Source organism: Cinclus cinclus, unplaced genomic scaffold (assembly GCF_963662255.1).
Source record: "Cinclus cinclus unplaced genomic scaffold, bCinCin1.1 SCAFFOLD_32, whole genome shotgun sequence".
Classification (NCBI taxonomy): domain Eukaryota; kingdom Metazoa; phylum Chordata; class Aves; order Passeriformes; family Cinclidae; genus Cinclus; species Cinclus cinclus.
The window spans coordinates 2,907,879-3,049,233 of record NW_026912098.1 but is presented as its reverse complement, the minus strand read 5'-3'; the positions used below and the strand labels follow the sequence as shown (position 1 = coordinate 3,049,233).

At 51.6% G+C, this 141,355-nt stretch overlaps 6 protein-coding genes across 6 annotated transcripts; 4 read left to right on the top strand and 2 right to left on the bottom strand.

Moving 5' to 3' along the window:
- Positions 1-7,961: 7,961 nt before the first annotated feature.
- LOC134057379 (olfactory receptor 14I1-like) lies at positions 7,962-8,276 on the top strand (the record flags this gene model as incomplete). Its single annotated transcript, XM_062514367.1, has 1 exon — positions 7,962-8,276. A coding segment is annotated over one exon (315 nt), but the record flags the coding sequence as incomplete, so codon positions are not given.
- A 3-nt stretch (positions 8,277-8,279) lies between these two features.
- Positions 8,280-16,286, top strand: LOC134057320 (olfactory receptor 14J1-like; the record flags this gene model as incomplete). Its single annotated transcript, XM_062514312.1, has 2 exons — positions 8,280-8,741; positions 16,104-16,286. Coding segments are annotated over 2 exons (645 nt in total), but the record flags the coding sequence as incomplete, so codon positions are not given.
- A 47,652-nt stretch (positions 16,287-63,938) lies between these two features.
- Positions 63,939-101,414, bottom strand: LOC134057346 (olfactory receptor 14J1-like). The gene is made up of 2 exons (XM_062514334.1): positions 100,933-101,414; positions 63,939-65,874 (listed from the first exon to the last, which is right to left on the bottom strand). The coding sequence occupies exons 1-2, from the start codon at positions 101,412-101,414 to the stop codon at positions 65,424-65,426; spliced, it is 933 nt and encodes a 310-aa protein (XP_062370318.1). The 3' UTR covers positions 63,939-65,423.
- Positions 83,558-84,514, bottom strand: LOC134057239 (olfactory receptor 14J1-like). Its single transcript, XM_062514237.1, has one exon. The coding sequence runs from the start codon at positions 84,488-84,490 to the stop codon at positions 83,558-83,560; it is 933 nt and encodes a 310-aa protein (XP_062370221.1). The 5' UTR covers positions 84,491-84,514.
- A 14,135-nt stretch (positions 101,415-115,549) lies between the features above and the next one.
- Positions 115,550-125,757, top strand: LOC134057319 (olfactory receptor 14J1-like; the record flags this gene model as incomplete). Its single annotated transcript, XM_062514311.1, has 4 exons — positions 115,550-116,011; positions 123,129-123,235; positions 125,167-125,194; positions 125,686-125,757. Coding segments are annotated over 4 exons (669 nt in total), but the record flags the coding sequence as incomplete, so codon positions are not given.
- Positions 125,758-132,592: 6,835 nt separating this feature from the next.
- On the top strand, positions 132,593-133,525 carry LOC134057397 (olfactory receptor 14A16-like). Its single transcript, XM_062514385.1, has one exon. It carries the CDS (start codon positions 132,593-132,595, stop codon positions 133,523-133,525), a length of 933 nt encoding a protein of 310 aa, XP_062370369.1.
- The last annotated feature ends 7,830 nt before the right edge of the window (positions 133,526-141,355 follow it).

Here is a 141,355-nt window from a genome sequence, read left to right as displayed (position 1 = left end):
GTACTCACAGAGTCTGTGGGCATTGGGATGTTCCAGCTTTTGGAGATCCCTGCAGGAGCTGCAGCTGCATTGTCCTGCAGCCAGAGGCTTCCTGTGTCCAGGGCTGGGAGTGATTCTGCCCCAGGCACTTGTGAGCATCTTCCCAGCCCTGACTGATTGAAGCTCTCTGTGCCTCTGTGCTGTGCCTGGGGTGGCTGCAGGCAGTGCCCCAGCCCTGCTGTGCTGAGAGAAGAGCTGCTCATCAAGAGAAATGGGTTTTTAAAGCTCTTCCTGGTTACCAGGATTGTCCTCTATGCCAGGATCCCAGTCCAGCTCAGCAGCACAGACACAGCACAAGGACTTTAATGACCGTCTCTGGGATTTGGTGCTGTTTACATCAGACTCAGTCCCTCAGAGAGTGTGTTCAAAAAACTTGTCAACAACTGAAAGTCAGATTGAAACTTCAAAATATCTTAAACTTTTAATAGATCCCACTGAGGGACAAGACTGAGAAAGGGTCCCCACGTTCCAGTTAGAGCAGAACACTGGAGGCAGTGATGACAGGTGGGGACAAACACGGGAAAGGTGTCCCTGATGCCGAGCAAACCTGGATGTGTCTCAGCAATGCCAAGGGCCAAGGGCTGAGCCCCAGCCCCTGGCAAGGCAGATCCTGTCCCTCCCTCCTTGCTCAGGGCTCTTCCCGGGGCACTGGGCTCTGGGGATGTGCAATGCCAAGGGCAGCACCATGGGGCGGCCCCTGCCAGGCTGCTGAGCAGGGACAAGGAGGCAATGAGGCCCCAGCACAGCAAGGCTCACTTGTCCCCTGCTGGCCAAGGGCCCAGGGCCAGCAGCCATGGCCAAAGTGCTGCAGCACTTGGCTCTGGCAGGGCCTTTCAGCTGCTGCCCATCCCTGTGCCCTCTGCAGCCCAGGCTGTCCTACGGTGTCCATGCCCTGCCCCTCTGTCCCTGCAGGCTGTCCTCATCCCCCGGCTGCCCCACCTGGCTGGCCCCTTCCTTTGCTGACAGCTCTGCGTCCTGCCTGCCTCTGCCTGCACACACAAAGCCTTGGGCTGCTCCTGACTCCTTCTGGGGGATGTGTTGCACCAATGACCTTCACTGGGAGAGAAATTTCTTTAACCTTGGGTCCATTCTGAACCATCCTATCTGCTCTTGGCATTAATTCTTTCTTTCTCAGCCTGTTTTTAGCTATGTCTAAAGGATCCTCCATCTATGAAACTTCCCTTGAATCCCTCCCTGGGCTCTCTTCTTCTGTCCCCAGTCTCCACTCCACTGAACACAGAGCTGTTTTGTCCTTATACAGAGGTCATGTTCTTGCTGCCTCCAAACCCAAAATTTGAGATTCACAGAATTCACAGAATTTAGAGATTTCACAGATTGAGTAAGTTGGAAGAGACCTTCAAGAACATCAAATCCAACCCATGACCTAACACTTCAACTTGACCCTGGCCCAAAGTGCCACATCCAGTCTTTGTTTTAGCACATCCATGGATGGTGACTCCACCACCTCACCGGGCTGATCATTCCAGTACTTTTATCACTCTTTCCGTCAAAATCTTTTTTCCTAATATCCAGCCAAATTTTCCCTCATCCCCCGGATTTCAAAAATAGTGCACCTAATCAGTCGTCACCTGGGCATAGACTGGGAGGTCCATACCCCATATGGTCCCCAGTCAAGTGGCCGAGTAGAGAAAATGAATCATTAAATTAAGCAGCAAATTGTGAGGCTAGGACAAGAAGCTAATTTAACCTGGCCTCAATCTCTCCCACTGGCATTGATGGGGATCTCAACCAAGCCAGGAGCCAAAGAAAAACTAAGTTCCTTTGAAATGCATTATGGGAGACCATATGGAGTGCAAAAGGGATTGTCCACTGAAGTGGGGGAAGAAAGGATGATTGCCTGTATGGTAGCCTTAAGTGAGAAACTCAGAGAAATTGAGAAACATGTGGCTGGAACTCAGAGCAGAGGGACAGACGGAGCAGTGCAGGACACACAGCCTGGAGATGATGTGTATGTTAATTCTCTTACAGAGAAAACTCTGGAGCCACAGTGGGAGGGTCCATTCCAGGTGCTCCTTCCTGCCTTCCCTGCAGTAAAGATCAAGGAACAGAGTGCCTGGATTCACCATTCCCTAGTGAAAAAGGCTACAGAACCCCATGGAAAGTCATAGCAGGTGACAATGAACTGAAACTTAAACTTACTCAAGCAAAATGAGTACATTGCAGTTGAGAACATTCAGTAATTTAACTTGCAGAAATCTAGTCAAAAGACTGTACTTGTATATATTGGTCAAGGCTGTGCATGTTTAAGAACCGCTTGTGCTTCTGTGGAAATAGATGATAACAATGGAATCTTACCTACTAAGAACCATTCTAATATTTATATTTGAAATTTTATCAGGAATGTCAGGTATGCCTTTTGATACTTGGCACCAGTCACATCCCACCAGCTGATGAGATCTAACTACACAATATATCATAAATTATCACCTAGACCCATTGGAATGAACATTGCATTAGGAAGGTTCATTTCATTAGTAATGAAACACCAGAACTCGACAAAAATCCCGAAAGAGATTCAGAAAATGGGCAAAGGATTCTAGTTACAGTCTAGAATGATATAAAAGAGATAAGCAAAGTGTTACAAAGAGTAAACCAGGACACAAATCATCACAGTGCAATGCACTCTTTGGATGGTCACCAACTACAGCTGGGATTTTGAACACACTTCACCACCCTCTCATTGTCATACTGACATTAGCAGATGTGAGTCTGGTGCTGTCTATTGCAATACTTGTTTGGAATTGGAGGATGTTAAAGTGGAGAGCAGCACTGACTTCCTTAGGGGCAATACATGGAGATGCAATGAGGGATACACGCTGAGAAGAGAGAACTGTGGAGGTAAATTGGAAAAAGGGAAAGGTATCGATATGATTAAGTAAAAGAATTTGCTAATTTTCTAGAAAAGAAGGGACTGAGACAGAGAAATTAAGAATTAAGAATCGAGCATCAAGAAATGCTTTGAGTAAAAGGGGGCTGACAAAAGCAAATGGAATTCCTAAACATTGACTGTACTTACAAGAACAGGAGGAGAGCAAAGTTACAAGATGAGATAAAGAGCTAGAATGCACAAACAGGATGCAAGGACCACAGGACAAAGGGGTTTTTCAGAGCCCTGAAGCAGGAAAACTGGTATCAAAGTCCAGAAGATGACCAAAGGACTAAAAAGAGCATGCACAAGCAGACAAGGTGAAAAGTTCAATGGAGAAGAAGACTGTTTACTTCATCCCAAGGACCCCCAGAAGACCACCAGAGTGACCAACAAGGAGCAGTGCTCAGTCCCACAGAGGTGTGGAGCTAATTTTAATACAGAGCTGGGACAAGCAGGGTTAGGAAATGAACATGTGTTAGGTGAATGGTGTAGTCCTGGTTTGTAGAGAATAAAAAGAGAGGCACTGTTGGATCCCAGAAACCTGGGGTTTTTGAGGTTTCTGTGCTGGCAGGCACTGACCCACTGGAGAGCACTGCTTTTGACCTGAGGCCTTCCTTGGAGACGGCTTCTAGATAGGAGTGATGAAGTTCAAATGACGAGTGTGTAGTGAAATAGAAGTGTGTGCTTTCCCATGGTGATGGGTTTGAAATTGGAGGGTTTTATAATACAGCAATAGGTATGAGACAAAATGGAGGATCTTTTGTGTTGTCTCTTTCAGTTTTTATCTTCCATCTTCCTCTTCCTTCTTCATGGGTTTCAGGTAGCAGTTTCTGGTTGATCATTCAGTGTCACCCTAAGGGACATGGGAATTTAGTTATTGGGTTGAAAGCATCAATGATACAGGTGTTAATTCTCTATTGGACTCTTTAGCTCTAAAAGACCTTGTAGCTACATGTGTCTTCCTTTCCCACAGGAAAAAAGCAACTTTCACCTCCAGGCACCCATGGCCAAAATTTGGGAATCCACCTCCAGAATTCCCTATATCCAAGAACAGCTCCCAGACAAAAGCTGCCATGACTGACAGGTCTGGCTGGCCTTGGCTTCCTGAGGGCTGGCTCTCATCTGCCTTTTGAAACACTGGGCCTCCATTTTTTCTTTCCTAAGGAAAAGAACTCTTCTTCCATTCAGGCACAACCAAAATGGAGATTCTATCTCTAAAAATCCCTGTGGCCAAGGATTTCCCCCAGATGAAAGGTGCCAGGAGAGACAGGTCTGGCTGGCTTGGCCTAAGGGTGGCCACCTCTCATCTTCTTCCAAAGCACCTGGGCTTTGCACTTTTCTTTCCTATGGAAGAAAACATCCATCTCGACCACACGCCCATGGCCACAATTGGGATTCCAGCTCCAAAACTCCATACATTCAAGGATTGCTCCCAAGTGAAAGCTGCCAGAACAGAGAGCTCTGGCTGCCCTTGGTCTCTGGTGGCCGCCTTTCATCTGCTCCTGAAACACTGGTGTTCTGTGCTTTCCTTCCTACAGAAAAGAACTGTCCTTGTCCTCCAGATTTCCATGTCTGAAATTGGTATTCCACCTCTAAAATTCCGTATATCTGGGGATTACTCCCAGACAGAATCTGCAAATAGCAACAGGTCTGGCTGTCCTTGGCCTCTGGTGACTGCCCCACATCTGCCTCTGCAACACGGGGGGTCAGCTGTTTCCTTCCTACGGAGATGGTGGTGACACCTTTGGGACCCCGTGGCACCAAGTTCATCACTGTGGCACTGCTGGGCTGCATGGTGCCAAGGGGCCGGTGTGAAGCAGCAGGGCTGTGTGGAACCAAGAGGCCATTGTTGCATTACAGGGCCTCGTGCAGCCAAAGGGGAACTGTGATCCTGCAGGGCACCGTGGATCCATGGAGAACATTGTGGCATTGCAAGGCCCCATGGAATCGTGGAGACCACTGTGACACTGTGGGGTCCCATGGAACCAAGGGGACATGGAAGTTCTCTGGCTGGCCTTGGCCTCCTGGGGGCCACCTGGCAGGTCTGGCTGATCCTGGCATGTCATGGGCTGCCTCTCATCAGTCCCTGGAGCACTGGGGCTCTGGGCTTTCCTTTCTAAGCAAAAGAGCCATCCACCTTTGCAGGTGCGCAAGGCTGGAATTGGACCTCATTGTAAAAAGTTCTCCATATACAAGGGTTGCTCCCAGCCAAAATCTGCCAGGACAGACAGCTCAGGCTGGCCTTGGCCTCCTGAGGGCTGTCTCCCATCTACCATCACACACTGGGACTCAGTGCTTTCCTTCCAGTGGGAAAGAACTGCCCTCCTTACCAAGCTGCCAATGCCCAAATCTGGGATTCCACCTCCAAAATTGCATCTGTCCAAGAACTGGGTCCAGACAAAAGTAGCCAGGACAGACAGGTCTGACTGCCTTGTTCTCTGGTGATTTCCTCAGACTTTGAGCAGAATGTTTTCATTTGCCAACACCTTGGAGATGGCCCAGAGATCAGTAGGCAGCACTAAATGGAATGAAAGGACACAGTGTCAAATTGTTTAAAGGGAACAATTGGGTTGGATATGAGGAAAAAAGTTTTTCAAGGAAAGAGTGATAAAAGTACTGGAATGACCTGCCCAGTGAGGTGGTGGAGTCACCATCCATGGATGTGTTAAAACAAAGACTGGATGTGGCAATTTGGGCCATAGTTAAGTTGAGGTGTTAGGACATGGGTTGGACTTGATGTTCTTGAAGGTCCCTTCCAAACTAGTCAATCTGTGAAATCGCTGAATTCTGTGAATTCTGTGAATCTCAGAAGTTTGGGTTTGGAGGAAGCCAATGTATAAGGACAAAGGAGCTCTGTGTTCAGTGGAGTGGAGATTGGGGACAGAAGAGAGCCCAGGGAGGGATTGAAGGGAGGTTTCATAGATAGGGGATCCTTTGGACATAGTTGAAAACAGCCTGAGAAAAAAAGAAAGAATTGATGCCAAGAGCAGATGGGATGCTCCAGACTGGACCCAAGGTTAAAGAAATTTCACTCGCAGGGCAGGGCTGTAGTGAAACCTGGCATCCAGAAGGAGTCTGGAGCAGACCAAGGCTTTGTGTGTGCAGGCAGAGGCAGGCAGGATGCAGAGCTGTCAGCAAAGGAAGGGGCCAGCCAGGTGGGGCAGCCGGGGGATGAGGACAGCCTGCAGGGACAGAGGGGCAGGGCATGGACACCGTAGGACAGCCTGGGCTGCAGAGGGCACAGGGATGGGCAGCAGCTGAAAGGCCCTGCCAGAGCCAAGTGCTGCAGCACTTTGGCCATGGCTGCTGGCCCTGGGCCCTTGGCCAGCAGGGGACAAGTGAGCCTTGCTGTGCTGGGGCCTCATTGCCTCCTTGTCCCTGCTCAGCAGCCTGGCAGGGGCCGCCCCATGGTGCTGCCCTTGGCATTGCACATCCCCAGAGCCCAGTGCCCCGGGAAGAGCCCTGAGCAAGGAGGGAGGGACAGGATCTGCCTTGCCAGGGGCTGGGGCTCAGCCCTTGGCCCTTGGCATTGCTGAGACACATCCAGGTTTGCTCGGCATCAGGGACACCTTTCCCTTGTTTGTCCCCACCTGTCATCACTGCCACCAGTGTTCTGCTGTACCTGGAACCTGGGACACTTACTCAGTTGTGTTCCTTACTGGAATCTATTAAAACTTGAAGAAACTTTGCAGTTTGAATATGACTTTGAGTTTTTGTGAAGATTTTAAGCACAGTATGGGGGACCGTGTCTGATGTAAACAGCATCCAAGCCTCAAGAGGGTCATTAAAGTCCTTGTGCTGTGTCTCTGCTAGAGAGCTGGGCTGGGCTCCAAGGACACAGAGGCAGCTCTTGGCAACCATGAAAAGCTTCAAAAAGACCTTTCTGCTGATTTGCAGCTCTTCTCCCAGCCCAGCAGGGCTGAGGGCATGGCCTGCAGCCAGCCCAGGCACAGCACAGAGATCTTCAATCAGTCAGGGCTGGGAAGATGCTCACAAGTGCCTGGGGCAGAATCACTCCCAGCCCTGGACACAGGAAGCCTCTGGCTGCAGGACAATGCAGCTGCAGCTCCTGCAGTGATCTCCTAAAGCTGGAACATCCCAATGCCTACAGACTCTGTGAGTACATTCTCTGATTCTCTCTCCTGTAGAGCAGCCAGGGGTGCCCAGGGCTGTCCTGCAGAGCAGGGTCCTGCAGCCCAGGGTGCTGTGCTGGGCAGGGACTCTGCTGCCTGCCAGGGACAGCTCTCAGCCAGCCCTGGGAGCTGCTGACAGCACTGGGGGACAAGGTCTGGGTGGAGGGAGACAGCTGGTGAGACTTGGAAGTGTTCTCCTTGAGTGGTGAGGATGGTGCATTGATCAGGACTGATCCCAGCACGACATTTAACGACAGAACATTTCCAAATACATTATAAAGGGAGCACAGCAAGTCAGGGGCTGCATAAAAGGGAAAATCCTGATTTTATAATCTACTGCTCAGGTTTGCCTGGATGGAAAATTGAACATTGATATTCATATGTCTGTTCAGGTTGAGAACAATAAGAACAATTTCTCTCAGGTCACAATAAGAACAATTTCTCTCAGGTCTGAATAAACCAGGCAAAGAAAGAAATCAGCACAGGGTCCCTTACAGGCAGCATCAGTGTAGCTTTTCCAGCATCCTCAGGGTTGCTCTGACTTTGCCATCAGAGCCTGCAGAGGCAGAGCTGGCCCTGGCAGTGCCCTGTGCTGGGAGGGGTCTGCAGGGCAGAGCTGAGCCCCCAGGGCTGGGCTGGGCTCTGGCAGCACTGGCAGGGCCCAGCCCTGGGCACAGGGAAGCAGCAGCTGGCAGGGAGAGCTCCAGGCAGCAGAGCCCTGGGCAGGCAGAGGGGGGAAAGTGACACCAAGCTGGGCTGGGATATTTCAAGTCATCTCCAAACCAAACTATTCCATTATTACTGTTCTTACAGATCTCCATGCCAAGACACAGCAAATGTCCAACAGCAGCTCCATCAGGCACTTCCTCCTGCTGGCATTGGCAGACACGCGGCAGCTGCAGCTCCTGCACTTCTGCCTCTTCCTGGGCATCTCCCTGGCTGCCCTCCTGGCCAACGGCCTCATCATCAGCGCCGTAGCCTGCGGCCACCACCTGCACACCCCCATGTTCTTCTTCCTGCTCAACCTGGCCCTCACTGACCTGGGCTCCATCTGCACCACTGTCCCCAAAGCCATGCACAATTCCCTCTGGCACACCAACAACATCTCCTACTCTGCATGTGCTGCTCAGGTGTTTTTCTTTGCATTCTTCATCTCAGCAGAGTTGTCCCTCCTGACCATCATGTGCTACGACCGCTACGTGTCCATCTGCAAACCCCTGCACTACGGGACCCTCCTGGGCAGCAGAGCTTGTGCCCACATGGCAGCAGCTGCCTGGGCCAGTGCCTTTCTCCATGCTCTGCTGCACACAGCCAATACATTTTCCCTGCCCCTGTGCCAGGGCAATGCCCTGGGCCAGTTCTTCTGTGAAATCCCCCAGATCCTCAAACTCTCCTGCTCACACTCCTACCTCAGGGAACTTGGGCTCATTGCTGTTGGTGTCTGTTTAGCACTTGGCTGCTTTGTGTTCATTGTTTTCTCCTATGTGCAGATCTTCAGGGCTGTGCTGAGGATCCCCTCTGAGCAGGGAAGGCACAAAGCCTTTTCCACCTGCCTCCCTCACCTGGCTGTGATCTCCCTGTTCCTCAGCACTGTCATTTTTGCCTACCTGAAGCCCCCCTCCATCTCCTCCCCATCCCTGGATCTGGCCCTGTCAGTTCTGTACTCAGTGGTGCCTCCAGTCCTGAACCCCCTCATCTACAGCCTGAGGAACCAGGAGCTCAAGGCTGCACTGTGGACACTGATGACTGGAAGGTTTCAGAAACAGTAAACCTTTCCAATTTGTGCAAGTTGCCAATTTCTCCTAGTCACTTGCAATATGAGTAATTTTTGGGAATTTTTTTTTTTTCCTTCATTGCCGGAAGATTTTACATTTGTTTTAGTCTAATAATTTTGCACAAAATCATGCCCATTTTTGTGATATTATTTTGTCTCTCCTCCTTTGCTCTGGCCCCAGACTCTGTCCAGGCCGGGCTCTGTTCTCTGTAGCTTTAAATGAACTAAAGGATCTCCCAAAACTGTTTTTACTGGAGTTCTCATTTCTTTGGAGATTCCTTCTGCTCCCTTCTCTAGAGCTGCAGCAGCAATATCTGTGTGCAGAGGTGGGGGCAGGTCAGGGGTGGCACAGCAGCTCGGCTCCTGATGGCTACACCATTCCTCATCCATTAATATTTTTACAACAAAAAAAACTTTACACTACTTTAAAAAAAAAATACTATATATATACAAATCCTACAAAAATTACACAAAATACCATAACAAAACTACAATAAAAAATTTTAAAAAAACCAAAACACAAAAACCCCCAACAAAATTAATATAAATCATAGTTTAACCATTCCCCATAACTTACCACCCTCTTATCATCTCTTACCAAAGTAATAATAGTACTAATTTTAAATTATCATTTAAACCATATATTCTTAACAAAATAATTAATATTATAAAAATCCACCTAAAAACTACCCATTTAATACTCACCCAAATTAAATATAAACCAACAAAAAACCCCCAATCTTAACTAAAACTCGAATTCTAGATCATCAAAAATTAAAACAGTTCAATAAACAAAATAAATATAATAAAACAAAATACAATCTATATTAATTCACCAAACCTAATTAACAACAACAAAAAAGCGCAAAATATACATTTCCCAAAATTTAACTACAAATATAAAACCTCACTACAGACATGAAATCTAACTACAACCATCCAATATAATAAAAAAAATTAAAAATCCTAAAAATTATATAAGAAATATATAAAAATTCATCAAAATACCAAAATAATGAAAAACCTTCATCTTCACAACGACTAGAAAACAAAAAAAAACCCCTAACAACACACCACATATACACAAAACACAACAAAAAAGATACAAAACACAAAAAATTAAAAAATATATAAATCAAAACTATCAAATAAAAAATCATGAGCCATTAATAAAGCAAAAGTTCCCCAACCACCCAACACTATTTTACTTACTATCACTTATTAAATAAATTATACTGAATCTAATCAAATTTATTTCTATCAATTCCCATAACTCACTTATAACACAGGCCAGGTGCCATTGCCCACCTGGGCACACTGCTGGCTCATGTCCACCCTGCTGTCCATCACTGCCCCCAGGTCCCTTTCTGCCTGGCCCCTCTCCAGCCACTCTGTCCCCAGCCTGGAGCACTGCAGGGGTTGTTGTGGTCAAGGTGCAGGACCCAGCTCTTGGTCTTGTTAAACCTCACCCTGTTGGATTTGGGCCCTGGATCCAGCCTGTCCAGGTCCCTCTGCAGAGCTCTCCTACCCTCCAGCACATCCACACTCACACCCAGCTTGGTGCCATCTGCACATTTGCTGATGGTGCACTGTGCTCCCTTCTCCACATCATCAATAAAGATGTTAAACAGGACTGGGCCCACACTGATCCCTGCAGGACACCACTGCACACACGCTGCATGTGGCACCATTCCCCACCACTCTCTGGGCCCCGATGTCCATCCAGTTCTTAGCCCAGGTACGGGTGAACCGCTCCAAGCCACAGGCTTCAGCTTTTCCAGGGAATGCTGTGGGATGGGGTGTCAAAGGCTAAAGTTCAAGTAGACAACATCCACAGCCCTCCCTGTATCCACCAGGCCCTGTCAGAAAACTCCTGGTGGGCAGGAGCTGGGCAGGAGGCAGCCGTGTGCCCTGGCAGCGAGGCAGGGCAGGAGCACCCAGGGCTGTGGGACCAGGACATCAAGGACGTGGATTATCCAGGGCACTGGGGCCTGGTTTGGGTTGCCCAGGGCAGGAAAGATGTCTGGCAGCTGGAGCAGGGTGAGGGAAGGGCCTCCAAGGTGGGGCTGGAGCCCTTTGGCTGTGAGCAGAGGCTGAGGGAGCTGGGCTTGTCCAGCCCGGAGCAGGGAAGGCTGAGGGGCTCCTCATCCCAGCCTGGCAGTGCCAGCCAGGAGCTGATGGAGAACACAGAGACAGGATCTTCACCGGGGGGCCAGGGGGGAGACAAAAGACAATGGGTGGAAAGGGGGGAAAGAGGGGAGATCAGACAGGACATGTGGAAAACTCTTGTTCCCATGGGCTCAGACAGGTTCTGAAATGATACTGTTTCTGTCTTTTGGGATTTCCAGATTCAGACCAAATCCAGCCTTGAACCACTTGGTCTGACCCAGTTTCTGCAGACTTGATAAAATATTTTCCATGTTAATCCCAATTTTGGAATGGGCCAGAGGAGATGTTTATGGGACAAGAGCAGTCCTGGGGATGTTGGAAACCTGCAGCTTGCGAGGTGCGTGACCACATGTCATAAGATGGGGCATTTGAGTACTTGAAGAAACGTCAAAGTTTTCCCACCAGGAGAAAACAGAAATTTCCTGGATGTGTACTGATGGCAAGAACAGAAATCCTGCTCTTCCCCTCTACCTGTGTTACCACTATGCTGTCTATTATTTCATATCCCTCTTCATTTGGGTGTTTCCACCTCTCCTGTTTAAATGGCCTCATCTAAGGACATCTCTTCACTAGACCAGCTGGTTCTGTGGCCTTCCCATTGCTCCCAGATTTCCTTCTCCAGTTGTTCTCTGGTCATTCCACATCAGTCAACATCATAATTGTGTTTACATCTGTCACAGAATCAGCTTTTTCTAATGTCTTTGTCTAAAATTGTTCCTGCATGGAAATCCCTTGTGCATGGAAGAAATATTAGGCACGGCTTTGATATTGCAGAGATGAGGGAAGAATTTTGATCTTTATTAAATTTTATAGTTGGTACATTATTTTACGTTGGCCATGAAGAGAAACCTTCCTGTGCCTCTGAGTCTCAGCAGTTCCTGACCCCCAAAGGACACAAACCTGATGAGCTGTGGTGCCCACTGCACTGGTGGCTCTTGCACCTCCCTCCACAGCCACAGCAGAGCTCCCTTGTCCCACAAAGTCCCTGGCAATGCAGGCATGAAGGAAACAGGACAGGCTGTGGGGATCAGGGGCAGGGCACGGCCAGGGATTTGGGGTGGTTGTGAGCCCAGGGCAGGAGCCGGCCCTTGGCCTTGCTGAAGCTCATCCAATTGTCCTGGGCCCATGGCTCCAGCCTGGCCAGATCCCTGTGCAGAGCTTGCTGCCCTGCAGCACAGCCACACTCCCAGCCAGCTTGGGCTCCCCTGGACACTGACTCAGGGTGCCCTCCATGGCCTGGTGCACATCAGCAAGGAACACATTGAACTGCCCTGGCCCCAGTCCTGAGCCCTGGGGACACCCCTGCATGTGGCTCCATTGCCCAGCACTCCTTGGGCTGCACTTGTGTTTGCCATGGAGCTGGGCCTGCCTTGGCTTCTGTTTGCTGACCCCAAATGAACATCCCTCTGTGTCTGGGGCAGCTCCTTCTCCAAGGAAAGCAGCTGGGACTTGGTGCCAAGGAGCTGAAAGCTGCAGCCACAGCCTGGACTGGAGGAAGCTCAGATTTGCACAAGGCTGCTCTGAGTGCCAGGGCTTGGATGAGGGAAATGGTGGGGTGGGGGTAGGGACAGAGTGTGATTGATTGTCAGCCATAAAGGGTCTGGATGTTCATATCTGTTCAGAGTGCATGAGGAGGTGCTGGGGATCAATATCAGCTGGAGATTGGCAATATCCATCTATAACCTGGAAAAGAATAAATGGGAAAACCATATATTCTTGCTCATTGTTTTTAAATGACATGTTACAAATTCAGTGAAAGCTTAGACAAGTTCTGCCTTATGCTCAGGTTTCTGGAAGTAGCTCTGATTCAAGTACCTGAACCCCAAATTGCCTTTGCTCACAAGTTCCTTCTAATGGCAAATTATGCCTAGTATAAAATGAATTATATATTTTGAATGGACTCAAGATTAACAGACAAGAGACTTTAAATCAAATACTTAATGCAAAGGATAAACGAAAGAAGTACAGGTAGATACAAACGCAGTGCACAATAAAGTTACCTATATTACAGCCAGTGAAGAAATTGCAGAGATCAGGAGTCAATGTAACTTACCACTGAACTGATGAGGGAGTGCACATGGAGCCCTTTCACTCAGCTTTCAGAAAAGGAACCACAAAGATTCATCATTCAGACTTGGGAGTGAAGCCCTACCTGTTTCCAGGGACTATGCAGAAGAGTTTTGTATGGTGAAAGTTTTGTGTATATTTTATAGTTTTTTAAACTGAAGTGTGTGTCACTCAGAAATTCAAGGCTTATCTCCCTCCCTTCATTCTGCTCTCAAGGCAGGATGTTCATGGTCAGCTGGGAATTCCACCTCCCTGGCACCAGAGATAACTCAGCACAGGACAGATGTCCAGCCTGGGTTATCTCAGCAATTGCTGAGAGGGGGAAGATGCCCTGAGTGATGGCCCAGCTGATGGACAGAACAGATGAGCTGTGCTGTGCCACAGGGGAAGTCCTGCTGCAGGAACCTCATGGAACCAGGGGGCCGTTGTGACATTGTGATGGCTCCTGGAACCAAGGAGAGAGACCATGGTGACACCAATGAACCTCCTGGAACCAGGGAGAGAGACCATGGTGACACCAATGAACCTCATGGAACCAAGGGGCCTTTGTGACACTGCAAGGCCTCAGAGAAAGAAGGAGTTCAAAGGTCTCAAACATTCTTCCCAGGTTTCTTCCTTGGGGAAGGGGGAACCTCCTTGGTGGCACCTTGGGCTGGCACACACCTGAGGAGTGACTCTGTTTTTAATGGAGAAAGTTAGGAATTCTAGATTCTTCTAAAAAAAGTAAAGGAAAATCCTGTCTCTGTCTGAGTGCAGCCAGTTCTCCAAGCAAAGCAGATCCCAGATGAGGGAGGACAGACAGGATGGAGTTGGGGAATATGGAGCAAGGTTATCCACACCGGGTCAGACCTCAAGTCACAGCTCCTCTGAGCAGGTCAGACCTCCTGAGGAGAGACCCTGGATCAATATCAGTCACAGAGTGCTGCAGTCAACTCTGCTCTAAACAGAGCAGTACTAAAAACCATTCATTCAAAATAGGAATGGATATTTCTTAAAAGCTCTTTGAAATATTTCTCCCTAAGTGGAATTGAAAACCTTCCTGATGAACTGCACCAGACCAGAGGGAAATCAATGCAGAACCGTGGTTTGTCAGGACTTGCTTGATCCCAATGAGCCCCGTGGTGCTTTTGGTGCTGAGCCCTTGAACCTCAGGGCCTGACAGGAGATTGCAGTTATCTTTCCAAGAGAGAGAGTCAGAAGAAAAACCGAAAGTGTCTCAAAGTATTAATGGGTTCCACTGAGGTCCATCCCTAACAGGATTCTCTTTGACTCCTTTCTAGGAGAGAATTGTGGGCCACGAATGTCCAAAAACATCTGAGAGACTGAGAGATGAAAGGACAAAGGAAAGCACCTCAAAAATTGAAGTACCTTAAAGATCCCATGAGCCCCACTGAATGTTGTTACTGAGAAAGGCTCTCAAGAGACTAATTAAAGCAGAGAATGGGAAGACATGATTGCACAAAGCTCTCACAGACTCCAAGGCAAAAGCAAAACCCAAAGTCCATGGAAAAACCTGCAGTCCCTGGGAGCATGAAGGAGCCCCCAGGGCCATTCCTGACCAAGGCTCCCCAGGGACTGGTCCCAGCAGATCCCTGAGGCCACTGGCATGTGGGGGGATGCTGAGGGCAGGACAAGGGCTGACAGTGCCCAGCCTTGCTGGGGCTGTGTCAGGAGGCCCCAGTGGCTCAGGACAAGGTGTCTGCTCACAGCCCTTGGTGGCACAGACCCTGCTGTGCCCCAGGCCACCAAGACTTGGCTTCTCTTTGTCCCCTCCTGTCATCACTGCCTCCAATTTCCTGCTCTGACTGCAACCTGGGCACACTTTCTCAGTTGTGTCCCTCAGTGGGAACCATTAAAAGTAAAAGAAACTTTGGACTTTGATTGTGACTTGGAGCTCTTGAGAGGTTTCCTAACAAACCACAGCTCTGCCTTGATTTCCCTCTGGTCTGCTGCAGTTCATGAGGAAAGCTTCAAATTCAGTTATGGACAAATATTACAAGAAGAACTTCTAAGAAATGTAACCACATTCCTATTTTAAATGGTGTCCTTTTTATTACTGTTCTCTAGAGAGCAGAGGTGATTGCAGCATTCAGTGACCGATACTGATCCAGGGTCACTCCTCAGGAGATCTGGCAAAGGGGTTTTCCTCTTTTCTTGAAGCAATCTTCTAATTTCCCCCACTGCAATCAGACACACTCCTCAGGTGTGTGCCAGCCCAAGGTGCCACCAAAACCACTGCAGAGCTGCCCTGGGCCAGCTGTGAGGGTGGATCATCATCCCAACCTGCACTGGGCACTGCCAGGGGCTGTGGCCATGGACACTGCACTGACCCCACTGCTGGGTTTGGGTGCCATGGAAACCATGAGAAGTTCAATTTACCTTGGAAACGCTGGGGAGGACTGGAACACACTGGGGAACACTGGGAATGCTGAGGGGGAATCTGGGTGGACTGGGATGGACTGTGGGCGTACACAGAGACACACTGGGACATAATGGGACATACTGGGACTGATACTGGGCAATACTGGAGCAAATTTTGAATACTTTGAGCAATTCTGGGGTATACTGGGACAAGCTGGGGACACTCTGAATAGTGTGGGGATGACGTGGGTGTACTATGGATGACACTGGGGAGAACTGGAAGAGAATACAAATGAACTCAGGTGTATTGGGAGGGCCTGGAGAGGTGCTGGGGTTGTATTGAACTGTACTGGGGATGAACTGGGCTGTACTGGGACGGACTGGATGGGTTCAATGGGCTGCTCCCACCCCCGCCCATCACTGCCGCCAACCAATCAGCGCCGGGAATCGGGGACTGGGGGCGGGGCCTGGTGACAGCGCCAGCTTTTCCTTTTTGCCTATAACTCCCATCATGCACCGCGGCCCGATAGAGCCCCATTGGAGCTGGGACTACAACGTCCATCATGCCCCGCGCTCCACAGAACTCCGCTATCTGCCCCCTCCCCCCATGTACCATAAGCGTCCCCCACACTCTCCAGGATCCCGAAGTGCCCCCTCACCATCCTCTCAGAAGCCCCCAAAAGCGGCTCCGGATTCCCTGATTGCTCCCAGCGCCACAGATTCCCGTTACAACCACTTCTGGGAATTAATCTTCTGTCACCTCCCGCGGCCCCATAGCCCCATACAACGCAGTTTCACGTTTAAAACACCCGCCGTGTTCCGCGCCCTACAGGGCCCCGTTAGACCTCCCTAAGCTCCCCCCAAATGCTCCCGAACCGTACACGTTCCCCCCTGAACACCTCAAGTCACAGCTCGGACTCAAAAGTGTCCCCCAGGAGCCTTCCCGGACCCCAAATGCCCCGTCCGAGACACTTCCGGGACTACAGCTCCCGTCATGCACCGCGCCCGACAGAGAGACATTGCAGCTGCGCCTTCAACCCCCGTGATGCTCCGCGGCTCCATTGAACAGTATTCTACCCGCGCCTACTACTCCCATCATGGCCCGCGCCCCAGAGAGCCCCGTTCGAGCCCCCCAAGTGCCCGCCCGGACCCCGAAGGGCTCCACATTCCCCTCCCTGACCTCCAAGTTTTCCCCCCGGATCCCCAAGAGCTCCCCCGGACGCCGAGGTGTCCGTCAGAATCCCTCAGTGCCCTGCCCAGTGCCCACCCGGCTCCCTGAAGTGTCCTCCAGACCCTCAAGTTCTCTCGAAATTCCCTCCACAGACCCAAATCTGCCCCAAATGTGCCCCAAAAAAGTTTCCATAGATCCCAAATTGGCATAAAAAGGATTACAAAAGGACTGATAAAAAGACTAGCATAAAGAAGGAGAAATCAACAGCCAATAATTTAAAGGATTTGTTTTGCTTCGATCCAATGACTTGTAACTTCTCTGGTTTCTAAAAAATTGATAGATTTTAATATAAAAGCTAAAATTAGATAATTAAAAATAATGTTTCTTTTTAGAAGTACAAAAATAAATTTATTTACTAAATTTAATTATTTTTCATTTATTAAATGAAAAACTGCTAATATTTCCTTTTATAAGGAAAATATATTTATAATTTTATTGCTTACTTTAATTGTAATTATAAGAATAAATTTATAGGGATTTTTTTTATTTTTCAGGATGTCAGTCCCAGGTGGGCAATGTCAGACATGGTGAGGTTGGGGTGAGGAGCAGGTTGTCCAAACAGGGTCAGCCCTGAAAGGGATCATTCTTCTCTGTGCCCAGATCTCCTAAGGAGACATTCAGCATCAACATCACTTGGGGAATGCTTCTGTCACCTCTTCTCGGAACTGAAAACCAAAAATAATATGCCCTTGAGTAAAACCAAAAATCAGGAGGTGCACTTTGAAATCTCCCTCCTTAACAGAACTCCAAAGTGACTGCAAGCAGCTGCACAAGCCCTGGAGACTTGAAGACAATGGAAGGAAGACAAAGAGCTCCCAAGGCCTTTGTGTATTTTAATGATGCCCAGATTTGGGGATTTGGGGCTGATGGCAGGAGCCTGAGGCACTGAGAGAAGGTTGAAGAAGCTGCTGCAGGAGTCAGCAGCAAAACTGCAAGTGCCTTGGAGCATCAGTGGCCGCCATGAGTGAGGGCAGGGAGTGCCCAAGGCTCCCCAGGGCCTGGGGAGAACAGATCCTTGAGGGCAGGATTGCAGGAGCCAAAGGCTGTGAGCAGGGAACTGCAATGCTGAGCAAGGCCTGGGCTGGCTGGAGGAAGCAGAAAGGCCAAGGCTGAGCCCAGGCCTGGGACAGCAGGGCCTGTCCCTCACGGGTGGCTCGGGGCTGTTGCTGGGGCAGTGGGATGGCAGGGGCAGCAAGGACAAATGGCATCAGCCTGCAAGCCCTGCCAGCCTCCTCAGGGAGGGCCGAGGCAGAAGCAAAGTGCGGCCCCTGCCAGGAAAGTTCCTTCTGTGGGGCCTGCAGAGGCCCTGCCCGAGCCCAGGGGACAAAGGCCTGGGTGCCTCTGGCCCTGCCAGCCCTGCCCAGCCCTCGGCCATCTCTCCTGCACCCTGTGCCCCCTCTGTGTGCTGCATAACGAGGAGGTTGTGGAGCTGAAGCCTTGGGGCTCCCTGGCAGTGAACAGCACTGGGGTTCCTTTTTCTCCCCAGCTCTGCCTTGAGGCACCGATCCTGTAGCTCCAGAGAAGTCATGGAGGAAAGATGTCACGGCAAACATGGCAATACAGAGTACTTTATTTTGTGTGACCACATATATAATACAGCTCTGGGACTATATAGTCTGAAATTTGCACTGCAAATGCAAATACTGAGATGAAAGTGTTAGAGACAAAGGTTTTCCTGTTAACAAACACACAAAAATACATTACATGTGCCAGAAGAAAAAAAATACACAGGACAGAGTGGGCATTAATGAGTAACATCGTAAGAGCTAGAAAGGAGAATGAGAGTTTCTTGCTTCTGAAAGCATGAACGATGATTTTTCTCAGACCATCCTTGAGCTCCTGTTTCCTCAGACTGTAGATTTGGGGGTTCAGGGCTGGAGGCACCACCGAGTACAGCTCTGACAGGAACAGATCCAGGGATGGGAATGAGATTGAAGGGGGCTTTAGGTGAGCAAATGTCCCAGTGCTGAGGAACAGGGAGAGCACAGCCAGGTGAGGAAGGCAGGTGGAAAAGGCTTTGTGCCTTCCCTGCTCAGAGGGGATCCTTAGCATGAAACCTCAAGATCTGCACATAGGAGAAAACACCAAAGAAAACACCCAGATGCTAAACAGACAATAACAGCAAGAAGAACAAGTTCCCTGAGGTAGGAGTGTGAGCAGGAGAGTTTGAGGATCTGGGGGATTTCACAGAAGAACTGGCCCAGGGCATTGCCATGGCACAGGGGCAGGGAAAATGTATTGGCTGTGTGCAGCAGAGCATTGAGAAAGGCACTGGCCCAGGCAGCTGCTGCCATGTGGGCACAAGCTCTGCTGCCCAGGAGGGTCCCATAGTGCAGGGGTTTGCAGATGGACACATAGCGGTCGTAGCACATGATGGTCAGGAGGGACAACTCTGCTGAGATGAAGAATGCAAAGAAAAACACCTGAGCAGCACATGCAGAGTAGGAGATGTTGTTGGTGTGCCAGAGGGAATTGTGCATGGCTTTGGGGACAGTGGTGCAGATGGAGCCCAGGTCAGTGAGGGCCAGGTTGAGCAGGAAGAAGAACATGGGGGTGTGCAGGTGGTGGCCGCAGGCTACGGCGCTGATGATGAGGCCGTTGGCCAGGAGGGCAGCCAGGGAGATGCCCAGGAAGAGGCAGAAGTGCAGGAGCTGCAGCTGCCGCGTGTCTGCCAACGCCAGCAGGAGGAAGTGCCTGATGGAGCTGCTGTTGGACATTTCTGCACTCTGGGCATTGTGGACTGTTCAAAGAAGTTCTTGACAAGCTTGGAGCCATATCTCTCATTCAATCCTATGGAATAATTTCTGGAATCCAGTCAAAACTACTTATCTTCCTATGGGGAAACCTCACTACACATTTTTATTTTTAAGTTTAGGTTCTTTCTGCTGAGTTACTGCATCATCTTCAGCATCACACTCAGTCTGAACACTAGGGAGCCCAGAGGGAAAACAGAGCTCCCTGTACCCAGTGCAGTCAGACCTCACTGTCCCACACAGGTGCCATTTCCTGATTACACCTTCCTCTATTTCAGCGTGAACATAAGCATTCTTGAAAAATAAAGTGGACTTTTTGAAGACTCCAGTTCAATAATCATTTTCTCTGAATCATCCTCTCTTTCCTTGTGCATCTGGACATGGAGGGATATCTAGCTATAGTCTGGCTCTCTGCTGCCTGGAGTTGTTCCTCCTGGGAGCTGTTTGTCTCTATCCAAGCCTTGTCCCTGCCAGTGCTTCCAGAGCCCAGCCCAGCCCTGGGGGCTCAGCTCTGCCCTGCAGAACCCTCCCAGCACAGGGCACTGCCCATGGGCATCTCCCTGGCAGCAGGGCCTGAAGGGCAGCTCAGACAAACTGAGATGCTGCAAGCCAAGGTGCTGCTGCTGCTGTCTGTAGGCAGAGCAGGCTGAGGAGGAGGCACTTTGTGAGGCAGATCTGAGGCACATCTGCTGATGCCCTGTGGGACAGTGCAGGAGTCCCAGGGACACAGAAACACCCGACAGCCCCTTTGCCTTGCCTTGAGGAGAGAGCTGAGAGCAGCCCTGGCCATGCAGCAGCATCTGCAGAGCAGGAGGAATCTGCCCTGATGGGGGTGGCTCCTTCCACCTCCAACTACTGCCCACAGTCCATGGGGAGCTGCCAGGCAGGCTGAGAGCTGTCCCTGGCAGGTGGCACATGCCCTGGGCTGGCCAAGAGCCCTGAGGGCTGCAGAACAGGCACTCCAGCTCTAGGTTACCTTCCCCCAAGTGTGTTTCCAGGTGGAGGTTCGGATATGCAGCCCCAGGCCCTCTACAAACCCAAGCTGCCCGCTGCCTCTTCACCTGCCTGGAGTCCTGCCTGTGTTCATGGCAGCAAAACCAGGCTGTTCCTGGCCACAGACCAGAGCTCTGCTCCTGCAGGATGCTCTTGCCAGCACTTTACAGGATTCTGCTCTGCACGCAGCACTTTTCCTTCCCCCTCTCAACAGGCTTTGGCACACAGAGCACAACCTGGCTGGCTCTGCCATCAGCACACCCCAATCACAGGTGGAGGAAGAAGAAGCAGGGGCTGTTTTGCAGCCATGCCCAAGAGAGACTGGAAGGGTGCCCTCCCTCTGGTCTCACTTGCTTGGCTTTCTGACTGGGTCTGGGGCAGGGGCTGTGATTCCTCATTTGTGGGGACCAGAACCGCACTCAGGATCCCAGCACTGCCTGACAGCGCTCTGGACACTGGCACGGTCACGCGTCCGAGTCTCGGGCACTGTGCTGCTGCTTCATTTGTCCTTTAGCACACCCAACGCTCCCTGAGAAGCCCTGATGCTCTCTGGTTCTGCCCTCTTCCTGACCTGGGCAGGGATGGAGCATTGCTGTGCTTTCAGGAAGCTGTTGTTGAAACCTTGCAACATTCCAGTCTCTTTGCCCTCTGTGGATGCTTGCCATGGAATCCGTCCCAGCTGGGTTCAGAACATAATCAGGTGGAGTGGCTCTTCTAAAACCCAGGGCCTCCAAGAGTGCTCAGCAAGACCTTTAACTCCACAGTGTTGTGGAACTGGACCTTTAGCAGAGAGATATTTCCAGCCTGATCTGCCCTTGTTCCTCTGCATCTCTGCACAAAACACAGCGTGGAAGAGAACGGCAGGAAGAGCCCATGTGTCCCAGGGCTCCGGATTTGCGGCACTTGAGCTCCACAGAGATGGAGGCAAAGAGAAGAAGCCAAACTCTTTATTGATGGAGGGGGAAGCAAAGGGAGGAGATGGAGGGGACAAAAGGGATGGGTACAGTGTGAGGGCTGGAGGGAGGGAGCAGTGAAACGGGAGGAATGAGGCATAAGAGAAAAAAGGGATGGGCACAGTGTGAGGGCTGGAGGGAGGGAGCAGTGAAAAGGGAGGAATGAGGCATAAGAGAAAAAAGGGATGGGCACAGTGTGAGGGCTGGAGGGAGGGAGCAGTGAAAAGGGAGGAATAGTGGAGGGAAGATGAGAGGATGGGCAGTGTCTGAAGGCTGGAGGGAGAGAGCTATGTACAAGCAGGGAGAGGGCTGAAGCCACATGAACTTCAACAGGCTCAGCTGTGCCTGGAGCTCCAGGTGGTCTCTTCTGGTCTCAAGGTTGCCTCATCTTCCATGGCATCTGGAGAGCTTAAAGGGATGCTGGTTCTTCTGAGCCAGCAGATGAGCATGGTTCTGCAGCTCTTCAATTGAGTGTATCTTGAATTCCTACGTTTGTCTGGGAAGGGCTGTCGTCTATCATCAGGGCTTGAAAGACTGGAACACAGAGGAAAGGAGCCATGGTCAGAGCCCAGATCTGTGGGAATCCAAGGAGACCTTCCTGCTAGGGCCATCCCACATAGCTTATTCCATGGCCAATACAGAGGAGGGGCCAAGGGGATCAGCTGCAAGGTGTTGGCCACGAATACCCCCACCCATGTCCCTGAAATCTCTGTGTGCTCCATCCACGCCACCGTTCATCCACACAGGGAGTGAAACCCTCCACAGCAAGGCCAGGGATTGCAGCTCCCTGCCCAGGGATTGCAGCTCCCCCCACCAGCCCCGCTGACAGCCCGCTGCCCTCACTCACCCTCCCTGAGCACCTGGGGCTCTTCCTTCTGCCCCCTCAAGCACTGCCCGGAGAGCCCTGGGAACACAGAGCCTGTCACTGCCCCAGCGGCACAGCTCCCTGCCAGCGGCGCTGCCAGCCCTGTGGCCACTGGCCCTCCTGGCCCGGCAGGGCTCAGCCCGGGCCCTCGCCACCTCCTGACACCCAAGGAAGGGCACGGCTGGGAGAGGGCGGCAGCAGCCCCGAGGGCAGCCGGGGCTCCACGGCGCCGGGCCCGGATGGCGCCGCCGGGGCAGCAGCCGGGGCAGGGGCCGAGCCGTGGTGGGTGGGGAGGGACCCCGGGCTCACCGATGAACCTGATGGCCGCCTCTCGCAGGGGCTCCTGGGGGCTCTGCAGGTACGGCAGGGCCCGGCGCAGGTGCTGGGCCGCTCGGCTCCTGTCCTCTGCCAGCTGGGGAGAGCGGCGGCAGGCAGGGAAGGGTCGGGGCGGGCTCTGCCCCTTTGGCAGGCGCTGCCCTGAGGCGCCCGGCCCTGGCCTCCCCTGCCCGCCCAGCCCTGAGGCGCGGCCGGCAGCCGCTGGCGCCGGGCTCTGCAGGGGCAGAGGGCCGGGTGCTGCTCGGGGAGCCGCGGTGCCCACCCGCCCCGCGGCCCCGCTGGGCCGGGGCTCCGTCGGCACCCGGCTCGGGGCCACGGGAGCCTGGAGCAGAGCCCGTGCGGCCCCTGGGTGCAGCACTGGGCACGGCCACAGCTGCCAGCCCCACACAGCGAGCACCGCGCTCAGGGGGCTTCTCCAGCCTGAGCCTGGGGCTTCCAGGCCGTCCTTACCAGGCACTCGGCCAACTTCCACAGCTGCTCCTTCTTCAGCAGCTGCTCCAGATTCCTCTTCTTCAGGAATTTGGTCGCACAATGCAGCGTTGCCCGAGAGGCCTGGAGAGCAGCAGAGATGTGGAGATGGCAGCGCAGTTCAGGGCACAGGACCCGTGTCCCTGTGCCAAGGCCTGGAGGAGGCTGCAGCCCGGGAGGTGCCAGGGCAGGAGGCAGCCGAGCCCCCTCCCAGGGATGCACCAGCAGCCCACGAGTCCTCACCTCTGCCACACGTCGATTTTCATCATGACAGTGGAATAAAAGTGGGAGTAGGCTCTGGCACACAGTTGACTTAAGGGGCTTTTTTCCCTCGTCTACTACCAATTCCATCACCTTGCAGAATAGGTCTAGGGAGAGCAGCTGCACGTGGCTGTTGTCCTGGAGGAAAGGAAAAAACCTCAGCACCAACTACTGCAGCCCCTGAACAACAGCCCAAATAATCCACAGGGCACCAAGTTTCTGGGCAGCAGCCAGTGCCCGTGGCTGAGGACACTGAGCCTTACGTTGTCAAAGAGGGCCAGGAGTGCCTGGGCCAGCTTCAGGGCGGTGGTGCTGGATATCAGGATGTCTTGGTCCTGGAGCACATTGGTGAACACGTGGAGGCTCATGCCAACCACCTCTCCATCTGCATCACCCAGCAGCTCCAAAAGGCTTTGAGACAGGCTACACATTTTTAGGGCCTGTGTGGAACACAAGGTTGTGCTGTGAAGCCAAAAACGACAGCACCACCAACACTGCCCTGCACTGCAACCCCAACTGCAGGGCCCAGAGGCCAAAGGCCTGTCCCAAAGAACTCAGGGAGGTGAGGCAGGAGAGCTGGGAGCATCTGCCTCAGCTCCTGAAGCCCAGCCAGCCCAAGGGGCTGCTTTCCCCAGCGCAGCTTCAGCCGCTGTCCCCTTCTCACCATCGAGGGATCCTTGCTGAGCACCACAAGGCCTCGGAGCGCCAGGCGACGCCTCTCCCTGCACTTGCTCTGCACATGCCTTGACATGAGCTCAAGGATGCTGTCAGCACAGTGAGTCAAATCCAAGCAGTCCAGGACCTGGAAGGCACAGGGCAGTGACAGGGGACCCAGCCAGCAGGAGCCCAGATCCGCACAGGGCTGGGCCCAGACAGCAGCACAGGGCACGGGCACCGTCCCAGGCAGCTGTGGCGATGACCACAGAGAGCTGGGAGGCAGCTCAGAGAGGCAGCGCTGGCCATCGGGCTCACCTCCACAAGGAATGCCAGGAAAGACAGATCCCAGCGTGGCTCTTCCCTGCTGAGCCAGCCAAGCAGGCGGCGTGCAATCCCAGAACACACGGAGAGGGAGGCACGGCGCATCTGCCTGATGGGGGAAAAGGCACCAAGACACTGAGGTGGGCAGGCAAACCTCTCTCAGGACTGAGTCACAGAGATCCAGTCTTTGCCCAGCATCCCTGGAGCGGATGTGGGCATTTTGGGAGGCTGCTCCTTCTGGGCACCTCCTCTCCCAGCCTTTTCCCGTCTGCTTGGCTGTCCCTTGGTGACAAATCCCTCTGGCCCATGAGCACAGGGACTGTGTGGGGCACCCCGGGCACAGAGCACAAATGTCGGGGACAGAGGGGAGATGGGGGTCTCACCTGGCCAGCAGACCCACGGCATAGTGCTGGGTGTCAGCACAGAGCAGCGTGTCCCAGCCACGCTTGCGCTCCATGGCCATCACCTCAGGGTCATAGTGCAGACAGAAGAGCAGAGCCTTCATGGCCTGCACCGCAAACCTGAGTGCAGAGCAAAGTCCAGGTCACACTGGGAGCACTGGTGCTGGCCACAAGGGCATGGGAAGGACAGGGGGACTGGGACCTGTTGGGCTGGCTGGGAAGGCGATGTTCCTCCCGGCACGCTGTCCAGAAGTTATCAACTTCCTCTGGCATCTGCTGTGTGGTGATGACAATGTGGAAGAGCAGAGCCACAAACAGGCGGGAGGAATAAAGGATCATTGCCTTCTGGCACTGAGGCACAATTAGCCAGATCACCAGAGTAGCCTGCAAAAGAAGCAGCCCGAGACAGCGCTCAGTGCTGAGCTGTCCATGGGGCAGGGCCCGAGGGGAGACGCAGGGGGAGCAGCGGGCCCAGTGCCCCCTGAGCCTGTCCCTAGCCGAGGTTTCAGCCCAGTGCCTGAGGCACAGAGAGGATGGAGAGCTGCTGGAGAGGCGAGTGGAGAGCGAGCAGAGGCCAGTTCCACAAACTCACAGCCAGGGCAAACACGTCTTTGTTGTCTCCATCAGAGGTGCTCATGCTGTGCAGAGGCCAATCCTCCATCACACAGAGCAGTGTGGGCAGCACCTTCTCCACTGTTGGTCCTGACGAGCCTATGGCTCTCCACATCCTTGCAGCAGCTCTGTGGGATCACAGCTCTGTGTCAGGGGGGTCTCAGTCACAGGACCATGCCCTGTACAGCTGTGGGGCCCAGGTGACAGAGCCCCAATGCCCTGAGGGGGAGGGAGGGAGCATGGCAGCAGGCTGAGGAAACAGAGGGGCCTGAGGGTCCTGGAGCTCTGTGCCTGTCTGGCAGACCCCACTGGACAGGCTGTACAGGGCCATGGGCCCTAAAGGCTGTTGAGCCCTGAGCTCTCAAGGCACGTGGACCCCGTACCTGTCACACGTTGGGGCACAGTGCAGGAGGGTCAGCACCACGTCAGCAGGGTGTTCTCCAGCCAGCCTCCAAATGTCAGTGCGCAGCCTGACACCCACAGTGGCATGGGACACGAGACTCTGGTGAATGCTTTTCACCATGGCTGGCACCTGGAGGGGGTGGGCAATACTTGGAGCACTGTCCATGGGAGACACTCCCCAGCTTCCCCTAAGAAGTGCTTCCCTCCCCGCCACACTGTGCTGGCCTCAAAGACTGAGGGGGCCCAGTGACCATGGCGTGAGTGGGCATGCACTCCTGTGAGGCCTCAAGCCCTGGCCTCAGGCTGCTTACGTTTGGCTGGGAAGAAACACAGGGCTCCTTGAAATAGTCCCCAATGAGTTCCTGACTCAGAGTGGCAGTGGTGTCAGTATTTGTGATGCCCTCAGTCTCTGCAGTGCCGCCCATGTCCTCGGTCTCTGCCATGTCAGCCTTTGCCCTGCCATCATTCCTTGCAGTGTCAGAGCCCTCTGAGCACTCAGGTGAATTTGGGCTGACATCAGGCTCTGCCTGGAGCTCGGTCAGCCTGGAGTCAGGCTCAGCTGTGCCCTCTGTAGCTGTGGTTCTGGTCTTCCTACGTCAAATGCGTAGGAACTTCTGGAACCTCTGCAGGAGAACAAAGGACAGGGAAGAGAGGCAAGTTCCATGCCATGCTCCAAGCGCTGTGCTGGGCTGAGCAGTGACAGCAGGCCCAGCCCAGGTGGGGATGGCTGCAGGTACCTTCAGTGTTGTGCGGAAGCGGCCGCGGGTGGGTTCCTGCTCTTGTGTCCGGTCCGTGGCTGCACCTGGGTAAGAGCGAGTGCAGCCAGAGCTGAGGGGCTGCGGGAGAGGCCAGAGAACACAGCCCAGCCCTGCGCTCCCCAGGCAGGGACAGCCCCGGGATGCCCCAGGGGATGGAGCACGGCTGCTGCGGGGTGTCTGCCCAGCCCCTCTTCTGTCCTGTCCCTGGCCATGTCCACAGTGAGTGGGATGGGATGGGATGGGATGGGATGGGATGGGATGGGATGGGATGGGATGGGATGGGATGGGATGGGATGGGATGGGATGGGATGGGATGGGATGGAGCCCAGCTGGCAGCAGCCATTAGCCCTGTGGCCCAGCTGTGCCACTCACCATCCTGCATTGGCTGGAACTGCTCCAGATCCTCAGGTGGTTGTTCTGGGGATACTCCAGGGCCTTTCTCTTTTTTCCCTCTGCAAACATTGAACAGGCTGAGAAATCTGCCCGCCATGTCAGAGTCTGGCCTCAAGGGCACCTTCTAGAGAGATGCCTTGGGAAAGCTGTGAGGCAACAAGTCGTGCAGTTGTGCCTTGAGGACACCCACGACAGAGTTGCCTCAGGAAGGCTGCAGGACAGCAAGTCCTGCACTCTGCTCTTGAGGGCTCCTGCCACAAGGACAGGAGACTCCTCGTAAGCAATTCTGGTCACCAAGTCCCGCGGTCCGGCCGCGAGTGCACCTGCAAAAGAGAAGCCTCGGGAAGGCCACGGGCTACCAAATCCCACGGCCTTGCCACGAGGTCACCTGCAGGAATAACGCCTCAGAAAAGCTCCGGGTCAGACACGAACGAGTGCGCAGTGTGGGGGCTCCTCACAGCACCGCTCCGGCGCGTCCTGTCCCGTCGCCTGCTCCGAGCGCTGTGGTGTGGCTGTGTCACTGCCAGCTCCTATGTCAGCACAGGTCACAAAGGGTCCTTTGACACCGTGTCCCCTTCCATGCCATGGTGACCGTGCTGCTCTGTGTCATAAAGGCCCTTGCACACACCGCCACCTGCCCTGGGGACACCCTCAGCCCACCCAAAGTGGCCCAGGTTGGAAGGAATCCCTCGCCCCAAGTGTTTAAGTCAGCCTGACAGGATGTTTATGAGCAGCTCTAACCACCAGCAAACACTGCCCTGCTCTGTAGGCTCAGGGCAGCAGAAGGAGCCCCCAGGGCTGCTGACACAGCCGTAGCTGGAAGGGCACGGGGCCTTCCAGAGAAGCTGGCACAGCCTCCTTGGGACACATCCCAACTGCTGGCCATCCTAAACCTGGGGGTCCAAAAGTTCCCTCTTGGTCAGCCCTTGTGGCCTAAAGCTTCAGCTGCTTTAGCTCCTGGTGCTAAGCTGCTCATGCTGAATGTGACAACTCAGAGAGAAGAATACAGTTCATCCAAATCCTTCTGGGACACTGAGAGGGGAGGCTGTGCAAACAGGAGAATGGTTTGCTGTCCCCTCTGTGCCCTTCATGCCCTTCAGCACTTTGGAAGCTGAGCCAAGAGCTTTGTCCAAGGGTGCAATGAAGCAGCTGTTCCTGCTCCCAGCTCTGGCTCTTTCCTGTCTCTGACCTTGACTGGTTTTGTCCCTCTTGCTGTGCCCTCTGTTCCCCCTGTGCTCAGTGGCTGCTCCCCAGGTCTGTGGAACTGGCACAAATCAAGGGCTCCAGCCCCTCCTTTCTCTGCCCTTGCAGCTGCCTGGTCACAGCAGCCTTTTCCATCTGGAAGCTCCACATGGAGAGGCAGTCCCCACCTCTGTTCCCTGCACAACCTCCAGGAGCCCAGGGCTGCCATCTCCAGTCCCTGCTGGCACAGAGGGCTCCCAGGTGCCCCAGGCTGCTGTGACACCACTGCACACGGGAGGGAACAGTGCCAGGGGCTCTGCTCAAAGTCAGGTCCATGTGCTGCTGCTGCTGCTGCTGCTGCTGTGGGTGTCGTTTGTCCAGCCGTGCCCCAGAGTCAGGGATCAGATGCAGGCACTGCTGCTGCTCCCTCGGGATCAGCCACAGTTTGGGTGTTGCTGTCAGTGCCAGCAGAAGCGGTGGCTGGAGCAGAGGGTGCTGACAGTGCCCCAAGCCCCGGGGCCAGAGGGGTCCCTGGGCTGGGGCTGGGAGCTGGGAGGGAGCTGCCCCTTGTTCTCCCTCTGCCCCACACAGAGCTGGGCCGGGCACAAGGGGGGCAGCCCAGCAAACAGGGAGCCTGCGAGTCCCTTCCAGCCCTGTCTGCTCAGAGCTTGGGCCTTGGAGCTGCAGGTGGACAAAGGCAGCTGCTCCTGGTCCCTCGCTGTGTCCCCGTGCTCAGCAGTGCTGCTCCATCAGTCTGTGCCCAGCAAGGGGGAAAAGCCTCAGCCCTGCAGGGCCAGGAGCTGCCGGGCTCTGCCTGAGCAGCTCAGCCAGCGGGAAGGAGCTGCTCCACACGGGAACCAGGAGCAAAGGACTGTAGCACCTCGTTCTTGGGCAGAGCCCCGATTCTCTGGGGGAATAGCAGAGCTGTTCTCATGCACTGCTGTGTCAGAGCTGCAGGTGCTGTGCCTGCAAACACAGGGCTTGAGATCTGCACAAGAATTCTGCAACTCGTGACTGGATCAGGATGTCACCAGTGCTAAACTCCAGTTTAGTCCAAAGCAACCACTCTGCATCTGCTGCTGCTATCTTCTATAATTATTTTCAGAGTATCCAGACAAAAGTAAACAGAGGAGGAGCCTACATTTTCATTGTTTATCAGAAATGCATCTCATTTTGCTGTACATTCCTTTCTTAGGATGTGTTCTCTGTATTTAAAGAAATAGAAAAAAAAGTAAAAAAAAGAACAAAAAGTGAAAGTGAAAGTTTAGAGGAAAAAAACCCCAATGTGTAGTGAAAAATCTTCTGTAACTTTGGATTAATTAGTATCTGATCTTTTTTAAAAAGACAACTAAATTATTTGCTTTGTGAAAGTTCTGATGACATGGATCCATATTACTGACCTCAGCATCCTTTTTTAAAAGATTTTGGGATTTGATTGCAATATTAAATCATTTTTAATTGTGGTTGAAGAAAGAGAAAATTGAAATATGGATTGTGCATGATTGTGTTTTGAGGGTAAAAACACTGCAGTTTGAAACTGTAACCTCAAGTATTGAAAATTAATGTGATAACTCCAAATGGATTGGGTGACAGCAGCTTTTCCTATAGGATGTGCAGCATCAGAAAGACTTCATCAGTGAGGTTGTGGGTGCTTTTATCTTTGTCCTGTGCCACTCTGGGATGTCATGAAACGGGAATTCACCTGCCACCAGCCACAGTCACCCTCTGACACTGCAGATCCTTGGACCTTGTGTCCCCAAAGTAGACACAAAGTGTTTCTGCAGCTACCCATTGGCACAAATCCACGACGACTGGGATTTTTCCAAGTCTCATGTCTCCATTGTGCCATATTCCTCAATTAATAGCAGCCCATCCCAATGAATCCAGGAATTTACGCAGATGGTTGTCAGCTCCACTTCCTGCCTAGAAATCCTGAAACTGCACCCAAATGCTGCTGCCTTCAGCTCTTGGACACCTACTCACAAAGCTAGGGAACAAATCCCCTGTCCCCTGCCTTACAAGGTGAGTTATGCCAAAGTTAGAGCTCTGTGGGAAATGTCTGTGCATCCATATCCTTTTAATATATCCATACATGGGGGTGTGCATGGATGTGTATGGTATAGAAAGGAAGGGGTGTGCAAGCAACGTGACTGACACTTTCCCTCTCTATGTTGGTCCCACAGGTACAAAGACAATACGGATAGCCTGGCACAGTCAGACCTTTCTGTCCATGGATACAGAGACATCCCAGAGCCCCTGGCACAGTCAGACCTTTCTGTCCAAGGATACAGAGACATCCCAGAGCCCCTGGCACAGACAGACCCTTCTGTCCATGGATACAGAGACATCCCAGAGCCCCTGGCACAGACAGACCCTTCTGTCCATGGGTACAGAGACATCCAAGAGCACCTGGCACAGACAGACCCTTCTGTCCATGGGTACAGAGACATCCCAGAGCCCCTGGCACAGACAGACCCTTCTGTCCATGAATACAGAGACATCCCAGAGCCCATGGCACAGACAGACCCTTCTGTCCATGGGAGCACATTGGGGGTGGGTGGGCAGTGAGTCCTGGACAGGAGCCAGACCTGTGTCCAGCCCTGCCAGGCCCTGCCAAGGCTCAGTGCTGGCTCCTCTGGAATGGGAAAGCCCTTCAGCCTTGTCCCTGCCCAGAGGGGCAGTGCTGGCCTGGCAGCAGAGGCTGTTTTCCCCACAGGCTGCATGAGATGAGAACACAACACTTGCAAACACTGAGTGCAAGCCACAGCTCTGGGTGCTCCCCATGCACCTCAGCCCTGGTTCCACTCTCTGCCCCAAACCTGTGAAGTAAAAGGCAGGTGGGGGTGAGAACTGTTCAGAGAAGGACTGAGCTACAGCTTGAGCAGGCTGAAAAATATCATTTGGGGTCATCCCAGATTGATTTCTTTTCAGAAGTTATTGAACAAATTTACTTTTTGGAGGATGTCATGTTTTCCCTTGGAGGTGTACACTCTGCAAACTTGAGCTGCGTTGCTGAAATGCTCAAGCAAGTCTCTGCTGCAGGTCACTCCATTTCTCCTTTGGCTGATGCCAGCCTGGTGCTGAGCTGCAGCAGAGCCCTGGCAGAGCCCAGAGCAGCCTCAGCATCCACAGGGCCCGGCTCCAAGGAGAGAAACCAGAAATTGCCCATCAGCTGAAGGCTCCTGTGCCCCTTGTCCCAGCTGCCATGGTGCCCAGGCCATGCTGGCCGTGCCCAGAGCAGTGCCCATCACTGCTGCCTTGGGCAGCAGAGCAGGAGGGCAGGACATGTGCCCAGCCTGCAGCCAGCCATGGCACATCCACCTCCTCAGCAGCTGCCACAGCAGGATGCTCCTGTGCTCGCTGCCATCTCCCAAAAGCTCTCATCCCACCGTGCCAAGAAGATGGGGACCCACCTCATGCCATCGCTGCTGGAAGAAAAGCTGGTCCCAAGGGATGTCCTCAGCCTTCTCCAAGGGCACGGCCCATCCACGCCGCAGCTGGTCCCGAGCACTTCCTGATCCACACTGGAGCCCACCTGGAACACTTCTTTTAGAGAAAGAATCAACAAATTAATGAAAATAGATTACAGTCCAGAAGGGGAGAAAAGAAAAATGGTAAAAAATCTCATCTCTGTCAGGGGCTTGAGGAAGGCCCAACCCTAGATGCCAGGGAAAAAGCCACCCACGGGTGAGAGAAGCCCATGCTTTCTCCCTTTTCCCCTGCACTGGCCCCAAAAGTCATGGTGATCCCAAAGCAAGCAAGGGCAGTGGAGCAGCCCAAGCCCTTCCTTGCCTGCCAAGGAAAGCAGCCATGCACAGTTCTGGATTCCCACCTCACTCCCACCATGGGGCTTTGTTTGTGTCGTGCTGGCTGCCCCAGCCCGGGGCACGGTGGGTGCTGGGGGCTGTTGGCAGGGCCAGGAGCTGACTCCCATTTCGTACCCACCCCAGCCCATCCTCCTGGCCCTGCCAAAAAGCAGCTTGGCAGATGACAGAAGAATCAGTTTTATCCTCCCCAGCAAAGGGGGAACCTTTGCTTCCTGGCCAGGCTGTGCAATGCCCAAATCTGGGAGCATCCCCCTGGGTCTGGACTCATCTGTAAATTCGCCGTGGAGCCTGGCTTTGAAGAAGGTGCCAGAATCCAAGTCCATCTTCAGCTTGCCAGTGGCCAGGTGGAGGAAGAGGTTGTCATCCTTGATGTCATCCTCACTGTCTCCAGCAGCAGCAGCCCCACCTGCTACAGCTTCTCCAGGGGCTCCTTCTCCTTCCCTGGGGTGAGACCAGGCTCTCAGTGTTCTGCCCAGGGTTCAGCTGTCAGTGAACCAGGACAAGCCAAAGCAGCTCAGATGGTGGCCACCAGTGCTGGGCAGAGCAGCTCAAGGGCTGTGTGTTCCCACCTGATGACCCCTGTGCAGTGACACAGGCAGGACAAAAAAGTCTGGGCTTCTTTGCTTCTGATTGCCAAGGCCTGTGTGCAACTGGAACTTACCAGAGCCCTGCATCCAAGTGTGCCTGTGGCTCTCTCCCTTCTTCTATGGCAGGTGAATTTGCTGCATCCAAGGGTCACAAAACAGGTCTTCTGATGAGGGCCTTTCCATGTGGAGCATGGATAAGCACCATCTGATCAGATCTTGGCACTCTGGACAGAGAAAGCAGAAACCACCGGTCAGTTGGAGGAGGCTCCAGTCTGCTTTGCCCCACTGTTCTCATGCTCAGGCCGTGCTGCATGTGCTAAGAGCTGGGCCTAAACCTTCTGTCCTGGTTTGAAAGACAGGTGTTTGCCAAGGAAAGCAGAAGCTTCCCTTTGGACTGAAAAAAAAAATGTGATTCTTCCGATTATTATAATTTTGGAATTAAGAGAGCTCTCAGGCAAAGATATGGGGGTAGGAATAACAGTTCTTTACTAGTATATCTAACAAGACAAACAACAACAACAACAGCTATGAAATTACCCACAAACAGAACAGTAACTCAGTCCCAGTGTTTTTTGGCTGCAGGCACCTTTTCCCTGAGCTGCAGTTCCTGGTGCTGGGGGCGGGCGGGTCCCGCAGAGCTGCAGGAGGGCTGGGGGTGATGGCAGAGCTGTCCCAGGGGGAGAGAGATGGGGAGAGAGCCCTCTGCTCACAGTGTGGGTCCTGCTCCTCAGCAGAGTGCTGGATGGTGGCAGGTTACAGCGAGAAGACAGCAGGGCAGGTTCCGATTGTGGTTTCCTGACGCTCGGATGGCAGGGATGGGACAGAGGCGGCGATCGTCCTTCTTGTCCGAACTCCGCGGGGGAAATGGGCCGAGGCCCAGCCTTCCGCTTCCTCTTCTGGCTGTTTGAATCTCGCGGGTCTTACCCCTTCCCTCTCCTCCCCTCCCCCTTGTCACCAGGGCCCAGGCAACAGGTACCTTAGCATGACAATGGGGAAAATTCCACAGAGGGAAAAAGGGAGAGAACCAACCCCCAACATTATCCACCCCGAATTTTCCCCTACCATCATGCTAAATCAAATTAATATCTTCAAATTATAGACATCCATACAGTTACAGACACAGGCACAGTATTGTAGGTAGTTCACCCTAAAACAAGGTCTCCTTGGGGTATGCATCGGGTCTTTCCATCCCTTTGCATCACTGACCAGGTACAACCTCGCCCTTGAGCAGAAACCACCCCACGAATTGGATTGTCTTTGCTGGAGGCAGAGTTCACCCAAACAGTTTTTCCTAGCATACCTCTCATATGCACCACTGGAACCTTGTCCCCATCTGGTGTTCTCAAGGGCTCAGACTGGCAGGGGTGCTCAAGGCAGGGCCTGCTCGATTAGTGGAACCTCGGGTGTTCACTAACCATGTGGCCTTTGGTAGATTAATCTCCCAGTTTTTGAAAGTCCCCCCACCCAGTACCTTCAAGGTGGTTTTAAGCAGCCCATTGCACCGTTCCACTTTCCCAGCCCCTGGTGCGTGATAAGGAATGTGGTAACACCCACTCGATGCCGTGTTCTCTGGCCCAGGTGTTTATGAGGGTGTTCTTGAAATGAGTCCCATTGTCTGACTCATTTCTCTCAGGGGTACCATGTCTCCAAAGGACTTGTTTTTCCAGGCCCAGGATGGTGTTGCGGGCAGTGGCATGAGGAACAGGGTAGGTCTCCAACCATCCAGTGCTGGCTTCCAACATGGTCAGCACGTAGCGCTTGCCTTGGCGTGTCTGAGGCAGGGTGATGTAGTCAATCTGCCAGGCCTCCCCATACTTATATTTGGACCACCGCCCCCATACCAGAGGGGCTTCACTCGCTTGGCTTGCTTGATGGCAGCACACGTCTCACAGTCATGGATAACCTGGGAAATACTGTCCATGGTGAGATCCACCCCTCGGTCTCGTGCCCACTTATAGGTAGCATCTCTGCCTTGGTGACCTGAGACATCCGTGGGCCCATCGAGCCAGGAAAAATTCTCCCTTGTGTTGCCAGTCTAAGTCTATCTGTGACACCTCTATCCTTGCAGCCTGATCTACTTGCTCATTGTGTTGGTGCTCCTCATTAGCCCGACTCTTGGGGACATGGGCATCTACATGACGGACCTTTACGGGTAGCTTCTCTACCCGACTGGCAATGTCTTTCCACTCATCAGCAGCCCAGATTGGTTTTCCCCTATGTTGCCAGTTAGCTTTTTTCCATCTTTCCAGCCAGCCCCACAGAGCATTGGCTACCATCCATGAATCAGTGTAAAGGTAAAGCTTTGGCCACTTCTCTCTTTCAGCAATGTCCAGGGCCAGCTGAACGGCTTTGAGTTCAGCAAGTTGACTTGATCCACCTTCTCCTTCAGTAGCTTGTGCAACTTGTCGTGTGGGGCTCCATACGGCTGCTTTCCACTTCCGGTTCATCCCCACGATGCCACAGGAACCGTCAGTGAAAAGAGTGTAGCGAGTTTCATCTGCTGGCAGTTGGTTGTATGGCGGGGCTTCATCAGCCCGGGTCACTTGTTCTTGCTCCTCTTCATCGGCAAGACCAAAATTTTCACCTTCTGGCCAGTTTGTAATTATTTCCAAAATCCCAGGGCGATTTGGGTTTCCGATACGGGCACGCTGCGTGATGAGGGCGATCCACTTGCTCCATGTGGCATCGGTGGCGTGGTGGGTAGAGGGGACCTTCCCTTTAAACATCCACCCCAGCACTGGTAGTCGGGGTGCCAGGAGGAGCTGTGCTTCTGTGCCAATCACCTCTGAGGCAGCTTGAACTCCTTCAGAAGCAGCCAAGATCTCCTTCTCTGTTGGGGTGGAGTTGGCTTCAGACCCTCTGGAACTTCGGCTCTGGAATCCCAGAGGGCGGCCTCGGGTCTCACCAGGTACCTTCTGCCAAAGGCTCCAGGACAAGCCCTTGTTCCCGGCTGCAGAGTAGAGCACATTCTTCACCTCTGGTCCTGTCCTGACTGGGCCGAGGGCTACAGCATGAGCGATCTCCTGCTTGATCTGGGCAAAGGCTTGCTGCTGCTCAGGGCCCCAGTGGAATTCGTTCTTCTTCCGGGTGACCAGGTAGAGAGGGCTCACGATCTGTCTGTACTCAGGAATGTGCATTCTCCAAAAGCCTATGGCACCTAGGAAAGCTTGTGTTTCCTTCTTGTGGGTTGGTGGAGACATCGCGGTGATCTTATTGATGACCTCAGTGGGGATTTGGCGCCGCCCGTCCTGCCACTTTACTCCCAGGAACTGGATCTCTCGGGCAGGACCTTTGACTTTGCTCCTCTTGATGGCAAAACCGACTCCCAGCAGAATCTGGATGATCTTCTCTCCTTTCTCAAATACGTTCCATTGCCGTGTTCCCCCACACAATGATGTCATCAATGTATTGCAGATGTTCTGGAGCTTCACCCTTTTCCAGTGCAGCCTGGATCAGTCCATGGCAGATGGTGGGGCTGTGTTTCCACCCCTGGGGCAGTCGGTTCCAGGTGTACTGCACGCCCCTCCAGGTGAAAGCAAACTGAGGCCTGCACTCTGCTGCCAGAGGAATGGAGAAAAATGCATTGGCAATGTCAATGGTGGCGTACCACTTTGCTGCCTTGGACTCCAGCTCGTACTGGAGTTCCAGCATGTCCGGCATGGCAGCGCTCAGCGGTGGAGTCACTTCATTCAATGCACGATAGTCCACAGTCAATCTCCATTCTCCGTCAGACTTGCGCACAGGCCAGATGGGGCTGTTGAAGGGTGAGTGGGTTTTGCTGACCACCCCTTGGCCCTCCAGCTCACGGATCATCTTGTGGAAGGGGATCATGGCATCTCCATTTGTCCTGTACTGCCGGTGGTGCACTGTCGAGGTGGCAATTGGCACTTGCTGCTCCTTCACCTTCAGGAGTCCCACTGCAGATGGGTTCTCTGACAGTCCGAGCAAGGTGTTCAATTGTTGAATGTTTTCTGCCTCTACAGCAGCTATTCCAAAAGCCCACCTGAGTCCCTTTGGGTCTTTGTAATAGCCATTCCTCAGGAAGTCTATGCCTAGAATACACAGTGCCTCTGGGCCAGTCACAATTGGATGCTTCTGCCACTCCTTCCCAGTCAGGCTCACCTCAGCCTCCAGCAAAGTCAATTCCTGTGATCCCCCTGTCAGCCCAGCAATAGAAACAGGCTCTTCCCCCACATGTTCTGATGGTATTAGGGTGCACTGTGAACCAGTGTCAGCTAATGCCCTATGTTTTTGTGGCTGTGATGTGCCAGGCCATCGGATCCACACCGTCCAAAAGACCTTTTTTTCCCGTGCCTCTCCCTGGCTAGAGGCAGGGCCCCTCTAGCACTGGTTATTATTTCCTTCCTGGGCATACATGTTGGAGGTTCCCTCAAGGGGATCTGACAAATCATCCTCCCTTTTGTAATACCCTGCATCTTGGTTATGGGAAGTTGAGGCTACCTTCACTTTAGTGGAGCTCCCTTGGTTAGCGTTTCCCTCCCTGAGTTGACGCACCCGTGCTGCCAGGGCAGAAGTGGGTTTCCCATCCCACCTCCTCATGTCTTCCCCATGGTCATGCAGAAAGAACCACAGGTCAGCTCGTGGGGTGTATCCTCTCTCCCAAGCTGGGGGACGTTGGGCTCTAACTCTGGGATCTGTGACTCGCACTGGTGCTGCACTGACCTTCCTCATCTCCCCCCTCACCCCTCTTATCTCCTCCTTGAACTCCTCTCTGAGTCCCCTAATCACGGCAGAGACCTGAGCCTGCATTGGGCCATTCATTATACTCTCAAAATTTCTGAGCTTATTGGCAACAGAACCCACTGTCTTGTGGTTGGTGTTAGCGTTAATGGCTGCAATGAATGTGGTGTATTGAGATGGCCCCAGGTGTGCCAGATTCCACAACATCTGCCCTGTGCACCTGACCTTGTCGGGGTCATTGTCATGTTGTCCACCCCTCCCAAAGAGTACTTCCAGTATTGCTACTTCTCTCAGCTGTTGGATCCCCTCCTCAGCGGTTTTCCAGCGCATTCTATGGTGGTGCTCCTGCATTGTCTCTCTATTGACAAACCTCTCTCTTACACTCATTAAAAGCCGCTCCCAGAGGGAAAGGGGGCCTCGTTCCCTTCGAATATGTGATCCACACCTGAGTCCTGGGTCAGGGGTCCCAAATTCCTTGTCTCAGTACCATCCAGCTGCACACCTGTACCCATAAGGTCCCAGACCCGCAGGAACCACGTTGTAAAAGCCTCACGGCCCCTTCGTACAACATCTTTACGCAGATTACAGAGACTCTCGTATGACAGGGACTCCATGACGATCTCAACCTCTGGCTCCCCTGATGGTTGTGAGGGCCCTGCTTTCTGATCCTTATTATCTAGGTGCTTTGTTTTCACCTTAGACTTTCTAGTTTCCACGGGGGCAACTGCTGCTGGCTGTGAGTGCCCTTGCAGTTCAGCTGGAACCTGGTGAGATGTAACATCTGTGGGTTCCACTGCTGCACCATCAGGTTCTCCCTCTTTAAGGCAGAGGGAGAGTTTCTCAAGAGCTGGGGAAAGGTACTCCTTCAGCATTTGGCCCATCTCCTTCACTAGAAACCCCACCCACTCTGGATGGTTCCTTTCTGAGGTGAGCTCTGGGGCAGAGTCAGGCTCAGGGGCAACATCCTTAGTCTCTGGGGCAGGGGCAGGGGCAGGGTCAGGCTCTTGGGTAGAATCCCTATTTCTTGGGGGATGTATCAGGGTTGTCATCCAAGTCAATCTCCCCTCATCTCGAAATGTTAAATAGAACAGGTTTACAAGGCCTATTAGCAATGTCAGCCACTGTATGATATCATTACTGCTTAGAAGAGATTTGAACCCCTCAAAAGCTGGTGGAGCAGACCCAAAAAACTGTGTAAGGGGTTGGGACAAAATTTTTCCTGCTGTCATATCCTCATAGTATGTGCCATTATTAAAGTAACCCCAAAAACATACAATTAGAGTGTGCTAGCCCTGAATCCATGTGCCCACCTTCCAGAGGAAGTTAAAAATCCATGAATTTCTCACGTTATCAGCCCACAAAAGGAACTGGATAATAGTTACAGCAGCCTGAGTTATAGGACCCATGTTCAGGTAAGGGATTGCAAATGGGAGAGATAAAGCTGTGGCCACATGAAGCCTAACCACAGTAAGCTGGACAACATGATGCCACCTAACACAAAACTGAGGTAACTCAAGAACTGTTATTCCTTTTTCACCCTTTCCTCTCAATGCCCTCGGGCCCCACATTGGGTGGCCAAAATCTGTCCTGGTTTGAAAGACAGGTGTTTGCCAAGGAAAGCAGAAGCTTCCCTTTGGAATGAAAAAAAAAAATGTGATCCTTCCTTCCTTGTGATTATTATAATTTTGGAATTAAGAGAGCTCTCAGGCAAAGATATGGGGGTAGGAATAACAGTTCTTTACTAGTATATCTAATAAGACAAACAAGAACAACAACAGCTATGAAATTACCCACAAACAGAACAGTAACTCAGTCCCAGTGTTTTTTGGCTGCAGGCACCTTTTCCCTGAGCTGCAGTTCCCGGTGCTGGGGGTGGGCAGGTCCCGCAGAGCTGCAGGAGGGCTGGGGGTGATGGCAGAGCTGTCCCAGGGGGAGAGAGAGATGGAGAGAGCCCTCCGCTCATGGTGTGGGTCCCAGAGCTCAGCAGAGTGCTGGATGGTGGCAGGTTACAGCGAGAAGGCAGCAGGGCAGGGTCCGACACCAGTGAGGATGGCTCCTGGCGCTGGGATGGCAGCAATGAGTCTGAGGTGGCGATCGTCCTTCTTGTTGGAACTCCACGGGGGAAATGGGCCGAGCCAGAGCCTTCTGTTTCCTCTTCTGGCTGTTTGAATATCGAGGGGTTTCCCTCTTCCCTCCCCATCCCCCCTTCCTCCTGTCATTGGGGTCTCATCAACAGGTAACTTAGCATGACAATGGGGAAACTTCCACAGAGGGAAAAGGGAAAGAACCAACCCCCAACATGTATCTTTTTTTCAGCATCTTTAAAGCCAAGGGAATACAAACTAACAGGCCTTGTAGGACCACCAGGGCCTCATTGCCATATGTGTACTGACAGCCCCAAGATGGAGAACCCCCATTCTGCCTGAAAAGGATCTGTAGAGTAAATAGGGCCCAGGGCTTGATGAGCTGTTACTTCAGAAATCAGCAATTGCAGTGCTTCCTCCTGAGAAAGAGCCCAATCCCATTTCACCCCTTCCCTCAGCAAGTCATGAAGAGGCCTGGCAGTTACTGAAAAATCAGGAATGGGTTTTCTCCAGAACACTAAGAATGTCCAAATTTTATGGCTGCTGGCAGGAAAATGTGACTGTGAACCTGGTGTCTGCTGAGAAGGGGTTGTATAGGGAGGAAAGGGAATGGGCCCAGAGTCAGTGGAACTGTGTTGGTCCCTTGGGTTCTCAAGAACTCTGTCTAGTGTGTCTACAGGGGTTATAGCTGCAATGGTGTTTTGAAGGAGAATTGCTGTAGATTAATTGACTCTGGAAGACCACAAATCAAGGGGGTCATAATTTCAGGCATTACAGGTAATTGCATAGGTGATTCATAGACAACAGTTAATTTTCTTTCATGTATCATTTGCAAGCAGGCAGCTTTGTGAATGTCTGCTAAAAGTTGGTTGGGAGTTCCAGTTAAAGGACAAGATTTCCCCTTTCCAAGGGGTTAAATCCCCCTGCCCAACAGGATGCGTGCTGGGTTAGGGACCATGGGTTACATCTGTGTCCTGTTGTAAAGAAAACCCCATGTCCCCAGTAGCCACCAGCTTCTTGTTCTGATAATTTAATCTGATCTCCCCCAGTGAGTGGTGCTCAGAATACATATTAAGTGTCAGATTGATGGGAGAACATATTCAATCAATCACATTTTCTAAATTATACCAATTATTTTGTGCCCATTCTTCCTCTCCTTGAGGGGGGTCTGGCACTTTATATAGCTAATAAAGAAAAAAATGCAGCTTTATTTGTTGCACTGGAATTTTCAGTCATTTTTTCAAGGGGCAAGTAAAAACCACTACAGGGAGGTATATCACTTAAGTTACACTCACACACACACACAGAGCTTTTCTCTGTGTTCCCCTTCACTTCCCTCTGTGGGTGAAGAGACCAAAGCTGCTTGGGAGGCACTACCTTCAGTACAAATCTCTGGTTGTCTCTTCACTACACCAAGCAGTCAAAAACACAATAAAAACAACAGAACAGTCCTGTCTTTCCACCAAGAGATCTTCAGTGAAATTCTGCAGACAGAGCCCTCAAACGAGTGTGGGGGTGTTTTTCACCTAGGCGTGTGCAGTTTGTGGGAAATCTGAACTTGCCCCCCTTGCTTTCTAGACAAGCTCACCCCTTTGGAGGTGGCCAGCTAGGTGTGGCTGGAGCAAGACGTCCTTCCCCTATTACAGACTGCACACAACCTGCACCCCTTCTGTCTGTCAGAATCCTGTCCGTGATGCCAATTTAATATCGTGATCTGCCAGTACCGGTGGGGGATCGTGATGGCTCGTTTTGATCTCGAGGTATAAAAGACACAGCGGGGGGACAATAGTATGTTCCAATATAGCATTTTATTTGATGCTAACAATTCAGTTATCTGATAGAGGGGAGAGTTTAAGGAAACAAAGAGATAGAGAAAAGAGGGGAAATGAGAAGAAGGGAAATAGCTACCAACGATGGGACGGCGTCCTCGTGGTTTTCAGCCAATAGATGGGTCTTCCTTCCGTGGGGAGATCTCAAGAGGCTTCTCCAAAGAGTCACCTTTTTATAGTCTTTTCTCAAAGTGAGTGATGTCTGGCCAAGAGGGAGGCAGATTTATGGACCATTGTGTGCTCAGAGAAGCAGGTGCCGACATGTCTGGGCTATTGTCTGCTGGAGAGCGCTGTACCATGATGGATCAGCACAGCATGCACAGCACACCTGCAAACAGTTATTTGGTAAACATCTACCTCAGCCAGGCCAGAAGTCCTGTTCAAAGCCAACCAGGCCAGAAAACTCCTGTGTGGAGCGAGTGGGGTTCACTGGGGTCTTCTTGTGACTGTCGTGAGGCAAATGAGGGAAACTTCGGACTGTCTCTTCCAGGAGTGGGTCTGTTTGCAGTGGGGAAAGTTAGGAGTTTTAGAGTACTTAAAAAAAAGGAAAAAGGCAGACTGGAGCCTCCTCCAACTGACCGGTGGTTTCTGCTTTCTCTGTCCAGAGTGCCAAGATCTGATCAGATGGTGCTTATCCATGCTCCACATGGAAAGGCCCTCATCAGAAGACCTGTTTTGTGACCCTTGGATGCAGCAAATTCACCTGCCATAGAAGAAGGGAGAGAGCCACAGGCACACTTGGATGCAGGGCTCTGGTAAGTTCCAGTTGCACACAGGCCTTGGCAATCAGAAGCAAAGAAGCCCAGACTTTTTTGTCCTGCCTGTGTCACTGCACAGGGGTCATCAGGTGGGAACACACAGCCCTTGAGCTGCTCTGCCCAGCACTGGTGGCCACCATCTGAGCTGCTTTGGCTTGTCCTGGTTCACTGACAGCTGGGCCCTGGGCAGAACACTGAGAGCCTGGTCTCACCCCAGGGAAGGAGAAGGAGCCCCTGGAGAAGCTGTAGCAGGTGGGGCTGCTGCTGCTGGAGACAGTGAGGATGACATCAAGGATGGCAGCCTCTTCCTCCACCTGGCCACTGGCAAGCTGAAGATGGACTTGGATTCTGGCACCTTCTTCAAAGCCAGGCTCCACGGCGAATTTACAGATGAGTCCAGACCCAGGGGGATGCTCCCAGATTTGGGCATTGCACAGCCTGGCCAGGAAGCAAAGGTTCCCCCTTTGCTGGGGAGGATAAAACTGATTCTTCTGTCATCTGCCAAGCTGCTTTTTGGCAGGGCCAGGGGGATGGGCTGGGGTGGGTACGAAATGGGAGTCAGCTCCTGGCCCTGCCAACAGCCCCCAGCACCCACCGTGCCCCGGGCTGGGGCAGCCAGCAAGACACAAACAAAGCCCCATGGTGGGAGTGAGATGGGACTCCAGAACTGGGCATGGCTGCTTTCCTTGGCAGGCAAGGAAGGGCTTGGGCTGCTCCACTGCCCTTGCTTGCTTTGGGATCACCATGACTTTTGGGGCCAGTGCAGGGGAAAAGGGAGAAAGCATGGGCTTCTCTCACCCGTGGGTGGCTTTTTCCCTGGCATCTAGGGTTGGGCCTTCCTCAAGCCCCTGATAGAGATTAGATTTTTTACCATTTTTCTTTTCTCCCCTTCTGGACTGTAATCTATTTTCATTAATTTGTTGATTCTTTCTCTAAAGGAAGTGTTCCAGGTGGGCTCCAGTGTGGATCAGGAAGTGCTCGGGACCAGCTGCGGCGTGGATGGGCCGTGCCCTTGGAGAAGGCTGAGGACATCCCTTGGGACCAGCTTTTCTTCCAGCAGCGATGGCATGAGGTGGGTCCCCATCTTCTTGTCACGGTGGGATGAGAGCTTTTGGGAGATGGCAGCGAGCACAGGAGCATCCTGCTGTGGCAGCTGCTGAGGAGGTGGATGTGCCATGGCTGGCTGCAGGCTGGGCACATGTCCTGCCCTCCTGCTCTGCTGCCCAAGGCAGCAGTGATGGGCACTGCTCTGGGCACGGCCAGCATGGCCTGGGCACCGTGGCAGCTGGGACAAGGGGCACAGGAGCCTTCAGCTGACGGGCAATTTCTGGTTTCTCTCCTTGCAGCCGGGCCCTGTGGATGCTGAGGCTGCTCTGGGCTCTGCCAGGGCTCTGCTGCAGCTCAGCACCAGGCTGGCATCAGCCAAAGGAGAAATGGAGTGACCTGCAGCAGAGACTTGCTTGAGCATTTCAGCAACGCAGCTCAAGTTTGCAGAGTGTACACCTCCAAGGGAAAACATGACACCGCCCAAAAAGTAAATTTGTTCAATAACTTCTGAAATGAAATCAATCTGGGATGACCCCAAATGATATTTTTCAGCCTGCTCAAGCTGTAGCTCAGTCCTTCTCTGAACAGTTCTCACCCCCAACTGCCTTTTACTTCACAGTCTTGGGGCAGAGAGTGGAACCAGGGCTGAGGTGCATGGGGAGCACCCAGAGCTGTGGCTTGCACTCAGTGTTTGCAAGTGTTGTGTTCTCATCTCGTGCAGCCTGTGGGGAAAACAGCCTCTGCTGCCAGGCCAGCTCTGCCCCTCTGGGCAGGAACAAGGCTGAAGGGCTTTCCCATTCCAGAGGAGCCAGCACTGAGCCTTGGCAGGGCCTGGCAGGGCTGGACACAGGTCTGGTTCCTGTCCAGGACTCACTGCCCACCCACCCCCAATGTGCTCCCATGGACAGAAGGGTCTGTCTGTGCCATGGGCACTGGGATGTCTCTGTATCCATGGACAGAAGGGTCTGTCTGTGCCATGGGCTCTGGGATGTCTCTGTATCCATGGACAGAAGGGTCTGTCTGTGCCAGGGGCTCTGGGATGTCTCTGTATCCATGGACAGAAGGGTCTGACTGTGCCAGGGGCTCTGGGATGTCTCTGTATCCATGGACAGAAAGGTCTGACTGTGCCAGGCTATCCATATTGTCTTTGTACCTGTGGGACCAACATGGAGAGTGAAAGTGTCAGTCACGTTGCTTGCACACCCCTTCCTTTCTATACCATACACATCCATGCACACCCCCATGTATGGATATTTTAAAAGGATAGGGATGGGCAGAGATTTCCCACAGAGCTCTAACTTTGGCATAACTCACCTTGTAAGGCAGTGGACCGGGGATTTGTTCCCCAGCTTTGTGAGTAGGTGTCCAAGAGCTGAAGGGAGCAGCATTTGGGAGCAGTTTCAGGATTTCTAGGCAGGAAGTGGAGCTGACAAACATCTGTGTAAATTGCTGGAGTCATTGGGATGGGCTGCTATTAATTGAGGAATATGGCACAATGGAGACATGAGACTTGGAAAAATCCCAGCCATCGTGGATCTGTGCCAATGGGGTAGCTGCAGAAACACTTTGTGTCTGCTTTGGGGACACAAGGTCCAAGGATCCGCAGTGTCAGAGGGTGACTGTGGCTGGTGGCAGGTGAAGCCCCATTTCATGACATCCCAGAGTGGCACAGGACAAAGATAAAAGCACCCACAACCTCACTGATGAAGTCTTTCTGATGCTGCGCATCCTATAGGAAAAGCTGCTGTCACCCAATCCATTTGGAGTTATCACATTAATTTTCAATACTTGAGGTTACAGTTTCAAACTGCAGTGTTTTCACCCTCAAAACACAATCATGCACAATCCAAATTTCAATTTTCTCTTTCTTCAACCACAATTAAAAATGACTGATTATTACAATCAAACCCCAAAATCTTTTAAAAAAGGATGCTGAGCTCAGTAATATGGATCCATGTCATCAGAACTTTCACAAAGCAAATAATTTAGTTGTCTTTTTAAGAAAGATCAGATACTAATTAATCCAAAGTTACAGAAGATTTTTCACTACACATTGGGGTTTATTTGTTCTCTTAATTTTCACTTTTCTTTTTGTTCTTTTACTTTTTTTTTAAACACAGCGAACACATCCTAAGAAAGGAATGTACAGCAAAATGAGATGCATTTCTGATAAACAATGAAAATGTAGGCTCCTCCTCTGTTTACTTTTGTCTGGATACTCTGAAAATAATTATAGAAGATAGCAGCAGCAGATGCAGAGTGGTTGCTTTGGACTAAACTAAAGTTTAGCACTGGTGACATCCTGATCCAGTCACGAGTTGCAGAATTCTTGTGCAGATCTCAAGCCCTGTGTTTGCAGGCACAGCACCTGCAGCTCTGACACAGCAGTGCATGAGAACAGCTCTGCTATTCCCTCAGAGAATCGGGGCTCTGCCCAAGAACGAGGTGCTACAGTCCTTTGCTCCTGGTTCCCGTGTGGAGCAGCTCCTTCCCGCTGGCTGAGCTGCTCAGGCAGAGCCCGGCAGCTCCTGGCCCTGCAGGGCTGAGGCTTTTCCCCCTTGCTGGGCACAGACTGATGGAGCAGCACTGCTGAGCACGGGGACACAGCGAGGGACCAGGAGCAGCTGCCTTTGTCCACCTGCAGCTCCAAGGCCCAAGCTCTGAGCAGACAGGGCTGGAAGGGACTCGCAGGCTCCCTGTTTGCTGGGCTGCCCCCCTTGTGCCCGGCCCAGCTCTGTGTGGGGCAGAGGGAGAACAAGGGGCAGCTCCCTCCCAGCTCCCAGCCCCAGCCCAGGGACCCCTCTGGCCCCGGGGCTTGGGGCACTGTCAGCACCCTCTGCTCCAGCCACCGCTTCTGCTGGCACTGACAGCAACACCCAAACTGTGGCTGATCCCGAGGGAGCAGCAGCAGTGCCTGCATCTGATCCCTGACTCTGGGGCACGGCTGGACAAACGACACCCACAGCAGCAGCAGCAGCAGCAGCAGCAGCAGCACATGGACCTGACTTTGAGCACAGCCCCTGGCACTGTTCCCTGCCGTGTGCAGTGGTGTCACAGCAGCCTGGGGCACCTGGGAGCCCTCAGTGCCAGCAGGGACTGGAGATGGCAGCCCTGGGCTCCTGGAGGTTGTGCAGGGAACAGAGGTGGGGACTCCCTCTCCATGTGGAGCATCCAGACGGAAAAGGCTGCTGTGACCAGGCAGCTGCAAGGGCAGAGAAAGGAGGGGCTGGAGCCCTTGATTTGTGCCAGTTCCACAGACCTGGGGAGCAGCCACTGAGCACAGGGGGAACAGAGGGCACAGCAAGAGGGACAAAACCAGTCAAGGTCAGAGACAGGAAAGAGCCAGAGCTGGGAGCAGGAACAGCTGCTTCATTGCACCCTTGGACAAAGCTCTTGGCTGAGCTTCCAAAGTGCTGAAGGGCATGAAGGGCAGAGAGGTGACAGCAAACCATGCTCCTGTTTGCACAGCCTCCCCTCTCAGTGTCCCAGAAGGATTTGGATGAACTGTATTCTTCTCTCTGAGTTGTCACATTCAGCATGAGCAGCTTAGCACCAGGAGCTAAAGCAGCTGAAGCTTTAGGCCACAAGGTCTGACCAAGAGGGAACTTTTGGACTCCCAGGTTTAGGATGGCCAGCAGTTGGGATGTGTCCCAAGGAGGCTGTGCCAGCTTCTCTGGAAGGCCCTGTGCCCTTCCAGCTACGGCTGTGTCAGCAGCCCTGGGGGCTCCTTCTGCTGCCCTGAGCCCGCAGAGCAGGGCAGTGTTTGCTGGTGGTTAGAGCTGCTCATAAACATCCTGTCAGGCTGCCTTAAACACTTGGGGCGAGGGATTCCTTCCAACCTGGGCTACTTTGGGTGGGCTGAGGGTGTCCCCAGGGCAGGTGGCAGTGTGTGCAAGGGCCTTTGTGACACAAAGCAGCACGGTCACCATGGCATGGAATGGGACACGGTGTCAAAGGACCCTTTGTGACCTGTGCTGACATAGGAGCTGGCAGTGACACAGCCACACCACAGTGCTCGGAGCAGGCGACGGGACAGGACGCGCCGGAGCGGTGCTGTGAGGAGCCCCCACACAGCGCACTCGTTCGTGTCTGACCCGCAGCTTTTCTGAGGCGTTATTCCTGCAGGTGACCTCGTGGCAAGGCCGTGGGACTTAGTGGCCCGCGGCCTTCCCGAGGCTTCTCTTTTGCAGGTGCACTCGCGGCCGGACCACGCGACTTGGTGACCAGAATTGCTTACGAGGAGTCTCCTGTCCTTGTGGCAGGAGTCCTCAAGAGCAGAGTGCAGGACTTGCTGTCCTGCAGCCTTCCCTGAGGCATCTCTGTCGTGGGTGTCTTCAAGGCACAACTGCACGACTTGTTGCCTCACAGCTTTCCCAAGGCATCTCTCTAGAAGGTGCCCTTGAGGCCAGACTCTGACATGGCGGGCAGATTTCTCAGCCTGTTCAATGTTTGCAGAGGGAAAAAAGAGAAAGGCCCTGGAGTATCCCCGGAACAACAACCTGAGGAGCTGGAGCAGTTCCAGCCAATGCAGGATGGTGAGTGGCACAGCTGGGCCACAGGGCTAATGGCTGCTGCCAGCTGGGCCCCATCCCATCCCATCCCATCCCATCCCATCCCATCCCATCCCATCCCATCCCATCCCATCCCATCCCACCCCATCCCATCCCACCCACTGTGGACATGGCCAGGGACAGGACAGAAGAGGGGCTGGGCAGACACCCCGCAGCAGCCGTGCTCCATCCCCTGGGGCATCCCGGGGCTGTCCCTGCCTGGGGAGCGCAGGGCTGGGCTGTGTTCTCTGGCCTCTCCCGCAGCCCCTCAGCTCTGGCTGCACTCGCTCTTACCCAGGAGCAGCCACTGACCGGACACAAGAGCAGGAACCCACCCGCGGCCGCTTCCGCACAACACTGAAGGTACCTGCAGCCATCCCCACCTGGGCTGGGCCTGCTGTCACTGCTCAGCACAGCACAGCGCTTGGAGCATTGCATTGAACTTGCCTCTCTTCCCTGTCCTTTGTTCTCCTGCAGAGGTTCCAGAAGTTCCTATGCATTCGACGTAGGAAGACCAGAACCACAGCTACAGAGGGCACAGCTGAGCCTGACTCCAGGCTGACCGAGCTCCAGGCAGAGCCAGATGTCAGCCCAAATTCACCTGAGTGCTCAGAGGGCTCTGACACTGCAATGAATGATGGCAGGGCAAAGGCTGACATGGCAGAGACTGAGGACATGGCCGGCACTGCAGAGACTGAGGGCATCACAAATACTGACACCACTGCCACTCTGAGTCAGGAACTCATTGGGGACTATTTCAAGGAGCCCTGTGTTTCTTCCCAGCCAAACGTAAGCAGCCTGAGGCCAGGGCTTGAGGCCTCACAGGAGTGCATGCCCACTCACGCCATGGTCACTGGGCCCCCTCAGTTTTTGAGGCCAGCACAGTGTGGCGGGGAGGGAAGCACTTCTTAGGGGAAGCTGGGGAGTGTCTCCCATGGACAGTGCTCCAAGTCTTCCCCACCCCCTCCAGGTGCCAGCCATGGTGAAAAGCATTCACCAGAATCTCGTGTCCCATGCCACTGTGGGTGTCAGGCTGCGCACTGACATTTGGAGGCTGGCTGGAGAACACCCTGCTGACGTGGTGCTGACCCTCCTGCGCTGTGCCCCAACGTGTGACAGGTACGGGGTCCACGTGCCTTGAGAGCTCAGGGCTCAACAGCCTTTAGGGCCCATGGCCCTGTACAGCCTGTCCAGTGGGGTCTGCCAGACAGGCACAGAGCTCCAGGACCCTCAGGCTCCTCTGTTTCCTCAGCCTGCTGCCATGCTCCCTTCCTCCCCCTCAGGGCACTGGGGCTCTGTCACCTGGGCCCCACAGCTGTACAGGGCATGGTCCTGTGACTGAGACCCCCTGACACAGAGCTGTGATCCCACAGAGCTGCTGCAAGGATGTGGAGAGCCATAGGCTCGTCAGGACCAACAGTGGAGAAGGTGCTGCCCACACTGCTCTGTGTGATGGAGGATTGGCCTCTGCACAGCATGAGCACCTCTGATGGAGACAACAAAGACGTGTTTGCCCTGGCTGTGAGTTTCTGGAACTGGCCTCTGCTCGCTCTCCACTGGCCTCTCCAGCGGCTCTCCATCCTCTCCGTGCCTCAGGCACTGGGCTGAAACCTGGGCTAGGGACAGGCTCAGGGGGCACTGGGCCCACTGCTCCCCCTGCGTCTCCCCTCGGGCCCTGCCCCATGGACAGCTCAGCACTGAGCGCTGTCTCGGGCTGCTTCTTTTGCAGGCTACTCTGGTGATCTGGCTAATTGTGCCTCAGTGCCAGAAGGCAATGATCCTTTATTCCTCCCGCCTGTTTGTGGCTCTGCTCTTCCACGTTGTCATCACCACACAGCAGATGCCAGAGGAAGTTGATAACTTCTGGACAGCGTGCCGGGAGGAACATCGCCTTCCCAGCCAGCCCAACAGGTCCCAGTCCCCCTGTCCTTCCCATGCCCTTGTGGCCAGCACCAGTGCTCCCAGGGTGACCTGGACTTTGCTCTGCACACAGGTTTGCGGTGCAGGCCATGAAGGCTCTGCTCTTCTGTCTGCACTATGACCCTGAGGTGATGGCCATGGAGCGCAAGCGTGGCTGGGACACGCTGCTCTGTGCTGACACCCAGCACTATGCCGTGGGTCTGCTGGCCAGGTGAGACCCCCATTTCCCCTCTGTCCCTGACATTTGTGCTCTGTGCCCATGGTGCCCCACACAGTCCCTGTGCTCATGGGCCAGAGGGATTTGTCACCAAGGGACAGCCAAGCAGACTGGAAAAGGCTGGGAGAGGAGGTGCCCAGAAGGAGCAGCCTCCCAAAATGCCCACATCAGCTCCAGGGATGCTGGGCAAAGACTGGATCTCTGTGACTCAGTCCTGAGAGAGGTTTGCCTGCCCACCTCAGTGTCTTGGTGCCTTTTCCCCCATCAGGCAGATGCGCCATGCCTCCCTCTCCGTGTGTTCTGGGATTGCACGCCGCCTGCTTGGCTGGCTCAGCAGGGAAGAGCCACGCTGGGATCTGCCTTTCCTGGTATTCCTTGTGGAGGTGAGCCCGATGGCCAGCGCTGCCTCTCTGAGCTGCCTCCCAGCTCTCTGTGGTCATCGCCACAGCTGCCTGGGACGGTGCCCGTGCCCTGTGCTGCTGTCTGGGCCCAGCCCTGTGCGGATCTGGGCTCCTGCTGGCTGGGTCCCCTGTCACTGCCCTGTGCCTTCCAGGTCCTGGACTGCTTGGATTTGACTCACTGTGCTGACAGCATCCTTGAGCTCATGTCAAGGCATATGCAGAGCAAGTGCAGGGAGAGGCGTCGCCTGGCGCTCCGAGGCTTTGTGGTGCTCAGCAAGGATCCCTCGATGGTGAGAAGGGGACAGCGGCTGAAGCTGCGCTGGGGAAAGCAGCCCCTTGGGCTGGCTGGACTTCAGGAGCTGAGGCAGATGCTCCCAGCTCTCCTGCCTCACCTCCCTGAGTTCTTCGGGACAGGCCTTTGGCCTCTGCGCCCTGCAGTTGGGGTTGCAGTGCAGGGCAGTGTTGGTGGTGCTGTCGTTCGTGGCTTCACAGCACAACCTTGTGTTCCACACAGGCCCTAAAAATGTGTAGCCTGTCTCAAAGCCTTTTGGAGCTGCTGGGTGATGCAGATGGAGAGGTGGTTGGCATGAGCCTCCACGTGTTCACCAATGTGCTCCAGGACAAAGACATCCTGATATCCAGCACCACCGCCCTGAAGCTGGCCCAGGCACTCCTGGCCCTCTTTGACAACGTAAGGCTCAGTGTCCTCAGCCACGGGCACTGGCTGCTGCCCAAAAACTGGGTGCCCTGTGGATTATTTGGGCTGTTGGTCAGGGGCTGCAGTAGTTGGTGCTGAGGTTTTTTCCTTTCCTCCAGGACAACAGCCACGTGCAGCTGCTCTCCCTTGACCTCTTCTGCAAGGTGATGGAATTGGTAGTAGACGAGGGAAAAAAGCCCCTTAAATCAACTGTGTGCCAGAGCCTACTCCCACTTTTATTCCACTGTCATGATGAAAATCGACGTGTGGCAGAGGTGAGGACTCGTGGGCTGCTGGTGCATCCCTGGGAGGGGGCTCGGCTGCCTCCTGCCCTGGCACCTCCCGGGCTGCAGCCTCCTCCAGGCCTTGGCACAGGGACACGGGTCCTGTGCCCTGAACTGCGCTGCCATCTCCACATCTCTGCTGCTCTCCAGGCCTCTCGGGCAACGCTGCATTGTGCAACCAAATTCCTGAAGAAGAGGAATCTGGAGCAGCTGCTGAAGACGGAGCAGCTGTGGAAGTTGGCCGAGTGCCTGGTAAGGACGGCCTGGAAGCCCCAGGCTCAGGCTGGAGAAGCCCCCTGAGCGCAGTGCTCGCTGTGTGGGGCTGGCAGCTGTGGCCGTGCCCAGTGCTGCACCCAGGGGCCGCACGGGCTCTGCTCCAGGCTCCCGTGGCCCCGAGCCGGGTGCCGACGGAGCCCCGGCCCAGCGGGGCCGCGGGGCGGGTTGGCACCGCGGCTCCCCGGGCAGCACCCGGCCCTCTGCCCCTGCAGAGCCCGGTGCCAGCGGCTGCCGGCCGCGCCTCAGGGCTGGGCGGGCAGGGGAGGCCGGGGCCGGGCGCCTCAGGGCAGCGCCTGCCAAAGGGGCAGAGCCCGCCCCGACCCTTCCCTGCCTGCCGCAGCTCTCCTCAGCTGGCGGAGGACAGGAGCCGAGCGGCCCAGCACCTGCGCCTGGCCCTGCCGTACCTGCAGAGCCCCCAGGAGCCCCTGCGAGAGGCGGCCATCAGGTTCATCGGTGAGCCCGGGGTCCATCCCCACCCACCACGGCTCGGCCCCTGCCCCGGCTGCTGCCCCGGCAGCGCCATCCGGGCCCGGCGCCGTGGAGCCCCGGCTGCCCTCGGGGCTGCTGCCGCCCTCTCCCAGCCGTGCCCTTCCTTGGGTGTCAGGAGGTGGCGAGGGCCCGGGCTGAGCCCTGCCGGGCCAGGAGGGCCAGTGGCCACAGGGCTGGCAGCGCCGCTGGCAGGGAGCTGTGCCGCTGGGGCAGTGACAGGCTCTGTGTTCCCAGGGCTCGCCGGGCAGTACTTGAGGGGGCAGAAGGAGGAGCCCCAGGCGCTCAGGGAGGGTGAGTGAGGGCAGCGGGCTGTCAGCGGGGCTGGTGGGGGGAGCTGCAATCCCTGGGCAGGGAGCTGCAATCCCTGGCCCGGCTGTGGAGGGTTTCACTCCCTGTGTGGATGAACGGTGGCGTGGATGGAGCACACAGAGATTTCAGGGACATGGGTGGGGGTATTTGTGGCCAACACCTTGCAGCTGATCCCCTTGGCCCCTCCTCTGTATTGGCCATGGAATAAGCTATGTGGGATGGCCCTAGCAGGAAGGTCTCCTTGGATTCCCACAGATCCGGGCTCTGACCATGGCTCCTTTCCTCTCTCTTCCAGTCTTTCAAGCCCTGATGACATACGACAGCCCGTCCCAGACAAACGTAGGAATTCAAGATACACTCAATTGAAGAGCTGCAGAACCATGCTCATCTGCTGGCTCAGAAGAACCAGCATCCCTTTAAGCTCTCCAGATGCCATGGAAGATGAGGCAACCTTGAGACCAGAAGAGACCAGCTGGAGCTCCAGGCACAGCTGAGCCTGTTGAAGTTCATGTGGCTTCAGCCCTCTCCCTGCTTGTACATAGCTCTCTCCCTCCAGCCTTCAGACACTGCCCATCCTCTCATCTTCCCTCCACTATTCCTCCCTTTTCACTGCTCCCTCCCTCCAGCCCTCACACTGTTCCTATCCCTTTTATCTCTTATATCTCATTCCACCCTTTTCACTGCTCCCTCCCTCCAGCCCTCACACTGTACCCATCCCTTTTGTCCCCTCCATCTCTTCCCTTTGCTTTGACCCCCATCAATAAAGAGTTTGGCTTCTTCACTTTGCCTGCATCTCTGTGGAGCTCAAGCGCCGCAAATCCGGAGCCCTGGGACACATGGGCTCTTCCTGCCGTTCTCTTCCACGCTGTGTTTTGTGCAGAGATGCAGAGGAACAAGGACAGATCAGGCTGGAAATATCTCTGTGCTAAAGGTCCAGTTCCACAACACTGTGGAGTTAAAGGTCTTGCTGAGCACTCTTGGAGGCCCTGGGTTTTAGAAGAGCCACTCCACCTGAGTATGCTCTGAACCCAACTGGGAGGGATTCCATGGCAAGCATCCACAGAGGGCAAAGGAGACTGGAATGCTGCAAGGTTTCAACACCAGCTTCCTGAAAGCACAGCAATGCTCCATCCCTGCCCAGGTCAGGAAGAGGGCAGAACCAGAGACCATCAGGGCTTCTCAAGGAGCGTTGGGTGTGCCAAAGGACAAATGAAGCAGCAGCACAGTGCCCGAGACTCGGACGCGTGACCGTGCCAGTGTCCAGAGCGCTGTCAGGCAGTGCTGGGATCCTGAGTGCGGTTCTGGTCCCCACAAATGAGGAATCACAGCCCCTGCCCCAGACCCAGTCAGAAAGCCAAGCAAGTGAGACCAGAGGGAGGGCACCCTTCCAGTCTCTCTTGGGCATGGCTGCAAAACAGCCCCTGCTTCTTCTTCCTCCACCTGTGATTGGGGTGTGCTGATGGCAGAGCCAGCCAGGTTGTGCTCTGTGTGCCAAAGCCTGTTGAGAGGGGGAAGGAAAAGTGCTGCGTGCAGAGCAGAATCCTGTAAAGTGCTGGCAAGAGCATCCTGCAGGAGCAGAGCTCTGGTCTGTGGCCAGGAACAGCCTGGTTTTGCTGCCATGAACGCAGGCAGGACTCCAGGCAGGTGAAGAGGCAGCAGGCAGCTTGGGTTTGTAGAGGGCCTGGGGCTGCATATCTGAACCTTCACCTGGAAACACACTTGGGAGAATATGACCTAGAGCTGGAGTGCCTGTTCTGCAGCCCTCAGGGCTCTTGGCCAGCCCAGGGCATGTGCCACCTGCCAGGGACAGCTCTCAGCCTGCCTGGCAGCTCCCCATGGACTGTGGGCAGAAGTTGGAGGTGGAAGGAGCCACCCCCATCAGGGCAGATTCCTCCTGCTCTGGAGATGCTGCTGCATGGCCAGGGCTGCTCTCAGCTCTCTCCTCAAGGCAAGGCAAAGGGGCTGTCAGGTGTGTCTGTGTCCCTGAGACTCCTGCACTGTCCCACAGGGCATCAGCAGATGTGCCTCAGCTCTGCCTCACAAAGTGCCTCCTCCTCAGCCTGCTCTGCCTACAGACAGCAGCAGCAGCACCTTGGCTTGCAGCATCTCAGTTTGTCTGAGCTGCCTTTCAGGCCCTGCTGCCAGGGAGATGCCCCTGGGCAGTGCCCTGTGCTGGGAGGGGTCTGCAGGGCAGAGCTGAGCCTCCAGGGCTGGGCTGGGCTCTGGAAGCACTGGCGGGGACAAGCCTTGGATAGAGACCAACAGCTCCCAGGAAGAACAACTCCAGGCAGCAGAGAGCCAGACTAAAGCTGGATATCCCTCCATGTCCAGATGCACAAGGAAAGACAGGATGATTCAGAGAAAATTATTATTGAACTGAAGTCTTCAAAAAGTCCACTTTATTTTTCAAGAATGCTTATGTTCATGCTGAAATAGAGGAAGGTGTAATCAGGAAATGGCACCTGTGTGGGACCATTAGTTCTGACTGCACTGGGGTACAGGGAGCTCTGTTTTCCCTCTGGGCTCCCTAGTGTTCAGACTGAGAGTGATGCTGAAGATGATGCAGTAACTCAGCAGCAAAAACCTAAACTTAAAAATAAAAATGTGTAGTGAGGTTCCCCCATAGGAAGATAAGTAGTTTTGACTGGATTCCAGAAATTATTCCATACGATTGAATGAGAGATATTGCTCCAAGCTTGTCAATAACGTCTTTGAACAGCCCGCAATGCCCAGAGTGCAGAAATGTCCAACAGCAGCTCCATCAGGCACTTCCTCCTGCTGGCATTGGCAGACACGCGGCAGCTGCAGCTCCTGCACTTCTGCCTCTTCCTGGGCATCTCCCTGGCTGCCCTCCTGGCCAACGGCCTCATCATCAGCGCCGTAGCCTGCGGCCACCACCTGCACACCCCCATGTTCTTCTTCCTGCTCATCCTGGCCCTCACTGACCTGGGCTCCATCTGCACCACTGTCCCCAAAGCCATGCACAATTCCCTCTGGAACACCAACAACATCTCCTACTCTGCATGTGCTGCTCAGCTCTTTTTCTTTGTGTTCTTTTTGTCAGCAGAGCTGTCTCTCCTGACCATCATGTGCTACGACCGCTACGTGTCCATCTGCAAACCCCTGCACTATGGGACCCTCCTGGGCAGCAGAGCTTGTGCCCACATGGCAGCAGCTGCCTGGGCCAGTGCCTTTCTCAATGCTCTGCTGCACACAGCCAATACATTTTCCCTGCCCCTCTGCCAGGGAAATGCCCTGGGCCAGTTCTTCTGTGAGGTGCCCCAGATCCTCAAACTCTCCTGCTCACACTCCTACCTCAGGGAACTTGATCTTCTTGCTGTTATTGTCTGTTTAGCATCTGGGTGTTTTCTTTGGTGTTTTCTCCTATGTGCAGATCTTCAGGTTTCATGCTAAGGATCCCCTCTGAGCAGGGAAGGCACAAAGCCTTTTCCACCTGCCTTCCTCACCTGGCTGTGCTCTCCCTGTTCCTCAGCACTGGGACATTTGCTCACCTAAAGCCCCCTTCAATCTCATTCCCATCCCTGGATCTTTTCCTGTCAGATCTGTACTCGGTGGTGCCTCCAGCTCTGAACCCCCAAATCTACAGCCTGAGGAAACAGGAGCTCAAGGATGGTCTGAGAAAAAACATCGTTCATGCTTTCAGAAGCAAGAAACTCTCATTCTCCTTTCTAGCTCTTACGATATTACTCATTAATGCCTACTGTGTGTCCTGTGTATTTTTTTCTTCTGGCACATGTAATGTATTTTTGTGTGTTTGTTAACAGGAAAACCTTTGTCTCTAACACTTTCATCTCAGTATTTGCATTTGTAGTGCAAATTTCAGACTATATAGTCCCAGAGCTGTATTATATATGTGGTTACACAAAATAAAGTACTCTGTATTGCCATGTTTGCCGTGACATCTTTCCTCCATGACTTCTCTGGAGCTACAGGGTCAGTGCCTCAAGGCAGAGCTGGGGAGAAGAAGGAACCCCAGTGCTGTTCACTGCCAGGGAGCCCCAAGGCTTCAGCTCCACAACCTCCTCGCTATGCAGCACACAGAGGGGGCACAGGCTGCAGGAGAGATGGCCGAGGGCTGGGCAGGGCTGGCAGGGCCAGAGGCACCCAGGCCTTTGTCCCCTGGGCTCGGGCAGGGCCTCTGCAGGCCCCACAGAAGGAACTTTCCTGGCAGGGGCCGCACTTTGCTTCTGCCTCGGCCCTCCCTGAGGAGGCTGGCAGGGCTTGCAGGCTGATGCCATTTGTCCTTGCTGCCCCTGCCATCCCACTGCCCCAGCAACAGCCCCGAGCCACCCGTGAGGGACAGGCCCTGCTGTCCCAGGCCTGGGCTCAGCCTTGGCCTTTCTGCTTCCTCCAGCCAGCCCAGGCCTTGCTCAGCATTGCAGTTCCCTGCTCACAGCCTTTGGCTCCTGCAATCCTGCCCTCAAGGATCTGCTCTCCCCAGGCCCTGGGGAGCCTTGGGCACTCCCTGCCCTCACTCATGGTGGCCACTGATGCTCCAAGGCACTTGCAGTTTTGCTGCTGACTCCTGCAGCAGCTTCTTCAACCTTCTCTCAGTGCCTCAGGCTCCTGCCATCAGCCCCAAATCCCCAAATCTGGGCATCATTAAAATACTCAAAGGCCTTGGGAGCTCTTTGTCTTCCTTCCATTGTCTTCAAGTCTCCAGGGCTTGTGCAGCTGCTTGCAGTCACTTTGGAGTTCTGTTAAGGGGGGAGATTTCAAAGTGCACCTCAGGATTTTTGATTTTACTCAAGGGCATATTATTTTTATTTTTCAGTTCACTACAGAGGTGACTGAAGCACTCCCCAGGTGATGTTGATGCTGAAAGTCTCCCTAGGAGTTCTGGGCACAGAGAAGAATGATCCCTGTTTGGACCACCTGCTCCTCACCCCAACCTCACCGTGTCTGACATTGCCCACCCGGGACTGACATCCTGAAAAATAAAAAAAAAATCCCTATAAATTTATTCTTATAATTACAATTAAAGTAAGCAATAAAATTATAAATATATTTTCCTCATAAAAGGAAATATTAGCAGTTTTTCATTTAATAAATGAAAAATAATTAAATTTAGTAAAGAAATTTATTTTTGTACTTCTAAAAAGAAACATTATTTTTAATTATCTAATTTTAGTTTTTATATTAAAATCTATTAATTTTTTAGAAACCAGAGAAGTTACAAGTCATTGGATCGAAGCAACACAAATCCTTTAAATTATTGGCTGTTGATTTCTCCTTCTTTATGCTAGTCTTTTTATCAGTCCTTTTGTAATCCTTTTTATGCCAATTTGGGATCTATGGAAACTTTTTTGGGGCACATTTGGGGCAGATTTGGGTCTGTGGAGGGAATTTCGAGAGAACTTGAGGGTCTGGAGGACACTTCAGGGAGCCGGGTGGGCACTGGGCAGGGCACTGAGGGATTCTGACGGACACCTCGGCGTCCGGGGGAGCTCTTGGGGATCCAGGGGGGAAAACTTGGAGGTCAGGGAGGGGAATGTGGAGCCCTTCGGGGTCCGGGCGGGCACTTGGGGGGCTCGAACGGGGCTCCCTGGGGCGGGGGGGATGATGGGAGTTGTAGGCGCGGGTAGAATACTGTTCAATGGAGCCGCGGAGCATCACGGGGGTTGAAGGCGCAGCTGCAATGTCTCTCTGTCGGGCGCGGTGCATGACGGGAGCTGTAGTCCCGGAAGTGTCTCGGACGGGGCATTTGGGGTCCGGGAAGGCTCCTGGGGGACACTTTTGAGTCCGAGCTGTGACTTGAGGTGTTCAGGGGGAACGTATAAGGTTCGGGAGCATTTGGGGGGAGCTTGGGGAGGTCTAACGGGGCCCTGTAGGGCGCGGAACACGGCGGGTGTTTTAAACGTGAAACTGCGTTGTATGGGGCTATGGGGCCGCGAGAGGTGACAGGAGATTAATTCCCAGAAGTGGTTGTAACGGGAATCTGTGGCGCTGGGAGCAATCAGGGAATCCGGAGCCGCTTTTGGGGGCTTCTGAGTGGATGGTGACGGGGCACTCCGGGATCCTGGAGAGTGTGGGGGACGCTTATGGGACATGGGGGGAGGGGGCAGATAGCGGAATTCTGTGGAGCGCGGGGCATGATGGACGTTGTAGTCCCAGCTCCAATGGGGCTCTATCGGGCCGCGGTGCATGATGGGAGTTATAGGCAAAAAGGAAAAGCTGGCGCTGTCACCAGGCCCCGCCCCCAGTCCCCGATCCCCGGCGCTGATTGGTTGGCGGCAGTGATGGGCGGGGGTGGGAGCAGCCCATTGAACCCCTCCAGTCCGTCCCAGTACAGCCCAGTTCATCCCCAGTACAGTTCAATACAACCCCAGCACCTCTCCAGGCCCTCCCAATACACCTGAGTTCATTTGTATTCTCTTCCAGTTCTCCCCAGTGTCATCCATAGTACACCCACGTCATCCCCACACTATTCAGAGTGTCCCCAGCTTGTCCCAGTATACCCCAGAATTGCTCAAAGTATTCAAAATTTGCTCCAGTATTGCCCAGTATCAGCCCCAGTATGTCCCAGTATGTCCCAGTGTGTCTCTGTGTACGCCCACAGTCCATCCCAGTCCACCCAGATTCCCCCTCAGCATTCCCAGTGTTCCCCAGTGAGTTCCAGTCCTCCCCAGGGTTTCCAAGGTAAATTGAACTTCTCATGGTTTCCATGGCACCCAAACCCAGCAGTGGGGTCAGTGCAGTGTCCATGGCCACAGCCCCTGGCAGTGCCCAGTGCAGGTTGGGATGATGATCCACCCTCACAGCTGGCCCAGGGCAGCTCTGCAGTGGTTTTGGTGGCACCTTGGGCTGGCACACACCTGAGGAGTGTGTCTGTTTGCAGTGGGGGAAATTAGAAGATTGCTTCAAGAAAAGAGGAAAACCCCTCTTTGCCAGATCTCCTGAGGAGTGACCCTGGATCAGTATTGGTCACTGAATGCTGCAATCACCTCTGCTCTCTAGAGAACAGTAATAAAAAGGACACCATTTAAAATAGGAATGTGGTTACATTTCTTAGAAGTTCTTCTTGTAATATTTGTCCATAACTGAAGTTGAAGCTTTCCTCATGAACTGCACCAGACCAGAGGGAAATCAAGGCAGAGCTGTGGTTTGTTAGGAAACCTCTCAAGAGCTCCAAGTCACAATCAAAGTCCAAAGTTTCCTTTACTTTTAATGGGTCCCATTGAGGGACACAACTGAGAAAGTGTGCCCAGGTTGCAGTCAGAGCAGGAAATTGGAGGCAGTGATGACAGGAGGGGACAAAGAGAAGCCAAGTCTTGGTGGCCTGGGGCACAGCAGGGTCTGTGCCACCAAGGGCTGTGAGCAGACACCTTGTCCTGAGCCACTGGGGCCTCCTGGCACAGCCCCAGCAAGGCTGGGCACTGTCAGCCCTTGTCCTGCCCTCAGCATCCCCCCACATGCCAGTGGCCTCAGGGATCTGCTGGGACCAGTCCCTGGGGAGCCTTGGTCAGGAATGGCCCTGGGGGCTCCTTCATGCTCCCAGGGACTGCAGGTTTTTCCATGGACTTGGGGTTTTGCTTTTGCCTTGGAGTCTCTGAGAGCTTTGTGCAATCATGGCCTCCCATTATCTGCTTTAATTAGTCTCTTGAGAGGGCTCCTCAGTAACAACACTCAGTGGGGCTCATGGGATCTTTAAGGTACTTCAATTTTTGAGGTACTTTCCTTTGTCCTTTCATCTCTCAGTCTCTCAGATGTTTTTGGACATTCGTGGCCCCCAGTTCTCTCCTCGAAGGAGTCAAAGAGAATCCTGTGTTGGGGATGGACCTCAGTGGAACCCATTAATGCTTTGAGACACTTTGGGTTTTTCTTCTGACTCTCACTCTTGGAAAGATAACTGCAATCTCCTCTCAGGCCCTGAGGTTCAAGGGCTCAGTGCCAAAAGCACCACGGAGCTCACTGGGATCAAGCAAGTCCTGACAAACCACGGCTCTGCCTTGATTTCCCTCTGGTCTGGTGCAGTTCTTCAGGAAGGTTTTCAAGTCCACTTAGGGAGAAATATTTCAAAGAGCTTCTAAGAAATATTCATTCCTATTTTGAATGAATGGTTTTTAATACTGCTCTGTTTAGAGCAGATTTGACTGCAGCACTCTGTGACTGATGTTGATCCAGGGTCTCTCCTCAGGACTCTGGCCTGCTCAGAGGAGCTGTGACTTGAGGTCTGACCCCATGTGGACAACCTTGCTCCATATTCCCCTACTCCATCCTGTCTGTCCTCCCTCATCTGGGACCTGCTTTGCTTGGAGAACTGGCTGCACTCAGACAGAGACAGGATTTTCCTTTACTTTTTTAGAAGAATCTAGAACTGCTAACTTTCACCATAAAAAACAGAGTCACTCCTCAGGTGTGTGCCAGACCAAGGTGCCACCAAGGAGGTTCCCCTTCCCTAAGGCAGAACCCTGGAAAGAATGTTTGAGACCTTTGAACTCCTTGGTTCCCTGAGGCCTTGCAGTGTCACAAAGGTCCCTTGGTTCCATGAGGTTCATTGGTGTCATCATGGTCTCTCTCCCTGGTTACATGAGGTTCATTGGTGTCACCATGGTCTCTCTCCTTGGTTCCAGGAGGTTCATTGGTGTCACCATGGTCTCTCTCCATGGTTCCAGGAGGTTCATTGGTGTCACCATGGTCTCTCTCCTTGGTTCCATGAGGTTCATTGGTGTCACCATGGTCTCTCTCCCTGGTTCCAGGAGGTTCATTGGTGTCACCATGGTCTCTCTCCTTGGCTCCAGGAGCCATCACAATGTCACAACGGCCCCCTGGTTCCAGGAGGTTCCTGCAGCAGGACTTCCCCTGTGGCACAGCACAGCTCATCTGTTCTGTCCATCAGCTGGGCCATCACTCAGGGCATCTTCCCCCTCTCAGCAATTGCTGAGATAACCCAGGCTGGACATCTGTCCTGTGCTGAGTTATCTCTGGTGCCAGGGAGGTGGAATTCCCAGCTGTCCATGAACATCATGCCTTGAGAGCAGACTGAAGGGAGGGAGATAAGCCTTGAATTTCTGAGTGACACACACTTCAGTTTAAAAAACTATAAAATATACACTAAACTTGCACCATACAAAACTCTTCTGCATAGTCCCTGGAAACAGGTAGGGCTTCACTCCCAAATCTGGATGAATCTTTGTGGTTCCTTTTCTGGAAGCTGAGTGAAAGGGCTCCATGTGCACTCCCTCATCAGTTCCATGGTAAGTTACATTGACTCCTGATCTCTGCTATTTCTTCACTGGCTGTAATATAGGTAACTTTATTGAGCACTGTGTTTGTAGTTCTGTTTATCCTGCGCACTACGTATGTTACTTAAAGTCTCTTGTCTGTTAATCTTGAGTCCATTCAAAATAAATATTTCATTTTATACTAGACATAATTTGCCATTCTAAAGAACTTGTGAGCAAAGGGAGTTTGGGGATCAGGTATCCTGAAACAGATCTACTGCCAGAAACCTGAGCATAAGGCAGGACTTGTCTAAGTTTTCACTAAAGTTTTAACATATTTCATTTAAAACAATGAACAAGAAATTTTTTCCCATTTATTCTTTTCCTGTTTATAGATTGATATCACCAATCTCCAGCTGATATTGATCCCCAGCACCTCCTCACGCACTATGAACAGATATGAACATCAAGACCCTTTATGGCTGACAATCAGTCACACTCTGTCCCTACCCCCACCCCACCATTTCCCTCATCCAAGCCCTGGCACTCAGAGCAGCCCAGTGCAAATCTGAGCTTCCTCCAGTCCAGGCTGTGCCTGCAGCTTTCAGCTCCTTGGCACCAAGTCCCAGCTGCTTTCCTTGGAGAAGGAGCTGCCCCAGACACAGAGGGATGTTCATTTGGGGTCAGCAAACAGAAGCCAAGGCAGGCCCAGCTCCATGGCAAACACAAGTGCAGCCCAAGGAGTGCTGGGCAATGGAGCCACATGCAGGGGTGTCCCCAGGGCTCAGGACTGGGGCCAGGGCAGTTCAATGTGTTCCTTGCTGATGTGGACCAGGCCATGGAGGGCACCCTGAGTCAGTGTCCAGGGGAGCCCAAGCTGGCTGGGAGTGTGGCTGTGCTGCAGGGCAGCAAGCTCTGCACAGGGATCTGGCCAGGCTGGAGCCATGGGCCCAGGACAATTGGATGAGCTTCAGCAAGGCCAAGGGCCGGCTCCTGCCCTGGGCTCACAACCACCCCAAATCCCTGGCCGTGCCCTGCCCCTGATCCCCACAGCCTGTCCTGTTTCCTTCATCCCTGCATTGCCAGGGACTTTGTGGGACAAGGGAGCTCTGCTGTGCCTGTGGAGGGAGGTGCAAGAGCCACCAGTGCAGTGGGCACCACAGCTCATCAGGTTTGTGTCCTTTGGGGGTCAGGAACTGCTGAGACTCAGAGGCACAGAAAGGTTTCTTTTAATGGCTAAGATAAAAAAAGTGTACCAACGATATAATTTATTAAACATCAAAATTCTTCCCTCAGCTCTGTGCAGTGTCAAAGCAGTGCCTAATATTTCTTCCATGCACATGGGATTTCCGTGCAGGAACAGTTTTAGACAAAGACATTAGGAAAACCTGATTCTGTGATAGATGTAAACACAATTATGATGTTGACTGATGTGGAATGACCAGAGAACAACTGCAGGAGGAAATCTGGGAGCAATGGGAAGGCCATAGGACCAGCTGGTCTAGTGAACAGACATCCTCAGACATGGCCATTTAAACAGGAGAGGTGGAAACCCCCAAATTGAGAGGGACATGAAATAACAGACAGTACAGTGGTATCACAGGTAGAGGGAAAGAGCAGGATTTCTTCTCCTGCCATCAGTACACATCCAGAAAATTTACGTTCTCTCCTGGTGGGAAAACTTGGACGTTTCTTCAAGTACTCAAATGCCCCATCTTATGACATGTGGTCACGCACCTCGCAAGCTGCAGGTTCCCAACATCCCCAGGACTGCTCTTGTCCCATAAACATCTCCTCTGGCCCATTCCAAAATTGGGATTAACATGGAAAATATTTTATCAAGTCTGCAGAAACTGGGTCAGACCAAGTGGTTCAAGGCTGGATTTGGTCTGAATCTGGAAATCCCAAAAGACAGAAACAGCTTCATTTCAGAACCTGTCTGAGCCCATGGGAACAAGAGTTTTCCACATGTCCTGTCAGATCTCCCCTCTGTCCCCCTTTCCACCCACTGTCTTTTGTCTCCCCCCTGGCCCCCCGGTGAAGATCCTGTCTCTGTGTTCTCCATCAGCTCCTGGCTGGCACTGCCAGGCTGGGATGAGGAGCCCCTCAGCCTTCCCTGCTCCGGGCTGGACAAGCCCAGCTCCCTCAGCCTCTGCTCACAGCCAAAGGGCTCCAGCCCCACCTTGGAGGCCCTTCCCTCACCCTGCTCCAGCTGCCAGACATCTTTCCTGCCCTGGGCAACCCAAACCAGGCCCCAGTGCCCTGGATAATCCACGTCCTTGATGTCCTGGTCCCACAGCCCTGGGTGCTCCTGCCCTGCCTCGCTGCCAGGGCACACGGCTGCCTCCTGCCCAGCTCCTGCCCACCAGGAGTTTTCTGACAGGGCCTGGTGGATACAGGGAGGGCTGTGGATGTTGTCTGCTTGAACTTTAGCCTTGGACAGCATATCCCACAGCATTCCCTGGAAAAGCTGAAGCCTGTGGCTTGGAGCGGTTCACCCCTCCCTGGGCTAAGAACTGGATGGACATCGGGGCCCAGAGAGTGGTGGGGAATGGTGCCACATGCAGCGTGTGTGCAGTGGTGTCCTGCAGGGATCAGTGTGGGCCCAGTCCTGTTTAACATCTTTATTGATGATGTGGAGAAGGGAGCACAGTGCACCATCAGCAAATGTGCAGATGGCACCAAGCTGGGTGTGAGTGTGGATGTGCTGGAGGGTAAGAGAGCTCTGCAGAGGGACCTGGACAGGCTGGATCCAGGGCCCAAATCCAACAGGGTGAGGTTTAACAAGACCAAGAGCTGGGTCCTGCACCTTGACCACACCAACCCCTGCAGTGCTCCAGGCTGGGGACAGAGTGGCTGGAGAGGGGCCAGGCAGAAAGGGACCTGGGGCAGTGATGGACAGCAGGGTGGACATGAGCCAGCAGTGTGCCCAGGTGGGCAATGGCACCTGGCCTGTGTTATAAGTGAGTTATAGGAATTGATAGAATTAAATTTGATTAGATTTAGTATAATTTATTGAGTAAGTTACAGTAAGTAAAAGAGTGTTGTGTGATTGGGGAGTTTTTGTGTTATTAATGGTTCATGATTTTTTATTTGATAGTTTTGATTTATATATTTTTTAAATTTTTGTGTTATGTATCTTTTTTGTTGTGTTTTGTGTATATGTGGTGTGTTGTAAGGGGTTTTTTTTGTTTTCTAGTCGTTGTGAAGATGAAGGTTTTTTATTATTTTGGTGTTTTGACGAATTTTTATATATTTCTTATATAATTTTTAGGATTTTTAATTTTTATTTATTATATTGGATGGTTGTAGTTAGATTTCATGTTTGTAGTGAGGTTGTATATTTGTAGTTAGATTTTGGGAAATATATATTTTGGGGTTTTTTTGTTGTTAATTAGGTTTGGTGAATAAATATTGATTGCATTTTGTTTTATTATTTTTTATTTTTTTATTGAACTGTTGTAATTTTTTATGATTTAGAATTCGAGTTTTAGTTAAGATTGAGGGTTTTTTGTTGGTTTATATTTTGTTTGGATGAGTATGAAATGGGTAGTTTTTAGGTGGATTTTTATAATAGTAATTATTTTGTTAAGAATATATGGTTTAAATGATAAGTTAAAATTAGTAATATTATTAGTTTGGTAAGAGATGATAAGAGGGTGGTAAGTTATGGGGAATGGTTAAACTATGATTTATATTAATTTTGTTGGGTGGTTTTTGTGTTTTGATTTTTTTATTTTTTTGTAGTTTTGTTATGGTATTTTGTGTAATTTTGGTATGATTTGTATATATATATAGGGTTTTTTTAAAAATATTGTAAAGTTTTTTTTTGTGGTAAAAATATTAATGGATGAGGAATGGTGTGACCATCAGGAGCCGAGCTGCTGTGCCACCCCTGACCTGCCCCCACCTCTGCACACAGATATTGCTGCTGCAGCTCTAGAGAAGGGAGCAGAAGGAAGCTCCAAAGAAAGGAGATCTCCAGTAAAAACAGTTTTGGGAGATCCTTTAGTTAATTTAAAGCTACAGAGAACAGAGCCCGTCCTGGACAGAGTCTGGGGCCAGAGCAAAGGAGGAGAGACAAAATAATATCACAAATATGGGCATGATTTTGTGCACAAATTATTAGACTAAAACAAACGTAAAAAATTCCAGCAATGAAGGGGAAAAAAAAGAATTCTCAAAAATTACTCATATTACAAGTGAGTAGGAGATATTGGCAACTTGCACAAATTGGAAAGGTTTACTGTTTCTGAAACCATGCAGTCATCAGTGTCCACACTGCAGCCTTGAGCTCCTGGTTCCTCAGGCTGTAGATGAGGGGGTTCAGGGCTGGAGGCACCACTGAGTACAGAACTGACAGGGACAGATCCAGGGATGGGGAGGAGATGGAGGGGGGCTTCAGGTAGGCAAATGTGGCAGTGGTGATAAACAGAGACACCACAGCCAGGTGAGGGAGACAGGTGGAAAAGGCTTTGTGCCTTCCCTGTTCATAGGGGATCCTCAGCACAGCCCTGAAGATCTGCACATAGGAGAAAACAATGAACACAAAACAGCCAAATACCAAACAGGCACTAACAGCAATGAGCCCAAGTTCCCTGAGGTAGGAGTGTGAGCAGGAGAGTTTGAGGATCTGGGGGATTTCACAGAAGAACTGGCCCAGGGCATTGCCATGGCACAGGGGCAGGGAAAATGTATTGGCTGTGTGCAGCAGGGAATAGAGAAAGGCACTGGCCCAGGCAGCTGCTGCCATGTGGGCACAAGCTCTGCTGCCCAGGAGGGTCCCGCAGTGCAGGGGTTTGCAGATGGACACGTAGCGGTCGTAGCTCATGATGGTCAGGAGGGAAAACTGCTGAGATGAAGAACACAAAGAAAAAGAGCTGAGCAGCACATGCAGAGTAGGAGATGTTGTTGGTGTGCCAGAGGGAATTGTGCATGGCTTTGGGGACAGTGGTGCAGATGGAGCCCAGGTCAGTGAGGGCCAGGTTGAGCAGGAAGAAGAACATGGGGGTGTGCAGGTGGTGGCCGCAGGCTACGGCGCTGATGATGAGGCCGTTGGCCAGGAGGGCAGCCAGGGAGATGCCCAGGAAGAGGCAGAAGTGCAGGAGCTGCAGCTGCCGCGTGTCTGCCAATGCCAGCAGGAGGAAGTGCCTGATGGAGCTGCTGTTGGACATTTGCTGTGTCTTCACATGGGGATCTGTAAGAACAGTAATCATGGAATAGTTTGGTTTGGAGATGACTTGAAATATCCCAGCCCAGCTTGGTGTCACTTTCCCCCCACTGCCTGCCCAGGGCTCTGCTGCCTGGAGCTCTCCCTGCCAGCTGCTGCTTCCCTGTGCCCAGGGCTGGGCCCTGCCAGTGCTGCCAGAGCCCAGCCCAGCCCTGGGGGCTCAGCTCTGCCCTGCAGACCCCTCCCAGCACAGGGCACTGCCAGGGCCAGCTCTGCCTCTGCAGGCTCTGATGGCAATGGCAGAGCAACCCTGAGGAGGCTGGAAAAGCAACACTGATGCTGCCTGTAAGGGAACGTCTGCTGATTTCTTTCTTTGCCTAGTTCATTCAGACATGAGAGAAATTGTTTTTATTGTTCTCAACCTGAACAGACATATGAATATCAATGTTCAATTTTCCATCCAGGCAAACCTGAGCAGTAGATTATAAAATCAGGATTTTCCCTTTTATGCAGCCCCTGACTTGCTGTGCTCCCTTTATAATCTATTTGGAAATGTTCTGTAGTTAAATGTTGTGCTGGGAGCAGTCCTGATCATTGCACCATCCTCACCACACAAGGAGAACACTTCCAAGTCTCACCAGCTGTCTCCCTCCACCCAGACCTTGTCCCCCAGTGCTGTCAGCAGCTCCCAGGGCTGGCTGAGAGCTGTCCCTGGCAGGCAGCAGAGTCCCTGCCCAGCACAGCACCCTGGGCTGCAGGACCCTGCTCTGCAGGACAGCCCTGGGCACCCCTGGCTGCTCTACACGAGAGAGAATCAGAGAATGTACTCACAGAGTCTGTGGGCATTGGGATGTTCCAGCTTTAGGAGATCCCTGCAGGAGCTGCAGCTGCATTGTCCTGCAGCCAGAGGCTTCCTGTGTCCAGGGCTGGGAGTGATTCTGCCCCAGGCACTTGTGAGCATCTTCCCAGCCCTGACTGATTGAAGCTCTCTGTGCCTCTGTGCTGTGCCCAGGGTGGCTGCAGGCAGTGCCCCAGCCCTGCTGGGCTGGGAGAAGAGCTGCTCATCAAGAGAAATGGGTTTTTAAAGCTCTTCCTGGTTGCCAGGATTGTCCTCTATGCCAGGATACCAGTCCAGCTCAGCAGCACAGACACAGCACAAGGACTTTAATGAACCTCTAGTGGATTTGGTGCTGTTTACATCAGACTTAGTCCCTCAGAGAGTGTGTTCAAAAAACTTGTCAAGAACTCAATCTCACATTGAAACTTCAAAATATCTTAAACTTTAAATAGATCCCACTGAGGGACAGGACTGAGAAAGTGTCTGCACTTTCCAGTTAGAGAAGAACATTGGAGGCAGTGATGACAATTGAGGATAAACAAGGGGAAGGTGTCTGTGATGCTGAGCAAACCTGGATGTGTCTCAGCAATGCCAAGGGCCAAGGGCTGAGCCCCAGCCCCTGGCAAGGCAGATCCTGTCCCTCCCTCCTTGCTCAGGGCTCTTCCCGGGGCACTGGGCTCTGGGGATGTGCAATGCCAAGGGCAGCACCATGGGGCGGCCCCTGCCAGGCTGCTGAGCAGGGACAAGGAGGCAATGAGGCCCCAGCACAGCAAGGCTCACTTGTCCCCTGCTGGCCAAGGGCCCAGGGCCAGCAGCCATGGCCAAAGTGCTGCAGCACTTGGCTCTGGCAGGGCCTTTCAGCTGCTGCCCATCCCTGTGCCCTCTGCAGCCCAGGCTGTCCTACGGTGTCCATGCCCTGCCCCTCTGTCCCTGCAGGCTGTCCTCATCCCCCGGCTGCCCCACCTGGCTGGCCCCTTCCTTTGCTGACAGCTCTGCGTCCTGCCTGCCTCTGCCTGCACACACAAAGCCTTGGGCTGCTCCAGACTCCTTCTGGATGCCAGGTTTCACTACAGCCCTGCCCTGCGATTGAAATTTCTTTAACCTTTGGTCCAGTCTGGACCATCCCAGCTGCTCTTGGCATCAATTCTTTCTTTTTTTCTCAGGCTGTTTTCAACTATGTCCAAAGGATCCCCTATCTATGAAACCTCCCTTCAATCCCTCCCTGGGCTCTCTTCTGTCCTCAGTCTCCACTCCACTGAACACAGAGCTCCTTTGTCCTTATACATTGGTCATTTTCTTGCAGCGTCCAGACCCAAACTTGGGAGATTCACAGAATTCTTAGAATTCACAAAACTCACAGAATGAGTGGGTTGGAAGAGACCTTCAAGAACATCAAATCCTACCCATGCCCTAACACCTCAACTTGACCATAGTCACAAGTTCCATATTCAGACTTTTTTTTTAACATCCATGGGTGTTGACTCCACCACCTCTCCAGGCAGACCATTCCAGTACTTTTATTGCTCTTTCCGTGAAAAACTCTTTTCCTAGTATCCAGCCAATTGTTCCCTTTAAACAATTTGAGGCTGTGTCCTCTCATTCTGTCAGTTGCTGCCTGGTGATCTCTGGGCCCTCTCCAAGGTGTTGGCAAATGAAAATATTCTGCTCATAGTCTAAGGAAATCACCAGAGAACAAGACAGCCAAACCTGTCTGTCCTGGCTACTTTTGTCTAGTCCCAGTTCTTGGACAGATGTAATTTTGGAGGTGGAATCCAGATTTGGGCATTGGCAGCTTGGTAAGGAGGGCAGTTCTTTTCCACTGGAAGGAAAGCACTGAGTCCCAGTGTGTGGTGGTAGATGAGAGACAGCCCTCAGGAGGCCTGGGCTAGCCTGGGCTGTCTGTCCTGGCAGATTTTGGCTGGGAGCAACCCTTGTATATGAAGAACTTTTCATGGGGATTGCCAATTCCAGCCCTGGGCACCTGGAAAAGGGGATGGTTCTGTTCCACAGGAAGGAAAGCCCAGAGCCCCAGTGTTCCAGGGGCTGATGAGAGGCAGCCCATGACATGCCAGGATCAGCTGGACTGTGCAGGTGGCCCCCAGGAGGCCAAACCATCCCCACCCATTCCATATCCCCTTGGTTCCTTGAGGCCCCACACTGTTGCCATGGTCTCCATGGATCCATGGTGCCCTACAGTGTCACAATGGCCCTTTGGTTCCATGGCATCCCAAAGTGTCACAATGGTCTCCACAGGATGGAAACCACAGAGCCCCAGTGTTTCAGGGGCTGATGAACTGCAGTCAGCAGAGGCCAAGGCATGACAGACCTCTCTGTCCTGGCAGGTTTGTATGGAAATAACCCTTGGATATTTGAAATTTTTTAATGTGGAACCCCAGTTTCACCCTTTTTTGGCTGGAGGAGAAGGCCAGTTCTTTTCCATAGAAAGGGATGCACAAAGCCCCTGGGTTTGGAAGGCAGGTGAAAGTTGTTCCTCAGGAGGCCAAGGCCAGCCAGACCTGACTGTAATGGCAGCTTTTGTGTAGGAGCAATCTTTGGATCTAGGAGTTTTGGAGGCAGAATCCCCATTTTGGCTATGGGCACCTGGAGAAGTAGGATGGTTCTTTTCCATAGGAAGGAAAGCACTGAGCCCCAGTGTTTCAGGACAGAATAGAGGTGAGTGCCAGAGGCCAAGACCAGCCGGACCTGTGTGTCCTGGTAACTTCTGTCTGGGATAGAGTCTTGCAGTAAGGAATTTTGGAGGAAAAGTACCAATTATATTGATGGGTGCCTGTGCAAGAGGTACTTTTCCTTTCCATTTGAAGGAAAGCCCAGAGCCCCAGTGTTTCAGGGGCATATGAGAAGAGAGCCTTGACATTGCAAAGGAAGTTGGACCTGTCAGGCCAAGCCAACCAGACCTGTTCCCTGTTCCAAGGAACCCTGCAGTGTCACAATGGCTGTGTCATGTTGGATCCTTGGTTCCATGAGGGCTTGCGGTGTCACACTGGTCCCTTGTTTCTAAGGGGTTCCACAGTGTCACAATGGTCTCTTGCCTCCATGATGACTTGAAATGTCACGTGAGTGATGTAACCCATCTGCCAGTCTTCCCCATATATATTTGGACCACCGCCCCCCATACCAGAGGGGCTTCACTCGCTTGGCTGCTTGATGGCAGCACACGTCTCACAGTCATGGATAACCTGGGAAATGCTGTCCATGGTGAGATCCACCCCTCGGTCTCGTGCCCACTTATAGGTAGCATCTCTGCCTTGGTGACCTGAGGCATCGTGGGCCCATCGAGCCAGGAACAACTCTCCCTTGTGTTGCCAGTCTAAGTCTATCTGTGACACCTCTATCCTTGCAGCCTGATCTACTTGCTCATTGTGTTGGTGCTCCTCATTAGCCCGACTCTTGGGGACATGGGCATCTACATGACGGACCTTTACGGGTAGCTTCTCTACCCGAGTGGCAATGTCTTTCCACTCATCAGCAGCCCAGATTGGTTTTCCCCTACGTTGCCAGTTAGCTTTTTTCCATCTTTCCAGCCAGCCCCACAGAGCATTGGCTACCATCCATGAATCAGTGTAAAGGTAAAGCTTTGGCCACTTCTCTCTTTCAGCAATGTCCAGGGCCAGCTGAACGGCTTTGAGTTCAGCAAGTTGACTTGATCCACCTTCTCCTTCAGTAACTTGTGCAACTTGTCATGTGGGGCTCCATACGGCTGCTTTCCACTTCCGGTTCATCCCCACGATGCGACAGGAACCGTCAGTGAAAAGAGCGTAGCGAGTTTCATCTGCTGGCAGTTGGTTGTATGGCGGGGCTTCATCAGCCCGGGTCACTTGTTCTTGCTCCTCTTCATCGGCAAGACCAAGATTTTCACCTTCTGGCCAGTTTGTAATTATTTCCAAAATCCCAGGGCTATTTGGGTTTCCGATACGGGCGCGCTGTGTGATGAGGGCGATCCACTTGCTCCATGTGGCATCGGTGGCGTAGTCGGTAGAGGGGACCTTCCCTTTAAACATCCACCCCAGCACTGGTAGTCGGGGTGCCAGGAGGAGCTGTGCTTCTGTGCCAATCACCTCTGAGGCAGCTTGAACTCCTTCAGAAGCAGCCAAGATCTCCTTCTCTGTTGGGGTGGATTTGGCTTCAGACCCTCTGGAACTTCGGCTCCAGAATCCCAGAGGTCGGCCTCGGGTCTCACCAGGTACCTTCTGCCAAAGGCTCCAGGACAAGCCCTTGTTCCCGGCTGCAGAGTAGAGCACATTCTTCACCTCTGGTCCTGTCCTGACTGGGCCGAGGGCTACAGCATGAGCGATCTCCTGCTTGATCTGGGCAAAGGCTTGCTGCTGCTCAGGGCCCCAGTGGAATTCGTTCTTCTTCCGGGTGACCAGGTAGAGAGGGCTGATGATCTGGCTGTACTCAGAAATGTGCATTCCCCAAAAGCCTATGGCACTTAGGAAAGCTTGTGTTTCCTTCTTGTGGGTTGGTGGAGACATCGCGGTGATCTTATTGATGACCTCAGTGGGGATTTGGCGCCGCCCATCTTGCCACTTTACTCCCAGGAACTGGATCTCTCGGGCAGGACCTTTGACTTTGCTCCTCTTGATGGCAAAACCGGCTCCCAGCAGAATCTGGATGATCTTCTCTCCTTTCTCAAATACTTCCATTGCCGTGTTCCCCCACACAATGATGTCATCAATGTATTGCAGATGTTCTGGAGCTTCACCCTTTTCCAGTGCAGCCTGGATCAGTCCATGGCAGATGGTGGGGCTGTGTTTCCACCCCTGGGGCAGTCGGTTCCAGGTGTACTGCACGCCCCTCCAGGTGAAAGCAAACTGAGGCCTGCACTCTGCTGCCAGAGGAATGGAGAAAAATGCATTGGCAATGTCAATGGTGGCGTACCACTTTGCTGCCTTGGACTCCAGCTCGTACTGGAGTTCCAGCATGTCCGGCACGGCAGCGCTCAGCGGTGGAGTCACTTCATTCAATGCACGATAGTCCACAGTCAATCTCCATTCTCCATCAGACTTGCGCACAGGCCAGATGGGGCTGTTGAAGGGTGAGTGGGTTTTGCTGACCACCCCTTGGCCCTCCAGCTCACGGATCATCTTGTGGATGGCGATCACGGCATCTCCATTTGTCCTGCACTGCCAGTGGTGCACTGTCGAGGTGGCAATTGGCACTTGCTGCTCCTTCACCTTCAGGAGTCCCACTGCAGATGGGTTCTCTGACAGTCCAAGCAAGGTGTTCAATTACTTAATGTTTTCTGCCTCTACAGCAGCTATTCCAAAAGCCCACCTGAGTCCCTTTGGGTCTTTGTAATAGCCATTCCTCAGGAAGTCTATGCCTAGAATACACGGTGCCTCTGGGCCAGTCACAACTGGATGCTTCTGCCACTCCTTCCCAGTCAGGCTCACCTCAGCCTCCAGCAAAGTCAATTCCTGTGATCCCCCTGTCACCCCAGCAATGGAAACAGGTTCTTCCCGCACATGTTCTGACAGTGTTAGGGTGCAGTGTGAACCAGTATCAACTACTGCCGTATGTTTCTGTCGCTCTGATGTGCCAGGCCATCGGATCCACACTTGCTGGGAATGGGTTTGGAAATCAAGAGGCAACTCAATAGGAGTTAGCAACTTGTTCTGTTTCTTAGCCAAATACTGTACCTCTTTATAGTGTCAATTATCTGACATGTAAAAATCACGTGTAGCAGCTAAAATTATTATTGGACAAAGCTGTCTTAACACCCAACAAAGTGGCATATTTCATTGGTTGACATAACTGTCTCAAGCTTCTGCTTGGTCAACCTTGCAGTTTTCCTAAATCCTGTTAAGGCAACCTCTTTATCAGTCTCCAGTACATCGCTTCCTTTTTTTGCTACTATCAAGGTTATTGACAGACTTATTTGAGCTCAATGTTAGGATTGTGCAGAGCAGCAAGAGACCCATGGCCTCTTGCTTCTAACCAATCTCCCACAATTCCCCCATTTTTTCTTTGCACAAATAATAACATGACTAACCTTGGTTAGTGTGTACTTCATGCAACTGACAATGCAGCTAACACACAGCAGGCCAACTAAAATCATGCAAAGAAGTAGCAATCCTGTCTTACAGAGGCTTTTACCGACCCAGAAAGTCCTAACCAATCAGTTAATCCTTCCTGCCCCAAGAAACCTACATCCTGTTTAATGCTCCGTGAATGCTGTATTAACTCTTGGATTTCTTTATGGATGGACTTAGAGTGGTCATGTAAGTCCATACAGCACATTCCATCAAATTCCTCACAGCCATGACCATATGCAAGTAGAAAAAAATCTATTCCAGCTCTGTTTTGCAGTATCACATGTTGTGCGGACGATAAATCATCGGCTAGTTGTGATAGCACTCTACTAGTTCCATTTGCTTGTTTAACTACCCAGCAGCTAAGCTTTTGTATTGTCTTATGTGCTTGTGTAGCAGCTGCACCAGGTACAAAAACAGATGATAAATTAACTTCCCAAGAATTCCATAATCTAATGCCATTGTCGCAATCTTGTTGTATCACCTGTGTTAGTTCTCGTTTCCATCTAACACGCTGTGTGTTGTTTGGGGGTATGTGTAGTATGGCCATGCTCGATTGCCCTATGGTACATGGACCACGGACAGGGTTGGAGGGAATCCCTGACCATGCTCGGTTTCTGCAAATCAAAAACCAACTGGGTGGCAATTTTTTTGGGAAACTGGTCCCTGGGACGGGGTTGCTCTGGGGTCTTATGGTTTGATCACACCATAATGAGAAGTTGCCAATTGGAGAAACTGGGGTGATGACATTACTCTTGTGACAACCTCTGTTTGAACCTTTGGGGCACCCTGTCTTTAAATTATTTATCCATACACAGGATGTTGCATTCAATGAATCTTGAAGCTCTATTTGCTGTGGCTCAGGTCCATCAGGCAAATTGTGGTCCCAGTTGTCATAATCTTCCATACACTTGATAAGGCTGTCCTTATTCTCACAAAGCCTTTTTGTCATAAATCCTTGTTTTGCCTTTTTAAACATAGGCCAATTAACATCTGACAGAGGCACCCCTACTAAGCACATCACAAAGGGTGATCGGGGGGTGGATAAAGTGGCACAAAACCTGATAATATTTAATTGATGGGCTAATGAAACCCAGATGTTTCCTCTAGGATTTATAGCCTTTAACGGACTTGCACAGCTACCTGCGATAATGTAAATGCCAACAGTCATGAAAACATGCCTCAAAATGCTCCTGTAACACTTCAGGTTGGATGTGAGAACCGATTATCTTTCCACACCTGGTTTCTATTACTTTTGTTTCTTTCTGCAGCTTAAGCAGGCTAGCCAATCTGTGAAGTCTAAATATATACTGAGCTCTTTGGCGCGCTTCCTTATTTTCAAATAACCTTAAAGCATCTTCTAAGGTAACTGGATACCCTAACCACTGCCGCAGAGCTGTAAGAGGATGCAGTTGAGACAGTTGGCTAAAACATCTATAGCAGCTGTTTTGAGGCCTTAATAACTGAGAATGCCAAATGTCTCGTTTACAACTTCCACAACAAATGCGTGTCCAAAAGCGACAAGTATGCTGGCAGCATACACAAGGGGAAGGGGGCTGCCTAGTACTTGATTGATCGTCAAATATTGCAGCCAAGATAGAAATTAAGTAGGGGTCCTCAGGATCAGCTAGCCAGTGGGTGGGCTGACCAACCAGCTGTGCTAGTTCTTGGCCAATGGGATCAAGGACTCTTCTCCATCATTCGATTTCTGTGCGGTTGACAGTCGATCTGTCGTATTCTGCATTCTCACAGCTGCCTTGGTCCATCTAGCTGGCACCCATAATGGTCCTGCGGGAGAATCAACGCACATGTAGCCTCGCCCCTGATGCAACACTGTGGCTGGACCCACCCAAATACCACTCTTGGGGTCTCTATAAAAAAACCTGCGTTTGAACCCACATTTCATTCCTGATTTCCTATGTATGCAACAGTGCTGGTGGGTGTTCTTGGTCCCCAAACACACATAAATGATTTAATACAAACAGGGTTTTGCTTAATCTTTCCCCTGTGTCTCTTATATTTTTAAACTTCTGCAGGTAATCCTTTAATGTGCGATTAGTTCTTTCTATAATAGCCTGACCTGTAGGGGAATTAGGTATGCCAGTACGATGTTCAATTCCCCATTGCTGCATAAATTTTCTTATTCTGTCACTGGCATAACTGGACCATTGTCTGTCTTAATCTGTTGTGGTACGCCCATAATAGCAAAGCACTGTGTTAAGTGCCTACAAACATGTAGCCCTTTCTCTCCTGTTTGGGCTGTGGCCCTTATAAATTTAGAATAGGTGTCCACCATAGCAGGGACATATTTTTGTCTACCAAACTCCAGGACATGAGTCACATCCATTTGCCATATTTCTAAGGCCTTTAGTCCTCGAGGGTTAACTCCTAACCCTAATCCTGGGCCGTGGTGACTACATTGTCGGCATGCTTGTACAATGCCTCGTGCTTCATTTTTTGATATGCCAGACTGTCTCTTCAGGTCTTTGGCATTATGATGGAATTGGTTCGTGTGCAATCCTGGCCGTCTTAAACTTATCTTACGGTTTTATCACATGGGTTACCATGGTAACTACAGAATCTGCAAGTGCGTTTCCGAGACCTAAACCATCCTGTCCCTGATGATTTCTTATATGTATAATACAATATGATGCTGATCTAAGGGGCATTGCAGGCTGAAGATACATAAATAGTTGTCCCAGACACTCGCTGCGAGTGTCCTTGATGAACACGTCCTCAATTCTATTTACTACCCCGCCACATACAGTGAATCAGCAACAATGTTCAATAGCATATTGATCCAATGCATCATTGATCATCAAACTGCTAACAGCTCTAAAGTTTGAAGTGAGTTGTTTTGTTGAGCCGGAATGATATGCTTGTACCATTCCTTATCTTGTTTCTGCACTATGGCTGCCGTACGAGATGCTTTTCCTGCATCAGCGAAAACAGTGTGCGCATTCTTCAATGGTATCATAGAGACCGTTGGGATGGTGACCCATTGGTAATCTTTCACTAACTTGAGCACCTTGCATGGCGGCAGTTTAATGTCAAGAGTCCCAGTATAGCCCAATAAGGCTAATTGCATGGCTGGTGCATGACGTAAGAGCCATTTGTTTTTAATGGAAGGTAAACCCTTTCTGGTTCTGATCTGGAAATGGCTACAACGTGATCTCTTCCTTTACAAATGATTTCACCGATCTGCTCCATCCGAATCTGCAGGCTACGCCTTGGCTGTAGCAAGATGAAAACCCACTCTAGGATCCATACCGACTCTTCCTCTTTTTTCTTTTGCCACTGCATGATGATGGCACACACTGACTGCAGGTACGACAGTACACAGAGGAGAATTGGTAGGTTATGGAGCCGTCTGCTGGCCCAACAAGTGGCAATAAGCAATGATAATGATTGAAGACATGCCTTCTGTTGTGGGGTGAGATGCACCAGGGTAGAAGGATCTGTACCTTTGAGAAGTCGTCGTAACGGAGCAAGATCTTCATTTGATATGCCGACGATGTTTCAAACCCATTGTAAGTCTCCGAGCAGGGTTTCAACATCTGCCAAAGTCTGCAGCACTGTGTGGATTGTTGTTTTGGATGGCCTAATAGTATTGTTGCTTAATTGCCAACCCAAATATTTCCACGGCGAGGTAATTTGAACCTTTTCTGATGCCACTTGCAATCCTACTGATGCTAATTTTGTCTTCAGATATTCAATTTGACTTGTTTCAAAAGGTTTATCCTGAGCAACTAATATGTCATCCATATAACGATAAATTATTGTGGAGGGCCATGCATTGGGGTATCGGCAACAAACAATTGACTCATGGTGGGGCTATTGCGCATTTGTTGTGGCAAAACAGTCCACTCATATCTTTTACTAAGCTCTGCTTTATTTATTGATGGCAAGGTAAAGGCAAACCTTTTGGTGTCAGCTGAATGCAGTGCAATTGTGAAAAAGCAGTCCTTTAAATCTACAATAAGAATTGTCCAATTCTGAGGAATCGTTGTTGGTGACGGCAAACCAGGTTGAAGAGCTCCCATAGGCTGCATTTGATCATTGACTTTTCTCAAGTCATGCAGTTAATGCCATTTCCCTGATTTCTTTGGTATAAAAAAGATCGGTGTATTCCACTGGCTGGTCGATGGTTTGATATGTCCTGCAGATAACTGTTCTGCAACAAGCTCTTGTGCCTTTTGGAGCCGATCTCCAGTCAGTGGCCACTGCTCAACCCATACAGGGTTGTCTGTTTTCCATTCGAGCCTGATGGGGTTCAGCTGCGGTGCAGGGGCCGCTGCGAGAAAATAGAGTCGGCAGTCGCCAATATGACTCCCCACTGACAAAGACATTCTCTTCCCAGTAAGGCATACATTCCTTCTGGTAGAGACAACACTGTCGCTATAGCTGAGGCAGGTTTTCCTTCCAGTATGAAGGTGAATGGCTGAGGTGTCACCATGGAGGGAGATCGTCCTCCGACTCCATCCACCGCGAGATTGGCCTGTTGGAGAGGCCAGCTTGGCGGCCATATGGTGCTTGAGATGATTGTAGCATCAACCCCTGTGTCTAAAATAGCTTTGATCGTTAGCTGTTGGCTGCCGTTAACTGTGGTAATGGTCCTTACAGGTCATCGTTTCATGTTCAAGGCCAAGCATGCTGCTGACCTGGTGGACCCAAACCCAGCATCTCCTCTTATGGGGTACAAGGACTGCTTTTTTCTGCTGCATGATAGACATCATGTTTTGTAAGGGAACTATTTGTGCGATCTTACTGCCCTTTGGGATTAAAATCGGTGGGCTCAGTGTGTATGCCATAATTTGTAAAATCAGTATAATCACCAGTATAATCAGCATCAATTAACCTTGGAATAACAAGAATTCCCCTCATTCCCGCTGAGGAGCGTCCTATCAGCAAGGCTTCCGGCTGCATCAAGGATGGGTGAAGTGGTCCTTTGAGTGTTGTAGGGATTTTTTGGGGCTGAATGTCGATTAGTGTTGTTTCTATTGAGGTTTCCAGATTGATTCCAATGCTACCTGTGGTGGCGGGGACTAAGGTTTGGATGTGGGGGCTACTTGTATCGGGGTGTGGCTCCCTATCGCGCTCCGTTTCCCATTTCCCCGACCGTGACAAGCTATGGTGGCGTGTGTATTACTGTGACAGCTGTCACACCATATTGCTCCATTGCATTGCTTTTGAATATGTCCTCCCCGTCCACAACGGTAGCAAGCAGTTCCAACTCCAGGCTTTCTTTTGCCTAGTGGTTTCAATGCAGCTGCAAGAACTTGTGACTGGCTTTGCTCTCTTACTGCAGCAGTCACGGCTGCAGAAATGAATGCAGCTTGCTGTTGCACAGCAGATTGACTCATTCTGTCTAATATATTTGCAAGTCTTGCTGTTCGTGGTAAAGAGGCAATGACTGCCTTGGTGTTTGAATTTGCATTTTCAAATTCAAGGGTCTTCATCACGTGTTCTCGGAGCTCGTCGGTTAAATCATGAGCATGATCTAAGGCCTCAGCAAGTCGACTGACAAAGCTTTCATATCCTTCACTAAGGCCTTGCTTTAGTGCTGTATAACTAGGAGTTTTCTTCTCGGACGGTGCACGCCAGAGGGCTAATTTTGCCTCTTCGGCAGCAGTGTTATGAATCTCACTTGGAAATTGGAGCTGTTGGGCTGAGGAAGCATATATTCCTCTTCCCATTAACATATCTAATGTAACACCATTCAAGGGATGAGTTGGCTGTCTTGGGGTATTTGCCACTTTCTGGCATCCTGAGTCCCATTCCTTTTCCCATAAAACATATTGCGCCAGGGTGAGCAATAGCTTGGCCAAAGACATGCAGGCGGCTGGTGTCAAAACATTAGATGGAAACACATAATTGATCATTTGTTTGGATGGTTCGGAGTGCAGCCCATACTGTGAAATAGTATTTCATAATTGTTGTATTAGTTTCCACTCAAAGGGTGTGTATCTGGCCCCTGGCTGGCCGAGGTGGTTGCTTGCACTGGGAATGCCTGGGGTGGTAGGGCAGATACCACCTGCCACTCTCCTTCCAATAGTGCATCTTGAATGACACCAGACCACCTTGTCTGGCCGCTAGGTCTTAATTCAAGGCCACCAGATGTAGTTACCTGAATATCTCCACGGGGAACGGGTTGCAATTTCTTCATCTGTTCACTAAGTTTGTCAACCCAAATATCAGATTACTTTGTATTCCTTCTTGGAACTGGAGGGCTGTTACCCTCAGAGCTAGTGTCAGACCCTTCCTCATCTGATTCTATATCCTAATTTTCTCTATGCTCTGATGTAGATGATATCACGGGGGGTCAACAGCTAGGTCCTCCTGTACTCTTAGCTTCTGCATCTGCCCTTGCACTTGTGATTGCAGGCAATTGATTCAGAGGCTGACAAGCAGACTGGCACCTCTACGCTTTTGGCTGGGCTAATATCAGTGAAAAGTTGGGTCTCAGAGTTCCGAGCTGACTCACCCTCCTCGGCGGTCAGCAGCTGTTGTGCTGCCAAGGCCATCCTTCTCTCAGCCCAAAATTGATCTAAATTCCCCATAGCTTCCCTTCAAGTGCTTCTGAGTGCCTTTGCTTTCTTATTGTTGTCTAATGTGGCATCCCACAAGGCATCACCCAGCTTTCTCCAATCTTCTCTGCTAAATATTAACATGGGCTTCTTGTGACTATCATTATCTTTAGCCCAACAGCATAGCTCATGGAGCTTTTTCGTGCTAATGCTGGCTTCTTGCTTAGCGAGGAATTCTGCCAGCAGAGATATTGGCACTTCTCTGTCCATCCCGAGATCGCAGTCTTACCAGCTTGACAGAGTCACCACCTGCTGACTCTTGCAGCCGTGTTGTCGTCTTTTTCCCCGGCAGCCGGGACGCTTTGATCCTAAGTGCTGCTTCTTCATTTTCTTGATCGGCCGATTGTGTCCCTGTTTGGGCACCGGTTGTTGGGAATGGGTTCAGGAATCAAGAGACAACTCAATAGGAGTTAGCAACTTGTTCCGTTTATTAGTCAAATACTGTACTCCTTTAGAGTGTTACTTATCTGACATGCAACAATCACACGTAGCAGCTAAATTTATTATTGGACAAAGCTGTCTTAACACCCGACAACACGATATATTTCACTGGTGGACATAACTGTGTCAAGCTTCTGCTTGGTCAGCCTTGCAGTTTTCCAACATCCTATTAAGGCATTGTGTTTATCAGTCTCCAGTACATTGCTTCCTTCTTTTGTTACTATCAAGGTTATTCACAGACTTATTCGAGCTCAATGTTAGGATTGTGCAGACCCGCAAGAGACCCATGGCCTCTTGCTTCTAACCAATCACCCACATGGGGGCACTTGTCTGTGGCACTGTGAAGTTCTCCAAGGGGACCTTGCCCGAGCTGTGTGCAGAGGAATCCACATCAGGCCAGGCTGGGGGTGCTCAGTGGCCAGTCAGTTGTGTTGACAGCAAGCTTGCCATGGAGCGTCTCCAGGGATGGAATGTTGGGGCTGACAAGGTTGTGTCATCACACACAGGGGAATGCTGTGGCTTCCACAGTTGTGGCGTCCTAGAGAGGGGAAAGTTGGGGCTGCCCTGCTGCTGGTGCGGCCCCAAGAGCTCTCCCAGTGCCTCCTGGGGACACAAAGGCTGAGTCAAAGGGTGAGGATGGAAAGAGGGGCTGATCTGGGAGGGACCCAGCAGGGTCCTGGAGTCCAGGCCCCGTCCCTGCACACACAGCCCAACAAGGTGAGGCTGTGCATCCCTGGGAGAGGTGTCCAAAGGCTCCTGGAGCTGTGGCAGCTTGGCAGCTGTGAGCATTCCCTAGGGAGCCTGGTCAGTGATGGAGGGTGGAAGGGAAGGGAAGGGAAGGGAAGGGAAGGGAAGGGAAGGGAAGGGAAGGGAAGGGAAGGGAAGGGAAGGGAAGGGAAGGGAAGGGAAGGGAAGGGAAGGGAAGGGAAGGGAAGGGAAGGGAAGGGAAGGGAAGGGAAGGGAAGGGAAGGGAAGGGAAGGGAAGGGAAGGGAAGGGAAGGGAAGGGAAGGGAAGGGAAGGGAAGGGAAGGGAAGGGAAGGGAAGGGAAGGGAAGGGAAGGGAAGGGAAGGGAAGGGAAGGGAAGGGAAGGGAAGGGAAGGGAAGGGAAGGGAAGGGAAGGGAAGGGAAGGGAAGGGAAGGGAAGGGGCAGTCCTGATCCCAGGATCCTGGATCTGGTCCTTACCAGCAGCTGGAGCCTGAAATGTGGTGTTTTCTGGCTCCTCCACTGCCCCGATCCCAAAATTTCCCAGTGTCATCACACCCCATGTCTAGCAATTTTCATGCCCAAATAGCCAAAATCTGGCCATTTCCAGGCACCAGCACTGCCCAGCTCTGGTAATTTGTGGGTGCCAGGACTCCAGATGCAGCAGATTGCTGGCCATGGCAGAGCCCAAGTCTGACATTTGCCAACATTGGTGCTGCCCAGATCCCTCCATTTCCTGCTGCTGGGGCACTCGAGGGGTCAGGCTGAGGAGCAGGAAAGGTGACCCTGTGGTGGGAGCTTTTCTTGGCTGGAGCAAAGGCTCAGCACACAAAGACTTTCCTGGCACTGTGCCCTGGGCCAGCAGGGATTGTGCTGCTGGAGCTGAGTCTCAATTTCTTCTCTCAGGCAGCTTTAGGACACAGAACATGGAGGAGGCAGAGCTGACTCTCAGCTTTCTGGAGTCCTCTGTACGAATTCTGTGTCTGAAGCACCCTGGGAACAGGGTTTCTGTGCCAGGGGTGGGCAATTCAGAGCCCTTTTCTCCCCCATGGGCTGAAGGTGTGGCACTTGTCATTTCCAAGGGACATAGAGGAACAGTTTGAGATAAATTCATTAGAAAGGGTGATTCTATGATAAATGCAAGCACAATTAGGATATTCACTTATGTGGCATGACCAGAGAACAACTGGAGGAGGAAATCTGGGAGCAGTGGGAAAGCCATAGAAAAATATGGTCTAGTGAGGAGATGTCCTTAGACATGGCCATTTAAACAGGAGTGGTGGAAACATCCAAATGGAGAGGGACATGAAATAATAGACAGCATAGTGGTAAAACAGGTAGAGGGGAAGGGCAGGATTTCTTCTCCTGCCATCAGTACACATCCAGGAAATTTCTGTTCTCTCCTGGTGGGAAAACTTGGAGATTTCTTCAAGTACTCAAATGCCCCAGCTAGTGAGATGTGCTCGTGCACCTTGCAAGCATCAGGTTGCCTATAGTTCCAGAGGGCTCATGTCCCATAAATATCTGCTCTGACCCATTTCAAAATTGGGAGCAGCATTGTCCAGGGATCGTCAGGAAGCTGAGGTTGGAAGGGACGTCAGCAAATCTGCTGCCCAAGCTGTCAGAAACGGGGTCAGACCAAGTGGTCCAAGCCTTGATTTGGTCAGAATTTGAAAATCCCAAAGGACAGAGACAGGGCAGAATCTCAGAACTTGTGTGAGTCCATGGGAACAAAGGTTTTCCACATGTCCTTTGTGATCTCCCCTCATTCTCCTTGCCTGGAATAAGAAATGACTGCACATCTGGACCCAGAGGTTTATGTGGAATGGTTCCACATCCAGCATGTTTGCAGTTGTGTCCCCCCAGGATCAGTTTGGGCCCAGTCCTGTTTAACATATTTATTTATGATCCAGAGTAGGGAATTGAGTGCAGCATAAGCAAATGTGCAGATGGCACCAAGCTGGGTGTGAGTGTGGATGTGCTGGAGGGTAGGAGAGCTCTGCAGAGGGACCTGGACAGGCTGGATCCAGGGCCCAAATCCAACAGGGTGAGGTTTAACAAGACCAAGAGCTGGGTCCTGCACCTTGACCACACCAACCCCTGCAGTGCTCCAGGCTGGGGACAGAGTGGCTGGAGAGGGGCCAGGCAGAAAGGGACCTGGGGGCAGTGATGGACAGCAGGGTGGACATGAGCCAGCAGTGTGCCCAGGTGGGCCCCTGGCACCTGGCCTGGATTGGGAATGGTGTGGCCAGCTGTGCCATCACTGATCTGTCCCCAGCTCTGCACACAGACATTGCTGCTTCTGCTCCAGAAAAAGGAATACAAGGAGCATCTGCCATGAAAAGACTTTTTGCATATCCTTTATTTCATTTAAAATGATCAAGAGCACAGCTCTGCATTGACACAATCTGTGTGTCACAGTAAATGTGGAGAGGAAAAAAGGAGAGATGGCAGAAACAATGGGCTTGTTTTATAGACAATATTAAAAACTGAAAACACAGATAAAAAACAGGGAAAAAAAATCCAAAGAGAACTAGCAAAGATTACTTTTATAACATGAGCTATGCAGACATTTGCTACAACTTTAATGCTTCTTAAATTGTACAGTCATCAGTGTCCACACTGCAGCCTTGAGCTCCTGGTTCCTCAGGCTGTAGATGAGGGGGTTCAGAGCTGGCGGCACCACTGAGTACAGAACTGACAGGGACAGATCCAGGGATGGGGAGGAGATGGAGGGGGGCTTCAGGTAGGCAAACACTGCTGTGCAGATGAACAGAGAGACCACGGCCAGGTGAGGGAGGCAGGTGGAAAAGGCTTTATGTCTTTCCTGCTCAGAGGGGATCCTCAGCACAGCCCTGAAGATCTGCACATAGGAGAAAACAATGAACACAAAACAACCAAATACCAAACAACTACTTACAGCAATGAGCCCAAGTTCCCTGAGGTAGGAGTGTGAGCAGGAGAGTTTGAGGATCTGGGGCACCTCACAGAAGAACTGGCCCAGGGCATTGCCATGGCACAGGGGCAGGGAAAATGTATTGGCTGTGTGCAGCAGGGAATAGAGAAAGGCACTGGCCCAGGCAGCTGCTGCCATGTGGGCACAAGCTCTGCTGCCCAGGAGGGTCCCGTAGTGCAGGGGTTTGCAGATGGACACGTAGCGGTCGTAGCTCATGATGGTCAGGAGGGACAACTCTGCTGACATGAAGAACATAAAGAAAAACACCTGAGCAGCACATGAAGAGTAGGAGATGTTGTTGGTGTGCCAGAGGGAATTGTGCATGGCTTTGGGGACAGTGGTGCAGATGGAGCCCAGGTCAGTGAGGGCCAGGTTGAGCAGGAAGAAGAACATGGGGGTGTGCAGGTGGTGGCCGCAGGCTACGGCGCTGATGATGAGGCCGTTGGCCAGGAGGGCAGCCAGGGAGATGCCCAGGAAGAGGCAGAAGTGCAGGAGCTGCAGCTGCCGCGTGTCTGCCAATGCCAGCAGGAGGAAGTGCCTGATGGAGCTGCTGTTGGACATTTTTGGTGTCTTGGCATGGGGATCTGTAAGAACAGTAATCATGGAATAGTTTGATTTGGAGATGACTTGAAATATCCCAGCCCAGCTTGGTGTCACTTTCCCCCCACTGCCTGCCCAGGGCTCTGCTGCCTGGAGCTCTCCCTGCCAGCTGCTGCTTCCCTGTGCCCAGGGCTGGGCCCTGCCAGTGCTGCCAGAGCCCAGCCCAGCCCTGGGGGCTCAGCTCTGCCCTGCAGACCCCTCCCAGCACAGGGCACTGCCAGGGCCAGCTCTGCCTCTGCAGGCTCTGATGGCAATGGCAGAGTAACCCTGAGGAGGCTGGAAAAGTCACACTGATGATGCCTGTAAGGGGCCCTGTGCTGATTTCTTTCTTTGCCTTGTTTATTCAGACCTGAGAGAAACTGTTTTTATTGTTCTCAACCTGAATAGAGATATGAATATCAAAGTTCAATTTTTTATCTAGGTGAACCTGAGCAGTAGATTATAAAATCAGGATTTTCCCTTTTATGCAGCCCCTGACTTGCTGTGCTCCCTGTATAATCTATTTGGAAATGTTCTGTAGATAAATATCATGCTGGGATCAGTCCTGATCAATGCACCATCCTCACCACTCAAGGAGAACACTTCCAAGTCTCACCAGCTGTCTCCCTCCACCCAGACCTTGTCCCCCAGTGCTGTCAGCAGCTCCCAGGGCTGGCTGAGAGCTGTCCCTGGCAGGCAGCAGAGTCCCTGCCCAGCACAGCACCCTGGGCTGCAGGACCCTGCTCTGCAGGACAGCCCTGGGCACCCCTGGCTGCTCTACAGGAGAGAGAATCAGAGAATGTACTCACAGAGTCTGTGGGCATTGGGATGTTGCAGCTTTAGTAGATCCCTGCAGGAGCTGCAGCTGCATTGTCCTGCAGCCAGAGGCTTCCTGTGTCCAGGGCTGGGAGTGATTCTGCCCCAGGCACTTGTGAGCTTCTTCCCAGCCCTGATTGATTGAAGCTCTCTGTGCCTCTGTGCTGTGCCTGGGGTGTGTGCAGGCAGTGCCCTCAGACCTTCTGGGCTGGGAGAAGAGCTCCTCCTCAGCAGAATTGTCTTTTTGAAAGTCTTCTTGGTTGCCAGGAGCTGCCTCTGTGCCTGGAGACACAGCACAGTGACTTTAATTACCCTATTAGTCGTTTGTTCTTCTTTAAATAAGACACAGTCCCTGAGAAATTGTTTTACAAAAAATACTTCTCAAAACTTAAAGTGAGATTTAAAGTTGGAAGATTTTTTGACTTTTAATGGATTCCAATGAGGGATATGACTGTGAAATTGTCCCCATGTTCCAGTTAGAGCAGAACACTGGTAGCTGTGATGACAGGAGGGGACAAAGACAAGGGAAAGGTGTCTGTGATGCTGAGCAAACCTGGATGTGTCTCAGCAATGCCAAGGGCCAAGGGCTGAGCCCCAGCCCCTGGCAAGGCAGATCCTGTCCCTCCCTCCTTGCTCAGGGCTCTTCCCGGGGCACTGGGCTCTGGGGATGTGCAATGCCAAGGGCAGCACCATGGGGCGGCCCCTGTCAGGCTGCTGAGCAGGGACAAGGAGGCAATGAGGCCCCAGCACAGCAAGGCTCACTTGTCCCCTGCTGGCCAAGGGCCCAGGGCCAGCAGCCATGGCCAAAGTGCTGCAGCACTTGGCTCTGGCAGGGCCTTTCAGCTGCTGCCCATCCCTGTGCCCTCTGCAGCCCAGGCTGTCCTACGGTGTCCATGCCCTGCCCCTCTGTCCCTGCAGGCTGTCCTCATCCCCCGGCTGCCCCACCTGGCTGGCCCCTTCCTTTGCTGACAGCTCTGCGTCCTGCCTGCCTCTGCCTGCACACACAAAGCCTTGGGCTGCTCCAGATTCCTTCTGGGGGATGTGCTGCGCCACAGCCCTGCCCTGGGAGAGAAATTTCTTTAACCTTGGGTCCAGTCTGGACCATCCTATCTGCTCTTGGCATTAATTCTTTCTTTCTCAGCCTGTTTTCAGCTATGTCTAAAGGATCCTCCATCTATGAAACCTCCCTTGAACCACTCTCTTCTTCTGTCCCCTGTCTCCTCTCCACTAAACACAGAGCTGTTTTGTCCTGATACAGAGGTCATGTTCTTGCTGCCTCCAAACCCAAAATTTTGAGATTCACAGAATTCACAGAATTTAGAGATTTCACAAATTGAGAAAGTTGGAAGAGACCTTCAAGAACATCAAATCCAACCCATGCCCTAACACCTCAACTTGACCATGGCCCAAATTGCCACATCCAGTCTTTGTTTTAACACATCCATGGATGGTGACTCCACCACCTCACCGGGCCGATCATTCCAGTACTTTTATCACTGTTTCCGTCAAAAACGTTTTTCCTAGTATCCAGCCAAATTTTCCCTAGACACAATTTGAGGCTGTGTCCTCTTGTTCTGTCAGTTGCTGCCTGGTGATCTCTGGGCCCTCTCCAAGGTGTTGGCAAATGAAAACATTCTGCTCTAAGGAAATCACCAGAGAACCTGTCTGTCCTGGCTACTTTTGTCTGGACCCAGTTCTTGGACAGATGCAATTTTGGAGGTGGAATCCCAGATTTGGGCATTGGCAGCTTGGTAAGGAGGGCAGTTCTTTTCCACTGGAAGGAAAGCACTGAGTCCCAGTGTGTGGTGGTAGATGAGAGACACCCTCAGGAGGCCAAGGCTAGCCTGAGCTGTCTGTCCTGGCAGATTTTGGCTGGGAGCAACCCTTGTCTATGGAGAACTTTTTATGGGCAGTGCCAATTCTATCCTTGCGCACCTGGAAAGGTGGATGGTTCTTTCACATCAAAAGGAAAGCCCAGAGCCCCAGTGTTCCAGGGGCTGATGAGAGGCAGCTCTCAACATGCCAGGATCAGCCAGACCGGCCAGGTGGCCCCCAGGAGGCCCAGCCAGAGCTGTTCCATGTCCCCTTGGTTCCATGGGGCCCCACAGTGTCACAACGGTCTCCATGATTCCATGGGGCCTTGCAATGCCACAGTGTTCTCCATGGATCCACGGTGCCCTGCAGGATCACAGTGCCCCTTTGGCTGCACGAGGCCCTGTAATGCAACAATGGCCTCTTGGTTCCACACAGCCCTGCTGCTTCACACCGGCCCCTTGGCACCATGCAGCCCAGCAGTGCCACAGTGATGAACTTGGTTCCAAGGGGTTTTGATGGTGTCACAAAGTGTCATTTCACAACTCCTGAAAGTGTCACATTTGTCTCCATGATTCCATGGGGCCCTCAGTATCACAATGGTCTGCACAGAAAGGAAACCACAGAGCCCCAGTGTTTCAGGGGCTGATAAACTGCAGTCAGCAGAGGCCAGGACCAGACAGACCTATCTGTGCTAGCAGCATTTTGTGGGAGAAATCCTTGAGGATAGGAATCTGGGAGGAAAAGTTCCCATTTTGGCCTTGGGTGCTTGTACAGGAGGGATGGTTCTTTTCCTTAGGAAGGAAAGCACCGAGCCCCAGGGTTTGAAGGAAGGTGAGAGCTGGCTCTAAGGAAGACAAGGGCAGCCAGACTTGTTGGTAATGGCAGCTTTTGTATGGGAGCAATCCCTGGATATTGGGAATTTTGGAAGGGGAATCTCATTTTGGCCATGGATTCTTGAATGGGAAGGACAGTCCTTTTCCATTTGAAGGAAATCCCAGAGCCCCAGTGTTTCAGGGCAACATGAGAAGAGACCCTTGACATGCCAAGGGCAGTTGGAGCAGTCAGGCCAATCCAACCTGACCTGTTCCCTGTTCCCTTGGATCCACAGGGCCCTGCAGTGTCACAATGGCTGTGTCATATTGGATCCTTGGTTCCATGAGGCCCAGCTGTGTCACACTGGCCTCTTGTTTCCAAGAGGTTCCACAGTGTCACAGTGGTTCTTTGCTCCCATGTGGCCTTGCAGTGTCACAGGGGTCTCCTTGGTGCCTTGTGCCACCAAAATGAACCCTTGGTTCCATGGGGACTCACAGTGTCACAAGGGTCTCCTTGGTTCCATGAATCCCTTCAGAGCCCCTCGATTCAACGAGGCCTCAAAGTGTCCTCATGGCCTCCAGGATTCCATGAGGCCCCAGTGTCACAATGGACCTTTGGTTCCATGGTGTCCCACACTGTTCCATTAATCCTTACTTCCATGGGGCCCTGCAGTGTCACAATGGACTCCTTGGTTTCGTGGGGCTGCAAAGTGTCACAGTGGCCCCTTGGTTCAGTGACAACTGTGATGCCTTAAGGTTTTAGCCTTGATATTTTTCATATCCTGTACTGCATCAGTGAATATATGTAAACTCCATATAAAGTGCTAATTTATCATTTTCACATTTTGGTCTGGAAAAACAATTCCTCCAGGCATGAAACTCAAGGACACCCTACAGCCTCTGAAAATACAAATAAAAGCAAAGTTGGGGGAGAGAACTGGGGCAATATGGTTTCATTACCAGAAATTGTAATGGGAGGATTAACCCCTGATGTTGAGACAGAACAAGTTATGTATTTTTGTAAATTAAATGGTGACAATCCTTTTTGGATGTAGGCTCTATCCAAGAATTGTGCCCAGACAAAAGTATCAAGGACACAAATGCTTGGCTGCCTTGTCCTCTGGTGATTTTTTTTAGATCATGAGAAGAATGTTTTAATTTGCCAACAGGGTTGAGAGGGCCCAAAAATCTCCCAAGGTAGTGTTTGGAGGCTACAAGAAAATGACCACTATATAGGGAAAAAGGAGCTTTGTGCCCAGAGGAGTGGAGACTGAAGAGAGCAGAGGAGAGCACAGACAGGACACGAGGAGAAAGGAATTTCCATCCCATGGCAGGGCTGGGGCCTCATTGCCTCCTTGTCCCTGCTCAGCAGCCTGGCAGGGGCCGCCCCATGGTGCTGCCCTTGGCATTGCACATCCCCAGAACCCAGTGCCCCGGGAAGAGCCCTGAGCAAGGAGGGAGGGACAGGATCTGCCTTGCCAGGGGCTGGGGCTCAGCCCTTGGCCCTTGGCATTGCTGAGACACATCCAGGTTTGCTCAGCATCACAGACACCTTTCCCTTGTTTGTCCCCTCCTGTCATCACTGTGCCACCAGTGTTCTGCTCTAACTGGAACCTGGGACACTTAGTGGGGTCCCTCAGTGGCATCCATTAAAACTTCAAGAAACTTTGGAGTTTGAATATGACTTTGAGCTCTTGACAAGTTTTCTTTCAGCTCCCTCTCAGGGACTGATGTCCAGGGACTCAGCACTGTTGAAATCTCCAAGCTCTACAGAGACGGGACAACTGTGAGGCATTTTTTTGCAAGATATTATTACATTACCAGTCTTGTAAAGAGTGAAACAAAAGTAATGTAGAAGTAAATGCCAGTCAATCAGAAGCCAACTTGTTTCCTGGTTACAAGAACTTATAAATATTTTTCAGCCTACTGGCTATAGGCAATCTGTGGTGCTAATATTTCTAACACCAATCACCTATTATTTTATCCCGTGTAGTCTTGCCACAATGCATCTTTCACAGTTCTAATTCTCCAAAATATCTGGTCTTTTTGCAAGCCCATCATTTGAGACTTGTTTCTAGTTCAATCTCTCTCTCTTCAATGTCTTTTCTATTCCATGGCCTTTCTAAGTCAGCACACCTTATCTCAGAGTTTGCATACACATGTACAAGACTGTGGGAGCTTTCAGTCACACTTTGAGAATCCTTTACAAATCCATTTCTCACACATATCAATCACACAATGCTGTGATCACCTCTGCTCTAGAGAGAACTGTATTGAAATGCAGCCTTGAAAATAGGAATGGAGATTTCTAAGAAGGTCTTTGACATATTTCTCCATAACTGGAGTTGAAATCCTTCCTGATGAACTGTACCACAACAGAGGGACATCAAGGCAGAACTGTGGTTTGATAGGAAACCTCTCAAGAATTCAGTCATAATCAAACTCCAAAGATTCTGATATCGTTCATGGGTTCCACTGAGGGACACAACTGAGAAAGTGTCCCCAGGTTCCAGCTAGAGCAGGAAATTGGAGGCAGAGATGACAGGTGGTGTGGGAAATGCAGGCATGGAGAGCTCCCAGGGCCTTGTGCATACAGGCTGAGAGATGGAGATGGATCCAAGGTTTGACCTAAGACCTTGAAGAAGAATTGGAGAGTTAGAGCATAAAAATTAAAATCGACATAAAACAAGAATATAAGTCTATAGTTTACATAGAAATATGTTTTAAGCAAACAGAGATATCTATTATGTGAGCAAAGCAGTATGTTAGGTAAGATAGTAAAATATTTTAAAATTTAGGAATGGAATCTATTATAAATTTAGTTAGAAGTTAAAGATGTACAAGTTAAAGTTTGTGATATGTTATATGATTGGTTGAGAAATGACGCATTGTGGCAGAGCCATGGGAAGCAAAGCAATTAATGATTGGTGTAAAAAGATGCTAGCAAACTTGTAGAGGTATTGTATTGGCCAAAAAACTGACATAAGGCATTGTAACTGAGAATTGGGCATCCTCTGATATTATGGCCTTGGATGTGTTACATTTAATATCTCAGCATTCAATGAGATGGATGCAATCAACCCATAAACCACCTTTTACGATGTCTCTCAGTTGCCCTGTCCTTTGTAATATTAATCTCCTGATTGGTATTTTCTAAACATCTGGAATACTCTTTAAAATCAATAGGGATGTAGGCTCACCAGGTCTACCCCATTGAAGTCAATGAGGGTTTAGGGAAACCCGGTCTACCAGTTAAAATCAATGGTGATTTTGCAGACAATTGGAGCTCAAATGGAGAAATATGGGTAAATTACAGAGAAATCATGGGCTGAATTCTGGGAATTTCTGCTCCAGGAAAGTGGTGCTGATGATCTGGAAGTCCTGGATGAATTCCTGAAAGCTACTCCCGGATCCCTGATCCCACAGCTGCAGCCTGTGCTGGAGCTGTTCCTCCAGGTAAGCCCAAAAATCTCCATTTTCAGCCCAAAATCTGGAAATTCTGAGCCCAAATTTGGGATTTTTAGCACCAAAAAATTTTGGGACATGGGGTCTGTGATTTGAAGTCAATGGATATTGAGGAACACCAGGTCTTCCTCATTGAAATCATTTGGGAATTTTGGGACACCGAGTCTATCCATTAATAGAGCTTGATTGGGAAGGATTACTGGCTTAACTGGGAGTACTGGGAGTGTCTAAGAGGTCCACTGGAGTTCCTGGGCGTACTGGGGCAAAAGTGGCACCACTGGTAGGGATTGGTAGAGATAAATGGGGATAAAGTGGGCCCCATTGAAATCCATCAGAATTTAGGGATATCAGATGTAGCCAATAAAGTCATAGGGAATTTTAGCGACACTAGGTCTACCCAGTCAAAGCAATGAGGATTTTTGGGATGCCAGTTTTAGGGGGCCCAAGAGATTTTAGGTGATCCAGGTGTCCAAGGGGTACCAAGGTGTATCCAGCTGATTTTTGGGGCACCTAGGTGGGTTTTGGTGGTACTCAGGTGTAGCCAGGTGATTTCTGGGGCCTATCCAGGTGATGTTTGTGGCACCCAAGCATCCTGACTCACCCTGATGGGCCTGGAGAGGATGATGGACCTGGTTGTGTCCTCCTGGTCAGCTTGGACACAGATGACCCTTGGCAGTGGGGGGGGGAGAGGGGGGGTGTCAGGGGCACCCCCAACATTCAGGGGATACCCCCAAACTCCAGGTGAGAGCCCCCGGGGTGGGAGGGAGCCCCAAGTGATCTCAGGAGAGGATGCAGTGCAGGTATACTCAGGTGCTTTGTTCTGTGGGGTTGATGAAGACGGTGTTCTGCACAAGCTCCAGTTCTGGAATGGGCAGGGAGGGTACCCCAAAATCCCAGGGGGGCAGCAGGGTCACCCAAAGTGATGTGCAGAAAAACTGTATAACCCACAAGATAGGTTAGAGGTATGTATTTTATTTAGTACTGAGGTACATGAGGGATAGCTCCTCCAAAAACATGCACAGCTTCAGTGACCTGCGCCTCTCCTTTCATTCTCTACAAACTGGGATTGCACAATACACCTCATACATATTCATTTCCTAACTCTGCCTGTCCCTGCTTTGTATTAATATTAGCTCTAAGCATCTTTGTGACTGCGCACTGCTCCTTGTTGGTCACTCAGGTGGTCATCTAGGGGTCCTTGGGATGAAGTAAACAGTCTTCCTCTCAGCTGAACTTTTCACCTTGCCTTCTTTGCGCAGGAAAATTAGTATTTGATCTCTTTCCAGACCTTGATACCAGTTTTTCTGGCTCAGGGGTCTGAAGAATCCCCCTTATCTCGAAGGGGCCTTGCTCTTTCACACTGTTTGCACATTCTTGCTTCTGTATCTTATCTTGTAGCCTTGCTCTCTTCTCCAGTTCCTTCAAAGACAAAGAATGTGAAGCATTCATAGAATCTTGTCATCCTCCTTCTAGTTAAAGCATCCTCCTGTATTTTTACCCTTAACTCTTTAATTTAAATTTTAATTCCCCCCGTTTCAGTTTCACAACAGCTCCTTGGTTCTATGGCCCTACAGCTTCATCTTTAATTCTTGGTTCCATAGGACTCCTGTGTATCACAAGCATCCCCCTGATTCCATGAGGCACCAGAGTGTCACAATGGTCTCTTTGGTTCCATGAGGATCCATAGTGTCTCCATGGTGACCTTGGATCTGCTGCTGCCCTTGTCACAACTGACCCATGGTTCCATGAGGTTCTGCAGTGTCACCATGGTCACTGTAAGAGGCTGGATGAGATCCATGTCCCGAGACACCTTGGGATGAGCTGTCAATCAAATGGAGCAAATGCATACGTGCAACACGCTTTTAGAATCACATGTCCACAGAGGGTTATGTGTCATCCCCTGACATCCCCAGCCCTCTCTAAACCCAAATGAGTGTTAAGGAGTCTTTTTCTAGTATGTTTTATGAGAGGCACTGAGAGAAGGTTGAAGAAGCTGCTGCAGGAGTCAGCAGCAAAACTGCAAGTGCCTTGGAGCATCAGTGGCCGCCATGAGTGAGGGCAGGGAGTGCCCAAGGCTCCCCAGGGCCTGGGGAGAGCAGATCCTTGAGGGCAGGATTGCAGGAGCCAAAGGCTGTGAGCAGGGAACTGCAATGCTGAGCAAGGCCTGGGCTGGCTGGAGGAAGCAGAAAGGCCAAGGCTGAGCCCAGGCCTGGGACAGCAGGGCCTGTCCCTCACGGGTGGCTCGGGGCTGTTGCTGGGGCAGTGGGATGGCAGGGGCAGCAAGGACAAATGGCATCAGCCTGTGGGACACTCCACATGCTCATGGAACCAAGGCACAGGGTGACACTGTGGGGCCTCATGGAAACAAGAGGCCATGGTGAGCCTGCAGGGCTGTAACACCCCAGAGCAATGAAATGCTGGGGGTAACCAAAGGTTCCTTTACTCAAGCTTGGTGCACAAGAGCAACCCCAGCCAGATATTTTCAAGAGCTCAAAATGACACAAAATTTTACTTACAAAATATAGAGTATCAAGGAACTTTGGAAAAGGGTTTAATATAGCATCCAAGCCAAAATAAAGGTCTTATCATAACAGTAACTTCATTAACTTTGCCTTTTTAATCTAGAAACCTCTAAATACTTAATTTGATGAGGTAGCCAAACTGTTCCATATAAAGAACATTAGAATTAGAGGAAAGAGAGAGAGACCGAAGGACAGAAGCTCTCTAGAAAGACACACACACATGGCTACCAACTCCTAGGGTTCCAGTGTGGGTGAGACACAGACCCCAGGAGAAGGCAGGGTACAGACCATGGGATGAGCTCCTGCTCTGTGTTCTCAGCCCCTGGCCCTTTGTGGGCCTCCCCCCATGTGGGACTTGGGATGGCTCGGGCAATGAGAGCCTGGGTCAGCACCAGCCCACTGTGGGACTGACTGACAGCTCATCCCGAGGTGTCTGGGGACATGGATCTCATCCAGCCTCTGACAGTGACCATGGTGACACTGTGGAACCTCATGGAACCATGAGTCAGTTGTGACAGGGGCAGCAGCAGATCCAAGGACACCATGGAGACACTATGGATCCTCATGGAACCAAGGGGCCATTGTGACTGTGTGGGAACGTGTCTCCTCACAGAACTCAGGAGTCCATGGTGACTGATAAGGAAGATGCCTTTACAGACAATTCAGTCACTGAACATATGGCTTCACAAGGCTACAGGTGTGGTCAGTGGGGTGTGGTCAGTGGGTGTGGTCATTGGGATGTGGTCAGTGAGGGGTGGTCTCTTGGTGCGGTCTGTGTGGGCAGTGGATGTGGTCATTGGGGGAGGTCAGTGGGTGCAGCCAGTTGCGGTGGTCATTAGGATATGGGCACTGTTTTTTTGGTATGGATGGAGTCAGTGAGTGTGGTCAGTGTGGGTGTCAGTGATTCTGGTCAGTGCAGGTGGTCAGTGGGGGTATGGTCAGTTTGGGGGTCATTGGGGTGTGGTCAGTTTCTGCAGTCATTAGGTGTGGACTGTGGTTGTGGTCAGTGGGTGTGGTCAGTTGGATGTGGTCAGTAGATGTGGGTAGTGGGGGTGGTCCGTGGCAGAATTTGGTGGGCTGTGGTCAGTGAGTGTGGTCAGTGGGGTGGGGGCATTGGTGTCTTGGCAATAGGTGTGTTCACTGGGTGTGGTCAGTGGTTATGGTCAGTGGGTGTGGTCATTGGACATGGTCAGTGTGGTGTGGTCAGAGGGGGTGGTCATTGGGTTGGTCATTGGGGTTTGGTCAGTGGGTGTGGGGAGTGGATGGGGGTTGTGGGTGTGGTCCCTGGGTGTATCATCAGTTGGGAGGTCTTTTGGGTGTGGTCAAGGGGTGTGGCCAGTGGGGTTTGGTCAAGGGGGAGTGGTCACTGGATGTGGTTATTGGGGTGTGGTCAGTGAGTGTGGACATTGGTTTCTTGATATGGGTGTGGTCAGTGGCTGTGGTCACTGGCTAAGGTCAATGGAGCTGTTCAGTAGGGGTATGGTCAGTTTAGGGGTCATTGGGGTGTGGTCAGTGGGTGTGGTCAGTGGGGTGTGGGCATTGGTTTTTTGGATATGGGTGTGGTCAGTGGGTGTGATCAGTGGTTATGGTTGGGGGCTGTTAGCTGGGGTATGGTCAGCTGGGAGTTCTTTGGGCTGTGGCCAGTGGGTGTGATCACTGTGTGTGGGCAGTGGGTGTGGGCAGTTGGAAGGTCTCTGGGGGTGGTCACTGGTGTGGGCTGTGGTCACTGGTGTGGTCATTTGGGTGTGGTCATTGGGGTGTGATCATTTGGGTAGTCATTGGGTGTGGTCAGTTGGTTGCTGGGGGGTCGTGAGTGGCTTTGGGCAGTGAGAGGGTGGTCAGTGGGTGTGGTAAATGGGGTGGCCAGTGCAGTGTGGTCAGTTGTTGGTGTGGTCAGTGGAGGTGGTCTGTGAGCTGTGAGGAGTGGTGATTGGGGCTGGTCAGTGGCTTTGCTCAGTGGCTGTGTGTAGTGGCTAACAGCTGGCCTTGAGGCCTTACAGATATAATTAATCCTGACTGTAATTTTATAACTGAAATGTTAGTAATTACTGTCACATGAACATGAAGTTTTGTGTCATCCCTTCTGTCTCCACTGCCATGAGTGATCAGCAATAACCCGACCATGGGGACAGCGGTGGAGATGGAACCCCAGCAGGGGAAGGTGACTGGGAAGAGTTGCCAGCAGCTGAGATCTGTGGAGGTCTGGACCTTGTGAATGGAAAAACCTGCTGGGGATCCTTGAAAATAGAAGACTCTTATAAAAAGAAGAAGCGGCTGGAGATATGGGAACGTGATTTTCCCCAGCAGAAAGAGAAGGGGCTCAGAGCCATGCACTGGACACAGCCATGAGAGCCCAGCAGAGATGCCGTGGGCACCACCCACCAGGGAAGCAGCAAGAAGAGTGCGTGCACCCTCAGGAATGCAGCATGGGAGGAGAGGCAGGAAGTGCAGGAAGCCGAGGGAGGGATGGTTGATATCCAGGACCCCTATCCTTTCCTTGCCACCCTGCTGCATTGACAGCGGAGCTCCCACAGCACTGCTATTGGCATCCCCTGTATCGTGTGTGGGTTTGACCACACTGCGAGTGCCCGAGCTGCTGCCATCACCATTGGGTGAGCAAGTGCAGCCCAGAGAGGACTGAGCCCCGGCCATGGGGGAAGGTGCTTGGCCAAGGCCAAAGGAGGCTCCCTGTGTGCCCTGCTGCCCTCTCCCTGAGCTCCTGAGAGCTCTGCAGCCCCTCCTGCCATCCCATCTGCCCAGGCCAGCACAACAGCCCCGGCCTTGGGGCCCTCCAGAGCTGCTCCTGCTCCAGGCCCAGGGCCCATCCCAAAGCTGGGGCAGCCACAAAGCTGGGCTCATTTCTGCTCATTCCTGCTCTGATGAGGATGGATCCTCAATGATTTAGAGGTTGCTGAAGAATTTTACTACTCCAGAAGCCTCTTTTTTATGGAGTTCAGAACTTCAGACACAAAAGTTCATAAACATTTGTTCAAAACAAATAAAGAAAAAAAGTATAATGAATAAGTGGGAATAAGTGAAGTTATCAAATCCTCTGTTATTAATTAGATGCGTTTCAGAACTGTATTCCAAGAGAATATACCATATTGACAACAATGCAGAGAGAAGTATTTTGTCCTGTTAGGTTTTCTTTTCCTGTTTCTTGGTTGACATCAGCAATGTCCAATTAATATTGACCCCCAGAACCGTCTAGTGCAGTCTGAAGAGATATGAAAATCAAGACCCTTCATGGCTGACAATCAGTCACGCTTTGTCCCCACACCCTTCCTACCATTTCCGTCATCCAGCTCCAGTGATTCCTATGGATCAGGAATGGTGTGTCCAGCAGGAGCAGGGCAGTAATCCTTCCCCTTTGTTTGGCATTGCTTAGGCAGTACCCTGAGTGCTGTGTCCAGTTCTGGGCCCCCCAATTTAGGGAGGACATGGAGGAGCTGGAGTGTGTCCAGAGAAGGCGACAAGGCTGGTGCGGGGTCTTGAACACAGCTCCTCTTAGGAGTGGCTGATGGAGCTGAGGATGTTTATCCTGGAGAAGAAGAGGCTCAAGGGAGACCTCATCACTCTCTACAAATCCCTGACAGAAGGGAGCAGCCAGGTGGGGGTCCGGCTCTTCTCCCAGGGAGCAAAGACATGAGAAGAGGATGCAGCCTTAAAGCTGCACTAAGGGAGATTTAAGCTGGACATTAGGAAATATTCTTCACAACATTGGTGATTGGAAGGTCATTGGAATGGGCTGTGGAGAGGTAGGTGCGTCACCATTCCTAGAAGAGTTTCAGGAAAGACTGGAAGTGGCACTGAGTGCCATGGTCTGGGTGACAAGGTGGTGTTGGGTCACAGGTTGGACTTGATGCTCTCTAAGGTCTTTTCCAGCCCTGGTGATTCTGGGATGATTGTGACACTGCAGGGCCCTGGGGAAGCAAGGGGCCACTGTGACACTGCGGGGCCTGGTGGAACGGAGAGGACTGGAGTGACACTGTGTACGACATGGCACCATAGAGCCAAGGGGCCATTGTGACACTGTGGGGATAAATGGAATCAAGGAGTCCATGGTGACAGTCTGGGTCCTCGTGGAACCACAGAGGCCACTGTGACACTGCAGGGCCTTGTGGAACCATGCAGAGCATTGTGACAGAGCAGGGCCTCGTGTAATGATGGGGCCATTGTGACACTGCAGGGCCCCCTGGAACCAAGGGGCCAGGTCTGCTCGACAGGGACTCTTAGAATGAAGGAAACATGTATGACATTGTGGTGCCTCTTGAGACCAAGAGGCAATTGTGACACTGGGAGGCCTCATGGAATCATGGAGACAATTGTGAGACTTCAGGGACTCATAGAACTGCGGTGGCACCAAGTTTTTCTGGCAGTGTTCATTTGCAAGAGAGTAGGAGGGATCTGCAGAGGGACCTGGACAGGCTGCATCCAGGGCCCAAATCCAACAAGGTGACATTTAACGAGACCAAGAATGGGGACCTGCTCTTTGACCACAACAACCTCTGCAGTGCTACAAGCTGGGGACAGAGTGGTTGGAAATGGTCCAGGCAGAAAGGGACCTGGGGGCAGTGATGGACAGCAGAGTGGACATGAGCCAGCAGTGTGCCCAGGTGGCCAAGAAGGCCATTGGCACCTGGGCCTGGATCAGGAATGGTGTGGCCAGCAGGAGCAGGGCAGTGATTCTTCCCCTGTGCTCTGCACAGCACCTTGAGTGCTGTGTCCAGTTCTGGGCCCCCCAATTTAAGAAGGACATGGAGGGGCTGGAGTGTGTCCAGCGAAGAGCAACAAGGCTGGTGAGGGGTCTAGAATACAAGTCCTGTGAGGAGGGGCTGGGAGAACTGGGATTGTTTATCCTGGACAAAAGGAAGCTCAGGGAGACAAGGCAGTGTCAGGGCACAGGTTGGACTTGATGGTCTCCAAGGCCTTTTCCAGCCTTCCTCGTTCTGTGATTCTCTGAAACCACCCCTTGAGCAGTTCAGGATGAGCCCTGGGCCTCCTCCTCAGAAGGTGCAGCAGCCCAGGTCCCTCAGCTTCTCCTCACAGCCCCCAAAGCCCATCCTGTCAGTCCTGCAGAGCCTCTCCAGCCCCTCCTCATTGCCCACAACAGGGAGCCCCACAGCCAGACACACCAGCCCAGATGTGCCCCCCTGGCCTGTGGTGCCTCTGGCAAGGGAGCGGCACCAGGCACTGCAAGACCCTGCAGACCATTCCTGAAGCACTTGGAGGATGATCCTGCACCCCAAGGGACGTTCCCATGGTGCCAGCTCAGGAAGTGAAATGGGGAGTAGGGACAGAGAGGAAAGGGATGGGTGGTTTGCAGGGGAGGTTACAGGGAAGCGCAACAGGAAGAAATCTGGATCAGGAAAGAGTAAAGAAAGCAAAGATGAAGCAAAGGAAATGCTCAGAGCAGTGTGGGGGTGGCTGCCAGGCAGCCCTGGCTCTGAGCAGCAATGTCTGCAATGGGACAGGAAAGTCACAGCTCATGGGAACAAACTTTCTGTCTGACTTCAGAGGCCACGACAAACCTGAGTGGTTTCCCTCTGGTCCCGCAGCCCTTGCTGGCCCCAGGGGCTGATGGCATTTGTGCTCCCTCAGGTCCCTCTGCCCACAGCAGCACCATGGCGGTGCTGACGCCTGCTCTGTGCAATGCAAACAGGGGCTCCTGAGGCAGTGCTGCCGTGTGTGTGCCTGCAAGGATGGGGCACCTGTGTGAGCTGGGGGAGAGGCCAGGGCTGCAGAGGGGGGATGTTGTTGGCAGGTGCACGAGGACGCTCTGGGACGCTGCCCTGGGGTGTCCAGCGCACTGGGGATGGATCAGCCCCTGCTCTGCTGCTCCTTGCCAGGCTCTCCCCTTGCAGGGACCTTGCAGAGCACCAGCCATGCTGTTTGGGCCCAGCCTGCCCACGGCCAGCCTGGGGCTGCTCCCGGGGCTTTTCTGTGCTCAGCGTTGGCCTGGCCAGGTGTTCTGGAGAGAGCCTGGGCAAGGAGCCTCCAGCCCCCAGGCCCTGCCCTGAGGTGTCAGCGCTGCCCCAGCAGTGCCCATGGCCTGTCCCTGCTGCAGCCCTGGCACTGCCACCCCCAGGGCTGTGCCCGGCCCCGAGAGCACTCAGGCCCTGCAGCAACACCAGGGGCAGGAGGGCAGCGGGGCAGTGGCACGGGAGCAGCACTGGCAACACCAAGTGCTGCTGCTGCTGCTGCTGGGCACAGCTGCTGTGCCAGCACTGATCTGCCCCAGCTCTGCACACAGACATTGCTGCTGCAGCTCCAGGGAAGGGAACAAAATGGGCATCTATGGAGGAAACTTTGCTGCTAGAGAGATCCTTTAGTTCATTAGAGACACTTAGAGCACAGCTACTCACTGACACACTCTGTGGCCACTGTGAAGGTGGAGAGAAACAAAATTATAACCTGCACAATCTACAAATTTCCTTTGTGGACAATAGAAAAAAACAAAGGAAGAAAATTCCACAACCAAACTAACAAGAAGTATTCAAAATTACTTTTATTACAAGTGATTTGTGAAAATTGGCCCCCCGTTCAATGTTTATGAAATCCTCGTGCCAGCAATCTCCACACTGCAGCTTTGAGCTCCTGGTTCCTCAAGCTGTAGATGAAGGGGTTCAGGGCTGGAGGCACCACTGAGTACAGAACTGACAGGGACAGGTCCAGGGTTGGGGAGGAAATGGAAGGGGACTTCAAGTAGGCAAAAAACCCAGTGCTGAGGAAAAGAGAGGCCACGGCCAGGTGAGGGAGGCAGGTGGAAAAGGCTTTGTGCCGTCCCTGCTCAGAGGGGATTCTCAGCACAGCCCTGAAGATCTGCACATAGGAGAAAACAATGAACAAAAAACAACTAAAATACAGAAATGCACTTAGCACAATGATCCCAAGTTCCCTGAGGTAGGATTTGGAGCAGGAGAGCTTGAGGATCTGTGGGATTTCACAGAAGAACTGGCCCAGGGCATTGCCATGGCACAGGGGCAGGGAAAATGTATTGGCTGTGTGCAGCAGAGCATGGAGAAAGGCACTGGCCCAGGCAGCTGCTGCCATGTGGGCACAAGCTCTGCTGCCCAGGAGGGTCCCGTAGTGCAGGGGTTTGCAGATGGACACGTAGCGGTCGTAGCACATGATGGTCAGGAGGGACAACTCTGCTGAGATGAAGAACACAAAGAAAAACACCTGAGCAGCACATGCAGAGTAGGAGATGTTGTTGGTGTGCCAGAGGGAATTGTGCATGGCTTTGGGGACAGTGGTGCAGATGGAGCCCAGGTCAGTGAGGGCCAGGTTGAGCAGGAAGAAGAACATGGGGGTGTGCAGGTGGTGGCCGCAGGCTACGGCGCTGATGATGAGGCCGTTGGCCAGGAGGGCAGCCAGGGAGATGCCCAGGAAGAGGCAGAAGTGCAGGAGCTGCAGCTGCCGCGTGTCTGCCAATGCCAGCAGGAGGAAGTGCCTGATGGAGCTGCTGTTGGACATTTGGCCCCTCTTGGCATGAAAATCTTTTACAGGACAAGAAGTAAGAGATAAGTTAGGTGGGACTTGTATAACACAAAATCAAAGCCATTTCCAAAATCAAAGACATTCCTGCTTTCAAATAGAAAACTCTTTCTCTTTCAGGAAATGCTCCCTCAGGGCTGAGTGGGAGGTGTGTTTTGTGGAGACCACAGCTGCAGTGATGGGAAGGACATCATCTCAGGTCCTCATGTCAATTCAGGTCTTCTCTGCACGGGTGGGAGGGGACAGGGACCAGACCTACTGTTCAATATTTTCTGTGGAAATCCTTTCCTATGAACAGGAACCCCTCATCATCTTCACTCCTGCTGTGTAGGAATGGGAATGGTAAAACCTGTCAACATTTTCTACATTTTTTTAAAAGGTACTGTTCATTTTTCTTGCTGACTTCTTTTAGGTGTCAGAAACCCTCAGCATTTCTGCTGCTGGCAGGGATAACAGAGCACCTTCTGTGGGGCAAAGTGATGAGAGGAGAGGGAACTGGGCCCGGGGCTGCAGAGCTGCCCCACGGCTCTGCTGCAGCTCTGCCTGCACAGGAGGGGCTTCACGCCTTGGAGCCCCAGCCCTGAGGGCAGAGGCTTGGCTGGGGGACAGGAGGGAGGGGGCTTCTTCAGACCGAGGGGCTGCACTGGGTGAGGGGTTTCCTATGGAGATGTCTAAACTTTCCCTGCCACAACATTTTTGGTTTTTGTTTTCTCTCCTTCCCTGAACTTCTCTCTGCTTCCTGGAGATTTTCCTCCTGGAGTTGTTTCCCTCTGCCAGCACTCACACACCCCAAATCTCTGTGCACTCTCCTTGTCCCTACAGAACCCTGCCTGTTTGCAGGGCACTGGCTGGGGGCAGGTTCTGTTTGCAGGAAGGGGAAAGGACAGGTCAGACTGAGCCTGATGGGTCCAGCACAGGGGATGCTGGTGCTGTCCAAGGGCAGAGTGGCTGAAACCTCTTTAGAAAACTACCATTGACTTACAGAGCACCCAGGGCTACAATTCAGGTCTCTCAGATACAAAATTAATAATTTTATAATATTTTATCTTTTCCATTTCACGGGAGAAGGAATTTGGAAACAAACTCAGGAAATTCCCCATCTTTATAGAGATCTTCTTGAAAATATCCTGGAAGTGAGCTGAAGCTCTTGGCTTCTTCTCCTCTACAGCGGACATACTCTGAGTTGTACTTACAGATTTGTTTTCAGTGGGATGTTCCAGCTTTAGGAGATCCCTGCAGGAGCTGCAGCGGCATTGTCCTGCAGCCAGAGGCTTCCTGTGTCCAGGGCTGGGAGTGACTCTGCCCCAGTCACTTGGGAGCATCTTCCCAGCCCTGACTGATTGAAGCTCTCTGTGCCTCTGTGCTGTGCCCAGGGTGGCTGCAGGCAGTGCCCTCAGCCCTGCTGGGCTGGGAGAAGAGCTGCTCCTTAGCCGAAATGTCACTTTGAAGCTCTTCTTGGTTTCCATGGGCTCCTTCTGTGCCAGGAGCCTGGCTCATCTCAGCAGAACAGACACAGCACAAGGACTTTAATGACCCTCTCAGGGCTTTGGTGTTGTTTACATCAGACATTACACCCTGAAAGAGTGTTCAAAAAACTTCTCAAGAACTGAGAATGAGATTTAAAGTTCAAAGTTTTCTAAAGTTGTAATGGGTCCCACTGAGGGCCACAACTGAGAAAGTGTCCCTAGGTTCCAGTTAGAGCAGAATATTGGTGACACTGAAGACAGGTGGGGACAAACAAGGGAAAGGTGTCTCCAACGCTGCACAAACCTGGATGTGTTTCATGAATGCAAAGGGCCAAACCCCATGAAACAAAGGGGCCATTCTGGTTGTGCCAGGCCTCATGGAACCAAGGGGTCACTTGTGCCTGCTTGGGCTTCATGGAAACAAAGTTCCATTGTGACATTGTGGAGTGTCATGGAACAACAGAGACTATTGTGACTCTTTGGGACCCGCTGGATCCTAGGGGCTGTTGTGGCACTGCAGGGCCCCGTTCAACCAAGGGGCCATTTTAGCACAGCAGGGCCTGATGGAATCAAGGGGAGCACAGTGACAGTGTGGAGCTCCATGGAACAAAGGGGCCATTCTGACACCGTGGAACCAAGGAGACCTTTGTTACGGTTCAGGGCCTCATGGAACCATGGAGGCCATTGTGACACTGCAGAGCCCAATGGAACCATGGAGACCATGATGACACTTGGAGGCCACGTGGAACTAAAGGACCATTGTGGCACTGCAGGGCCTCATGGAACCAAGGGCACAAGAGTGACAGTGTGAGCTCCAAGGGACCAAGGGGACATTCTCACACTGCAGAACCAAGGAGAGCATTGTGACACTGTGGAGCATCAGGGAGCCGAGGGTCCAGTGTGACACAGCAGGGCCTCATGAATCCATGGAGGCCATTTTTACAATTTGAGGTTTTGTGAAGCCAAAGGGCCGTTGTGCCATTTTAGGGCATTTTGGAACCAAGGGCACCATATTGACACTGTGGGCATCAATGGAACCAAGTGGCCATTGTGACACTGTGGGATATCATGGAATCATCAATGGTCTGTTTTGACATTGAAGGGCCTTCTGGAACCATGGAGTCTATTGTGACACTATAGGTGATGCCTGTTGGGTAGTGCAAAGCCTCCCAGAGTCTTCAACTAAGATGAAACATGGTCATGAGTTTTTCAGACAGATATAAGTTTTGACACATTGAAATATCAGAGGTTATTCCTCCAATTGCAACTTCAGTAATGAAGCTGTTAGAAAAGGCCAGGAGACAAGCTCCTTTTTAAAGGTCTTTTTTAAAGGTCAGCTCTGGGTGGGGAGCCTGAGGGGTCACACACACCTCTGCTGCACCTGCTGGACGACGCTGAGGAGGCGAATGCACAGCTCTGTCACTTGGCAGAGCTGGGGCTTCCGTCCTCGCAAGAGTCCCTAGGAAGACACCTGTGGGATGGTGGTCTAGGGGTGTTATTCTGGATGGGTGCTGTTAAAGTTATGTGACAAGGTGGAAACCAGCTCTGCTTGATGATTTGATGTTCTTTACTGTTTTGCTGGCTCAGGAATGTTATTTTCAGTCTTTAGTTTTACACCAGCTCATTGTCTTTGGGGGTCTTTTGTTCTGCAGGATGCTGGATGTCTCTAATTTGCATATAACCTTGGGCGCACAGTCTCTTGGGAGCAGTGAACTGATACCGGATGGAATGGGGCACAGGTACAGAGCAGGTGATGGGAAGGGATACAAATACAGGATCAGCAGAACACGTCTGAACTTACCAAGGGATATTAACACTTAACAATGACAACAAAAGGTAAGATTTAGCATTTTACAACTTAATATTCAATAGCAAGCTAACACTTTAATTAAGAGCTTATTAACACTTGATATTCAAAAGTAAACTGACACCTTAATCAAGAGTTCATGACATTGGGGTTTTAGTCTTTACAAAGCTATATTCCCCCAGTTTGCTCCCCCCCACAATTCCTTTTTGTTTTTACTTTTCAGAGTCTGAGGCTCTAGTGTGTTCTTGATTTTCAGAGGAAATGTTTAGTCTGACCAAAATGTGAAGACCTTTAACTAACGCTTTGTGTGGAGTTCAGAGGAATGCCCAAATTCAGTAGAGGACCTGAAAAATATAAAGGCTAAAATCTTAAGGCATCACAGGCCTCACTGAACCAAGGGGCCACTGTGAAACTTGGCAGCCTCATGGAACCAAGGAGTCCATTGTGACACTGCAAGGCCTCATGGAAGCAAGGAACCAATGTGACACTATGGGGTCTTGTCGTGCTAAGAAGTGATTGTGTCACTTCGTGGAACCATGGAACCAAGGAGTCCATTGTGACACTACAGGGCCCCATGGAACTAAGGATTCATGGAACAGTGTAGGAACCTGTGGAACCCAAGGTCCATTTAACATTGAGGGGCCTCATGGAATCCTGGAGCCATGAGGACACTTTGAGGCCTCGTTGAATCAAGGGGCTCCTCATGACCTCATGGAACCAAGGAGACCATTGTGACACTGTGAGTCCTCATGGAACCAAGGGGCCATTTGGATCCTGCAGTATCAGTGAGAACCCTGTGACACTACAAGGCCTCATGGAAACAAGGGACCAGTGTGACACAACCACTGTGACACTGCAGGGCCCCCATGGATCCAAGGGAACAGGGAACAGGTCTGGTTGGATTGGCCTGACTGGTCCAACTGCCCTTGGCTTGTCAAGGGTCACTTTTCATGTGCCCTTGCTATAATGAGGCACTGACCTTTCCTTCAAATGGAAAAGAACTGTCCTTATCCTCCAGGTACCCATTACTGAAACAGGATTCCCCTTCAAAAATTTGCAATATCCAGGGATTGCTCCTAGACAAAAGTTGCCATAACCAACAAGCCTGGCTGGCCTTGACTTCCTGAGGGTTGGCTCTCACCTGCCTTCAAGCACTGGGGCTCAGTGCTTGCCTTCCTATGGGAAAGAGCTGTCCCTCTTGTACAACCAGGGAAAAAACTGGCATTTCTCCTCCAAAATTCCCTGTTTGCAAGGGTTTCTCTGAGACCAAAGCTGCCAGGACATACTTCTCTGCCTGGCCTTGATCTGTGGTGGTCACCTCTAATCTGACCTGAGACACTGGGGTTCCACTGGACCAGATTGGTCCATCCAACCTGGCCTTGGACACCTCCAGAAGTGGGGAGTCTGCAGCCTCTCTGGGTAACCTGTGCCAGGGCCTCACCACCCTCACTGGGAAGATTTCTTCCCAATATCCCATCTAAACCTGCACTCCTTCACCTCATGGCCGTTCCCCCTTGGCCTGTCACTCCAGGCCTTTGTCCAGAGTCCCTCTCTAACTCTCTCAAAGCCCCTTTAGGTCTGGAATGGGCTCTAATGTCTCCCTGAGCCTTCTTGTGCACAGGCTGAACAGCTCCAGCTCTCTCAGCCTGGCTGCAGAGCAGAGGGGTTCCAGCCCTGCAAATGTCCATTGTGACACTGCAGGGCTTCATGGAACCCAGGGTGCATTGTCCCACTGGGGAACCAAGGAGACCCTTGTGACACTGGGGTGCCCCATGGAAACAAGGGGCCATTGTGACACAGCAGTGCCCCATGGAACCCAGGAGAGTATTGTGACAGTGGGAAAACAAGGAGAGAACCTCAAGTGCTGTGTCCACTTTTAGGACCCCCAATTTTGGATGGACATGGAGGGGCTGGAGTGTGCCCAGAGAAGGGTGACAAGGGTGATGAGGGGTCTGGAACACAAGTCCTGTGAGGAGCAGTTGAGGGAGCTGGGGTCATTTATCCTGGAGTAGAGGAGGTTCAGGGGAGACCTCATCACTCTCTACAACATGACAGGAGGGAACAGCCAGGTGGGTGTCAGGCTGTTTTCCCAGGGAACAGAGACAGGAGCAGATGATGTAATCTTAAAGCTGCACAAAGGGTGATTTAGGCTGGACATTAGGAAATGTTCTTCACAAAAAGGGTGATTGGAAGGGCATTGGAAATGGCTGCCCATGGAGGTGGGTGAGTCACCATCCCTGGAAGTGTTTAAGGAAAGACTGGATGTGGCACTGAGTGCCATGGTCTGGGTGACAAGATGGTGTTGGGTCACAGGTTGGAGTTGATGCTCTCAAAGGTCTTCTCCAGCCTGGGTGATTCTGGGATGATTGTGACACTTCAGGACCCTGGGGAAGCAAGGGGCCACTGTGACACTGCGGGGCCTGGTGGAACGGAGAGGACCAGAGTGACACTGTGGACGACATGGCACCATAGAGCCAAGGGGCCATTGTGACACTGTGGGGATAAATGGAAGGAAGGAGTCCATGGTGACAGTCTGGGTCCTCGTGGAACCACAGAGGTCACTGTGACACTGCAGGGCCTTGTGGAACCAAGGGGCCATTGTGGCACTGTGGAACCAAGGAGAGCCTTGTGAGAGCCTGGGGCCCAATGGAACCAAGGGGCCATTGTTCCATGGCAAGGACTCTTGGAACTAAGGGAACAACTGTGACACTGTGGAGCCCCATGGAACCAAGGGTCCCTTGTGACACTGCAGGATCTTGTGTAAGCAGGGCTCCATTGTGACACTGCAGCACCCAGGAATTCATGGTGGCACTCGGAGGCCTCATGGAGCCAAGAGGTCACTTTGACACTGCAGGGCCTTGTGGAACCATGCAGAGCATTGTGACAGAGCAGGACCTTGTAATGATGGGGGCCATTGTGACACTGCAGGGCCCCCTGGAACCAAGGGGCCAGTGCTGCTCCTCAGGGACTCATGGAATGAAGGAAACATATTTGACACCGTGGTGCTCTCAGGGACTTAGAGGCCATTGTGACACTGTGGAACCAAATAGAGCATTGCTGCACTGTGAGACCTCATGCGAGCAAAGCACCATTTTGACACAGCAGGGCCCAAGGATCCAAGGGACTTTGTGACACCAAGGGGTCCTATGGAACCAAAGGCACATTTTGACACTGGGAAGCTCCGTGGAATCATCGACACCAATGTGACACTCCAGGGCCTCATGGAATCTTGGTGACACCAAGCTGGGTGTGAATGTGGATGTGCTGGAGGGTAGGAAGGCACTGCAGGGGGACTTGGACAGGCTGGATCCAGTGCCCAAATCCAACAAGGTGAGGTTTAACAAGACCAAGTGCTGGGTCCTGCGCTTTGACCACAAGAACCCCTGCAGTGCTCCAGGCTGGGGACAGAGTGGCTGGACAGGGGCCAGGCAGAAAAGGACCTGGCGGCACTGATGGACAACAGGGTGGACATGTGTGGAGAGGTTTTGGGCCAGTGAGGCCGCAGAGAGTTTGCTTTGCAGTGTTGGGTAAATTGGGCTGTTTTAGTGCTAGCAAAGGCATGCTGACCTTGGACTGAGAATAAGAGATAAACAGGTGGCAAGAGTGAGAAAGCAAGCCAGGATGTGCTAATCACAAGAGCAAGAAAGTAGAACATAAACATAAAATGCTGTAACCAATTAGTAGGGTAGTTGCAGGGTATGAACAGTTATTTGTAGCCAATAAATATGAGTATTAGGCATGTGAGCACATGCACTTATGTCAGAACTTTATAAAAGACAACGGCTTGTATAATAAAGTGGAGCATTCACCATAACTCTATGAGTGTTGCGGTTCTGGCTCTGGTCGCTCCTCGTAACAAGTGGCCCCTGAACAGGGACCTTCGATTCGACCCATTGTGGGAGGTAAGTGAGCAGGCAAGCTCCAAGAAGCAGTGCTCGGAGGGCAAATGACCACTGTACGCAGGCATACGCAGTGGCTCCGTGCCTGGGCTGACCCTGTAGAGGAGAGCTCGCCATCCCGATTGATTAATTACATTCTTCCCCTGACGAATTCCTCCATAACAAGTGGCGACCGAACAGGGACGCAGCGCGGTGGGACGCTGTTTTTGCTATCAATGCATAGGCGTTGATGCGAACTGGCTAATCGTGCCACGGCGTGTGGTGAGGCAAAGCAGAAAGAGGAGCGAGGGACCGTCCCTAGAGGAGGTAGGAAGAATCGAGCGCTCTCTTCCCGGTCCTGATTAAAGACAAGCATGGAAAGTGAATGTGCTGCTGTGGTGAAGCTACTGCTTAGTATACTTGCTAAGCGAGAGGAATCAGTAGCGGAGAAGACCCTCACCAAATTATTGAAGTGGGCACGAGAACACGGGTTTCTCGCTAGCCCGCCGCTTGTGTTTCAAGCAGAGGCTTGGCGTGCTCTCAGTGATCACATGCAGGACATGACAATCATGAGCAATGATAGAGAAATTAAAGACTTCCCTACCACCTGGTGCACGGTTATTAACACCTTAAATGAAATGAAAGCGGAGGTAAAGATAGTTGTTGCTGCTGTTGAGTCTCCTGCCCCACCGGGGGGAGCAGCGAAACCCCGATTGCCAGTTTAAGGGCTCGGACTTTTAAACGCCTTTTTGGGACAACATGAGCAGCTCATCCCGAGGTGTCTCGGGACATGGATCTCATCCAGCCTCTGACAGCGACCATGGTGACACTGCAGAACCTCATGGAACCATGGGTCAGTTGTGACAAGGACAGCAGCAGATCCAAGGACACCATGGAGACGCGATGGATTCTCATGGAACCAAAGAAACCATTGTGACACTCTGGTACCTCATGGAATCAAGGGGACCCTTGTGAAACTCTTGACCCCTATGGAACCAGGGGTCAAGGATGAAGCTGTGGGGCTCCATAGAACCAAGGAGCCATTGTGACACTGAAACAGGGGGAATTAAAATAAACATTTCATGGTAAAAATACAGGAGGATGCTTTGACTTGAAAGAGGCTAACAAGATTCTATGAACACTTCACATTCTCTGTCTTTGCAGGAACAGGAGAAGAGAGCAAGGCTACAAGTTAAGACAGAGGAGCAAGAATGTGCAAACAAGGTGGAAGATCGAGTTGCCTTCCAGATAAGTGAGACCTTAGACCTTAGAGCCTTAGACCCCTGAGCCAGCAAAGACTGGTACCAAGGTCTGGAAAGACCCCAAAGACTAATACACACACGCACAAAGAAGGGTTTACTTCATCCTAAGGACCCCCAGACGACCACCAGAGCGACCAACAAGGAGCAGTGGGCAGTTGCAAAGAGGTGTGGAGCTAATATTAATACAAAGCAGGGACAGGTGGAGTTATGAATTGAATGTGTATTGGGTGTACTCTGCAGTCCTAATGTGTAGAGAACAAAAAGAGAGGCACAGGTCACTGAAGGTGTGCGCGTTTTTGGAGCAGCTATCCCACATGCACCTCAGCACTATATAAAATACATACCTAGAACTTCCTTTGTGGGTTATAGAGGTTTTACGCACATGAATTTGGTTGACCTCGCTTCCCCCCTGAGATTTTGGGGTGCCCCCTTTGCCCCTGTGAGAGCTGGAGCTGGTGCAGAACGCCGTCTACACCGACCCCACAGACCAAAGCACCTGAGTGTACCTGCACTGCATCCTCTCCCGAGGTAACTCGGGGCTCCCTCCCACCCCAGAGGCCTTCACCTGGAGTTTGGGGGGACCCCCTGAATGTTAGGGTGCCCTCTGACAGGCCCCCAACACCAAGGGTCATCTCTGTCCACATCAGCTGCCACAATGCAGTGGTGGCTGTGATCTTTTCCCAGCCCATCAAGGTGAATCGGGACACCTAGGGGCATCAAAAATCTCCTGGATCCCCCCAAAAATCACCTGGATACATCTGGGTACCCCTTGGACACCTGGATCACAGAAAAACCCTGTGGCCTCCTAAAACAGGTATCCCAAAATCCTCATTGCTTTTTCAGGGTAGACCTGCTTTCTCTACATTCCCATTGACTTCAACGTGGTAGACCAGGTGTCCTGACAGTCCTTTATTTCAGTGGGGTAGACCTGATGTTGTTCAATCTTCATTCACCTCAAATGGCAGACTTGATGTCCCAAAATATTTGCTGCTAAAAACCCCAATTTTCTGATAGCAATTCCCACACTTTAGGCTGAAAATGGAAATTTTCCCACTTACCTGGAGGAACAGCTCCAGCATGAGCCACAGGTGTGGCATCAGGCATTTGGGACTGGCTTCCAGGAATTCATCCACAACTTCCAAAGCATCAGCACTGTCAACCTGGAGCAGAAATTCACAGAATTCAGACCAAGATGTCTCCCAAATTTACCCAAATTTACCCATTTTAGCACCAAGTTTTGGCAAAATCCCCTTTGACTTCAATGGATAGACCTGGTGTCCCTAAATCCCATTGACTTGAATTGGGTACATTTGGTGTCCCTAAATCCCTATTGATTTTAATGGGGTAGATTTGGTGTCTTGAAATCCTTATTGATTTCAATCGGCACATCTGATGGACAAATAATCCCTACCAGGAGATGATTACTGTAAATGATGGGGCAAGAGAGAGACATTGCAAAACATGGTTTATTGCCTCGTGGCAGCAGTCTCAAAGAAGGCTGAGACATAAAAAGTCTTAGCTCCAATGCCATAATATCAGGAGCTGCTTCATTCTTAGTTATAATGACTTATGTAAGCTTTTAGCCAATCCAATACTTCTAGGAACTTTGCTACTGTCTTTTTACACCAGTCATTATTTGCTTTGCTTCCCATGGCTCTGCTGCAACGCATCATTTTTCAACCAATCATATAACACTTCACACACTTATACTGATACATCTTAAACTTCTAGCTACCTTTATTACAGCTTCTACTGCTAAACTTGAAAATCTTTTAAGATCTCACTTAACATAATGCTTTGCTTACATAATACATATCTGTTTGCTTAAAACATATTTCTGCTTAAATTGCAAACTTATATTCTTGATTTATGTCTATTTTACTTTCAGCACTCTAGTACTTCAAGCTTACTCCAAGGTCTTAGGTCAAACCTTGGATCCATCTCTATCTCTCAGCCTGTATGAACAAGGCCCTGAGAGCTCTCCATGCCTGCATTTCCCACACAACTTGACATCTCTGCATCCAATTTCCACCTCTAGCTGGAACCTGAAGACACTTTCTCAGTTGTGTCCCTCAGTGGGACCCATGAACAGTATCAGAGACTTTGGAGTTTGATTATGACTGAATTCTTGAGAGGTTTCCTATCAAAGCACGGTTCTGCCTTGAATTCCCTCTGGTCTAGTGCAATTGATTAGGAAGGTTTTCAACTCCAGTTATGGAGAAATGTGTCAAAGAGCTTCTTAGAAATCTCCATTCCTATTTAAAAGTGTGTATTTTATTACTGTTCTCTCTAGAGCAGACGTCATTGCAGCATTGTGTGATTGATATTTGTGAGAAATGGATTTGTAAAGGAATGGACATGGAATGGGTGGGGATGGTTTGGCCTCCTGGGGGCCACCTGCACAGTCCAGCTGATCCTGGCATGTCATGGGCTGCCTCTCATCAGCCCCTGGAACACTGGGGCTCTGGGCTTTCCTTCCTGTGGAGCAGAACCATCCCTTTTTCCAGGTGCCCAGGGCTGGAATTGTCAATCCCCATGAAAAGTTCTTCATATACAAGGGTTGTTCCCAGCCAAAATCTGCCAGGACAGACAGCTCAGGCTAGCCCAGGCCTCCTGAGGGCTGTCTCTCATCTACCACCACACACTGGGACTCAGTGCTTTGCTTCCAGTGGAAAAGAACTGCCCTCCTTACCAAGCTGCCAATGCCAAATCTGGGATTCTACGGCCACAATTGCATCTGTCCAAGAACTGGGCCCAGACAAAAGTAGCTGGGACAGACAGGTCTGGATTCCTTGTTCTCTGGTGATTTCCTTAGACTATGAGCAGAATCTTTTCATTTGCCAACAACGTGGAGAGGGCCCAGAGATCAGTAGGCAGCAACTGACAGAATGAGAGGACACAGCCTCAAATTGTTTAAAGGGAACAATTGGCTGGATACTAGGAAAAGAGTTTTTCACGGAAAGAGCGATAAAAGTACTGGAATGGTCTGCCTGGAGAGGTGGTGGAGTCAACACCCATGGATGTGTTAAGAAAAAAGTCTGAATATGGAACTTGTGACTATGGTCAAGTTGAGGTGTTAGGGCATGGGTTGGATTTGATGTTCTTGAAGGTCTCTTCCAACCCACTCATTCTGTGAGTTTTGTGAATTCTAAGAATTCTGTGAATCTCCCAAGTTTGGGTTTGGAGGCTGCAAGAACATGACCAATGTATAAGGACAAAGGAGCTCTGTGTTCAGTGGAGTGGAGAATGAGGACAGAAGAGAGCCCAGGGAGGGAGAGAAGGGAGGTTTCATAGATAGGGGATCCTTTGGACATAGTTGAAAACAGCCTGAGAAAAAAAAAAGAATTGATGCCAAGAGCAGCTGGAATGGTCCAAACTGGACCCAAGGTTAAAGAAATTTCACTCGCAGGGCAGGGCTGTAGTGAAACCTGACATCCAGAAGGAGTCTGGAGCAGCCCAAGGCTTTGTGTGTGCAGGCAGAGGCAGGCAGGACGCAGAGCTGTCAGCAAAGGAAGGGGCCAGCCAGGTGGGGCAGCCGGGGGATGAGGACAGCCTGCAGGGACAGAGGGGCAGGGCATGGACACCGTAGGACAGCCTGGGCTGCAGAGGGCACAGGGATGGGCAGCAGCTGAAAGGCCCTGCCAGAGCCAAGTGCTGCAGCACTTTGGCCATGGCTGCTGGCCCTGGGCCCTTGGCCAGCAGGGGACAAGTGAGCCTTGCTGTGCTGGGGCCTCATTGCCTCCTTGTCCCTGCTCAGCAGCCTGGCAGGGGCCGCCCCATGGTGCTGCCCTTGGCATTGCACATCCCCAGAGCCCAGTGCCCCGGGAAGAGCCCTGAGCAAGGAGGGAGGGACAGGATCTGCCTTGCCAGGGGCTGGGGCTCAGCCCTTGGCCCTTGGCATTGCTGAGACACATCCAGGTTTGCTCAGCATCACAGACACCTTCCCCTTGTTTGTCCCCACCTGTCATCACTGCCTCCAGTGTTCTGCTCTATCCGGAACATGGGGACATTTTCTCAGTTGTGTTCCTTACTGGAATTCATTAAAACTTCAAGAAACTTTGCAGTTTGAATATCACTTTGAGTTTTTGTGAAGATTTTAAGCACAGTATGGGGGACTGTGTCTGATGTAAACAGCATCCAAGCCTCAAGAGGGTCATTAAAGTCCTTGTGCTGTGTCTCTGCTAGTGAGCTGGGCTGGGCTCCTAGCACAGAGGCAGCTCCTGGCAACCATGAAAAACTTCAAAAAGACATTTCTGCTGATTTGCAGCTCTTCTCCCAGCCCAGCAGGGCTGAGGGCACTGCCTGCAGCCATCCCAGGCACAGCACAGAGATCTTCAATCAATCAGGGCTGGGAAGATGCTCACAAGTGCCTGGGGCAGAATCACTCCCAGCCCTGGACACAGGAAGCCTCTGGCTGCAGGACAATGCAGCTGCAGCTCCTGCAGTGATCTCCTAAAGCTGGAACATCCCAATGCCCACAGACTCTGTGAGTACATTCTCTGATTCTCTCTCCTGTAGAGCAGCCAGGGGTGCCCAGGGCTGTCCTGCAGAGCAGGGTCCTGCAGCCCAGGGTGCTGTGCTGGGCAGGGACTCTGCTGCCTGCCAGGGACAGCTCTCAGCCAGCCCTGGGAGCTGCTGACAGCACTGGGGGACAAGGTCTGGGTGGAGGGAGACAGCTGGTGAGACTTGGAAGTGTTCTCCTTGTGTGGTGAGGATGGTGCATTGATCAGGACTGCTCCCAGCATGACATTTAACTACAGAACATTTCCAAATAGATTATACAGGGAGCACAGCAAGTCAGGGGCTGCATAAAAGGGAAAATCCTGATTTTATAATCTACTGCTCAGGGTTGCCGAGATGGAAAATTGAACCTTGATATTCATATGTGTGTTCAGGTTGAGAACAATAAGAACAATTTCTCTCAGGTCTGAATAAACCAGGAAAAGAAATAAATCAGCACAGGGCCTCTTACAGGCAGCATCAGTGTTGCTTTTCCAACCTCCTCAGGGTTGCTCTGACATTGCCATCAGAGCCTGCAGAGGCAGAGCTGGCCCTGGCAGTGCCCTGTGCTGGGAGGGGTCTGCAGGGCAGAGCTGAGCCCCCAGGGCTGGGCTGGGCTCTGGCAGCACTGGCAGGGCCCAGCCCTGGGCACAGGGAAGCAGCAGCTGGCAGGGAGAGCTCCAGGCAGCAGAGCCCTGGGCAGGCAGTGGGGGGAAAGTGACACCAAGCTGGGCTGGGATATTTCAAGTCATCTCCAAATCAAACTATTCCATGATTTATTTTTTTTTTTTTTACAGGTCCCCATGCCAAGACACAGCAAATGTCCAACAGCAGCTCCATCAGGCACTTCCTCCTGCTGGCATTGGCAGACACGCGGCAGCTGCAGCTCCTGCACTTCTGCCTCTTCCTGGGCATCTCCCTGGCTGCCCTCCTGGCCAACGGCCTCATCATCAGCGCCGTAGCCTGCGGCCACCACCTGCACACCCCCATGTTCTTCTTCCTGCTCAACCTGGCCCTCACTGACCTGGGCTCCATCTGCACCACTGTCCCCAAAGCCATGCACAATTCCCTCTGGCACACCAACAACATCTCCTACTCTGCATGTGCTGCTCAGCTCTTTTTCTTTGTGTTCTTCTTGTCAGCAGAGCTGTCCCTCCTGACCATCATGTGCTACGACCGCTACGTGTCCATCTGCAAACCCCTGCACTACGGGACCCTCCTGGGCAGCAGAGCTTGTGCCCACATGGCAGCAGCTGCCTGGGCCAGTGCCTTTCTCCATGCTCTGCTGCACACAGCCAATACATTTTCCCTGCCCCTGTGCCAGGGCAATGGCCTGGGCCAGTTCTTTTGTGAAATCCCCCAGATCCTCAAACTCTCCTGCTCACACTCCTACCTCAGGGAACTTGGGCTTCTTGCTGTTAGTGCTTTTCCTATCTTTGGTTGTTTTGTGTTCATTGTTTTCTCCTATGTGCAGATCTTCCGGGCCGTGCTGAGGATCCCCTCTGAGCAGGGAAGGCACAAAGCCTTTTCCACCTGCCTCCCTCACCTGGCTGTGATCTCCCTGTTCCTCAGCACTGGGTTTTTTGCCTACCTGAAGCCCCCCTCCATCTCCTCCCCATTCCTAGATCTGTCCCTGTCAGTTCTGTACTCAGTGGTGCCTCCAGCCCTGAACCCCCTCATCTACAGCCTGAGGAACCAGGAGCTCAAGGCTGCACTGTGGACACTGATGACTGGAAGGTTTCAGAAACAGTAAACCTTTCCAATTTGTGCAAGTTGCCAATTTCTCCTAGTCAGTTGTAATATGAGTCATTTTTGTGAATTCTTTCTTTTCCTTCATTGCCGGAAGATTTTACATTTGTTTTAGGCTAATAATTTTGCACAAAATCATGCCCATATTTTTGATATTATTTTGTCTCTCCTCCTTTGCTCTGGCCCAGACTCTGTCCAGGACGGGCTCTGTTCTCTGTAGCTTTAAATTAACTAAAGGATCTCCCAAAACTGTTTTTACTGGAGATGTCCTTTCCTTGGAGCTTCCTTCTGCTCCCTTCTCTAGAGCTGCAGCAGCAATATCTGTGTGCAGAGGTGGGGGCAGGTCAGGGGTGGCACAGCAGCTCGGCTCCTGATGGCCACACCATTCCTCATCCATTAATATTTTTACAGCAAAAAAAACTTTACACTACTCTTAAAAAAAATACTATATATATACAAATCATACCAAAATTACAGAAAATACCATAACAAAACTACAATAAAAAATTTAAAACCACCAAAACACAAAAACCCCCAACAAAATTAATATAAATCATAGTTTAACCATTCCCCATAACCATACGCCACCCTCTTATCATCTCTTACCAAACTAATAATATTGCTAATTTTAAATTATCATTTAAACCATATATTCTTAACAAAATAATTACTATTATAAAAATCCACCTAAAAACTACCCATTTAATACTCACCCAAACTAAATATAAACCAAAAAAACCCCCCTAATTTAACTAAAACTCGAATTCTAGATCATCAAAAATTACAACAGTTCAGTAAACAAAATAAAAATAATAAAACAAAATACAATCAATATTTATTCACCAAACCTAATTAACAACAAAGAAACCCCAAAATATACATTTCCCAAAATTTAACTTCAAATATAAAACCTAACTACAAACATGAAATCTAACTACAACCATCCAATATAATAAAAAAAAATTAAAAATCCTAAAAATTATATAAGTAATATATAAAAATTCATCAAAACACCAAAATAATGAAAAACCTTCATCTTCACAACGACTAGAAAACAAAAAAAAACCCTAACAACACACCACATATACACAAAACACAAGAAAAAAGATACATGACACAAAAAATTAAAAAATATATAAATCAAAACTATCAAATAAAAAATCATGAACCATTAATAAAACAAAAATTCCCCAATCACCCAACACTCTTTTACTTACTACCACTTACTAAATAAATTATACTAAATCTAATCAAATTTATTTCTATCAATTCCTGTAACTCACTTAGAACACAGGCCAGGTGCCATTGCCCACCTGGGCACACTGCTGGCTCATGTCCACCCTGCTGTCCATCACTGCCCCCAGGTCCCTTTCTGCCTGGCCCCTCTCCAGCCACTCTGTCCCCAGCCTGGAGCACTGCAGGGGTTGGTGTGGTCAAGGTGCAGGACCCAGCTCTTGGTCTTGTTAAACCTCACCCTGTTGGATTTGTTCCCTGGATCCAGCCTGTCCAGGTCCCTCTGCAGAGCTCTCCTACCCTCCAGCACATCCACACTCACACCCAGCTTGGTGCCATCTGCACATTTGCTGATGGTGCACTGTGCTCCCTTCTCCACATCATCAATAAAGATGTTAAACAGGACTGGGCCCACACTGATCCCTGCAGGACACCACTGCACACACGCTGCATGTGGCACCATTCCCCACCACTCTCTGGGCCCCGATGTCCATCCAGTTCTTAGCCCAGGGAGGGGTGAACCGCTCCAAGCCACAGACTTCAGCTTTTCCAGGGAATGCTGTGGGATGGGGTGTCAAAGGCTAAAGTTCAAGTAGACAACATCCCCAGCCCTCCCTGTATCCACCAGGCCCTGTCAGAAAACTCCTGGTGGGCAGGAGCTGGGCAGGAGGCAGCCGTGTGCCCTGGCAGCGAGGCAGGGCAGGAGCACCCAGGGCTGTGGGACCAGGACATCAAGGACGTGGATTATCCAGGGCACTGGGGCCTGGTTTGGGTTGCCCAGGGCAGGAAAGATGTCTGGCAGCTGGAGCAGGGTGAGGGAAGGGCCTCCAAGGTGGGGCTGGAGCCCTTTGGCTGTGAGCAGAGGCTGAGGGAGCTGGGCTTGTCCAGCCCGGAGCAGGGAAGGCTGAGGGGCTCCTCATCCCAGCCTGGCAGTGCCAGCCAGGAGCTGATGGAGAACACAGAGCCAGGATCTTCACCGGGGGGCCAGGGGGGAGACAAAAGACAATGGGTGGAAAGGGGGACAGAGGGGAGATCAGACAGGACATGTGGAAAACCTTTGTTCCCATGGGCTCAGACAGGTTCTGAAATGATGCTGTTTCTGTCTTTTGGGATTTCCAGATTCAGACCAAATCCAGCCTTGAACCACTTGGTCTGACCCAGTTTCTGCAGACTTGATAAAATATTTTCCATGTTAATCCCAATTTTGGAATGGGCCAGAGCAGATGTTTATGGGACAAGAGCAGTCCTGGGGATGTTGGGAACCTGCAGCTTGCGAGGTTCATGACCACATGTCATAAGATGGGGCATTTGAGTACTTGAAGAAACGTCCAAGTTTTCCCACCAGGAGAGAACGTAAATTTTCTGGATGTGTACTGATGGCAGGAGAAGAAATCCTGCTCTTCCCCTCTACCTGTGATACCACTGTACTGTCTGTTATTTCATATCCCTCTCCATTTGGGGGTTTCCACCTCTCCTGTTTAAATGGCCATGTCTGAGGATGTCTCTTCACTAGACCAGCTGGTCCTATGGCCTTCCCATTGCTCCCAGATTTCCTCCTGCAGTTGTTCTCTGGTCATTCCACATCAGTCAACATCATAATTGTGTTTACATCTGTCACAGAATCAGGTTTTCCTAATGTCTTTGTCTAAAACTGTTCCTGCACGGAAATCCCATGTGCATGGAAGAAATATTAGGCACGGATTTGACACTGCACAGAGCTGAGGGAAGAATTTTGATGTTTAATAAATTATATCGTTGGTACACTTTTTTTATCTTAGCCATTAAAAGAAACCTTTCTGTGCCTCTGAGTCTCAGCAGTTCCTGAGCCCCAAAGGACACAAACCTGATGAGCTGTGGTGCCCACTGCACTGGTGGCTCTTGCACCTCCCTCCACAGCCACAGCAGAGCTCCCTTGTCCCACAAAGTCCCTGGCAATGCAGGCATGAAGGAAACAGGACAGGCTGTGGGGATCAGGGGCAGGGCACGGCCAGGGATTTGGGGTGGTTGTGAGCCCAGGGCAGGAGCCGGCCCTTGGCCTTGCTGAAGCTCATCCAATTGTCCTGGGCCCATGGCTCCAGCCTGGCCAGATCCCTGTGCAGAGCTTGCTGCCCTGCAGCACAGCCACACTCCCAGCCAGCTTGGGCTCCCCTGGACACTGACTCAGGGTGCCCTCCATGGCCTGGTCCACATCAGCAAGGAACACCTTGAACTGCCCTGGCCCCAGTCCTGAGCCCTGGGGACACCCCTGCATGTGGCTCCATTGCCCAGCACTCCTTGGGCTGCACTTGTGTTTGCCATGGAGCTGGGCCTGCCTTGGCTTCTGTTTGCTGACCCCAAATGAACATCCCTCTGTGTCTGGGGCAGCTCCTTCTCCAAGGAAAGCAGCTGGGACTTGGTGCCAAGGAGCTGAAAGCTGCAGGCACAGCCTGGACTGGAGGAAGCTCAGATTTGCACTGGGCTGCTCTGAGTGCCAGGGCTTGGATGAGGGAAATGGTGGGGTGGGGGTAGGGACAGAGTGTGATTGATTGTCAGCCATAAAGGGTCTTGATTTTCATATCTGCTCAGAATGCGTGAGGAGGTGCTGGGGGATCAATATGAACTGGAAATTGCTGATATCAGTATATAAATATGAAAATAATTAATATGAAAAAATATCTTCTCTATTTTTGTTTTGAAATGAAATATATTTTGATTTGAGTGAAAGCTTAGACAAGTTCTGGCTCATGCTCCAGTTTTTGGTAGTAGCTCTGTTTCAGGATACCTGAACATCAACTTTTTGCTTAACAAGTTCTTGAGAATGTAAATTTAGGTCTATTATAAATTTAATTATTTACTGAATGGACTCAAGATTAACAGACAAGAGACTTTAAATGGACTACTTACTGCACAGATACAAACCAAAGAAGTACAGGTAGATACAAACCCAGTGCACAATAAAGTTACCTATATTACAGCTAGTGAAGAAATAGCGGAGATCAGGAGTCAATGTAACTTACCACTGAACTGATGAGGGAGTGCACATGGAGCCCTTTCACTCAGCTTCCAGAAAAGGAAACACAAAGATTCATCCAGACTTGGGAGTGAAGCCCTACCTGTTTCCAGAGATTATGCAGAAGAGCTTTGTATCGTGAAAATTCTGTGTATATTTGATAGTTTGTACAGTGAAGTGTGTGTCACTCAGAAATTCAAGGCTTATCTCCCTCCCTTCAGTCTGCTCTCAAGGCAGGATGTTCATGGTCAGCTGGGAATTCCACCTCCCTGGTACCAGAGATAACTCAGCACAGGACAGATGTCCAGCCTGGGTTATGTCAGCAATTGCTGAGAGGGGGAAGATGCCCTGAGTGATGGCCCAGCTGATGGACAGAACAGTTGAGCTCTGCTGTGCCACAGGGGAAGTCCTGCTGCAGGAACCTCATGGAACCAGGGTGGTGTTGTGACATTGTGATGGGTCCTGGAACCAAGGAGAGAGACCATGGTGACACCAATGAACCTCCTGGAACCAAGGAGAGAGACCATGGTCACACCAATGAACCTCATGGAACCAAGGAGAGAGACCATGGTCACACCAATGAACCTCATGGAACCAAGGAGAGAGACCATGGTCACACCAATGAACCTCATGGAACCAAGAATCCATTGTGACAGATCAATGCCTCATGGAAGCAAAGAGAGCATTGAGACACCAATGGTTTGTCAGGACTTGCTTGATCCCAATGAGCCCCGTGGTGCATTTGGTGCTGAGCTCTTGAACCTCAGGCCCTGAGAGGAGATTGCACAAAGTTTTCCAGGAGTCCAAGTCAGAAGAAAAACCCAAAGTGTCTCAAAGCATTAATGGGATCCACTGAGGTCCATCCCCAACATAGGATCCTCTTGGACTCCTTGGAAGAGACAACTGGAGGCCACAATTGCCCAAAAACCTCTCAAACAATGAGAGAGGAAAAGACAAGGGAAAGTTCTTTAAAAAAACGGAAGTACCTTGAAGCATTAATGAGCACCACTGAGTGCTGTTACTGAGGAGCCCTCTCAAGAGACTAATTAAAGCAGATAATTGGAGGCCATGATTACACAAAGCTCTCAGAGACTCCAAGGTAAAAGCAAAACCCAAAGTCCTCTGAAAAACCTGCAGTCCCTGGGAGCATGAAGGAGCCCCCAGGGCCATTCCTGACCAAGGCTCCCCAGGGACTGGTCCCAGCAGATCCCTGAGGCCACTGGCATGTGGGGGGATGCTGAGGGCAGGACAAGGGCTGACAGTGCCCAGCCTTGCTGGGGCTGTGCCTGGAGGCCCCAGGGGCTCAGGACAAGGTGTCTGCTCACAGCCCTTGGTGGCACAGACCCTGCTGTGCCCCAGGGCACCAAGACTTGGCCTCTCTTTGTCCCCTCCTGTCATCACTGCCTCCAATTTCCTGCTCTGACTGCAACCTGGGCACACTTTCTCAGTTGTGTCCCTCAATGGGACCCATTAAAAGTGAAAGAAACTTTGGACTTCGATTCTGGCTTGGAGTTCTTGAGAGGTTTCCTAACAAACCACAGCTCTGCCTTGATTCCCCACTGGTCTGCTGCAGTTCATGAGGAAAGTTTCAACTCTACTTATGAAACTCCTAGTTTCCCCACTGCAAACAGACACACTCCTCAGGTGTGTGCCAGCCCAAGGTGCCACCAAAACCACGGCAGAGCTGCCCTGGGCCAGCTGTGAGGGTGGATCATCATCCCAACCTGCACTGGGCACTGCCAGCGGCTGTGGCCATGGACACTGCACTGACCCCACTGCTGGGTTTGGGTGCCATGGAAACCATGAGAAGCTCAAATTTCCTTGGAAATACTGGGGAGGACTGGGACATACTGGGGAACACTGTGAATGTTGAGGGGGAATCTGGGTGTACTGGGATGGACTGTGGGGGTACAGAGACACACTGGGACATACTGGGACAGATACTGGGGAATACTGGAGCAAAGACTGAATACGTTGAGTGATACTGGGTTATACTGAGACAAACTGGGAACACTCTGAATAGTGTGGGGATGATGGGGGACACTGGGGCGCACTATGGATGACACTGGGGAGAACTGGAAGAGAATACAAATGAACTCAGGTGTATTGGGAGGGCCTGGAGAGGTGCTGGGGTTGTATTGAACTGTACTGGGGATGAACTGGGCTGTACTGGGAGGGACTGGAGGGGTTCAATGGGCTGCTCCCGCCCCCGCCCATCACTGTCCGCAGCCAATCAGCGCCGGGGATCTGGGACTGAGGGCGGTGCCTGGTGACGGCGCCATCTTTCCTTATGGCCTATAACTCCCATCATGCACCGCGGCCCGATAGAGCCCCATTGGAGCTGGGACTACAACGTCCATCATGCCCCGCGCTCCACAGAACTCCGCTATCTGCCCCCCTCCCCCCATGTCCCATAAGCGTCCCCCACACTCTCCAGGATCCCGAAGTGCCCCCTCACCGTCCTCTCAGAAGCACCCCAAAGCGGCTCCGGATTCCCTGGATGCTCCCAGCCCCACAGATTCCCGTTACAATCACTTTTGCGAATTCATCTGTCACCTCCCGCGGTCCCGCAGCACCTCATAACATAGGTTCCCGCTTAAAATCCTGCCGTGCACCGCGCCCTAAAGGGCCCCGTTGGAACTCCCCAAGCTCCCCACAAATGCTCCCGAACCGTACACGTTCCGCCCTGAGCACCTCCAGTCACAGCTCGGACTCAAAAGCGTCCCCCAGGATCCTTCCTGGACCCCAAATGCTCCATCCGAGCAACTTCCGGGACTACAGCTCCCATCATGCCCGGCTGTTCCCGTAGAGTGCCATTGCAGCCGTGACTTCATCTCCCGTCATGCACCGCGCCCGACAGAGAGACATTGCAGCTGCGCCTTCAACTCCCGTGATGCTCCGCGGCTCCTTTGGACAGTATTCTACCCGCGCCTACAACTCCCATGATGCCCCGCGCCCCAGAGAGCCCCGTTCGAGCCCCCCAAGTGCCCGCCCGGACCCCGAAGGGCTCCACATTCCCCTCCCTGACCTCCAAGTTTTCCCCCTGGACCCCCAAGAGCTCCCCCGGACGCCGAGGTGTCCGTCAGAATCCCTCAGTGCCCTGCCCAGTGCCCACCCTGCTCCCTGAATTGTCCTCCAGACCCTCAAGTTATCTCTGAATTGCTTCCATAGACCCAAATTATCCCAAATGTAACCCAGAAAGGTCTCCATGGACCCCAGAGAGGCTCAATTTGCCTTGAACGACAAAATTGTAAAAAGGATTACAAAAAGACTGATAAAAGGACGAATTAGCATAAGGAGGGAGATCTCAAGAGCCTATAATTAAGGGAATTGTGTTACTTACAAACTGTGACTGGTAATATCTCTGGTTGCTGAAAATGGATATATTTTAATATAAATACAAAAAAAACTAGGTGATAAAAATATTATGACTTCTTATAAATAGAAAAATTATTTTTATTAGATTTAATTATTTTTAATTTTATAAAATTAATAAAATTTCCTTTTATAGAGGAAAATATTTATAATTTAATTATTTACTTTATTTAATATAATAAATGTAGAGGGATTACTTTATGTTTCAGGATGTCAGTCCCAGGTGGGCAATGTCAGACACGGTGAGGTTGGGGGTGAGGAGCAGGTTGTCCAAACAGGGTCAGCCCTGAAAGGGATCATTCTTCTCTGTGCCCAGAACTCCTAAGGAGACATTCAGAATCATCATCACCTGGGAAATGTTTCAGTCACCTCTGCTATGAACTGAAAAACAAAAATAATATGCCCTTGATTAAAACCAAGAAATCATGAGGTGCACTTTAAAATCCCCCTCCTTAACAGAGCTCCAAAGTGACTGCAAGCAGCTGCACAAGCCCTGGAGACTTGAAGACAATGGAAGGAAGACAAAGAGCTCCCAAGGCCTTTGTGTATTTTGATGATGCCCAGATTTGGGGATTTGGGGCTGATGGCAGGAGCCTGAGGCACTGAGAGAAGGTTGAAGAAGCTGCTGCAGGAGTCAGCAGCAAAACTGCAAGTGCCTTGGAGCATCAGTGGCCGCCATGAGTGAGGGCAGGGAGTGCCCAAGGCTCCCCAGGGCCTGGGGAGAGCAGATCCTTGAGGGCAGGATTGCAGGAGCCAAAGGCTGTGAGCAGGGAACTGCAATGCTGAGCAAGGCCTGGGCTGGCTGGAGGAAGCAGAAAGGCCAAGGCTGAGCCCAGGCCTGGGACAGCAGGGCCTGTCCCTCACGGGTGGCTCGGGGCTGTTGCTGGGGCAGTGGGATGGCAGGGGCAGCAAGGACAAATGGCATCAGCCTGTGGGACACTCCACATGCTCATGGAACCAAGGCACAGGGTGACACTGTGGGGCCTCATGGAAACAAGAGGCCATGGTGAGCCTGCAGGGCTGTAACACCCCAGAGCAATGAAATGCTGGGGGTAACCAAAGGTTCCTTTACTCAAGCTTGGTGCACAAGAGCAACCCCAGCCAGATATTTTCAAGAGCTCAAAATGACACAAAATTTTACTTACAAAATATAGAGTATCAAGGAACTTTGGAAAAGGGTTTAATATAGCATCCAAGCCAAAATAAAGGTCTTATCATAACAGTAACTTCATTAACTTTGGCCATTTATCCTTAGAAACCTTTAAGCATTTAAATTGTTGAGGTAGCCAAAACTGTTCCATATAAAGAACATTAGAATTAGAGGAAAAAGAGAGAAACAGAAAGACAGAAGCTCTCTAGAAAGACACACACACATGGCTACCAACTCCTAGGGTTCCAGTGTGGGTGAGACACAGACCCCAGGAGAAGGCAGGGTACGCACCATGGGCTGAGCTCCTGCTCTGTGTTTTCAGCCCCTGGCCCTTCGTGGCCTCCCCCCAGGTGGGACTTGGGATTTCTGGGGCAATGAGAGCCTGGGTCAGCACCAGCCCACTGTGGGACTGACTGACAGCTCATCCCGAGGTGTCTGGGGACATGGATCTCATCCAGCCTCTGACAGCGACCATGGTGACACTGCGGAACCTCATGGAACCATGGGTCAGTTGTGACAGGGGCAGCAGCAGATCCAAGGACACCATGGAGACACTATGGATCCTCATGGAACCAAAGAGACCATTGTGACACTCTGGTGCCTCATGGAATCAGGGGGACCCTTGTGAAACTCAGGACCCCTATGGAACCAGGGGTCAAGGATGAAGCTGTGGGGCCCCATAGAACCAAGGAGTCATTGTGACACTGAAACAGGGGGAATTAAAATTAAAGACTTAACGGTAAAAATATAGGAGGATGCTTTAAGTAGAAGGAGCCTGACTATGAATTATGAACTGTACTATGGAGATTCTATGAATGCTTAACATTTCCTGTCTTTGCAGGAACAAGAGGACAGAGCAAGGCTACAAGTTGAGATAGAGGGACAAGAATGGGCAAACAGGATGGAAGAGTGAGGCCTTTTCAAGATAAGGGGGATTCCTTAGACCCCTGAGCAAGCAAAAACTGGTATCAAGGTCTGGAAAGAGACCAAAGACTAATACACAAGAGCAAAGAAGGTGAGGTGTAGAGTTCAACTGAGAGGAAGATTGTTTGCTTCATCCCAAGGACCCCCGGATGACCACCAGAGCGAACAACAAGGAGCAGTGCTCAGTTGGAAAGCGGCGTGGAGCTAATTTTAATACAAAGCAGGGACAGGCAGTGTTAGGAAATGAATATGTATTGGGTGTATTGTGCAATCCTAGCTGGTAGGGAATAAAAAGAGTGGTGCAGGTCACTGAAGGTGGGCACATTTTTGGAGGAGCTATCCCCCATGCACCTCAGCGCTGAATAAAATACAGATGTATAACTTACATTGTGGATTATAGAGCTTTTCTGCACATCAATTTGGGTGACCCTGATGCCCCCCTGAGATTTCAGGGTACCCCCTTTGCCCCCTTGAGATCTGGAGCTGGTGCAGAACACCATGTTCACAGACCCCACAGACCAAAGCACCTGAGTGTACCTGTGCTGCATCCTCTCCTGAGGTCACCTGGGGCTCCCTCCCGCCCCTGGGGCTCTCACACAGAGTTTTGGGCTGCCCTCTGAATGTTGGGGTGCCCCTGACAGCCCCCCTGCTGCTGAGGGTCATGTGTGTCCAAGTTGACCAGGAGGACCAACCGTGGCCATCATGTTCTCCAGACACATCAGGGTGAATCATCACCTGGATATCTCCCCAAAAATCACCTGGCTACCACCAAAACCCACGTTCTTGCCCCAAAACTCACCTGGTTACACCTTGGTACCCTATGGGCACCTGGATCATACAAAACCCTTGGGACACCTGAAACTGGTGTCCTGAAAGTCCTCCTTGCTTTGCCTGAGTACACCTGGTATCTCTAAGTTCCTATTGACTTTAATGGGTACACCTTATGTCCCTAAACTGTTACAGATTTCAATGGGAAGATTTTGTGTTCCTCAACTTCCATTGACTTCAAAACACTGACCCCCATGTCCCAACATTTTTGGTGCTAAAAATCCCAGTTTTGGGCTCACAAGTTCCAGATTTTGGGAGGAAAACTGAGATTTTTTGGGCTTACCTGGAAGCACAGCTCCTGCACAGGCCACAGATGTGGTATCAGGGATTCAAGATTGGTAACCAGGACTTCCAGAGCATCAGCACTGTCATCCTGGAACAGAAATTAGTGGAATTCAGCCCATGATTACTCCCCAATTTACCCATATTTTCCCATTTTAGCCCCAAATTCCTGCAAAATCACCACTGATTTTAATTGGTAGACCTGGGTTCCTTAAATCCTCATTGACTTCAATGGGGTAGACCTGGTGTTCCTACATCCCTACTGATTTTGAAGGGTACACCTGATGTTTAGAAAATACCTATCAGGAGGTTATTATTACAAAGAACAGGGCAACTGAGAGATATTGTAAAAGGTGGTTTATGGGTTGATTGCATCCATCTCATTGAATGCTGAGATATTAAATGTAACACATCCAAGGCCATAATATCAGAGTGTCTTGGTTTGAAAGAGAGGTGTTTGCTAAGAAAGGCAGAAGCCACCCTTTGAACTGAAAAATGTGATCCCTTTTCCCTACAAATTATTATAATTTTGGAATTAAGGGAGCTCTCAGGCAAAGATATGGGGGTAGGAATAACAGTTATTTACTAGTATATCTAACAAGACAAACTAGAACAACAACAGCTATGAAATTACCCACAAACAGAACAGTAACTCAATCCCAGTCCCTTTCTGGCTGCAGGCACCTTTTCCCTGAGCTGCAGTTCCCGGTGCTGGGGGTGGGCAGGTCCCGCAGAGCTGCAGGAGGGCTGGGGGTGATGGCAGAGCTGTCCCAGGGGGAGAGAGAGATGGAGAGAGAGCTCTCCGCTCACGGTGTGGGTCCCAGTGCTCAGCAGAGTGCTGGATGGTGGTAGTTCACAGCGAGAAGGCAGCAGGGCAGGATCCGACAGCAGTGAGGATGGCTCCCGACGCTGGGATGGCAGGGATGGGGCTGAGGTGGCGATCGTCCTTCTCGTCTGAACTCCATGGGGGAAATGGGGCGAGCCAGAGCCTTCCGTTTCCTCTTCTGGATGTTTGAATATCCAGGGGTTTCCCTCCTCTCTCCCCTCCCCCTTGCCACCAGGGCCCAGTCAACAGGTATCTTAGCATGACAATGGGGAAAATTCCACAGAGGGAAAAGGGAAAGAACCAACCCCCAACAGTGGGTGACAAGAGCCCAGCCCACAGCCTTTTCAGCCACAGCTCTGGGTTCCTCTGAAGCCAACTCTAGTTCTGGTCACAGTGCATTATACACTTTCCATTGCAGAGCATCTTAAAACATGACAACCAGTTAATACTTTTACTATTACCTACAGCCTATCAGAACTACTAAAAATACTACACTCACGTTACTATCCTATCACAAAAAGTTAGTACGTTATTACAGTTTAAGCTAGAAGTTGTTTTTCAGTTTTCTTCCAGTGGAAAATTTTGAGATCTTTTTTTCTACTTGCCACATGGCATTTTGGTTTGCCTGTGAAAATCTTTTTGCTTGGTAAAAACATTTTTTGTTCCAACTAACTTGCTCTTTTCCTTCTACTTATACAGTAAAAGTTGCTGAGCAATTCTTTTCTTCTATCTCTAAACTTGCTATCATTTCTATTTCTTCTTCAGATTCAAAGATCTTTCTGTTATTCATACCTATCTGTGAGATCTTCCTGTCAAATCCTTAACTCTTCCAACACTTGCTGAACTTTAAAATATTTTACTATATTATTTAACATATTGCTGTGCTTACACAATACATATTTCTGTTTGCTTAAAACATATTTTTACTTAAACTACAAACCTATATTCTTCCTTCCTGTCTGTTTCACTTTAATGCTCTAATTGTCCAAGCTTTTTATCCATCTCAGTCTCTGAGCCTGTGTGCACAAGACCCTGAGAGCTCTCTGTGCCTGCATTTCCCACACCACAGTATCCCAATGGACCCTTGGTTCCATGGGAACTCACGGTGTCAGAAGGGTCTCTTTGGCTCCATGATGCGCTGCAGAGCCCCTTGATTCAACGAGGCCTCAAAGTGTCCTCATGGCCTCCAGGATTCCATGACGCCCTGCAATGTCACAATGGACCTTTGGTTCCACAGGTTCCTGCACTGTTCCATGAATCCTTAGTTCCATGGGGCCCTGCAGTGTCACAATGGACTCCTTGGTTCCATGGTGCCACACAATGACACAATCACCCCTTGGTCCAACAAGACCTCACATTTTCATAATGGTTCCTTGCTTCGATGAGGCCTTCCAGTGTCATAATAGTCTCCATGATTCCATGAGGCCACAAAGTGTCACAACACACCAGTGATTCCATGAGACCCCATCGTGTCACAATGGCCACTAGGTTCCATTGAGCCCCATGGTGTCACTATGGTTTCCTTGGATTCATAAGGCCCTGAAATGCCACAATGGCCCTTTGATTTCACAAAGCCTCAAATTGTAAAAATGGCCTCCATGGATTCATGAGGCTCTGTGTGCTGGTTTTACCTTGAAAGCAGCTGAGGGAAGGGGATTCTATGAAGTTTTTCTCCATGAAAACTTCCTCTATGAATTGATGAGACCAACTGGAGGCTGGTTCAGTTGTTGACAGCCCGAGAAACCAATTGGAGAAGTCACTTCACTCAGTGAATCACATTTGAAGCTAGTAAACCCCAGGAAAGCACTTTTTCATTTCCAGCCCTTCACAAGGTAACACTGACCTGGCCTGGGCCTCTCTCCTGTGGCCCGGGGCAGGCAGGGCTGGGCTCGGGAGCTGCTGGGCCCTGTTTCCAACCAGGGGCCCCGATAGCCAAGAAGAAGATAAACCCATTGCTGAGATTCTTGTCCTTCCCCGCTGTGGCCGTGGCTCGGCGGGGCCCTGCCCTGCCCTGCCCCGGCTCGGAGCAGCCCCGGGGTGGCCGAGCCTGCCCGGCCGCCTTCACGGGCTGGGGGGAGGCAGCCGGGCCTGGTTCGGGAGAGCCCCCAGGGCTTTGTGTGCTGGGCAGGGCAGAGGGAGAACCCCCGGGCTGCGGCTGGAGCTGGGGGCGGGCAGTGCCGGAGGAAAGCCATGGAGCCAGAGCCTTAGCACCCATTTCTCCTCTGACTGGACTTTGCAGTTTTCATCCAGCCCCACCTGGGCAGCCTCAGATCCTGACACAGCTCCAGCATGGCCTGGCCCAACTCCTGCAACTTCTGTGTGAGATTTTAACTTTTCCAATGTTCAGATAAGACTTACAGACTTCCCATCCTTCCTTGGGTGAGAGGAAGAAGAGCAGAAAGGATACACCAAAGTCAATGAAGGTAAAGCTGAGTTTCTAGATGGAAGGAGAATGAGGAGATGCCATGAAGGTTGGCTGAAATATCTTTTTGTAAGTTATGGGGATGGACTGTACTACACTAAAAAATTCCTTTAAACCATGGAGAAAGACATGGGGGGTGGAGCAAGGTGTAAAGTGTTTGAAGAATCCTTTGCCTCGAGGATGGGGAAAAAATGGGGATCTCTGTTCCAGGAAATGAAGTATGCATGGAGAGAAGTGAGCTAAAGAGAAGTTTTGCCTTTGAGTAGCTCATCCTTAAAAGTAATACCCCATGACCCTTTTTTTAACATGGCCCACAACTCAGCTCTGAAAAGACTGTGATGTGGGAGGAAATTCATGATAGCAAATCCTGGGCAGCTGTTATACATGAAAAAAATGAAGTCAGGAAAGAACTCATTGTTTCCCTCTTAAAAAAAATCCTTATAACTGAACAAGAAGAAGCTCCCTCAAGTGAACTGAAAAATATTATTTAAGTAAGGAATTGACGGACGTGTCTCAGAATGTTGCTAAGATGTGACAAAGAGGAAAAAAAGGACAGGTCTGAAAATCTTCTCTGAATTTATTATTCTTAATATTTGTGTTGTTAATGAAGTTTTTCTTTATTCCCTTTTAAGTTTCAGGCCTGCTTTACTTTTACTCCTAATTCTATTTCACAACAAAAGGTAAATGTATTACAATTGGCACACCCAAAATGTAACACCCAGTGCCCCGGAAAGAGCCCTGAGCAAGGAGGGAGGGACAGGATCGGCCTTACCAGGGGCTGGGGCTCAGCCCTTGGCCCTTGGCATTGCTGAGACACATCCAGGTTTGCTCGGCATCAGAGACACCTTTCCCTTCTATGCCCCCTCCAGTCATCACTGCATCCAGTGTTCTGCTCTAAATGGAACCTGGAGACAATTCCTCAGTCCTGTCCCTCAATGGAACCCATTAAATCTTTAAGAAACTTTGGAGTTTCAATTTAACTTTGAGTTCTCAAGAAGTTTTTTGAGAATACACTCTCTGAGGGACTGAGTCGGACTTAAAAACAAATCCCTGATAGAGTAATTAAAGTCCATGTATTGTGTCTCCTGGCACAGAGGGAGCTCCTGGCAACCAAGAAAGGTTTGAAAAAGACATTTCTGCTGATTTGCAGCTCCTCTCCCAGCCCAGCAGGGCTGAGGGCACTGCCTGCAGGCACTGAGGGGACAGGAGCCAGGCACAGACAGGCTAAAGGCAATCAGGACTGGGAAGACACTGAGCTGAGACTTCACTTGGGGAAACATCTTCACAGGCCTGGACATGGTGAGTCTGTGGGTGCAGGGCAATGTCCCCTGTGCTCCTGGAGGGATCTCCTGCAGCCAGCACAGCCCACAGCCTGGGGGATGTGTCAGGAGGACTCTGCCAGCGCTGCTGCCAGGGACGGCTGCAGGGGCTGAAGCTGGGGCTGCAGCCAGGGCTGCCCAGGGCTGTCCTGCAGAGCAGCTCCTGCAGCCCTCAGGACTCTTGGCCAGCCCAGGGCATGTGCCACCTGCCAGGGACAGCTCTCAGCCTGCCTGGCAGCTCCCCATGGACTGTGGGCAGTAGTTGGAGGTGGAAGGAGCCACCCCCAGCAGGGCAGATTCCTCCTGCTCTGGAGATGCTGCTGCATGGCCAGGGCTGCTCTCAGCTCTCTCCTCAAGGCAAGGCAAAGGGGCTGTCAGGTGTGTCTGTGTCCCTGAGACTCCTGCACTGTCCCCCTGGGCATCAGCAGATGTGCCTCAGCTCTGCCTCACAAAGTGCCTCCTCCTCAGCCTGCTCTGCCTACAGACAGCAGCAGCAGCACCTTGGCTTGCAGCATCTCAGTTTGTCTGAGCTGCCCTTCAGGCCCTGCTGCCAGGGAGATGCCCCTGGGCAGTGCCCTGTGCTGGGAGGGGTCTGCAGGGCAGAGCTGAGCCCCCAGGGCTGGGCTGGGCTCTGGGAACACTGCCAGGGACAAGCCTTGGATAGAGACAAACAGCTCCCAGTAGGAACAACTCCAGGCAGCAGAGAGCCAGACCAGCTCTGGATATACTTCTCTGTCCATTGGAACAAACAAAACAAATAAATTTTTGGAAATTTATTTTGGAATTGGACCTTTCAAAAAGACTAATTCATTTTTCAAGCACTCTTTAAGTGCAAAAACCCTGAAATAGAGTGAGGTTTAATGAAAAAATGCCACCTTTGTTGGACCAGCAGGTCTGAGTACCCTGGGGCACAGGGAGCCCCGTTTTCCCTCTGGGCACACCACTGTTCAGGCTGAGTGTAATGCTGAATATGAGACAGGAACTCAGCAGAAGATACCCAAACTCAAAAAGTTTAGCAGAGATCTCCCACAGGAAAGCAAGTATTTTGAAGGGATTCTTAAAAAAATGGCTTAAAATTGAGTCAACAAACTTGATCTCAACTTTTCAATGTTTTCTTTCAACAGCCCAGGATGCCCAGAGTGCAGAAATGTCCAACAGCAGCTCCATCAGGCACTTCCTCCTGCTGGCATTGGCAGACACGCGGCAGCTGCAGCTCCTGCACTTCTGCCTCTTCCTGGGCATCTCCCTGGCTGCCCTCCTGGCCAACGGCCTCATCATCAGCGCCGTAGCCTGCGGCCACCACCTGCACACCCCCATGTTCTTCTTCCTGCTCAACCTGGCCCTCACTGACCTGGGCTCCATCTGCACCACTGTCCCCAAAGCCATGCACAATTCCCTCTGGCACACCAACAACATCTCCTACTCTGCATGTGCTGCTCAGGTGTTTTTCTTTCTCTTCTTCATTTCAGCAGAGTTTTTCCTCCTGACCATCATGGGCTACGACCGCTACGTGTCCATCTGCAAACCCCTGCACTACGGGACCCTCCTGGGCAGCAGAGCTTGTGCCCACATGGCAGCAGCTGCCTGGGCCAGTGCCTTTCTCTATTCCCTGCTGCACACAGCCAATACATTTTCCCTGCCCCTGTGCCATGGCAATGTCCTGGGCCAGTTCTTTTGTGAAATCCCCCAGATCCTCAAACTCTCCTGCTCACAATCCAACCTCAGGGAAATTTGGCTTCTTGGTCTCAGTGCCTGTTTAGGTTTTGGTTGTTTCATGTTCATTGTTTTCTCCTATGTGCAGATCTTCAGGGCTGTGCTGAGGATCCCCTCTGAGCAGGGACGGCACAAAGCCTTTTCCACCTGCCTCCCTCACCTGGCTGTGATCTCTCTGTTTATCACCATTGCCACATTTACCTACCTGAAGCCCCCCTCCATCTCCTCCCCATCCCTGGATTTGTCCCTGTCAGTTCTCTACTCAGTGGTTCCTCCAGCCCTGAACCCCCTCATCTACAGCCTGAGGAACCAGGAGCTCAAGGCTACAGTGTGGACAGTGATGACTGGATGGTTTCAGAAATATTAAACTGATGGCCAATTTCAGCAAATCACGTGTAATAAAAGTCATCTTTGATACTTCTTGTTGCCTTAATTTTGGAGATTTTTTTATGTTGTTTTACCCATTTTTCATATTTTCCACAGAGTAATGTCATTATCTGTGCCATTTCACTTTTGATATCTATCCAACCTTAAATGAGGAGCTGGGTCTTCATTGGTTTTAAATAAAATGAACGATCTCCCAGCAAAATTTTCTCCAGAGATGCCCCTTCTGTTCCCTTCTCTGGAGCTGCAGCAGCAATGTCTGTGTGCAGAGCTGGGGCAGATCAGTGCTGGCACAGCAGCTGTGCCCAGCAGCAGCAGCAGCAGCACTTGGTGTTGCCAGTGCTGCTCCCGTGCCACTGCCCCGCTGCCCTCCTGCCCCTGGTGTTGCTGCAGGGCCTGAGTGCTCTCGGGGCCGGGCACAGCCCTGGGGGTGGCAGTGCCAGGGCTGCAGCAGGGACAGGCCATGGGCACTGCTGGGGCAGCGCTGACACCTCAGGGCAGGGCCTGGGGGCTGGAGGCTCCTTGCCCAGGCTCTCTCCAGAACACCTGGCCAGGCCAACGCTGAGCACAGAAAAGCCCCGGGAGCAGCCCCAGGCTGGCCGTGGGCAGGCTGGGGGCAAACAGCATGGCTGGTGCTCTGCAAGGTCCCTGCAAGGGGAGAGCCTGGCAAGGAGCAGCAGAGCAGGGGCTGATCCATCCCCAGTGCGCTGGACACCCCAGGGCAGCGTCCCAGAGCGTCCTCGTGCACCTGCCAACAACATCCCCCCTCTGCAGCCCTGGCCTCTCCCCCAGCTCACACAGGTGCCCCATCCTTGCAGGCACACACACGGCAGCACTGCCTCAGGAGCCCCTGTTTGCATTGCACAGAGCAGGCGTCAGCACCGCCATGGTGCTGCTGTGGGCAGAGGGACCTGAGGGAGCACAAATGCCATCAGCCCCTGGGGCCAGCAAGGCCTGCGGGACCAGAGGGAAACCACTCAGGTTTGTCGTGGCCTCTGAAGTCAGACAGAAAGTTTGTTCCCATGAGCTGTGACTTTCCTGTCCCACTGCAGACATTGCTGCTCAGAGCCAGGGCTGCCTGGCAGCCACCCCCAAACTGCTCTGAGCATTTCCTTTGCTTCACATTTCCTTTCTTTAGTCTTTCCTTATCCACATTTCTTCCTCTTGCCCTCCCTGTGCCCTCCCATGCAATCAGTCCATCCCTGTTTGACCTTTCCTCTCTGGCCCCACTCCCCATTTCAGTTCCTGAGCTAGCTCAATAGGAACATCCCTTAAGGAGCAGAATCAACCTCCAAGTGCTTCAGGAATTGTCTGCAGGGTCCTGCAGTGCCTGGTGCTGCTCTTTGCAGAGGCACCCCAGGCCAGGGGGGCACATCTGGGCTGGTGTGTCTGGCTGTGGGGCTCCCTGTTGTGGGCAATGAGGAGGGGCTGGAGAGGCTCTGCAGGACTGACAGGATGGGCTTTGGGGGCTGTGAGGAGAAGCTGAGGGACCTGAGCTGCTGCACCTTCTGAGGAGGAGGCCCAGGGCTCATCCTGCAACTGCTGCAGGGGTGGTTTCAGACAATCACAGATTGAGGAAGGCTGGAAAACACCTTGGAGATCATCAAGTCCAACCTGTTCCCTGACACCGCCTTGTCTCCTCTGAGCCTCCTGTTGTCCAGGATAAAGGATAGCAGCTCCTTCAGCTGCTCCTCCCAGGACTTGTGTTCCAGAGCCCTCACCAGCCTTGTTGCCCCCCTCTGTTACTGCTCCAGCCCCTCCATGTCCTTCCTATAGTGGGGGGCTCAGAACTGGACACAGCACTCCAGGTGCTGCCCAACCAGTGCTGAGTACAGGTGAAGAATCACTGTCCTACTCCTGCTGGCTAGGAGCAGGGCAGTGCCAACATTCCCCCTTCTGGGACACCACAGCTGTGGCAGACCCAACATTCCATCCCTGGAAATGCTCCATGAGAAGCTTCCAGTCAACGCAACTGACTGGCCACTGAGCACCCCCAGCCTGGCCTGATGTGGATTCCTCTGCACGCAGCTCAGGCAAGATCCCCTTGGAGAACTTCACTTTTCCACAGACAAGTGCCCCCAGGTCCCTTTCTGCCTGGCCCCTCTCCAGCCACTCTGTCCCCAGCCTGGAGCACTGCAGGGGTTGGTGTGGTCAAGGTGCAGGACCCAGCTCTTGGTCTTGTTAAACCTCACCCTGTTGGATTTGTTCCCTGGATCCAGCCTGTCCAGGTCCCTCTGCAGAGCTCTCCTACCCTCCAGCACATCCACACTCACACCCAGCTTGGTGCCATCTGCACATTTGCTGATGGTGCACTGTGCTCCCTTCTCCACATCATCAATAAAGATGTTAAACAGGACTGGGCCCACACTGATCCCTGCAGGACACCACTGCACACACGCTGCATGTGGCACCATTCCCCACCACTCTCTGGGCCCCGATGTCCATCCAGTTCTTAGCCCAGGGAGGGGTGAACCGCTCCAAGCCACAGGCTTCAGCTTTTCCAGGGAATGCTGTGGGATGGGGTGTCCAAGGCTAAAGTTCAAGTAGACAACATCCACAGCCCTCCCTGTATCCACCAGGCCCTGTCAGAAAACTCCTGGTGGGCAGGAGCTGGGCAGGAGGCAGCCGTGTGCCCTGGCAGCGAGGCAGGGCAGGAGCACCCAGGGCTGTGGGACCAGGACATCAAGGACGTGGATTATCCAGGGCACTGGGGCCTGGTTTGGGTTGCCCAGGGCAGGAAAGATGTCTGGCAGCTGGAGCAGGGTGAGGGAAGGGCCTCCAAGGTGGGGCTGGAGCCCTTTGGCTGTGAGCAGAGGCTGAGGGAGCTGGGCTTGTCCAGCCCGGAGCAGGGAAGGCTGAGGGGCTCCTCATCCCAGCCTGGCAGTGCCAGCCAGGAGCTGATGGAGAACACAGAGCCAGGATCTTCACCGGGGGGCCTGGGGGGAGACAAAAGACAATGGGTGGAAAGGGGGAAAGAGGGGAGATCAGACAGGACATGTGGAAAACTCTTGTTCCCATGGGCTCAGACAGGTTCTCAGATAATGCCCTATCACTCTTCTTTTGGATAATCAAATTCTGATCACATCTGGCCTTAAACCACTTGGTCTGACCCAGTCTCTGACAGCTTGGGCTGCAGACTTGCTGAGTTCCCTTCCAACCTCAGCACCTTGATGATCCTGGAACAATGCTGCGCTCGATTTTGGAATGGGCCAGAGCAGATTTTTAAGGGACAGGAGCCCTCTGGGGGTGTAGGGAACCTGACACTTGCAAGGTGCATGAACACATCTCACTAGCTGGGGCATTTGAGTACTTGAAGAAATATCCATGTCTTCCCACCAGGAGAGAACAGAAATTTCCTGGATATGTACTGATGACAGGAGAAGAAATCCTGCTCTTCCCCTCTACCTGTGTTACTACTATGCTGTCTATTATTTCATGTCCCTCTCCATTTGGGTGTTACCCGCTCTCCTGTTTAAATGGCCATGTCTAAGGATATCTATTCACGAGACCAGATGGTTCTATGGCCCTCCCATTGCTCCCAGATTTCCTTCTCCACTTGTTCTCTGATAATTTCACATCAGTCTTAGTTGTGTTTTCATTTGTAATAGAATCACCCTTTCTAATGTCTTTTTCTAAAATTGTTTCTGAATGGAAATCCCTTGTGCATGGCAGACATATCTGATACTGGTTTGACATTGCACAGAGCTGAGGGAAGAATTCTGATGATTATTAAATTATAACATTGATACACTTCTTATGTTGGCCTATGAAGAGAAACCTTTCTGTGCCTCTGAGTCTCAGCAGTTCCTGAGCCCCAAAGGACACAAACCTGATGAGCTGTGGTGCCCACTGCACTGGTGGCTCTTGCACCTCCCTCCACAGCCACAGCAGAGCTCCCTTGTCCCACAAAGTCCCTGGCAATGCCGGGATGAAGGAAACAGGACAGGCTGTGGGGATCAGGGGCAGGGCACGGCCAGGGATTTGGGGTGGTTGTGAGCCCAGGGCAGGAGCCGGCCCTTGGCCTTGCTGAAGCTCATCCAATTGTCCTGGGCCCATGGCTCCAGCCTGGCCAGATCCCTGTGCAGAGCTTGCTGCCCTGCAGCACAGCCACACTCCCAGCCAGCTTGGGCTCCCCTGGACACTGACTCAGGGTGCCCTCCATGGCCTGGTCCACATCAGCAAGGAACACATTGAACTGCCCTGGCCCCAGTCCTGAGCCCTGGGGACACCCCTGCATGTGGCTCCATTGCCCAGCACTCCTTGGGCTGCACTTGTGTTTGCCATGGAGCTGGGCCTGCCTTGGCTTCTGTTTGCTGACCCCAAATGAACATCCCTCTGTGTCTGGGGCAGCTCCTTCTCCAAGGAAAGCAGCTGGGACATGGTGCCAAGGAGCTGAAAGCTGCAGGCACAGCCTGGACTGGAGGAAGCTCAGATTTGCACTGGGCTGCTCTGAGTGCCAGGGCTTGGATGAGGGAAATGGTGGGGTGGGGGTAGGGACAGAGTGTGATTGATTGTCAGCCATAAAGGGACTGGATGTTCATATCTGCTCAGAATGCATGAGGAGGTGCTGGGGGATCAATATGAACTGGAAATTGCTGATATCAGTATATAAATATGAAAATAATAAATATGAAAAAATATCTTCTCTCTTTTTGTTTTGAAATGAAATATATTTTGATTTGAGTGAAAGCTTAGACAAGTTCTGGCTCATGCTCCAGTTTTTGGTAGTAGCTCTGTTTCAGGATACCTGAACATCAACTTTTTGCTTAACAAGTTCTTGAGAATGCAAATTTAGGTCTATTATAAAATGAATTATTTACTGAATGGACTCAAGATTAACAGACAAGAGACTTTAAATGGACTACTTACTGCACAGACACAAACCAAAGAAGTACAGGTAGATACAAACCCAGTGCACAATAAAGTTACCTATATTACAGCTAGTGAAGAAATAGCAGAGATCAGGAGTCAATGTAACTTACCACTGAACTGATGAGAGAGTGCACATGGAGCCCTTTCACTCAGCTTCCAGAAAAGGAAACACAAAGATTCATCCAGATTTGGGAGTGAAGCCCTATCTGTTTCCAGGGATTATGCAGAAGAGTTTTGTATGGTGAATGTTTTGTGTATATTTTATAGTTTGTACAGTGAAGTGTGTGTCACTCAGAAATTCAAGGCTTATCTCCCTCCCTTCAGTCTGCTCTCAAGGCAGGATGTTCATGGGCAGCTGGGAATTCCACCTCCCTGGCACCAGAGATAACTCAGCACAGGACAGATGTCCAGCCTGGGTTATCTCAGCAATTGCTGAGAGGGGGAAGATGCCCTGAGTGATGGCCCAGCTGATGGACAGAACAGATGAGCTCTGCTGTGCCACAGGGGAAGTCCTGCTGCAGGAACCTCCTGGAACCAGGGGGGTGTTGTGACATTGTGATGGCTCCTGGAACCAAGGAGAGAGACCATGGTGACACCAGTGAACCTCCTGGAACCAGGGAGAGAGCCCATGGTGACACCAATGAACCTCATGGAACCAAGGAGAGAGACCATGGTGACACCAATGAACCTCCTGGAACCTAGGAGAGAGACCATGGTGACACCAATGAACCTCATGGAACCAAGGAGAGAGACCATGGTCACACCAATGAACCTCATGGAACCAAGGAGAGAGACCATGGTCACACCAATGAACCTCATGGAACCAAGAATCCATTGTGACAGATCAATGCCTCATGGAAGCAAAGAGAGCATTGAGACACCAATGGTTTGTCAGGACTTGCTTGATCCCAATGAGCCCCGTGGTGCATTTGGTGCTGAGCTCTTGAACCTCAGGCCCTGAGAGGAGATTGCACAAAGTTTTCCAGGAGTCCAAGTCAGAAGAAAAACCCAAAGTGTCTCAAAGCATTAATGGGATCCACTGAGGTCCATCCCCAACATAAGATCCTCTTGGACTCCTTGGAAGAGACAACTGGAGGCCACAATTGCCCAAAAACCTCTCAAACAATGAGAGAGGAAAAGACAAGGGAAAGTTCTTTAAAAAAACGGAAGTGCCTTGAAGCATTAATGAGCACCACTGAGTGCTGTTACTGAGGAGCCCTCTCAAGAGACTAATTAAAGCAGAGAATGGGAGGCCATGATTGCACAAAGCTCTCAGAGACTCCAAGGCAAAAGTAAAACCCAAAGTCCATGGAAAAACCTGCAGTCCCTGGGAGCATGAAGGAGCCCCCAGGGCCATTCCTGACCAAGGCTCCCCAGGGACTGGTCCCAGCAGATCCCTGAGGCTTCTGGCATGTGGGGGGATGCTGAGGACATGACAAGGGCTGACAGTGCCCAACCTTGCTGGGGCTGTGCCAGGAGGCCCTAGGGGCTCAGGACAAGGTGTCTGCTCACAGCCCTTGGTGGCACAGAGCCTGCTGTGCCCCAGGCCACCAAGACTTGGCTTCTCTTTGTCCCCTCTTGTCATCACTGCCTCCAATTTCCTGCTCTGACTGCAACCTGGGCACACTTTCTCAGTTGTGTCCCTCAGTGGGACCCATTAAAAGTGAAAGAAACTTTGGACTTCGATTCTGGCTTGGAGTTCTTGAGAGGTTTCCTAACAAACCACAGCTCTGCCTTGATTCCCCACTGGTCTGCTGCAGTTCATGAGGAAAGTTTCAACTCTACTTATGAAACTCCTAGTTTCCCCACTGCAAACAGACACACTTCTCAGGTGTGTGCCAGCCCAAGGTGCCACCAAAACCACTGCAGAGCTGCCCTGGGCCAGCTGTGAGGGTGGATCATCATCCCAACCTGCATTGGGCACTGCCAGGGGCTGTGGCCATGGACACTGCACTGACCCCACTGCTGGGTTTGGGTGCCATGGAAACCATGAGAAGTTCAATTTTCTTTGGAAACAGTGGGGAGGACTGGGACATACTGGGGAACACTGGGAATGCTGAGGGGGAATCTGGGTGGACTGGGATGGACTGTGGGGGTTCACAGAAACACACTGGGACATACTGGGACATACTGGGACTGACACTGGGCAATACTGGAGCAATTTATGAATACTTTGAGTGATAATGGGGTATACTGGGACAAACTGGAGACACTCTGAACAGTGTGGGGATGACGGGGGACACTGGGGCATACTATGGATGACACTGGGGAGTACTGGAAGAGAATACAAATGAACTCAGGTGTATTGGGAGGGCCTGGAGAAGTGCTGGGGTTGTATTGAACTGTACTGGGGATGAACTGGGCTGTACTGGGAGGGACTGGAGGGGTTCGATGGGCTGCTCCCGCCCCCGCCCATCACTGCCCGCAGCCAATCAGCGCCGGGAATCGGGGAATGGGGGCGGGGCCTGTGACGGCGCCATCTTTTCCTTTTCGCCTCTAACACCCATCATGCACCGCGGCCCGATAGAGCCCCATTGGAGCTGGGACTACAACGTCCATCATGCCCCGCGCTCCACAGAACTCCGCTATCTGCCCCCTCCCCCCATGTACCATAATAGTCCCCCACACTCTCCAGGATCCCGAAGTGCCCACTCACCATCCTCTCAGGATCCCCCAAAAGCGGCTCCGGATTCCCTGATTGCTCCCAGCGCCACAGATTCCCGTTACAACCACTTCTGGGAATTAATCTCCTGTCACCTCCCGTGGCCCCATAGCCCCATATAACGCAGTTGCACGTTTAAAACACCCGCCGTGTTCCTCGCCCTAAAGGGCCCAGTTAGACCTCCCCAAGCTCCCCCCAAATGCTCCCGAACCGTACACGTTCCCCCCTGAGCACGTCAAGTCACAGCTCGGACTCAAAAGTGTCCCCCAGGAGCCTTCC

What these genes read in the sequence shown, in the direction of transcription:
- LOC134057239 (XM_062514237.1), bottom strand. Translation starts at nt 84,490, where the DNA reads ATGTCCAACAGCAGCTCCATCAGGCACTTCCTCCTGCTGGCATTGGCA.
- LOC134057346 (XM_062514334.1), bottom strand. Translation starts at nt 101,414, where the DNA reads ATGTCCAACAGCAGCTCCATCAGGCACTTCCTCCTGCTGGCATTGGCA. An exon ending in CTGCTGCACACAGCCAATAC is followed by an intron (nt 65,875 to 100,932) that starts ATTTTCCCTGCC and finishes CACAGCCAATAC; the next exon opens with ATTTTCCCTGCCCCTGTGCC.
- LOC134057397 (XM_062514385.1), top strand. Translation starts at nt 132,593, where the DNA reads ATGTCCAACAGCAGCTCCATCAGGCACTTCCTCCTGCTGGCATTGGCA.